The sequence below is a fragment of the Lates calcarifer genome, linkage group LG8, assembly GCF_001640805.2.
Source record: "Lates calcarifer isolate ASB-BC8 linkage group LG8, TLL_Latcal_v3, whole genome shotgun sequence".
Taxonomy (NCBI): domain Eukaryota; kingdom Metazoa; phylum Chordata; class Actinopteri; family Centropomidae; genus Lates; species Lates calcarifer.
In genome coordinates this window covers 16748632-16892810 of record NC_066840.1, presented here as the reverse complement: position 1 = coordinate 16892810, position 144179 = coordinate 16748632, and the positions used below count along the sequence as shown (strand labels likewise).

The 144179-nt window shown below is 39.8% G+C and overlaps 4 protein-coding genes and 1 non-coding gene across 13 annotated transcripts in view; 2 read left to right on the top strand and 3 right to left on the bottom strand.

Moving 5' to 3' along the window:
* The first annotated feature begins 44476 nt into the window (after window positions 1-44476).
* On the top strand, window positions 44477-92254 carry tnmd (tenomodulin). Of its 2 annotated transcripts, none has more exons than XM_018694182.2 (7): window positions 44477-44634; window positions 47738-47872; window positions 72188-72328; window positions 79214-79321; window positions 84804-84963; window positions 86627-86721; window positions 90944-92254. In XM_018694182.2, exons 1-7 carry the CDS (start codon window positions 44587-44589, stop codon window positions 91151-91153), a joined length of 897 nt encoding a protein of 298 aa, XP_018549698.1. In that variant the 5' UTR covers window positions 44477-44586; the 3' UTR covers window positions 91154-92254. The 2 variants fall into 2 exon arrangements, with proteins under 2 accessions (XP_018549698.1, XP_018549697.1); XM_018694181.2 differs by having other exon boundaries at window positions 84801-84963.
* Window positions 92255-95901: 3647 nt separating this feature from the next.
* elf1 (E74-like ETS transcription factor 1) lies at window positions 95902-135665 on the bottom strand. 4 transcript variants are annotated; one of them, XM_018694177.2, is made up of 10 exons: window positions 134903-135665; window positions 106822-107158; window positions 106255-106311; window positions 102433-102607; window positions 101843-101947; window positions 101525-101686; window positions 101300-101383; window positions 100407-100599; window positions 99836-100192; window positions 95902-99037 (listed from the first exon to the last, which is right to left on the bottom strand). In XM_018694177.2, exons 2-10 carry the CDS (start codon window positions 106891-106893, stop codon window positions 98224-98226), a joined length of 2019 nt encoding a protein of 672 aa, XP_018549693.1. In that variant the 5' UTR covers window positions 106894-107158; window positions 134903-135665; the 3' UTR covers window positions 95902-98223. The 4 variants fall into 4 exon arrangements, with proteins under 4 accessions (XP_018549693.1, XP_018549692.1, XP_018549695.1 ...); XM_018694176.2 differs by lacking the exon at window positions 134903-135665 and adding an exon at window positions 124187-124500; XM_018694179.2 differs by lacking the exon at window positions 134903-135665 and adding an exon at window positions 122215-122611.
* Window positions 135666-135912: 247 nt separating this feature from the next.
* On the bottom strand, window positions 135913-135984 carry trnae-uuc (transfer RNA glutamic acid (anticodon UUC)). The gene has a single exon. It is a non-coding gene; the product is annotated as a tRNA-Glu (tRNA).
* Window positions 135985-137344: 1360 nt separating this feature from the next.
* LOC108895391 (ubiquitin-conjugating enzyme E2 A) lies at window positions 137345-140966 on the top strand. The gene is made up of 6 exons (XM_018694185.2): window positions 137345-137554; window positions 138655-138735; window positions 138970-138995; window positions 139451-139540; window positions 139691-139779; window positions 139913-140966. The coding sequence occupies exons 1-6, from the start codon at window positions 137511-137513 to the stop codon at window positions 140039-140041; spliced, it is 459 nt and encodes a 152-aa protein (XP_018549701.1). The 5' UTR covers window positions 137345-137510; the 3' UTR covers window positions 140042-140966.
* Window positions 140322-144179, bottom strand: part of LOC108895390 (NF-kappa-B-repressing factor) — a 94965-nt gene continuing 91107 nt past the window's right edge. For all 5 annotated transcript variants that reach the window (XM_051072485.1, XM_051072484.1, XM_051072486.1 and 2 more), the window contains one exon: window positions 140322-144075. In XM_051072485.1, coding sequence (XP_050928442.1) covers window positions 141785-144075 — 2291 coding nt within the window. In that variant the 3' untranslated portion in view covers window positions 140322-141784. The remainder of the gene's footprint in view (window positions 144076-144179) is intronic.

The window sequence follows — 144179 nt, the reverse complement described above, 5'->3', positions numbered from 1 at the left end:
TATCAGCTCATATTACAACAATTAATTCATCTGTTACCACTGCTCACAGCTGAGGGCAATGATTGTTTCATTACTCTGTTTTAAAAGCAACATCATTCTCGAAACAGAAAAAAAGTTGTTGTTTTTTCATGCATATAATAAAAATTGAACAGCCATAAAAATACTCTGAGGTATGAATTCCCTGCTTTACTTCAAATTTGGTTGACACATACAAGGCTACAGCTGGTTAACTGTTAAGTACAATCTATCAAATGTCAGAAAAGAGTGAAAAATTATTATCACAATTTGCCAAATCCAAGGTTAAGTCTTCAGATGTCTTGTTTAATGCGAACAACAGACCAAACACAAAAACATTCAGTTTGCAATTATATAAAACAAAGACAAACAGCAAACTGTCCCATTAGAATTGACAAATATGTCAATTTATTCAATAAATTACTTAAAAGTCTAATATGTTATCAAAATAACTGAGTGGAGCTACTAATTAATTTACCTACTAATCAATTCAGCTATATATATATATATATATATATATATACACACACACACACACACACACAATAAATTCTAAATGCATAAACCAAAAATCATTATTTTCCTTTATAAACTATATTGTACTAACCTAATTCAAGAATTATTAAAAGATATTAATGATATTTTCTAGGAACTAATCAACTTTTTATATATATTGAAACAAGTTTATTAGAATCCTAACACATTTCCCCCTTCGTGTTTATTTGTAAATATGTTTGAGCAGTTTTAATGTGAGCTACTTACAGCCACCACAGGATTGCACAGAGAAGGCTTAGGGACAAGATGGTGACTTTGCCTCATCGTTTAAAATGTAGTTTCGAGTTGACATTAAGTGTTCTCTGTTTGCTCTTAAGGAAATCGCAGCTTATTAAACTGAGAGTAAATAAATGGTTATGGCATGCAGAAAATCATCGAGGACAGGAAAAAAATGCAGAATTCTGTGGAAAATAAAAATTCTACCAACAGCTCAGGACTCTTCTTGTCTTTCTGCTGCATTTCTTCACTGTTCTCTGCCCAAATGGGGCTCATAACTCAGAAAGACACAGTGGGAAAATAAATATACTTCGCAGGGGTGAATGGTACCCCATGTACTGTAGAAAATGGAACGTGGGATATCAGGGTGTTTGGCAGGTAATTTTGCACTTTGTATACAGTGTCAAACTTCACTGTGAGAACAGCTCAGATGTCAGTGTTCTGAGGGTTTTTCCCTTGCAGTTCATGTTTTATTAAATTCAACTCTGCAGCTTTGGGACATTTTTGTCATTTGCACCAGTTGATTTAGATCAAGCCGTCACTGATCATAGCAACTAAATTTACCCATTAGAGTCCTGATGATCAGACTGTGCTGAGAATCCTGCAGACTCAGCTCAAAGATCATTCATAATTTCAGATTCATGTTTCAGAGGACAAATGCAATTTCTCCATTTCGAAGTACATATCATCCAAATTATCCACAAAAGCTTGTATTAATCAAACGTCCACTGATGGGGAGTGAATGGGGAGTTTAATTAAGCTCTACTGTGATAAGTGGGACAACCTGCTAATTAATCAAAACTGTGTGAGGCTCTTATATGGCCCAGAAAAATAATGGGTGGTGTAAGTTTACATGTATTTTTTTATATCTTTGTTCTGTTAACTGTGATTAGATTTACCTGGTAAACACCCTGCAAGCTGCAGATAGCAATTAAAATAAGATTTAAACTAGAATTACCACCTCACAGTTGTATGTCTCTGCCAACCAGTCCTGTTGCAGTTAACCATCATGCGAAGCCTTGATTTAAACGTTTTGTGCAGTCACAGTGACCTTGATCTTTGACTTTTTCAGTTCTCTCAGTTCACCTTTATACCAAGTGAACATTTCTGCCAATTTTGAAGAAATTAATATGAAGTATGCCTGGGATATTGCATTCATGAGGCCAAAACATTTTTTGTGAGTTCGGAGTGACTTTGACCTTCGACCACCTAATTCAGTTTCCTGAATCAGTATCCTTGAGTCCAAGAGAAACTTTGTGCTAAATTTGTAGGGATTCCCTCCAGGCATTTCTGAGATATTGCATTCACAAGAACACGAGGTAAGCATGACCTTTAACTTTTAACCTTTGACCACCAAAATATAAAAAGTTCATCCTTGAGTCCTAGTGAATGTTTGCACCAAATTTGAAGAAATTTCCCTCAGGGCATTACAGAGACAGACAAATGGATGGACAAAAACCTAATGTCTCTGGCCATAGCTGTCGCCAGCACAGAGGCATATAAAAATCTTTGCAAAGTTAATTTTGTAAAACCTGCAAGACATTTTTATGCATCATGCAATTGCAGCTATAATAGTAATATGATCTATTTCATATCTTAAGTAATTATCGCAAATTAGTTGCAGACTAATCAGCATTACATTTCAGATTCAAATTTAAAATAGCAGTGGAATCACAGCTATTTTCACACACTCAAACGCAAACACATACAGACACACACACACACACACACGAAGATCATTTTCAAATCTCTGTAGTCATCAATTTGTCTATTACAGTAAGAGCAGCAGAAGAAAAATGTTTTGTGCAGCCAGACTATGAAAGGGATGGTTCCCTGTTATTTATGAATGAAATGAGGCCTACAAAAGATAAACACCAGAGCTGGAAAATCACAGATAATGCAGCACTATGGTCAAAGGGACAAAGTGTATATTCCACTGTCATACCAACAAACAAGGTGAAACCTGACAGCCTTCTTCAGTTCAACAGCAACCTAAAAATGCTTTTTGTGGTAGTTTGTAATGAATGAGTTTTTCTAATCAGGCATTGCAATTCTCCAGTGTTGATAATTTTTGATTTCTTTGTCTTCAGCCTCCTCGTGTTACGGACAGTTAAATATTCTTGCATGAGTGTATGATATTGTGGAACATGCAGCTGCCTTGACATAATGCACCCCCCTATAATAAATGTTTTCATACTTTGATTTCTTACAAACAAGTAGTTAATGTAGATAATGTTTTCTCTCCTGAGGTGAGACAAAGACATATCCAGTTCCATCATGGAGCACAATTTTTCATCATTACAGTAAAAAAAAAAATTATGAAATGTTGATTCAATGTTGACACAACAATATAATAAAACAAACACAGGAGGAAACTATATTTGTTTGTTTGAGATAAATAAAAAGGGCATATGAAAAACAGGTCTTAGTCGATTCTCATACAAGACCAACCAGCAAATGAATAACATAACTGCTGAACTGAAACTTGAGAATTTCTATGACTGTAAAGGCTGCTAAGTGACAAGGAATGAGGGAAGGATGGGTCAGGATAGAGCACAAAGGGGCTAACAGAACAGTACAAATAAATAGCATCTGGCAAGATTTCAACCAAGATGATATTTGTTACATTGCACAGACTCACTAGAACCAACACACTAATCTATAGTGTATGTTGTATTATATGTTGATTAGGTCTGACTGGCAAAATACTGCTCCAGCAAACAACTTACATTACTAATTTTAGTTAAAGTATTAGTATTACTTTAACGGTTGCATGATAAGTATTTTGTGGTTACAGTGGGTTGTATTTATTAAGACAATCATATGTATTGTGTAGTGCTGTAAAAAGTTAAATATTTTCCTCTGAAATTGAGTGGCAGTGGGGTGGAGTATAAAGTAGAAAAAAAAGGAAATACTCAAGTAAAATGCAAACATGTAAACATTATATATAGGTAAATGTAAACAAAAGTCGTCAGCTTCCATGTTTCAATGGTTCAAATGCAGGAATTACACCCTGCTCTACTCCTTATGTAAGTATACTGAATATATTTAGTATACATTCTATATAGGCCCCTTTGGCAAGTCATGAAGCAACTGCCTGTGCTGTACCTGCACAGTGTAGCTATGAAACCTACCAACAGATTCACCCAGTGAAATGTCTGATGCATAGCATGTTGTTAGTATAGAAAAGAACCAACATATTCTTCAGTATCCCACATAAAACACTGTAGCTTATGTACACTAAATCTCCAGTGAGCCATATTTTTACACATATTTGAATCAAATAACTAAAAAAAACAGTTCACTGCAATGTGATTCATTACAGTTGATAAAATATATTTAAATATATTTTTAGCATTATTTTTACACCAGTTTTACAATATTGCTATAAAATGATATTGTGCTACCATGATACCTATTCAAAAACCTGTCCCATTGCTCTGAAATTGCCATTAAATTAAGAATTAATAGTTATCTAAAAATAGGAATTTGTCATACTAAAGCATATTAATAAATAAATACAGATAGATAGATAGATAGATAGATAGATAGATAGATAGATAGATAGCATATGTGCTCAGTGGACCTTTCAGTTTGAGATTACTCAGTATGTGGTTGTACAAGACGGTGATTTTTAGAGAGTGAAGACAGGCACACTCAATGTCTCATGAATTTGTCTATCCCTCTTCTCTGCTCTTCACTCTTCCTTGATATTGTATCTGTGCAGGCAGTTGCCATAGAAACATAACTTTATTATCCAACTACCCTTTACTACCTTGTGGGAAATATCTTTGTCTACTTATACTCTAATTATGTTTGTATGAATACTAAGCTGGCTCTTAGGTGTCAGACAGCAATATCACAACTTCCAAAAAAATAAACTACAAATAAAAATAATATTGTTTGGTGTGCATGTGTGTGTGTGTGTTAAGTGTATGTGTCTTTGTCTCCTATCCCCTCAGGAATTTATCATTTTTATTTTACTCTATCATACTATATTGTCTTATTTTTGTAATTTGATTGAGTTACCGTTTCAACCACACAGGATAGGCTAGGTGGTGGTAAAGTGTTTCATCTGTTTGTTGCTACAGGTGAGAAAAGGTTGCAGTGTTCAAAAAAAAAACAAATGGGCAAGTGCAAATAAACAACAATACGATAACACCAGGAAATATACTGGTGAAATGTGTCTCTTCTTCCTCATAATCTAACTTCCTAAATCAACAGCTATTAGAGCGTACACAGAGACTTATCTGCTGCATATGGTAGCACCTGAGGTCAAAACACAAACAGTAATGAAAGCAAAAACATTAACAGGAATGCACTCCATTCCTCAGCAACAGAAATGTGCAGAAAAACCAGAAACATGGAGGAGGGGAGTGATAGACCTAATTTGACCTAGCTGCAGCAAAAAAAAAAGAAAAAAAAAAAGAAAAAGTTTTCCTATCAATGCTCATTGGCAGGCAGTGAGAGGAAACAAGACCAGGACTAAGAGAGAGCCAGAGGTACATGGATGTCCCAAGAGGGCAATGCTTGTGAAAATTTAACTTATGCTGCCATTTTCTCTCTCAGACTGTACTGCTTTGTGCCCTGCTCATCAGCTGTTTCACCATTTATTTACAACAACGATGTGAATGCAATGATAACATTTTATTCCTATGGACCACAGAAGAATATTTTTCTGAGAGAGCACCATCTCAGAATGTTATGCAAGGGAATATGAGGAGGATCTACGTGCTACATTCATGGCAGGTGTGTGCTGAAGTCCAAATACTTTCATTGGAAATTGATGGCTCAGCGAGAGACAGGCTAGCTTCTGATCAAAGCGCAGCAACTGACATCTCAACATATGCTGGCTGAATTATTAAAAATACAAGTGACCCCTTGTGAAGAAATAAATTGCTGCTCCTCCTGCATCCGCATATGCAATATGTCAGCTCTGGAGGCAAAGTGGAGGTTATTTTTTATTAGCTTAAATCAGAATGGCAGCCTGTCACTCCAAACGGATGTGCCATGGAAGGCTGCAGCTCGGCTCTACATCTGTACAGACATGCTTCTGTTCATTTACTGAGGGTAGGGAAGTATTTCAACAGAGATAGTTAGTGTTGGATAGAATGATCAAATACATTTATATTAAAGTTGGAACTCACAAAATTGAAATCATTAAGAAAGAGTTGATTGAATTACAGTTTAATCAATAAATTTGCTTGTGAATCAAATGATAAAAACAGGACTCATGAAAATATAATTGAAATTATATATCTGCTATATCTAAATTTTCACTTGTTGTAATAAAGAAACAAAATTATCTGATTTGAGCAGACATGAACTGATAAAGCAAAAACAGACCTGATATAACCTCTTTCAGATTCATCACAAGACTCTGCATTTATCACTCAGGTTATACATTATTTATCATCTTGAGCAGATAGAACTGTGTCAATCATAGGCCATAACCAGTGACACTCATTAATTTTCTGACTGCACACCTGATGTAAACTGGTAAAATGTTATTGTATTGGCTGTCAGTCACTCAGTTTCAATAACTATATTACAGCCACATTAATCAGCAATATTAACTGTTTGTTGCTTCATCATTCATTATACTATGCCTCAGGTCAGTATCGTATCAGCTTTGAAACATTTGTAGAGAACATGCAGGCAAGGGAATGATCCAATATTTTGAGAAGCAATAACTGATTCTGGGCTGTCAGATCACTGACAGGTTGTATGACATGGCCTATGTTTGACATATTGGTCAGTCTAGATGTTAAACAAATGAATGATGAATAATTGAATGACAAACACACTACAACATCGTCATAAATAATAAATACATTTATCAAATCAAGCTTGTATTTATCAAATACTTCCTGACTTTTTAAATGTACAAGCGACTGTGTATCACTTGTTATGAGAGAAAATATAGCAATTAAGTCATACCTTTATGAATACTATCATCTATTTTCTGAGAAAGAATTATGTTCAGTTCTCCAACAACTTCTTTTCTGAATCTGAATTCTGAAGCTGCTTGTTGCTTCACCACTTACACTTTACTGTCACATACACCAGCTTCAAAACATCTGCACAGCAAATGGTGGAAAATAACTGGCAGGAAGTCTAAGATTAGACATGTGCGGGATGATAAATACTGTATGGATTGGTCATAAATATCGAATTATATATTAATCAAGTCTTGCTTTTATCAAAGCAAGTTAAAATGTATGAAAACTGTTTAAAAAACATTTTAAAAAAATTATACTGTTATCAAGTGAACTATGCTTTAAAAAAAAAAAAAAGATATGGTGCTACACTAGTTCTGCTTGCCAGCTGAAGTGCCTGCACCTTGCAGGATTGTGCACAAATAAAGTGTAAATTAGCAAACATTTTCCCATCCTAATTATTTAGGAACAGTGGGTAGCCACAGCGCAACACCCGCAGACCAACAGTTTTGTTGGTTTCCTGGGACCAACAGTTCTTTTGGTCCTGTTCAGTTCCAGTTCTGTGACCAGTGTCTTCGCAGAAGTATTCCTAACATCCAATGTGCACGTCTTTTGAGGTGGGAGGACGCAATTTGAATGAAGCACACAAACTCCACACACAATGCAAAAACTCAGGATCCTCTTGCTGTGAGGCAACTGTGAGCCACTGTGCTGCCCAAACCATGTCTGTTTATTTATACCCTCGCCCTGTGAGTGTGACTTCATGTGGAGTGACACTCTGTGGTGAAGTTCGCGCAGGGGCGGACTGGTTTGGAAAAGGGCCAGAGACAGAAACAGAGAGTTGGCAATTTCAATGTGATCACTTAAATGTTCAGACAATCAGAGCCTTAATTCTGGAGATGAGGAGGAGTGTGTGCGCGCTGCTGATTGCCATTCACACCTAAGAGTATTCTTATACAGCTACATTTACAGAGAGAAGGTCCACTGGAATAGTCTGAACACCTTGCCAACAGCTGTTGTGGAAAGGTTGAGTATCACAGTTGACTTTCCCCACTCATATATTATTTTCTCAGAGTCTATGAAAATACGGATTCACAACCTTTCAGTTAAAAGTCCACTTCAGCCAAATACTCAGGTGTGACATGATCCATGCTGCAGATAGCAAATGCAGAAAAAGTGTTTTCTGCTTTTCATACAGTTGGTTTTATATGAGCATGGTGCAGGTTGAGAGTGATTACTAATGTTGATCAAGACTAAAAACAGAAATGGCACCTTTGCCATTTTGGAGTTACTCACTAAGTAAATGTCTGAAACCTGATGTTGTACATTAATGCAGTGTGACAGCACTAGTAGTAGACCTCCAGCACAGGAACAGAAGTGTACTAGACTATAATTTATGCTAAGTGAAAAAATTACCATATGTCTGCCATAAGAGCAATGGTGAATCCTGAGCTTGCTCACAGAGGGAATTGATTGGCCTTCTGTTGTTAATCAGCAGTTGTTTTAGAGGTTGTGTCAGATGGCATAGATTCTGGCTTCCTGCTGCATAAAATATGAGTGTGCATATAAAGATGGCTTCATAATCCAAACCAAGTGAACCTAGCAAGTAGATCAAAGGAAGCAGCTGGTTTAGGGGCTACAGGATCACCCACTCCCTGTCTCTCTAGCTGCTTTTGATAGGGGCGGAACTGCTAAAAGATGCCTGACAATACTTCAGAGAGAGCTGCCAGGAGTGCACCTGTCTCGGTGGAGTCAGTCTGCTCTTAGGCTCAGACAGCAGGCTCACCAAGATATGGGTGTAAGTGGGTGCAATTTGTAGCCTTGACTGCCATTAGTCTAGAATGCATCTGAAGCCTCCATCACAAATGATCCAGCTCGACTCATCAAATCAGCTTCAGAGGTTGTGAAACCAGTGTGAGAATTGTTCACTTCTGCAGCTTCTCCCGGGGCCTCCGTGGGAGGGAAGGCACTTCAACAAATAGACGTGCCATAAATTGTGAGGAGAAAAGGTCTGACAGATGAACAGATGGGTTCAGTATATTACTCTCTCTGCCCGTCCACCTTCGCCTGATGAAGTGAGGTGAGGAGCGAGAGAAGAGGTGGAGGGAAATGATCTGTGTCAATGCATTAGACCAAATTGCTCCTTCACCTGAACATACAAATGAGGCCCAATGGCGTGAGCAATGTCAGAGCAATTAGAAATCCTGTGTTTAGAGGTTAGATCTCTTCCTGCCTCTGATCTCTCCTGAGCGCACCACCCCAGCCACGGAGACACAGACATAAGGCAATCTTTAGTGTAATTGATAATAGCAGCGTTATTAAACTAAAGGGCTGAAAACAAACAAATAACTTTGCACAGTCCGGAATACAAATAATTTCCGAGACAGAAATGCGTTTTAACTCTGTTTGACGGAATGCAAATTATTTGGGGGGGAAACAGCAGCTGTTTGCAATTTAATTCTATCATGACATCACTTTCCAGCTTGTGCTATTTCCCCTTTCAACAGAATTTAAGGAACTTTAATATTAAAGCATGTAATTAATGTTATTATGTATGCAGTTTATTTACTATAGATCACTGGATCATTCCTTCCATAGACTGGCTCTTGATCAAATGATGTCCTGCAGCATTTCTTAAAACAAATGTCATCAAACCTGAATATGTACTCACAAAGAACAATAACTGACCAAGCTGTCAAACATCCATAAACATCTGCCTATTTTTAAGACTCATAGGTGAATTACTGATAACATGCCTGGTGGCAGTGGTGGAAGAAGAAATCAGACCATTTACCATGTTAAAAGATACAATACCATTATTTAAAATATACATACCAAGTAAAGTCCTGCATTCAAAATCTTTTGCAAGTAAAAGTACAGAAGTATTAACAGCAAAGTGTACTCATGAGTACTCATGATTAATCAGAATGGCCACAGTGTTATATTTCATAAAATTTAATTATTGATACATTACAACATAATCAGCATATTAATGCTGTAGCCAGTGAAGGTAGAGCTAATTTAAACTACCTTTGGTAGTCTAATAATATGTATATAACTAAATATACTATAACTGTCAAATGTACAAGTACAATATTTTATCTTGAAATATAATGAAGCGAAAGTAGAAAGTGACAAAAATAGAAATATCAAAAACAACACATATCTCAAAATTGCACTGTGCTTGAGTTAAGTTCAGCATTAGCTGATATGACCTGCCTCAGGTGATAGTTGTCATTTTAGCTGCCAAAAGCAACAGTCAGCACCTGCTACAAAAGCTGCTACCTTAATGTTGTACTGCTATTTGCTAATAAGACAGAGAGTGGGGAGATAAACGATTTGATTACAAATTCATTAGCACTGAAGCTTAGTGAATCTGTGTGTTTTGCCAGCCCTGGTGTCAGAACTCAGAGTAACTCAGAGTGACTTGCATTGTATATACACAGTGAAAAGCATGTGCAGGAGAGTACAGTAAATAAACAATCACAGTTGATTGGGTTCAGTTTAGCAATACCTATCCACAGATCAGTCCCTGACACAGATTATGTTAAATACATCTAGAGTCTTCTTCACCTGTTACTGCAGTACTCCACTTGATGGACACAGACGTCCTTTACTTTTTAAAAGGTAAAAGTCCTGCTAAAAATGCTCAACCTTTTTCAGACCCTGTCTGCTCCACAGCCACATAATGACGTACATTCACATCTGGGAGCTGCCACACACAAAGACTACCTTCTAATATCAGTCATTTCACTTGAGCACATAGTAGTTAATTGCCTTGCTCAAGGGCACCTCAACATTCGCTGGTGAGAAGTCTCTCACTACTTGTTCCTTCTCCCCTTCAAGGTGTTGGGGGGTGTCAGGGGTTTAGACCAATAACCTTCCAATCATGGACCCATTTCTATATGCTTTAGGCTACTACCGGCTCCAGAAATCTCAGTGCAATTATCAGGTCATGAAGATGTGTCTCACTGAATTTTGAACAGGAACAAAATATGCTTAATTTCTCTATTTTGTCAGATCATTCAAGGAGGCTATCAGGCGGTGAATTTAATCTGCTTGTCACAGAGAACAGTTTTGCTGATAGCTTTTGACAAGGGGAATGTCTTATCTGCAGCTGACGAAAAGGGTCATCATCTGTCTTAATGGATTGTAACAAACAGGAGGAGGTAAAAGGACGGTTTTATTTGGCAACAGGTTGAAAATGTTCTGTCTGTTTAACGTGACAAAATTGCCTCTGGAGGATATTAAGGTCAAACATAAACAGTAGGGGAAAAGGAATTTGCCTGTGGATTGAACTCTATAACAAAAACAGCAATTCAAACTTTGGCATCATGCACAAAATGAGAAAACTTGCCATCATATTAATGCTTTCTTTATGCAGTATTCACATACATATTTCTTAAAAAATTCAATTCAGTGAAGAATGCAGCAGAGTCTATAGTTGAAGGTATATTGACCAATCTTATAAAAAATCACGTAAAGAAAAGTAAAATGGAAAAAAGCTCATGAATTCGCTCACTTCAAAATGGGAGCATGTGGTCTGTTCTGAGCAAAACTCCATCTATTCTGTGATGAAAATGTGCCTCTGAGTGATGTAGGCGGTTAAGTGAAAATAAAACAGTAAGTGTAAGTGTCAAGTGTAAACAAAGGAAGGTAAATATATGAAGGTGTCCAGAACAACGCTGTCTGTCATAGCTCAGCAGTTGGTTATGACTGATTTATGGCTGGGCGATAAGGGGAATCAAGAGCGGCAGTGCAGAATCCCACATACAGCATGCTTTGTGTTTTTCCACTCTATCAGCAGACATGTCAGTTCTCCTCAGCACTTATCAGACCACCTTGACAGTGAATTAGAAGCTTGTTTGTAGAATTTACCTTTGAATAGAGAGTAGGAGGAGATTTCCATGGCATCTTCTAATTTCTACAGCAATTCATTTCCGCTAACAAGGTCAACAACTACGATAACGCTCAATATTGACTAACGCCACAATGACAAATCTGTGGCCTGGCTACACCTGATATAATAGTAGAGTGGCTCAGTGTTAGAGCTAAAGCCCTTGTACTCTGTATTGAATATTTAATTTTAATAATCTTTGCCTCTTATATAATTATACCGTAAGATCCTTCCAAACACTGGGTACACGTGATCTTCCCATTGAGCCCTTGCAAGCCCTGAATTATTTCCCCCTCATTACCATAGCAGATTGATATAATCACATGCTCTTCTTAATATTCAGTTTACTGCCGTATATATCTGCATGTCTTTGGGTAATGTAATAAGAGTCCTTGGGAATCACTTAGCTGAGACGATAACTCAATTTTGTAACTTAATATTGTCTCTGTGCTCATGCACAACAGGGTCTCATAAAAATCCCTATTTTTTCAACATTAAAAGTGCACGCTTTCCACGAGCAATATGAGCATTATGAGCACATTATTAAATTTGTTGGTTTAATGGCTGAACTAGGCAATGACATGTAGTATTTTCGAATTCACATGTGGTACGCATAATGGTAATTGCTAAATTATATCCCGTATTGCCATCATTTAACACAAGATTTCCAACATCAAAGATCATTTATTGGCATTTATTTGTGGATTTGTTAAGTTAAAATATATTAATTGTTCTAATTGCTCTGCATGTCAGTCAGCACTAATGAATAATGGTCTGCGGATGTGAAATGAAACTCTGAGACTGTTTATTTCTTTGGGTGACATTTACCTAAATGCCACATATCTGCACCACTTCTTCTATTGAGACGTGTGGTATGTAAATGTAATTTCTGGCAAATATCACTAAACAGGACACTTTCTCAATTATGAGGTTTTTCACTTGCCATTGTGAAATTGACCAGAAGTCGACACTGTGTGTAGTGCAGTCCCTTCTAATAACATTTATTGCTGTATATAAAAGTACATTAGTGGCTTTTTGCTTGTGTCCCCTTAATACAAATCCACCTCTAATTTTGATCAATCATCACAGTTTGAATGACCCCTAAGATCCATCTCATAATCCCATGTTGGTTCTGAACCCCAGGTTGAGAACAAGTGACACAAATCACCATTACTTACATCAAATATATTAAAAATAATCAAGAAAAGACACTAAAACAATACAAACTGAGACATTGCAGCTGTGTGTGGTATTGTTTTAAGAACTGATCACCTTACATAAACTCTTTGTTCAATATTTTTGATTTATGGCCAATTTTATTTTTAACAAAATAGTGATATTTGAGGCAATCACACAAACACTCCAAAGGCTCAGCTGATGTGCTGTGCTTTACCACCCGATGGCCTAATAAATTTTTATTTTGCTCCAACCCCTAGCCAACCGAATAATGCGTGGTTAAATGAAGTAATCATTTTTACTGGAGACATCACTCACGGGGAGATAGCAGGTAGGTATATCACTTCCCACCATATGGTCATGGCTGTCAAGCGCGGGCCAATCAGAAAGCAACAATTTGCTACAGTGTTCCATGTTGTGATTAAATAGTTCCAAGGACGGCTCCGGCACACAGGAAGGCTCTTTGACCAGACTGATACTCATCTCCGGCTACAGATTGGAAGTGGTGGTGGCACAGCTATGTGGCTCTCTCTGTCTGGATTTGTTATGTTATTCTTTCCCATTTTTCCCCACAGGCTCACTGTGCAATAGACTGTTATTTTGGTCTCATGAATATAGAAAATTTCAACTTGACTCTCAACTCTGTTCAAATCATAAAAAGTACAGAAAAGGAGTGAGGTATGAATGTATTTCCAAGATGGTAAATCACAGAGAAGTGGGCTGTGAATAATCAAGTCCCAGGAAATATAGGCTATTATACAAGCAATAGTTGCAGTTCTTTGATGTAATAAAATAGATCAATGGTTGGTGCTGCATGTTATCAACAATGGAGTTTGTGATATAACACAAAACCATGAACAGAATAAACTGTATCTCATTCTGTACAGGCAAGTATTTCACTGGCAAAACTTCAAATATTTTGAAAACTAGACTCACTTCTTCTTCTTTTATTTTTTGTAGTTGTTGTTGTATCAGATGAAGGGAGCTAGCCCCACCAGTGACCACACATTTCACAGCATGAATTTGAAAGCATTGCTACTGAAAGAATAGAGATTGAAGGCAGTAACACTAAAAAAGCTCTTTAGAAAAAATATTTCTTCCAACCTTTCATCCTGATGGCTTGAATAAAGATTACAGCTTTCTGTTTCATTAATTCTTTTTTAAAAAAAAAAGGTATTTATGCTGTGAATGGCTCTGTACATGGCCATATACATGTACATGTATATATTCTTAAGTTTTATGTCTTAGAGTCCTTTGTGATGTCTGAGTATGCCATTTCAGTAGGTACTTAACTGAGGCTAACTGTTTGTTTAAATAGGCAGTTAAATTAGTTTCAGCTTTTTGTTCAGCTGCTTCACTCGCACCACTCTAATCATGCTGTTTTCAGCTGCCACAGCAGGCGGCTATTTTCCATGAAAAAGCCCTAAAAGCACACTGTACGCTACCTGCTGAGCACCAACCAGCAGAAAGAGAACGTTAGCAACTAGCTGGTGAACTTAGCAGAGCATTTTGCAGCTAGGGAACCAGGAGTTGGTTGAGACCAAAAACATACTGAAAAGAGAATCACTATTGGTTGAGTATTTAACAGGTGGTTGAAACACATTTCTAAATGAATGATAATGTTGATCTGTAACTGCAGGATGTGTAAATAAACAAATATATTCTTTTAAAAAAATCACCATGTTTAATCACATGGTGATGATATGTTCACAACTTGCTTCTGCTGCCCCCAAGTGTCCCAGAAAAATAACTTAGTAACTTTAGCATTACATGTAGACAACTGATTTGTGTTGACACATAACTCGTTTCTAATGGTTATTTACACAAATATATACAGTAGGCTACTACTCCTTTTGTTCTGATACAGGTACAGACCAGTGGCTACTGAATACTGAAAAGACTGAACACTGAAAATACTGACTGACTTAAAAGTTTATGCTCTCATCAGAGAATATCAATGCATGTATCAAATACATGACTTGTTCAGCATACACAAGACAGACTTCAAGGCCTCGTTATACAACAGCTTCAAAACTAAACAAGGATTAAGAAATACTCTTAAGCAACTAGCAGACCTGCCAGACTCATTTCAGTTCAAACTCATTGGAAAATACAGCAGTTCCTGTCGATACATAGCATGACAACAAGCAGAGCACAGTAGGCTACACAACCCGTCCGTAACATTAACAACTGCGATGGCTTGAATACACCGACAACCACAGAGGGGCGGTCAATCACGAGGTAAGAAACCAGCCAGGAAAGACACAGAAAGACAGTCAGAGTGTGTTTGACTCACATTGTTTGATGCTGAAGAGCTTTCTTCTTTGTTCCATAGAGGTGAAGTGGTCAACATCGGAGTCATACTGCTGTTTATCCCACTGCACTGTTGCTTGTTGACAGTAACGCGTCTCCTCTTTAATTGGGCTACTAGCTAACAATTAACACAAAAGTAGTTCCAACGAAAACACAGTGGTTAATACTTAAAAAAAAAAAAAAAAAAAAAAAACACGCTTACTGTCTCCGTTGTAATGTTTAAATGTTGTTGTTAACTTTCTTATTGTTTGTTGAGAGTCCAGCGTACCACTGACTTCATTTGTTTGCGACTATTTTTTTAATCAGCGGCACCTGCTGGCCTCCCCTCTCTAAAGCCGTCACGATTGGCCGAGCATATTTAACTGCGTCACCAAGTTTGACCACGCATGTCTACCAGTTCATTATATAAAAACCCGTGGTGAAACTTGAAACTGGATTATTTTTACTGATTAATTTAAATTAAGTAATAGTGGATAGTGAGTAAATATTCGCATCAAAATAGATTGAAATAGCTTGAAATCTGCAAAAACACCACTAACTACAGTTGTCATACAGATGCAATGGAGTAAAACAGTACAATAAACAATATTTGCTAATTAAATGTAGTGGAGCAGAAGTAAAAAGCAGCAGACAATGTGAATACTCTTTACTAATTAAAGTAAAAGTACTTCAAACTTGTATTTAAGTACAGTTATTGAGTAAACTGTACTATGGTATCCACCACTGGATACCTTGGGCCCCCATCCCCCCTACCCAGGACTAACACATAGTTGAGATTTATTATAAACCACACACATTTTTCCTTGTTTTGAGTGCTAGATAATGATTGGTTGCTGTATGCAAATGTTTTCTGATTTGCAAGGTGCAATCCCCATTATTTTTAAATGGATGCACTTGTGATTCTGTGTTATTTAAGTGGCATCAGCATGGCACAGTTGCGACACTGATGAATGCTGGACAGCCACAAACATTTTGTCTTCTGCAAATAAAGAGCCTTCTCGTCACTGAGTGTGACCTCTCTCCTGTCTTTTTTACTACCCACAGTTAATAATCTTGTTCATGTATGCTTTCGTGTTTCGACATCTCTCAGGTCCACATGGAAATGTCAGAGTCATGAAGCACACCTCCGGTACACTTGTCACTGTGGGAGGGTGCTGCAGGCACAATATTATTACTCAGAATATCTCTCTGCCTGGGTACAGCATTAATAGTTTGGAGTAAATGTTTTCCTAGGAATTTCTGAAGAATGTGTGTATTAAAATTTTAAGAGTTTTGTGTGTTCTAAAGCTCTACTAGTGCCTTGAGAGACATCAAAAGTTTTCAAGATATCAGCTTGGATTGGTTATCTTAATGACCTAGTCACCTGAGACTATTCAACGTTTGGATTGTGATTTTATGCTCATGCTTTAACAACAAAGAAAGTCTGACTAGTGCAGTATATATAGTGGCCATGAAAGGCAGTCCAGGTACTTAATTTGAAATTATAAAAATGTAAATCATGTCCATGTTTCTAAGCAGCTGGTGCCTTTATATCAACATATAAATGATGTGAGGTCAGTCACTAGAACGATTTAGTGTGATGGTGTGCACAATAAATGATAATCGTTGAGTTAGTGGCAGCTTTACAGTATAAGAGCACATAAAATATGACAAAATGAAAAACACTGGCTGGTATTATCATTCTGTGAAATCCGGAGATGAGATAAGTGATTTACTCCAAACTGTACCCACAATGTGTGCATGCGTTTCCCCCCAAAAATCAATCTGCTGGATTTTGCAGATAAATGGGGATACCGCCTCTGACGCTAAGTGAAATGATTTAAGCTTTCACTGGGGCAGTCAGTGTGTGTGAATTTAACCTCTGAAAAGACCTTGGTTAATGTTTTAGACCAGATAAGTAGCATTAGCCTGAGACAGCTTAAGAGTTCAGACCCATGCATGTTATTGGAAATCAGTTTCAAGATGATAGGGGCTGAGAGGGAATATAGGGATACTGTACATCTTATCTGTGAACCTCGGGTGTTTAATGGGCTGCCTATAGGATTATCGCTAGCCTCAGCAGATGTTCATTTCCAAAACATATGTCAAGGCTTAAGCCTGGTGTAAACACTACCAGTGGACAGAGTTTATCAGTTTTGGAACAGGCTCCATATTTACAGCCCCTAAGCAGTTAAGCTGAATATGTCAGTTGCACAGGCCTCTCCAGCAACTGCCCCATCACCTTGGCAAGACTGAGCATGGGCTGGTGAGGGCATGCTTCATTAACACCAACTTCTGTATTTTAAGAAACAACCCTGATTCATGCTGTTGATTTCAAGCTAATTTAGCATGATCCAAGAATGTGAAAAAAAATTCTATATCATTAGGGTTTTTGCAGCTAAAATCATGTTTTGTGTGTATATGTGAGTATGTGTGTGTGTGCATGCCTGCTGGGGGTGAGCTTCCATTCAGCCTCCCATTTGGTTGCACTCCAGTGAAAGGCTAAAAATGCCTCACACAACTGCCTACTGCATTTCAGAGATTGCTAAAACTCTGTTTCACGTTTTTCACCACAATGGCCACCTCAGTCTCATTAAAAAAAAGTGGTTGTGTCTCTTCCTTGAAAACCAATTTGTGATTCCACAAATAGCCCCCATTTTATAAAGCACGGATGTGCTGCTTCTACACGGTGCAGCTAAATGTTATGGGGAACCCTTAACAATCCTTCAGATAAATGGTCTGGTCTCTTTCTCAAAACCCTGCTAGTACTCTGTAGCTCCCAGTTAAGCAAGTATGTCTCCACAGTGTTTTAAGAGTCTAACCAGATATAGAAATAATAGCTTGTAGTCACCAGATATAAAATGGATTAGCTAAACAGAGGTTGGCATCTAAACAGCAGGAGCACTTACAAGCTAATTCTGGTTTCAAAAATGCATCAAAAATCATGCACAACAAAGGATGTAGGCAAAACATGCAATGAGGTTGTTAGGGCTAAAGCGAATGAAAACTCATCCAATTTGGGTCTAATGAGTCTAATGAGACATCTCAAAGAGGAAAATTAACACAGTTTTCATATAAATATCCCTTCCTCTGTCTGCTTTTTATATAGAAATAGTTTCATCTCTCCAGTGGCACTTTGCTAACAGTGTAAGTTTAAGCAACAGTTTTGTTAGCAACAAGCAACAGTAAGATCTGCTCTGAAATGAATCTTAAAGCTGTATATTGAGGTAATATTTCTAAGCTTTGCATTATATTTACTTGAACCATAATTGAACTGTACTGTATTGTACCAATTATACTGTAATTACCTTGGAGACAACAACAGAATTTATCATTCTATACGATAGCCATGACAAATACTCAATCCAAACCAGTTCAAGGTGATTTTCCAATAACTGCACGGCTATGACATAAACACATCATCAGCATTCTCCATTAGTACAATGACCACAGCCATTTATTAAGTATATATATATATTCACTCTGGCCATTGAAAGGTCACTGTTTCTATTCACAGTATTAGTCACAAATACAGCATGTTGTCCTCTGCAGCTGCAAAGGCTACTATGACTGCAGATACTCTCATTGCAAGGCAAGAGGACTGTTTGACAAACTGAGCTGGAACTGTCTCCTGATGAGCACATCTTGTGCTGGATGGAAACTAACTTGCTTCCTCAGACAAGTGTCTTCCAGCTTCATTTTGCATCATTCTAGGGTTGTTGTTTTTTTCCTGTTTTGTGGTGAATCTTGTCTGTGACATTGACACCATCACTGCGGTACTCAAGCTCAAAGTCAAGTTAGGAGCTGGCTGGCAAAGTCAACAAGCCAGCAGTATCTGGAGGCTTTAAATTAAAGGAACATACCGAAAAGCATGTGCAAATCCCAGGTTGCAAAGTATCTATTGCATTGGTTTACATCAATGCTCTTATACAATGTCCTTCACCATCTATATTCCTTATTTTTCTTATTGTCAACAAGTGCCATGATAAATGTCCCAAACCAACAATAACTGGATCCTTTAATCAGTTATTTTTCTATGTATCCAGTGCCTGATACAGTTTATTCCTCTGTGCTAGAGACCACCATTGTTGTTCATAAACTATTAACACATCAATGAGCCACACTGTTGCACTGGGTGATGTTTTTATTCATTTCTGTGAGCATGGGCACTTTTGAGGCAAATAGTCAACAGTGTACCATAGGTGTATTAATCCATTACTCAAAAAAACACTATTTACTCCTGTTTGAGAAACATTTACTAAGTATTACTATATGTTAGTGAGTCATTTCTTAAAGATCTTTGTCTTCAGTAGGACCCACTGGACTTGGGGCTGAGAAAAACAGACAGAAGGTATTGACAGACAAACTAACGCTTTGCTGGTTTGGGTCTTTTCAGAGGATTTGTTTACAAAAACAAAAATATAAAAACATCACCACCTTATCCTTTAAGATTCAATTCAATTAATCTTTGTTCAGAAATACTAAATATAATTTTAACTCCTTTTGACTGTTTGGAGCCATTTTTTAATATCTGAATTTTAACTCAAAAACTAATTTCAAAGTATGTCACAAAATTGACAGCTTGACTGTCATGCTGATAAATAATATAGACAGAGAGAAATCTCAGGAAAGTGATTCAGAAGCCCATTTGAGAGGTATGAGTCAGGTCAGTTTCAATTCAGAGAGTCTGAGAAGGAAGTGGAAGGAACTCAAGTTGTCAAGGCCAATGTAAAGTGATCCCTGTTGGCAATGAGAAGATTAAAAACTCAATAATGCCAGTATCATCATCTTCATGTAAGAGATCTTTTGTCCAATAGAGCTGATAGAATCAGATCACGGTTTGGACATAAAGCACCCTGGGTATCTTTTTAGTCACTTGATGTTTTAATGGTGCAATTTTTCCCTGTTTCAGATCTTTCTGTTACCAAAGTGTTTATTTCTGTCAGTTTCTCACATAATAAAATTATTTCTTTACACTTTTAAAGATTCTGCTACTCAGTGGATTTTGTACCGTTGAGGCCCATGGGGCTCCAGGTTTTCATTCCAGCTACATGCAACCCCTCCTGACTTCACTAATTAGAAACTGCTCTTCTGACAGAAGGCGTGCAGGTGAGGGTTTTGTGTGAAAACCTACATACAGGTGGCAAGGGGTGTAACTTAGGGCTGCATACTGACTGATGTGATAAAGAATATATTCTCATTTTCTTATTTCATGTCTCATTCCTTTCTCTCTTTTCTGTCTTTGATGATTGCCTCAAGACAAGCTGGTATTGTCTTAGAGCAAACAGATTTTTGGGCAGCAGTTACTAATTTCAAAGGGGCACACTTCAGTGGGAGGAAGCCAACATAAGATATACAAAAGCTTAAAGCTCAAGTTAGGAGCTGGCTCGCTCATTCAGTCATCTCAAATGCCAAATAAATAAATAAGAAAAAATGAAACTTAACAGCATCAAATAGCCATATCTCCTTTATTTGGCTTTGGTTTTATGCTCGGGCATTGGGTAAGAGCTCTCTACAGCATCCCCTTCTCATCAGTAAAAACAGATATCTTGGTATCTGCACCTATAATCCTTAGCTGTGGGCTAAAGCACAATTACCTGGTCCTTTTTATTGTAGCTCTTGACATTTTATGCTATGTAATTTGTTCAGAGAAAGTGTAATATAAAAAAAAGTGATTGGTCATGGTTCATTTAAATTTTGTTAAAAATTAAAATATTTAGACAAATTTGCACCCCAAATGTGTCTAAATAGTATACATTCCTGTATGTATGCAGATGATACACCTACTTTACCATGGCAACAGGATTTAAATGTCACCCTCAACACCTCTGAGTAGAGAGATCACAATTCTGTAATAATCCCCTGTAAAGGTGGTAGATATAGGATGATACAATATAAGATTTTGTGTAATTCTTACACTACTGCTGTCAGAAATGGCTTATTTTGGCCTGTGCTAACATGGCTGTGGCAGCAGTGCTTCCTTATTACATCTATTATGAGAGAGCCCAGAGGTGGGAGCTTTTTGGTCTCAGATCATTTCAATAATGGTTGAAATTTATCATGACATATTTCCTGTTTCTCCTGCTGTGCATTTGCAAGGTAAAAAAAAATCTGAAGTAATGTGTTCATTTGCCTACTGTTAAGTGTTCTTCACCTTGGGCTGCCTCTCAGCCACAAGAGTGATACTGATGAACTGGAAGAAGCTCAGAACTAATTTGATTTGCAATAAATAGATGGCTACCTCAAATTGAAAGCTGTTGGGTTTCCTTCTACAGACGTTTGGGCAGCAAAACAAAGTATATGAAATGTAGACAGACAATTTAATTTAGGTATTTCTACTCTCAGATTTACATAAATTAAATGACTCTGTGTGAATCTGCTTGCATTCCAGATGTGTCTATAATGTATGTGTTAATGTGTGTTAATCTGATGCTGTGATTGAGGAGTAGAATGTTACTTATTAACTACAACAACTCAAAAAGCGAGTAAATTCTCAGGAACAAAAGAAGCTCCTTGGCTACAGCACATCAAAAACAGCTTTATCATAGATTGCAATTATGACAGCATCATACAGTATTAAAGATGTTTAGCAGATTCAGTGGTCTAATCATTTCCATGCTGTCTTCACCTTCATAACTGAATAATGAGCTTCAGCTTCTTTTCATTCCACAAATAAATCTACCATCGGTACATCCAAGTCATTAGAATGCAAGGGGGGAGACTGAGGAAGGCCAGCAAAATATTTGTAGCTTTTTCTTTAGGTCTTTGCTTACAGCTGTAATTAATAGTTACGATGGGAAAACCGGGAGCTTGCCATGTTTAACTTCTACTTGGAGTAATATTTATTGGGGGTGAGGGGATTGTAAGAGGATGTCTGACTAGCAAGGGAGATCCTCTGTACCACCTTAAGGAAAACCTCCTGAATGTGGCTGTCAATGGTGCATGACAACCATAACTCTAGCTTGGTTAACAGGGAAGCATTTATAGGTTCATATGCAATTTTTTTTCAACGGTCTATTCATCATTCTAGAAGAGAGGTAGAAGACAGGTAACAATAAAATCTAAATCTAAGTAAAAGACAGTTTACTTATGAGAGCTAAGAAAACATTCCAGTTTTGATTAGTTTAGCAGATCAGTGGTTGAAATTCACTGGGGTCTCACAGACTAATGCTCATTACTGATGGTCAGTTAAGTATAAGTAGCTGGCTGAACTGAGAGTTGCTCTTTTAATGGTAATGATATACTGCCTCTGTATTAGTCTGGATTGCTTTTCTTTCTTCAAATAATGGTCTTTGTTCTTAAATTTCAATGCAATTTCCAGGTCTGACTTACAAGTTGGGATAAAAAGACATTTAAAAAAATTGCATATCCTCTGCATGGCGTTGCTGTTCAATACCAGCCGCTGTTCAGAGCCAATCAGCAAGTATAGCTGGATGATTACTCAAATCCACAGAAGTGTGGAATTGGACAAATTGGAGTGTCTTTTCACCCGGTTCAGTGCTTCTTATAGTGTCAGGCTAAAATTGAACTACTCCAAGGCTAATTATGTAACAACTCAGAGTGCCTGCACCCAAGAGTTATGCAGAGAATTGAATGTTACATTGGACAAAGACACATAATGGCAATCAATTGCAGAGCAAAAAAGTAACATGGAGCTGCTTTCAAATTCAAATCAAAGTGAGCTCTTGAGAAGGCCATGGCTGAGAACATCCATATGAGCCCTTTCAACTATGTTCTATTACAAAATGCATTAGCAAATGAAAATCTTTCATTAGGATCTATTGTTTGTAAAATGTGACCTTACATTTTCAAATTAATTCCACATTGTCTCTTTATACTTTAAAAGGAGGAAGGCACGGGAGAGTATCAATTACAACCATATGCATTTCACTTGTGTTAAAGAAAGGACTTAACTTTCAGGTGTAAAAATAAAATAATTTACGACTTGGAGAATAAAGTTAAGAGAACTGATCATCTGGCTAGATTGTACAAAGCTAACTGGGAAACAAATGGAAAGGAAATTGCAACCGTAGAGGAGTATAACTGCCAAATTATTCATAGATTTGAATACAGTGAACTGAGAAATAATACACAACAAGAAATGGCAGTTTAGTCTATAAAAACAACAACAGCCATATGACAAATCTAAATATGAGTAAGTGGAAATTGTATGAGATGTTTGAGGTTAAATCAGGTATGATTTCATCTTAGTATTGTAGAGACCATTGAACAAGACTTAGCATTATTACCCTATTCTTGTCTGGAGCATCTGTTGAGCAAAGCACAAGTTACAACAGTGCATGGAAAAACTGTGCTGTCAGTCCTCTCATTCCTCTGTGCTGTCATATATTGAAACAAATCAATGCCATAACAATGGTACACCTGCACATTCACAGAGAGCTTCAAATCCAGCTAACAATGATGGCGGTCGGTTAAAAGGCACACAATTATTTGTATTACAATATTTATGAGCATTAAGGCTTGTAGATATGCTTCACTGAAATGTTCCTTTCACTTCTCAATGTATCTGTGAAAGGGTTAAATGTGTGTTTGCATAAATAATTCTGATTGTAAAAAGTAGTTTGTAAATGGTTAGGTAAGATACACCAAAAAAAAAAAGAGAACATATGCCACTGGTTGCCAAGCAATATGGATTTCAAGTGCTGCAGTTACTGATGCACACAGAGACAAAGTGCTGTGTTTCTACCTACAATAATGAGTACAGGACTTTCTTGCTATTCCCAATTCTAATTTCTAATTTTGAATCAAATTTATGGAACAGATTGGTTAAACAACATATTTGTATCATCTTAAAGCTAATGTACTACAGGTAATATGACTTTGCCTTTCACCTGTCGTTATTTTCCTTCAAAAATCCAGTGGTCAATTTTTTTTATTATTTTTTTTACCAGCATATGTGCCCTTATACGTACATCTAGCCTCTCAAAAGGAATGCAGTCATATCCAATCATTGACTGGCATTTCTATAGAGTGATATTTGCTTTCTCTGCTTGGCCAATATATTATTAAAGCACATCTCCCAGAAGACCACTCTGGCCACAACGTTTCTATGGTTACCACCATTGTACCAATACCTTTTATGAGTTCTGTGAACATCACCTCCTAATTACTTTCAGAGAACAAATCCTCATTTCAAATATATCCAGCTTTATTTCTAATCATTATAGGAGATGAAAAAAGGTGTGTACCGTCAAAGGTGGGCTGTAAGTATCACAAAACACAGTATGCCCCGTGGTTGTGCTCAAAGGTGAGATCAGGAGTGATGCAACTAGAAAGAAACTTCTCAGGATAACAAGTGTTGGGCTTTAAACTACCCTTCAGATAGTCAAAGTTACATGAAAGATCATAGCAATGATGCAGCACAGTGTGTCCTGTGCGACAACCTCATGAAGGGAGAGGCTAAAGTCTGCTCCACTTCAGTTTATAGAGCTTCTCCTTCCTATAAAACTCAGCTGCACTTGAGGGGGAAAAGATTTTCCTATCCTAGTCACACCCAGCATGACCCAGAAAACCAGATGGATGGCCGTGATTGATTTCACCTGCACCTGTTCCATATTCAAAGAGCTTTTTGCACCCAGACATAATTGCTTACATACAAACCACATTATTTTTGACACGTAATAGAAATAAAAATTGATCAGTGGGATAATGTTTTCATCTTTTACATTTGTCATGTAATAATAACATCAACTTTCACTTTTTTCTTTTTTATTTACAGTCAGTTCAGATACACGATCCTGGAGCTGTACATATTCACTAGAGCACTGAATCCAAAGCTAAAAATTGTTTCCAGTCATGTTCCTGCTCAATATTGGTGGAAAAGGGGTATGAGAACAAACTAACACATTGTATGTTTTGGTCATCATCATCTTTTACTGTGCAATAGAGGAAAATGTAGAATACTACCAATCTGATTCCTTAAGAAACTCAATGTCCTGTGCTTCCTGTCTGTCACTATCGAGTACAGGACAAAAAAGGAAATTCTAAATAGTGTGACATAGTGCTTATAGGACAAAAACATGAATATATTGTATGGGTGTGAATAATGAGAGAGCAGGTAAGTGGTAGTAGTTGTATTTTACATCACAATGACTGAAATAACAATAAAAATCTAAATCCTGACAACATTTAATTAAAATCCAACCTAAAATCAGACAACAATATCTTGCCAAGTCAGTGTTTCCAGAGCCAAAAGGCCTAAAAGAATAAAACGTAATGGACTTCAACCTCAGCTGTGTCAGGACCAAACTATATTGCGAGTTATTTCCATATAAGATATAGTATCTTATATCCATAACAGCAGAGGTCACAACTCTCCACATTTTTATGTTAGCAAGGGAAGCCTAATGGTTAACCTCCTCTGAGTTTGAGTATCAAGCTGGCTGCCAACACTGAGCTACAAAGTTCTCCTGAAATCTGCTGACTGCGCTGAACTTTGTAATGACTATTTTGCAGGGCTTCCGAGTGTGAGGGCTGTACGCCGGGCCCGTCCCACTGGAAGTCGTCTCCGACTGAGTCTCAACTGTGCACAGAAATTGCCTCATGGACCCACAGTCTGCTCCACCATAATACAGGTGTCACGACACATACACAGAGCTGCCAATCTCACCATCAGAGTGCATTTTCAATTAAGATTTTCATGACAGCGTAGCAGTTGTTCCTTGTGGTGTTAAACCATGCGTTTGTTTAGTCTTCAATTTCTCCAGAATGTGAGAAAATCAACAATCAGCATCTTTTAATTAAAAGACTCCAAATTGGTCTGAACTGTTGACATTTGCAGGTGTTAACATGCTTATTTACTGTGACACTCGTAAGTTATCAACATAAAGTTTGCTTGGGAGCTGAGATCAAGCTGAGATCCAGCCTGACGATGGAGTGATATATCCTGTCCCTCCTCCACCAGGTGTTGACGTATGCTGCAGCTGTCTCTGCAGCTGGGCCTTGGTGGTTGTAATAAAATAAGACAACACTCTCTCTGCGTCCTCTGATGTTTGTATCAAAACGAAAGTCAGTCACAAGCATAGCTACTTAGACTGCCTAAATGCACTTATAACATGTAAAATGCCTGTTATAAATGGCATAAATGTACAGTGCAACTGCAAGCATAACATGCATATTCGGGCCAAGGTGGTGTTTCATAAATGGAAGAAGTTATTATTGTTCAGAAATTCTCTGATTTATCTGCTGATGTGTTTTGCTGCTTCTCTGTCAGGATTCAAGGCTGATGCTCACAGATACCAGACGCCCTCTCAGCCTCTACAATATGCAGCTTGTGTGCACTAAAAAGCAGCTAATGCAGAGGTGTAACAACCACACTTTGGTCATTATGACCAAACTCAGTGCATATACATTACATGAAGCACTGCCTTTTCAGTGTAGTCAGTTTTAAAAACACACATATGTATATTTGCAACCACATTCCACCACGTTACCACGTTAGCACCTCCCTTTGAGAGCCTTGCCCTAACATTACAGCAATATACTGTCCATAAATACCTGTCACTACTAAGTTAATCACGTGTCATGCATCACAAATGACAATCCTTGTCACTTCAAATGAAGCACTTAGGCAGTAACGAGCTACAATCAGGATTTGATGCAATCAGTCAGCATTCTGAAGGATCATTTACTTTGATTTTTCACCCCCAAATGATTGGCTATTTTTTATGTAAGATGGTGAAGACAGTAGAAATGTTTATGTGCAGTGAATTTTGATATGTAGAGCTTTTTTTCTGAAATCCAGCAACATTCTTCTTATGTAATGTGTGTTATGTGTTTGTCCATCAGAGAACATCTAAAATAACTCTAAAGTAGGTCAAGGAGCAAACTTGCCTCTTGTGTGTCATTTTACAAACCAAATGTCTACCACTGAAATGTGTTTCTCTGTCCTTTTTGTAACAATTTGACTTAATCTTTTTATAGAGGGTTGTTGTCTTAAAAACAAATAATAGGATCATTCAGTACAGAATTAACAACACATGAAGTTAATTTCAAAAAGTTGTCATTGTTTACATTTTTCCTCTCTGTGGAGTGACTGGCGGGGGCTTGTGTGTGTGTGTGTGTGTGTGTGTGTGTGTGTGTGAAAGGAGGTGGGGAAGTAAGAACAAAAGTAATGAGAAATATTTGAAATTATTATTACGATGTGAGGGCTGCCCCCTTAGGGAATGATAAATAGCCTTTGTAGATAGGTTCGACCTGCTACCTGGGTTTTTAAGGAGCCCAGCCCATCTGCATGCGCAAGTGGACACTTATAACTGGCATATAATTATGGACCAAGGATATAGCAACCTTGCCTGGGAGTGTGAATGCTTGGATGATGCGAGACTTGTGAAAGTCAAACAGCTACTTATGAGTTGAAGGTGCATGCCAGCTGACATGAAAAATCTGGTTTGTTGGCCTAAGGGCAGCAAAGAATGTTGATGGGGGAAAGCTGGAGGCTTGTGATTACTCCCTGAAGCATGCAGCGCTCTGCATGACAGGCTACCTCCACATGACTCGGACATCCACAGTGACCTCTAGACAATGGTCATACATTAGGACAGCGTCGGTGAGGGTGAGAGACAGAAATGCGCTGAGAAAGAGGGAGGAGGAGGGAGAAGTATTATAACAAGGAGATCAGTCAGAAATGTGGACAGCTATACACTCGATCCACCTCTGTGCATCCAATCAATTACCGTAATTCATTCCAGCTGTACCCCAGAGAGTAAACATTGAGCAAGGAGTACAGCAGCTAATGATGGTACCTCTAGGAATATGAATATTTTTCTGCCGCTCAATACTTGTCTAAATTTTCATCATTATTTTTTTGGCCTGGGCATTACCACATGACCTGAGCAAAATTTACAAGTTTTTTGGGGGGAAAGAAAAAAAAGATTGTGTAAAGTTATCAGCTGCATCGTGGATTCAGTAAATCTCAAGCCTGTTAAAATGTCAAGTTGTTCATGAAGCTTATCTGCATGCACTGTATATTATTTTCCTGTCTTACCATGTATTTCCATTTCTTAAAAATGGCTCAGATTTCCTGCAAAATCTAACAGCGAACATGTCATTAAATAGTGACAGTGTTCATGCCTTTTGGCTCACAAATGCCAAGAGAAACATTTTAAAGTATCACAAAAACACCCTCAAGACTCTTTGGTTTGTGTCTGTGTGGGTGTTTCATCATTGTAAGAACTTTTGTCTTCGGTATTGTCCAGCATGATGGCTCACTTGTGCTCACAGAGGAAATAACTCAAACGAGAAGGTGCAGGGATACAGGTAGAAAATTGGGTCTCAGGAGAATGTTTTAGATGTATTGTGGAGGGACTGGGAGTCACGAGATAAGTCAATTTCAATACAAAGTTGACAAGGTAATAGATGGAAGAGAAGTGGCCAGCAGCTGGTGGGCCCATGAAGACATCACCAGCCACTTAAAAAGTAGAGCAGCCTCATAAATATGTTGTCCTTTGGAGAAAAACTCAAACCAAAGCTTTTTTCCATAGGCGTCCATACATGATTACATCTGCTTCACCAAGTATTCATCAAGTATTTTTGTTCTGTTAATGGTCTGCTATCAGCAAAACAAACAATCCAACCACCAGCTGTTGAGCATTGACAAGATAACAGAACAGAAAACCGGTTGAGCTTTAATTGGCCTCAGTTGAGATGTTTAGACTCTTTGGACATGGCACTATGTTTGCCTTACAGGGTGAAAAAACATCTGAAAAAACGGAGGAAAAAAATAAGAGCTCCAATAAATAAAGCCAATGTCGTGCTAATCATGGTCTAATTATATCACAAAGTAATTACACAGCAATTATAGCTCCTATTATTTCTGAATGAGCACATTTATAAGAGAGAATACATATGAGTTGATTAAAATTATACATTAGGTGATTCAGTGCGGAAATGTTATAAAGTAAATCGCTTTGTCCCTTTGCATGAAATATAGTTTAATCAGTTTAGTTCCATTTGATTAAATTCACTGATAAATTAGTAGCGTGTTCCTTCTCCCATGTTCCCACTCTGTCTTTGTACCTCTGTTGCACCGGTGAAATTAACTGCTTTAACAGCAGCTGTACCTCCTATCACAGCACAAGCGGCACTTCAAGATTTCTTTTTTTTTCACATACCTATACATAATCATTCTGTGCATATAAGCAAAAACACCTTAGCCTGGAATTGGCTTTTCAGTGAGTCCTGCTATGTTTATGGGTCTGTACAATCAGCTGCAGGCATGGTGAGCAGTCAGCTGGTTATCAGGGAAGTCATAGTCACAACTACAATGAGAGAGAGCAGGAAAGAAACAAATTAACACATACAGCATGAGAGACAGTGTTTGAAAACATACTGAATTTGTGTTGTCTTTTGTCTTTTTCTCTTTTTTTTTTCCCAGAGTCTGCTTCATTGGATGGAGGGTGCCGCAGCCTCAGGCCAGATCCTTCATCAAAAAGAGTGACAAGTGTCAGCTGGGAACTTGACCAATAGAGGAGGAGGAGGGCAAGACCAACAATACACTTTGGGCCTCAGGGCAAAACGCTGCATCTTGCAGCTTAGACATATTCAACATGATTTTACAGCAGAATTTTTCATTTCCTTATTACCAGAATCTATTTTGTGATTATTTATTATTCATAATCAGTAATTATGCAAATTTACAAATATACAAATAACTGATGTTTCCATATTGAATCTGCTGATTATTTTCTCATTTACTCATTTTGTCTATAAATGTCAATGAGGGCCAATTTTCTTATTTTGTTGAACCAGCAGTCCAAAAGCCAAAAATATTCAGATTACAATCTTAAAATAAATAAAAAAATCTCATATTAAAGAAGCTGGAACTAGTTAATGTTTGCCACTTTGACAACAAAATAATGACTGAAACAGTTAATCAGTAATTAAACTGGTTGTTGGTTTTTGTCAACTAATTAATTGGGAATGGACTGATTGTGAAAGCTCTACGATACTGAGTGTATTTATTAAGGTATTCCCTAATCCCCCCTGTAAAACATCTATAACTTATGCATACACATCATATATGACTGTAAGCTCAGAGGAGTTCAAGTGAGTGGACCTTGAGTTAAGAATTTCTTTTTTCATACCACTATTTTTGAGGTCAAGACTTCCCTACTTTAAAGCTACACGAGCTTTATAAGCCATTTTGTGAACTGTGAAGTATATCAACAGTGAATGAAAGGATTTGTTCTGATCATATACATATCATATATATCATATATTATTAAGTGTACGTGCCAAAATCTGGGCAAATTACATGCTTGGTTGATTTTTGAAGTGAAAGGGAAAAAATACAACAGCTGCAGCAAAGAGACATTAAAAATGAGCTTTTTAAAATGTTAATGCACTATTACTTTTTATTACACAAATTTTGAAAAAGAAAAAAAAAACTACCCTAGAACATGAAAAACACTCAGCACTTCATCAACTCATTAGGACGTGTAAAGCAGGTCAAGAATTGTCATTATGAACAGTCAGCTAATGTCATTTTGTTATTTTTAATGTCAGCTGATAAATTCCCCGATTCTTCAAATCTTGTGGTAAGAAACCATGGTCTCATCTAAGCAACTGACTAAGATCTGGAAATGAAGGTAATTGATGCCTACAACGCAGGGGAGGAAATGAAAAGATATCAAAGAAAATTTCAACTGTCTGAAATGTCACTTGAGAAATGGCAATTAAGGGGAAATGTGTAAGTCAAGACAAAATCTGGAAGACCAAGAAAACTTTCAGATAAAACTGTACGGCTGCTGGGCAGAAATACAAAGCAAAACCTCCATATGACTGCAAAGGAGCTGCAGGAAGGTGTAGCTGACACAGGAGTGGTGGCCCGCTCCTCTGTGCAGCGTTGATGCACAAACAGAGTCTACATGGAAGTGGCATCAAAAGGAAATCTTACCTGCAACCTCATCACAGAAGTCAACATCTGAAGGCAACATCTGGATAAGCCAGAGTTATTTGGAATCAAGTTCAATTGAGCTCTCCAACATCACCAAAGATGTGTTTGGAGAAAAAAGAAGTAGCATTAGATGAAAAGAAAACCTTACCAACTGTTACTCATGGGGGTGGAAATATTCTGCTTCTGTGACCCAGGAAACGCTACACAGATAGAAGCAATAGCAGATTCCACTTAATACTGGCAACAGGACAATGACACACAGCAGATCTCAAATTCTGCCATTAACTACTTCAAGAGACTCAAGCTGAGGCTTTTGGAACGCCCCTCACAGTACCCTGACCTGAACATAGTTGAAAATCCGTGGGTAGATAAGCTGAGAGCAAGACAGCCAAAAATATAGTAATTCCTGAATCAAGAACAGAAAGACTCTTAGTTCGGTACAGTGATACAAGTGTTTGCAAGCTGTGATATCTGCTACGGGGTGGGGGGGTAGGGGGTAAAACTTCTTGAAATAAAAAATGATTAACTTTTGCAGGGCAGCTCATATTTTGAATGTCTGTTTGGTGCAATGGTTGCAGTTATTTCTTTACACGTGTTACAAACCATTTAATAAGTGTCTCTATTGATGTGTAAATAGTTATCAGATGTCCAGTATTTGGTCATTTGATGCTAGAAATTGGATACACTGAGCTTAATATACTCAGTGATGCTGTATCCTACCTACCATTTCAGACGGGCTCTCAGTGGCTGTGCAGCAGACACTGATCATTTTAAAATCCACGTTCCTATGATAATGATGTTTTTATATCAGTGCACGCCGTCTTCTCCAGCTTGTGCTTTCCTCTGAGTGTTGCATCAGTTAAGATATTGGAGAAACACTGAATTTCTCAGTTGCTGTTTCATCACTAACGTCTACTATTACTACACTGCTGCCATTACAGACACTTCTGAACTTTATTACCCTCTTGTAATAGCTCTAGGAAGGTCATTTTGATCAAATATTCATAACCAGTGTGCATTAAAAGTTCAGGTAACACTTGGATAGTCTTATGCTGATATTCGGTATATCAGGTGACAAAAATCCATGGTTAGGTATTACAGACTTTGCAACTCTCTTAAGTTCACCTCTCTGTGAATCTCAAAACAAATTACTTTTTGCTACAGTTTTAGGTGAGAGTACTGCAAAAATAAAGAAACACACAGAGAATGACTATAGCAAGCATTAGGTGAGGTTTCTTCCTTTACTCTCTTTACTTGTATCAACCTTAAGTGCCCTCTCTAATCTTGGTTAGTAACTGAACATAAATACTGGAGGAGCCATTATTTCATTTTAAACTGTATGCGTAATTTAAAGTGATGAGGTGAATTATCCTTCTCCTGCAAATTAAAATATAGTTGTGTGCTGTCTGTGGCTTCGTGTGATGAAAGGAATAGAAAAATGACTGCATTAAAATAATTTAGAGCCCTTCTTTGAATTAGGGTTCTCAGAAAAGTAAAGGTCTATTTGAATAGTCCGTGGCCTCCAAAATACCTTGTCTGTAGAAGCAAATCATGATAATTAATATGTGATGAATAGGTCTATTTTGCCGGGCTGCTCATACGCACAAAGATAATGAAGGTTTGTTATCTATTTGTCTTGTGTTGCTTCCAATTTATTTCCTGAGGTTTTAAAAGAAGCATGACCCACACTGAACTATTTCACATAACAAGCTTAAAAATGTTTGTTTTTAATGTGACTCCACATTTACAGCATTACATTACAGTGGCAATAACAATAAATAGGTCTGGCCACTGTCAAGCACTTCTATTTACATTGGCTGATATTTCAAACAAAATATGACCACCGGTTTAAATTAAACCATGAATAAAAATATAGATTTACACTCTCAGACCACACCGCGCAGACTGGTGGTGTTATAGAGAGGGTGTGCCGGTGAAATACCACCTGTAGTATTGATCGAAGTGGATATCTGGGTAGTAACTGGCATCTGTGCAGCTGTGTGTCAGCAGCTTGAGGTGTATGAGCTCTTTGCTGGACAAATCAAAGTTTCTGCTGATGCCAGCGGTTGCGGGGAATCTTTCAACAGATGCTCTCATAAACCGTCACAGGAAAACCACAGTGTGCTGCCAAAAGCCACAGTCATACAGCACAAAATATACAGTACAAACTCGAGCAGTTTTCTCATTACTGAGGCCAAACCATTAAAAAAAGGCAAAGTAGTGTTAACACAACAGAAAGATATTAGAATTCATTCCACACAGGGTTTATATCAGGTTTCTTTGAGTTGCTAAGTTGATAATTTTGGCTTTCACCCAAAATTTCCCAAACTGCCACCATGATCAAACTGGGACAAACTTTCCTTCTTCTTTCCTGAAAAGAATCAGAGGCAATCAGTGTTTACATCCACGTTCATTTCATTTCATTACTCGCCAAGAGCTGCCTTTAGCAGATGAAAGCAATGGCAACATTTTGCTTCTACTTCTACCACTTCTTCTCCTCTAGTGAAGTTAGCATACTAACCAGCTAGCCCTTGTCCAACTGGTCAGTCTCATCACTTTTTGATAGCAACTCACTTTAGTGTCCAGGCTGCCCTGAAGACATAGCAATGCTCAGAGACTGTATTCTAACTTCTTGTATTATTGGCAAGCAACCATCACCATCATGCACTTCTGGCAAGACACCATGTTCAGCAGCAGAGAAAACTTACAAATAGCCCCTTTAAGTGAAGGATCTGAATACTTCTTCCAACACTGTGCATAATACTGATTTTTGAACTACTCTGTAAAATTCTTTGACACAACATTGACTATTGGATTCTTTCTCTGTGGTGATTTCTTCACCATTATTCAAAGGTAGAGGATAGATCAGATGAAAGGTCAAATAAGGTATGCGTTAAGTGTTGTTGTTTGTTCCTCCCATGTGTTTACCCTTGAATTCTGCAGTAGCAGAAGACACAGCTTCATCAACAGAGCCAACATTGTTAATCCATCTCTGCCACTGTTGTTTACTGTTCTGCCTTGTCTTGCTTACGTCAGTCCACCTCAAGAGACCTGATTCAACATTCAACCTTAACTTTACTTGTTAAAGACAGACCCATTTAAAGGGCTTGTCACTTCAACAATAACATGCATCCCATTTCTCCCTACTGATTCTCCATTTGAAAGCTGTAGTTTTACTGCAGCATTTGCTTCATTTTTCAGGCTGGCTACAGATGCAGTATTTTCAAGCGCACTTTTCAAGTACTGCCTACAGCCAATTTTAGAGGAAATTTAAACTACTGAAGAATTAAATGAATGATAGCCATGAGTCAACAACCTGCTTGATTCTAATGTGCTATAATTTAGCCAGTGTGCTTATTCATATGCACTTGCTGCATAAGACAGAAAGACTTTTTTAAGATGGTGGGGGTTAATTCTTTTAACAGTCCAGTTTTCAATACGACCTCTGCAGTTCACCACAGCAAATCAGCAATAGTTGCTTAGGAACCACTTCCCTCTTTCCATGGAGCCCCTTCACTGGGCTCTCTGAAAAGCCGCTATTTATTCTGCTTTCCTAAACCCTGGAGGGTTTAATGTTCCGTGAGCTGCTCACCTCATACTATTTTAACTTTTGTGTCTAGGAGATTATTAGCATCATTTAGCTAGCAGTTGTTTACTTTAATCACTGGGGATCCAGATGGGTCCTCTGTAGGGGAATAAGATTACAGGTAGCAGTAGCTGTGTGTTATAATCCAATTAATGCATGGGGTAAGATCATGTGTGTACACTCTCTGCATGTATTATCTGATGATGGAGCCTTTTGTTCAAAATGAATGACACAACATTCACTACGTTGTCTGTGTTATCATATTAGATCTCAGATAAATCACATTATCCAGTTATTACTACATTGCCTGAATGCAAGATGTTAGATGTGCGTTGTGTTGTCACAGTCCAACAGGTGTAATGGTGATATCACAGCAGAAGATGCTTTCACAGACCATTTAATCCTTGTTCACTTCAGTAACTCAGTCCTCACTTTCACACATTCTGCCAGCTGTGTCACATTGGTCTATGCTTCAAAAAGATCACTCTGACCAAACCACACGTGTGAGAATCTAAGTGGATAAAAACTGCTATACTTTCAATGACCACATGTGGCAAGTTATTAACGTAGGCATTTGAATTGTTTGCTTTATAACTAAGATTTCATTGATAATTTGATTCAAATTTTTGATTTTCTTAAATGAATTCAGTTTTAGCTAAATTTGTACATCCATAAACTGGCTATATAATGCTAAGAATTTGGCATCTAATTAAATTGCAGTTGTCAAACGGTAACTATTTTAAACAGATATCTGAAGACTGAATGTGTTTTTCAGTTACATGAATTAATTTCACACATTTTAAAAAGTGTCTGTTAACCTGAATTGTGTTTAGATTTTAGTCTTTTCGAGATGGTGGGGGTTAAAAGGTAAAAGTAGTTACAGTACGAGGAGTACATTTAAACTTTTGAGTGTCTATCGCTTGAAAAATGTATTTCTGGTTGTTCGGTGCTGCATTAACTGATTTTTGGCCACTTGGCAGATGAGGAAACAAACTGTAAATACAACAGACATATTATCACATTATTTACATTATAATCTATGGAGAGTCACAACACTGCTGCCAAACAGACGCAGCATTAGAAATGGACCAGATGACAGAGTTATTGTGCTGCATAAAAATAACAGATTCATGAAAAGTTCAGTTCAAATGACTTCATACTGATTGTTGCTAAAGGGATTAATTCTGTTTCTTTATTTTACCAGAATGGATGCAGTTGGATCAGCATAATTCATAATTAATCGATGCATGCAATGAATGAATCATTACAACCCTATTGATAGTAATTAATTGTATTAATATTTAATTACTGACAAGAAAATGGTCTCACATGGAAATAAGCAGGGAAAGGATTTGAAAACAAGTTTTAGTTTAAGGGGTTCAACTTGTTTACTATGTAAAACACAAGTCTATTAAACAAACCGGGCCACATTTACAACTAGTTTGATTGATTACTCCTTTCTTTCCAACAACACATCAGGTGCAAACAATTAACTATTAATTTATTAATGGCTGCATAATCAATATTTCCAAATCTAATGAGTTTAGGTTATATTATATTACATTGGGCGCAGATCATTTGTACACAATTTAATCATTTTTGAGCATTTTTTAGGTGTTAGTTTGTAATTAGCGTGCTGTCTCTCACTAGTTTATCAAGCTGGAGTAAATTAGCGTGTTTGTTTTTACAGCACTAAATTTGAAATGTCAGTTTACTAAATGAAAGTGTAGAAATGAAAGTTTATCTTTAATATTGCCTGTGAGACTCATTCAGGACTTCGCAGCTTTTACATTTAATTGTTGACATTTTGAAAACGACAGACTGCAAAATAATATCAGTTATGTTTGTCATGTCAGTGTTTGCACACAAAATATCCTCAGTCTTTTCTTTTATTTCAATTATGATCCACTGCCATTTAATTATCATTAATTGTGAATGAATTACTAGCGTCCAGCTGTGAGCTATGAAGATTACAGAAATATTACAGTGACTAATTCAATACTAATCAATTACAGGTATTCCCAATCAATAATAAATCATTGGGTAATTGATGCAACAACTGTCCACAAACTAAACCGATAGGGGTGTACCAGACTGTATGTGCACTACCAGCCAACCGTGACGTGCAAAGATTCCAGCACTGAGCAGAGCTGTGCCCATAATAACTCCACAGAATAATAAGAGCATAATAAGTGAAGCATATCTTCTGCCCTATATAGAGAATTTTCTTTCCCTCTGCACCAAACAAAGCTTCTGGGGCCTGTGGCTAATCACTGCCCTTTACCTGTTGTCATTCATCTAGAGGAGTCAATTGGTCTGCTTCTGCAGGGTGCAGAGGTAATTACGATTTGGCTATGACTTGCGTTTGGCTCTATTGTCTGACTCTTTGGCACACACGCTGGGATATTGGGGACTTGAAGCTCAAAGCTCATTCAGGAGAGTTCCACTTTGACTACACCACTCAATGTTCCTCCAGAGAGCTCTGCTACTAACTAAACAAAGCTCAGCCAAGATGAGTCAAGATCATCACAGTGAAAAATATCTGCGCCTATTTTTATCTTTCACTCAGGCTGCTTTATTTGTTGAAATACCATTTTCAATGCATCCTAAGAAGCAGAATATTTTCTCTTTCACTGCTTCTGTTCCATTCATGGGTGATTGAAAAAGTTGCAAAGCAAGAAGAACAATTTCACAATATTGCTGTCTAGATAATTTTCACAGATCTGCCTCTCTTCAAACTCAGAATTGTATTAATATTTAATCGCATTATAAATTGGATGAGGAATACAATTATGTAAGTAAATACACCTGTCCCATCAAGCAAGAAATTGAGAAAATCCCCCAGCAAGTAGCTTTACTCTCAAGGTGAGATTTGGGAAATGAATGTATAAACTTGGGGAAGATTTGCAGTTCCGTAATCCACATTCCTATTCATCTGGTTCCTCAGTATGTCAAAGGCACTCCTTAGAGATGGTGCATAGTTATCCCAACTCTTTATAGTCCTCTCAGTTATTACCAGTTATAAATTAAATAAATATATTAAATACTGTATTAAATACACAATGAAACCCCATTTTCTGATTCTTTATTTACTTCCTAGATATGAACATCTGAATTTGTTTTTTATCATTCATATAAATAGTGTGAAATGTTTCAAATTTGCACATTTTAAATTTCAAATTTTGAGAATGAACTCATGTGAGGTGCAGACCATGCAGTGTGAGCTTCAATGCAAGTCCTTAAAAATGTAAACACATTGCTCATCTCTTCCTTAAAGTAAAAATGAATTGAGGGGGTGGATTTAGAGACTTAAGTGGCAATAATCAATATCACTGCATTCACAGTGGATCACATGATGCTCTTATTGGTGAATTATCATCCAACTCTGCAGCTCCCCTCAGCTCTAGGGAGCTCTTGCAACATCTTTCAGCTGACTGTTTTGGTTTCTCAGCCTTTAAATTTGTTGCTCTGTTTTACTCTAATCACTCTCACTCTAAAAAAAAAAAAGATAGCCATGTTGCTTTTTTAAACTTAGTATCTATGGTGATTTATTCCACATGACTAATTAATGGACTGTTTACAAGGAAACAACCTAATGAAGGCTAAATAGCAAAAAGGAAAAAACATTTGGTGAAGCAAATAAAGCGTGGTGGAGGAGAAGTGTTGTGTGCGCTATTTTAATGTTGATGGACTCAAACTTAATAATCAACAATAAATATTGCAAATGAACCTGAGCTAAAGCCACATATAGACATACAAGCATTAAGAGCAGATCAGAATTTCATCTGTGAGTGTTGCCACTTCGCTAGGCCTCGCTGAGTATTTTTGCACTTAAGAATTTGCAGTAGTATATCAACAGGATGTGTCAGGCCTTCGCTACAGTCTGCTGAAGAGCCACACGACTCCTGGGAAGCAGACCTGTGTGAACTTCCTGTGCGGAGGTACACTTCCTTCCCACCGCCGCTGAAGCATGAGGAGGATCCTGAAAGATGATGGATGGAGACTCTCAGATCTCTTCGTCGAGACCGAGTCAAGATCCGTGACTGCCTCTTCACGATGAGCCCGTTCCTGCCCCATTTCTGCTTCCTCCCCCATCGTAATGAAAGACTGAGGAGGTGTAGCTGCATCGAGGCAGCAGGCGGATAATCAAATCACACAGGATTATGTGTCACATTTGACCTGTGTGCACCCAGTTTCTGCACTCCAAAGTGGGATTCAATCTGCTGAGGTGTTTTTTTGTCTGTCTGCCTGTGTGTGTGTGTGTGTGTGTGTGTGTATGTGTGTGCGTGACAGAGAGAGTGAGAGAGACAAATAAATTCTCAGTCCTGCTCAGTTTTTTTTGTTTTTTCTGCATTTCTATCTCTCTTCCACATATTCCTCCTGCATCTTTTTCCCTTTCTTTAGCTGTGACAGTCTCCCTTCATGTGGGAAGGGACTGTTAATGAATGTGGATGTGCATGTGGGAAATGAGTGGGTTTCCACCACAGTTTTCTCTCTGACTGACAGAAGCTCGACAAGGCTTTAGAGGCTGGCTTAAGAGTTTAAAAAAAAAAAAAAAAAAAAAAAAAAAAAGCAAACAAGGAACAGCTTTTTTCCAGATGGCCACTGCAAAATAGAGCAATATATACTCGGCAAGTCTGGGGAGGCAGCGCCTGCCTGAAGTACTACGAGTCATTTTGAGCAGAACTGCTGTTGTCTGATGGAAAACTGTTCTATTCATATAAAAAAAAAAAAAAAACACACAGGATCCAACTTGGTCTGCTGGATTTGTAATGGGCCTTGCTGTTGGTCACAGCGCTCAGCCTGTGTTTGCAAAAGTGACAAATACAGAGGAGAAAAATTCCTATCAAAGCTATCGGGCCTGAAGCATGAAGAGGAGAGAGTAAATGTTTATTTTGTGATTCTTCCTGGTTTGCTATGGCTGCTCCCATCAACCTCTGCTCTAATCTGAGAGTATCTGGTATGCACTCCAAACTAAATTGCTGTTTATTCTATTCTGTGGGTGTCAAAGCCCCAGTCTGGTGCTGAATGCTATCGGGGGAATGAGGGTCCCAGGATGCTCAACTCTGCTGCTGACACAACACTATTCCTGAAAGACCCTGTCGCTTGATTTACCCAAGCAAAATGTCACAGTAATTGTGAAGATTTATATCAATGGGAAAGAGCTGACGAGGTCCCACAGCTATCAGATCTGACAGACTTAATATGTGCTCAAATGTTGCCTGCAACACTAAAGGCTTGCAGGTTGACCAATTTTACCCGGAATGTTCCACCTCAGACGGTTATTGACCGAGCCGTCATTTTCCACTCCTGTTAATCGAGTGTGAAGTGGAACTTTTAGGTTGTGAAATTGTGTTTTTAATAAACTGGAATCACTTCAAAACATTTTATCACACTATTTAGCTTTTACTTTGTGTGCTCTCTAAGATGATATGGAGAAAGGATAAAAAATAAGACTGACAGGTGGTTTGTATAAATAGGCTTAACATATTGTAGGTGAGCTTTGAAACTATATCCTTTGCTCCCTGTCACAAGATATGTCAAGATAAAATTAAATGTGTGTTATGTGTTGTGTCTTAAAACAGGTGAATAGGTAGACAGTGCTGTAAAGATGCTGCCAGCTATGACACACACACACACATAAGGTACACAAAATAGTGAGTGTGGAGTTTTCTGAGTAACTCTGTGTTGTGGACTTTATAGTAGATATAGTCTGTATGGTAGATAATGATGAGAACAGACTGAGATACTGTGTTAATGAAACATTATATAATGATTAGTCACTTGATATGTGTCGTTCACCAGACTGACCACTTTCTTAATGAGTTCACTCTCAATCAGCTGATAAGCGGCACAAAATTAATAACTGCCCATTAATCTTTTATTACTTAAATATCAGGTGCTATTTTTGTGAGGGGTAAATTGGTCCTTCATTCATCCATCAATTTAACATTTATTTAAAGTGTACAGAGTGGTCCTCTGAGAACAGTTTACTCTCTTTTGCTTTGGGCGCCAATTTACAGAACATTAAAAACCAAAAGCACAAATACAACATTTAAATAAACATTAATACTGATAAAACTGCAAATAAAAGATAAGAATAACATGGTGAAATGGTGTGAAAGGGCATCAAACCAGCACTGAATCAAATTTGAACACAGGAATATGAAATATAACCTATATGACCTACTGTAGTTAACTTTAATGATCTGCAGATCAGATGTTGAAAAGAGAAAAAACAAAGATTTAAAATCTGACCTAAGGTGGTCCAACAATTCCTGCTGCACTTTATTCCACCTGAACAGAGCAACTAATTACTCAGTATTTTGTGTACCTTATTGTAAATTATTACAGTATATTTCAGAGTTTATTGAGTGTTCCCGCTCAACAGGCATAGATTTTCTTTGAACTTGGGAATGTTTGTTTTGCTGCTTTGATCCATGTGGGAGGTTGGTGCATTTGAGCTTCTGTAGCAACAAATTATATCTATACCTAATAGACAATCTAAAATTGTGTGCGGTAGTCCCAGGATTTAGACTGTAATTGGAAAATAACACAAAAATCAAAGGTTTCACAAGGCTTTGCTTGTTGATATTATGTAACCAATAGTAACTCTACGAAAAGCCCAGAAGAAAAAATTGAAAAATCAGACCAGTATCCTAAAAATTACATCAATATTGGATGATTCCGTACCTCATGATTTACATCCAGTGTCAATGGAGGAAGTAGTGCACCTTATATGCAGTGAGGTGGAATGTAAAGGTCTGTATGTGATCTAAGACCAGCTGACCAACCACAAAATCAAAAGTGTTTATAGGCTACCTGATCTGAGTGGTCACACTGGAAGGTAGAGACACAACCAGCTGTCAAAGAGAGAAGGGATATGTGATTGTTGAATTGGGATAATGGTGCACATTCACAGACAGTAATGGAAGGACAGGAAGAGACTGATATTGCTGCATTTGACTGTTCACATGAAAAGTGCCACAAATAGTTGAGCAAAACATTAAAAAAAGAGCTAGAGAGAGATGTTCAATCTTTAGCTCCTTTCTCGCCTTCGCACAGCTAAACACAATCACAATGTGAAGTGGGTATGAACATCACATCGTTTCAGAAAGTGATTGTTTCAGAAATGATCAGACTCAGAATCCAAAGTTCTCGCCAGAATCCTAAGTTTGCATCCTATCACTCCTGATCTGAAACTAACTTTTGCCATTCATTAACTGTAGCCACAGTATTTCTGTAACATTAATCAAGTGTTTTAGTTGTACTATGCCTAACCTAGACTGAACAAAGTGACAATTTTATATTTTATTATTTTTTTGGTATTGAATATAATCTGGAGTTTTGCATAATTGTGATGTTCTTCTCTCAGAGTAGGGTTGGACAAATAAACCTTGGCTGGTGCATTTTTAGCTCTTTCAGTATGTGCCTGTTGGTAGTATTAACACCTGAGAAGGTAAATTAAAGATTTAAACAGCAGGGCATCATGATGTATCATGCCAGCACTACATCTTGGATCTGAATCCTGCCCACGACCTTCATCATATGTCATCATCATTATCTCTCTCCCAGTCTTTTGGCTATCTGACTTTATTTCCAGTTAAGATGAATCACAGAACAGAGTGCAGAGAGGTCTGTAACGCTGTACTGTTTCTAGCTAAATGTACAGAGGCTGGAAACAAACCTTGACTTACAAACCTTGACAAAAAAAGTTATTTGGGATTCCATGCAACTGTTGTTTACATGGTTCGCCTAAAACTGAATTATATCCACCTAAACAAACCAAACAAAAATGCAAAAATGTTAACTTTTCAAAACAACTCTGACCAAAGGGAAAAAAGGAAGGGATCTGCAGGTGCGATCACACTTTCCCTGAATCACAGTGACATTTTTAAAAACTATTAATGAGACCGTGTACTGTATGTATGAGAGAAACAACTGGGTACCATCGGACAGCATTATTAAGCTTGCCAAGAGCTGTATAAAGTTCTAAGAGTGCCAATATTTGAGGAGCTTCAGTTGCTGCATGTGTTATTTAACTCCTCCCTTGTGGGCTCCTAAAGCTAGTTCAATACTAATTGAATTCAAAAAAACACAACTGAGAGACTTCCCACAATGAAGTCTCAGTTTGCACGACACAAAACATAAACAAGGAAAAAGATGTATCACTGAGTTTGAACATTTGAGTTTTTAATGATCGACTCGATGGTATGTTCTCACTTTCTCCTTGAAAGTAGCTTTTATTGCAGGAACAACAGCATTAGCGAACAGTTTCACCTCTGTATGATTCTTAAAGTGCCTCTCTTATCCAATGCACATTTTTACTTCACTTGGATGTTTGAGCCTTACTGTGCAGAATGATGTGTGTACACAAATTACTTGACACTAGAAGGCTAGGTCACTTGTCCGCACCCTCAGATACGACCCATAAGAGTGTTCTAGTGTTAAGGTTGTGGAGCACTCATAGTTTTGGATAGGTTATGGATAAAAGAAACAACACTAACTCACAGTTTCACACAGGAAACGAACAGTGGTCTCCTGGGCCAATGTCCTATGTTCCATCAACCTCTATCTCCTCCTACTACATCAACTGACTTTCTCCTTTGTTCCCTTCATAATCACAACAGCCACTAGAAGTCGCCTAACAATAAAATGAATCGTAATAAGCTGCTGGCACAGATGACCTATGGTCTCCTGTTTTTACATCCATCTGCTGTAGAGTCTCAGTTTAATATGTGTGAGTTCAAGAACCCCCGCGCCCCCCACCACTAGGAAAACAAACAGTTTTCAACACAGTAGTTACAGTTCTGAAACCCTTTTGACTAAAGTCCTAATTCTGCGCTCCTCCAAGAGCTAATTCTTTGGAGTCTGCAGTGCTGTAAAAGATATTTAACTGTCTTTATAGAGAAAGAAAATTGTTTTATGTTTTATTGATATTTGTTTTATCACTGTGTTTAACATGCACTCAATGAAAATGTTTTCACCGCTTGTTGGTGAAATCTCAGTACTTCATGCTTTCAAAGAGTTTGTGAAAGTTGTGTAAGAATTCAACCGATTCCAAATTACATAACTGCGTGTTAAAGGGTCTCTAGTGCACATACACTGACTGAGAATGGACTTTTAAATGAAGTAGGAGTCACCTTGTGAGCAGCAGCTGAACTTTTGCAAAGAACAATATCTGTATAGATTCTGGGGTTTTCAACAAGGGAGAGGGAGCAGATGTTATTTTGAGAATTTTTAATGAGATAATTGAACTTTCTTTCTATGGAAAAAAACATTTTTAGTCAATTATTATTTCAAGAGGAGAATTTTTATATTTCTTAAAACATGTCCACAGAGGATCTTTAAACTTAAACTGTCCTCAGATTGCACTCTTTGCCTCATTTCGCTTTTATTTCTGTAAAGTGCAGATCACTTCATTTTTTTAACGCTTTTTTTTTTTTTTTTTTTTTTTTTTTTTGGTTATGCTGCTATTCAGACATCTCAGCTCTTGTTTACTGTACTGGTTTGGTGTTAAGTGTGAAGCCTAAATGACTAGGGAACAAAAGCAGAGAGAAGGTACTTAGACTCGTTTTGATACTTCTGAAAACAGGACTGAAAAGATCAGTATCTGTGGTATAAGATTTTTTTTCACATGCAAACCTTATGTCCTCCGAACAGGAGTATTTTTAAAGTTGTGAACCACAACAATATTTTCATCCAGGCATAGTATGTAATTTATTCAACAGAGGGTTTGTCTTTCAGTCTGAATCCATTTGTGGCTTTCCACCTTTGAAATGGGAGCAGGCAGGCAGGCAGGCAGGCAGGAGAGACATCTGCCTTTGCTTTTAATGGGTATCACAAATGTTTCAGTAATTCCACTCCTTCTGAAACTTCCCTCCCCTTCAGCACACTCCCAAATTACAGCACAGGAATGAAGCTTTGCCTTGCAGAGCGTTAGTATTTTCCCCAGCTGAAAGGGACGGAAAGATTCCTCCAGTGAGCTTGCATCATGGAGGCTAGCAGTCAATCCAGCAGTCAACAGATTCTGTGGAAAGATGTGAGTCAATTTTGTGTGTGTGTGTGTGTGTGTGTGTTTGATTTGCTGCACAAACAATTTTAACTTAATTCTGTAATTTATTGTCTATATATATGTCAGTATTATGTAGTATTTTAGGTCACTGCAGTGTCAAAAAAATGGGAGCACCCTTAAAATTTTTACAGCTTAATAAATTAGGCATTGGTGGCAGCAGTAGTGGTTTAATGGTGGAAAAAAAAATCCTGTGATATCTGAGTGCGAGCTTTAAGTAAAATATGTCAGAAGTCTGCCTTTTTGAAATCAAAAAGCAGTGCTGCTTGATCTCTTGCTGAGTGATCTGAGTTTTTCTCAGAATAGTAATTTTTCCATCTAATTCCTTTTGGCTTCTCACCTCTGCTTCCTTCCTTTATTTCCACTCTTAAATTCGGTCTCACCTGCACCATTGTATTTGCTTTATATCTTTATTGCCTTGCTTCTCACACACAAGCAGCATTCAAATATACACCAAGAATTGTCTATATTTGAGCCTTTATTATTGAGGAGAGGGATGGATGAGGGATTTTTGGCTGTGAAATCCTGCTGCTGCTGCTGCTGCTGCTCCTTCTTCTTTCTCTCATATTTCACTTGTTGCAGAACTTGTGAACAACAGAGCAATGGGGATAAGTACCTTCACAGAACTGAATTATTGTTTTTATATGTATATTAAAAAGCAAGCAGTTTTACTGCCCATCAAAGTAAAGCAACTGTTCCAGCTGCACTCATTATGACTAGGCTGTGGGTCATGGACGGAGAATGATTACGATTAAGAAATCACCTGTGGCTTCTTATTTCAGAATAGTTTTCACAGGACTTCAAATGCATATAAGAGCTGGCCCCAGTGTGATCAACTACAGCCTCTGCTTGTTGGTTATCTCTGGTTATTTCTGCTTTTTTTTTCTCTATTGTTATCTCCAGAAAGTGCTCCTTCTTTGCATGAAAACAGCAGGGGGCTCCAGGCACTCTTCCTCACAAAGCTCAAGAGGAATTGCCAGGCTGATTCTGAACTCCTAAACCTTTAAACACTAGTTGGCGGGTGCTGCTGCACACTCAGACTGCTCACTCTGTCTCCATCCCTGCCTTTATTTCTGTCTGCCTGTCTGTCTCTCAATCCCACCTCCTTCCTCTGAGTATTCGATATTCAAAGCACAGCCAGAGAGAAAGGTTTGTCCTCTAGTTAAGTTTCCACTGCTTATGCAACCTGACACAGGAGAGCAGAGGATTTCAGCCACTTTTTTTCCCCCCTTTCAGTCGGAGAAAATTTACAATGTAAGGAATTTCTGGCTCTCTGATTGTAGGCCTGTTTTTCATCATACCTTAGGAATGTACAATACTTTGATGTGTCAAAGTTCCTGTGGCTACTGTTTCTAATATGTCAAATGAAGAATGGTGAGAATGTAGATTTCATTAATGGGAATGCAATGGTTAAAAGTTTTAAGGGGCTCTCTTGAATAATGTGTCCTGTGTTGGTCCCCAACATCATGCTGATAATGCACTTACCAACCAGAAATTCAATCCATATTCAAAAGGACACAGTGTACAGTAAGTATATGCCATTAAAGTTAAATCATATTTCTGCCTGTCACTCAAACCACCTACATACTGCTTTTTTAAAGTAATAAAAAGGTACATTTTTGAAGGCTATTTAGATAATCATTTTAACAGTATAAAAATCCAAAGGTCACAAAAATCATATAGCTATTAGTCAAAAATTATTCCTACATATTATACAAAGAAGTCAGCATGTTAAAGTGCTGTTCAGTCTACCGCAGCTTAAAGACTGTAACAACCTCAGCCACAATAGAGAACCACAGCTGCTTTATCATTTTAAAAGACACGAAGATAAGTAACACCAATTTTGCTAACTGAGGTTGGTTCAGGGTTTTTTTTTTTTTTTTTTTTTTACATATCTGCTTTTCTGTTGTCCTCTGAGACCTTCAGAAGTGGTCCAGTGTGAATGAGAAGCTTTCATTTTCTCCCTGCTGGAGCTCTGGTGGAACAAAAGCCTGTCTTTATTAATTTGTGGCCTTAAGCTTGGGGAATTGACTACAGCAGAGTTTTAATTTGAGGGAAAGTTTAATAAATGTAACCTTTCTGTAGCACTTGTAACAGTCTGTTCTGCCCTGCATTTGGTATGGGGATGGTTATATTTTTGTCAGTATAGCCTCATTAGTGGATACATTTCACAGAGTGACAAAATCAAATCGCATCTGTGGATAAAACGCAATACTGGTAATGTTGAAAACTGAAAAGAAGGAAATAGTAGAACAGCTTAACTTGGCTATAATCAATATTTTTATAATAATAATAATGTACAATTGTGTGCATTCCTGGCAATGAACCCACAAAGATTTATATCTGCAGCTCCCCTCTGTTTCACAGGGGCTTTATAGTGAGTTTCAAGTCAGTGTTTTGCTGTCTGGTCTCAAACTTTTATCATTTTGGTTCCCTCTTACTACTTTCATGGCTTAGTTTTTGGCTACAGCAGGCAGCTGTTTTCAGAAAAAAAAAGATCTTACAAAAACTCCACCAATATCAATATACTATCTGCTCAGCACCAAACCGACACAGTTAGAGACTAGCTTGTGAATGTAAAGAAGCGTCTAGCAAATATTTTTCGCTGTTGGTAAAGACCAAATATGGAGCTAAAACTGGGGGAAAATGGTACAAACTAAAACTAACCTCACATGATATTCTTATTCATCTCCTTGACCAAAGTTACCTGAGAAGATTGATAAGATGCACCTGCTAAATGTGAAACTATACCCAGCAGCCAGTTAGCGTAGCTTAGCATTAAAACAGAGAGACACCGCTAGTCAGGCTCTGTCTGAAAATAAGAGTATCTTCTACCAGCACCTCCAAAGCTCACTAACCAACATGTGCTGGTAGGCAGATTTTGTGACCTTGATTTCCAGTCTTTGTTTTAAGCTAAGTTAGCCAGCTGTTGTAAGTAGCTTCATATTATACATACTGGCATGTAATTGGTATAAATGGTCTCATCTAACTCTTGGCAGGATAGGCATATTTCTCAAAATGTAAAAAAGTAACATCAGTATCAGTTTTTATATTAAACCTTCATTCTTTGCAGGTTGAGGCGGTAAAGGAGAAGAAGGCAAAGTACCACACCTACCAGCGGGTGGCTCTAGCTCTGGCTCTGGTCTTTCTTGTTTTGGCTCTCTGTGTTTTCAGCCTGAGGTATCTGTGGAGCCCCAGTCTTGGGAAGGTAAGACTAAATATCACCTCATTGTTTGTGCGTCATCAGACTTATTGCCACTGTCTGTGGAAGAGTAGCCTTGATGAGAGGCAGATGAAAGACACCCTCTGCAAATCATACAGGTTACATCAAAGAAAAAAATATTTGCCTAAGGAAAATGGATGGCCACACAAAGAGCCAGAGGCAGTCTCCACAGTCTGTATTGTATTCTGCAAGATTAAAAGATGTGTGGGCCATGGAAAAGACAGCTGTGTTTTGCTCTGCTCGTGTTTTGGCTGTCAGATCTGTAATTTTGTGAATTCTTGGACGAAACCACAAACCGCTTTTTACTGCTGCAAATGTTGGCTTGTTGCATTTATCTACTTTCTGCTCACATTGTAAACATCTTCTCACAATGACGGATCCTGATAACTCAAAGCTGACCTTAATTGCTGTTGACCAGAGTGGCTGCAGCAAGACTGAAACCTCTTGGCAATGTAATTGGGATAAACTCTTGTCCTGGCAATTCATCTTGTGAAATCCAATTCAATCACATTTGATGGAGAACATTTTCACTCTGCTCCTTTCCCCTGATTTTCCCATGAGGCCAGAAAAGCTAATTTACACAAGCTAGAAGGAAAAATCCATCAATAATTTCACATTCAGAAATTGGATGCTGTATACGTTCTGGGCACAGTTACGAATGAGAGAGAATGATTACGGTTAAAGTGATGGTTAAAAACGAGCACAAAGATTTGAAACCTGAAAGCATAAGTCTGTTTTGTGTGTACTGTAAATGCCATGAGGTGAGCAGAGAGAAATGTACCGTGCAGTTATGCCAACATTTTTGTTATGCCTAATAAACATTAATTCAGAACACCCTCTGCCACCACTCTTCTATTTCTACTTCCATTAAGATACAAATTTCAATCACCAACAGTCACTTCTAAGCTCAGGGTAACCAGGGTTCATCTGCGCTTCCTGCGTAGAGCATATTGTCCACGTTCTCTCCTTTCAACATAGATATGAATCACCTTTGAGCCATCTCCTTTGTCCTTGTTAAATATTTCATGCCGGAGGTAGAGCAGTCATTATTTCCACTTTAATAAGCTGTGATCATTCTCACGTGGCACACAATGTGTTGATGGCAGAGGTTGCCCAGGCGATGAATATCAAACTTGCAGACCCTGGGTTCTGCTTTAATGGGGTCTTGAGGGGGAGGCTCTTTCTCTGGCCTCCACATCAGTGAGTGAGATGGAGTCACTTCAAAGGAGTATCAGCTGTCAGTCAGATGGGAAGGAAGCTCTCACAGACAGCACAACTCAGGTATGTATCCCCAGTAAAACTATCTGGGGACTTCTCTGAAGGTGGAAAGATGGATTGATACAGTAGCTGGATGGATGGATGGATGGATGGATGGATGGATTCTCCTGTATGAATGTGGCAGCCAGCATCTTGTTTGGTGAATGGGTGTTAGGTGCAATGCAGCAGGACACTTCTTGACTCACCAGCTAATCCTGAGCAGTGTCTGGCACCTACATGTATAGACTCTGGGCAGTGGAGCACAGCAACTGAAGCCAACAGGAGTGTACATAATTTATTTTAGGAAACAGTGTGGGGGATTGTTTTTTATTTGAGCGCAAAGATGAGCATTCTGGTGACTACTCAAATTCGACTCAAGTATAGTGCTTCTGTCAGAGTCCTTGAACATAAGGAATATGTCAGTCTTGATACATTGGAGACACACACAGTGTGTAAGCATGGTTAATATATTTCCCCAACTCCAGGCTGCCCAGAGTCCATGTATGCACAGTCCTCATAGAACCATTGTGTATCTTTCAGTGGAAGGAGGACTGAGATGTTTTACTTGGGTGAATGTAGTAATACCAAAGTGTAGAAATTCTACGTTACAAGTAAAAGTCATGCAGTCAAAATTCTATATGAGTAAAAATACAGAAGCATTAGCATCAATGTATAGTTAAAGTACCAAAGGTACACACACACTCATTATGTATAACCAGAAATTTCAGCAGCAGACAATGCTCGACTATAAAAGGGCCACACTATGAAGATACAAAACACATTAAAGTGGTTATCAGTGAAAAAGTGTGCAGGTGCAGATTCACAAGTGAAAAACAAGTTTGTAGATAAAATTTCTGATGTGGTCTCTTCTCAGTTTGAAATCAGTTATTACTGTTTCCTCCAGCTGCTTTGACAGAATCAGAGTACCTGAGAATGTGAGAGGTGCAAACTAGCTGTTAGACTCAAATCTTTTTTCACAGTTAAAGTCTTAGTCAAATGAAAAAAGGTGGTGGAGCAACACTAAGAAGTAGTCTGACATTACCTAGAAGGTGGTATTAAACAGTGTGGAGCTACACTTCCAGGTTTAATCTAATGGATACTCTGCTCTCAGTAGGACTTTTCAAGAAAAGAACACAAACCAAAACTGACAAAGCTGAGTCCACAGCTCTGAGGAGAACAAGTAAAAGAAGCCCTAATGCTGCCTTTAATCTAATGACCAAAAACATTGATTACAAAATTAGTTCTTGCATGTGCTCACAAATCAGCTATGTGCTTAAATTAAAAATAAAACACACACAGAGAGATTACACAATATATATCACATATTGAATAGCACTTTAACCTCAGCATTCTCATTAGAAGTCAACACCACAGCACAACTTCAGCCACAAACATTTCTTGTCTATTCGCACGGATCGCCAAAGCAACGTGACCTCATGCACCGGGCTTTGTATAAATAACCACAGAAAAGTAATTTGCTCTGCGCATTGTATTTCAATATGACATGATACCCGCTTGGGATCTTCTTTTAATTACCTGCAAACATATGTTGTTACAGAAGCCTGGGGAAAATACTTTGCCATCATTTTCTCTGCCTGTTTGTGTGTGTGAGGGCGTGGTTGTGCTTGCATGTTTGTGAGTGTGTACGCATCAGTGTGCATCGTGTGTTTCGGTGTGTAGATTAGGTGCCTCTGCATTCTCTTTTGGCTTACGGCAAATTTCTGTTTACTATGTGCTCATTATTGTTCTGGGCCACAAGTCTCACTAGGGGATTTTGCCTCCTTGTAAATTAATCCTCTGTTATTACCAGTTTACATCAGCAACTCCGTGAAAATGGAATCTGGCTGGTGAATCCAATGGAAAAGTGAGAATAATTTGCCTTGACGAAATTATTTTCAAAAATCATTTCAGAGAAGGAAAAAAAAAAAAGAAGTCTGCAGTCTACTGTGTGTAATGTTTGTAGTGCACCACATCCAAAATCTAAATTTTCATATCATTAAGCTTGATATATTTGGTGCTATTTTTAATTCATGAACCACTCTGAACGAGATTATCTACAGACCAGCAGCCAGGCACAGAGTAATTGTGAACCTGTAAACACTGTAAACCAGTTTTTCCCCGGGAACCTTGAATAGCTCACAGGTGCTGTTGGGCTGTATGGCAAAACTGCCTGAGAAATACATGAATGTCAGACCTGAGGAAAGTGCTCCATTATTCAAGCTGAAATTGCATTGCTCACCTTGATGCCTTTCCCTCTCCAGTCCCAAGGTAGCTGCTGAGTTGTCGCTCCTGATGGCCTCTTAAAGGCCTCACTGTCAGGACTGGCTCCTTTAATGAACACCGTGGCCCCTGCTGCTTTTCCACTGGTCACAGGTGTATGGCTTTTCAAGGCCAGGCCCCCCCTTGTTTATTTATTGCTCATAGGGCTGTGTATACTCAACAGTCTCCTCAGTGTCCAGATGTCAACATGCAGCAGGGAAGGGAGACACAAGATTTGATCATGATATGATCTTCCTGTTGTACAGATTCTTTTTTCCCTCCTTTCTTTCCTTAGTTTGTCTCCAGGTATAAAACAAGACAGTGCTAACTTCTCCTCACACTGTTTGTTTACTCGGTCTCGTGCGGAGGAATTATTATTCTGGCGAGGCAACAGGGCTTATCTTAACAGCTGATTTGGCAGGACCTTTTGGGAGGCCTGCCCCTCAGTCTGTAATCTTTTCTGATTTTACATGTCAGGCTCATTCAGTCATTAGCAGGCCAGTGTCCACCGGTGTTTCTCCCTGGCTGTTAAATTAGGCTGCTGTGGGCTCCCTCCTAAGATGATGCATTATTCCGTCTACACGGGGAACAGTCAGGAGGAGGGAGGGGATGCAGACCGGGAAAAACAAAAGAGAGTTGTTTTAGTGGAGCGCCTGAGGTAGGAAAGGCTTCATGGCGGTTGTGGCACATTGCCTTCTTCTGAGACGGTGACTGCTACAGAGAGCGTGACAGCACTGCAAAGCCCACCGGGAGTTATTTATTGTGCCATAAAGCATTTTAGTGTGTCTGTGATTTTCCTTTTTAGAAGCTAGAGTACATGGGTGTAGGAAAGATCTGCATCTTAATTGCCAGTACTTCATTTTGCCAATCCACCAGCAGCCCATGTGCAGCATGTTGTATGTACAGTGCGGTGGGTAAACAGACACAAATGCTTGCCTTTTTTTCTTTTTCTTTTTTCCTTTGCAGACTCCGTTTCTCTCTCCTCTCTGTCTCACCACTGTGACTGCCAAGTAGACTCCTCTGCTCTGTTGTACAATTTAGAATGTGATTGAGCTTTCACATCCACTTTCACTCTCCCAGTAAGTCTGCACCGCTTATAGCCTCGACGTGCATTCACAGCCACAACGCTGAAGCAGAGAAGTGAACAGCAAACTGGAAATACTCGGTTCATCTGTCCTTTCTCAACACATTCGAGACTGCAGATTAGAAATTTTGCTATTACATTGCCTATATACTCCAATGAATGATGATGAGTAAATCTCTATTCATAAAAATGCCTATGCCAGTGTGCTCTGCTATATATCTGTCAGCAATTAAAAGGTTGCATTGACTTTTTGTGAGTTTGCCCCATTAGTCACCTTGCTCAATAAGTGAGGAGAGATGCGGCATCTAAATCATCCATGCGGGTCTCTGTCTGGTGCTCAGTCTAACACTTCATGTTAAATAACCTCAGCTGATTAGCCTTTTTTTAAATGTGAGAAAATGAGAACTTGTGGCAGCTCTAAAAGTTGGAATGTTTGCTAATTTTAATGACATGCATCTAGACCTACCAGGCATGTTTAGGCTGTTTATAGGTTGGTGAAATAAACATCAGCAAAAATAACACACTTTTAAAGAAGGATCTTTTATCCAGTGAAACGTCAAGTGCTTACACAGGAAATAAGCAGCAGTAAACCATACAGCTTCATTTTTAGAGCTGTAATGAACCTCACTGATGATGAGATATTCATTCCAAATTTTATGAATCCATGTGAAGTGACAGAATCAAAAATGACATGCTGGCTTACCGCATAATGCAGCTTGCAGGTTGTCCTACTGTGATTTAATTCTGGTATCACTTCAGTTTCATGTGTGACAGTTCGAAAAAAAAAAGAAAAAGGTAAAGACGTCATTAAAGGAGGAGTACAAAAAAGTATAAACATTGCATTAAAAAAGGGGGCTTTATATTGACGGCGCCTTGTGGTTTGTTGTTTTTAACACGTGTAACACAACACCCACATCTGTGCATGCATATGTTTATTATGCATCATCTTGCCTGTACTCAGGAGTGAACTGAAACAATAACTCAGGCCAGGAATTTTAGTCCATCCCAGGCGTTCCTGTTCATGCAAAATACCTGACTACCTGCTAATTTTGTAGGCTAGCTATTTGTTGATGTAACTGGTACCAGACTAGTCATAAATTGGTCTCTATGTTCATCTGAGGGGAAAGTAATCCAAATTACAAAATACAAAAATTTGGGACTGATCAACAAGTAGTCTGTCTGAATACTGGGTTATCAAGGTGTACTAACGCTATGGGTGAACCCTCAGAGGTTCACCAAGAATACACCAATAAAAGCACATACAAATGTACAAGTATAGGCAAACAAAACAAGTAGCCTACACTGATTAAAAAGAGAATGAAATACAGAGTTAGCCCAAATGATTATCTTTATATTCTAGCATCAAGCACATCAAGCATCAAAAAAACAATTTCACACACTGTGTTTTAGCTAGCTGTTTTTGTGTGAAGTTAAACCAATAATCAATAGACTTTTGTCACAGGAGACACTTAGACCCTATTATGTGCTGTATGGACATTTTAATAAATGCTGGAACAGAGTTGTCATTAACATTAGTAACACTGTGCTTTTCCTGCTATGACAAGTCAACATGTCTTCTATGAAAAAACCCATGAATCTGATTCACTTGGCAACAACAAAGAAACGAGTACTCCAACGAATACGACGTTAGCAAGGCTATCAAGATTCAAGTTAGCATGAGTTATTCAGAAAGCAAAATGACATGGAAAGTACACGATGGACAGATTTGTGACAGGGAGGAAAAGAAAAACTGGTGGAGCTCATTAGGCAAACACACGCCAGTCAAATCCAAAGAATAAAGAAGCCTATCTTGCTCTAAAGTTCACTGTCAGTATGGATTCAGTGCAGTGTCTTTTGTGTCTTAAAACTCTGACAGTTTTGGGCAAACTTTAATTTGCATTTTTTACATTTGCATAAAAGAAAAGAAACAGTTCATGATCTTGAAAATATTATTTCAATAAATTCAACTTTACCCCTTTTGGTACAAGTTTCCCTGTTGTTACAGGCTGATGAAAATTCAGTGGATTTACACATCGGGGGGCATGAAATCTTTTCTGCCTGCAAAGGGGGGGCATCACAGAAACTCTTCAAGAACTACTGCACTACAGGGTTAACAATACTAATGTACCATGCTAATTAGCAGTACTGGTCAACCTCCTTGTACACTGTGTCTCCATGTTGTTGGTTCAACTTGCTGCTCTCTGTCTGTGTGACTGTTTGATATGCAGCATGTTGTCATGATTTGCAATGGTCCAGTTGCCCAAAGACCCTCTTAAAATGTAAAATGCATTATATTTTGAAGCATCTAAAACATTACTGATTTTCTTTCTTTCATAGTGGATGTGTAGTTATCCAGCACTCATCACCACAAGCATAATGGATGACAGCTGCTGCTTGTCTACTGTGTCTCATTTGCCCAGAAAATGCACTTCACTTTGTCAGCCGGTGGTGATAAAGCTTGTCAAGATCCCATTCCTGGTATTCATGGTGGCAGCAGGACTGACCCACTGACCTGCATGAGCAGCTACAAATGTGGACAGATGAAATGAAAGGTGTCTAATTCATGTTCAATGCAGGAAGAGGATGCTGGCTGTTTTGATTTTTTCTGTTCCGTTTTGGGAAAACACGGCTTTCATCTAACCAGTTACACCAGGGGTCTCAGACTCCTTAAAGTACAGCGTGTCCTCTGGGTTTTTGTCTCTCGCTGAGATAATGTGGGGCTCATTAGCTGTCTGGCAGGAACAAATAATAGCTTGGGTGAAATGTTGCAGGGTTTAATTAACAACAATGCTGTCATACACTACATATTAATATCAAAATTCATTCCTGCTGAGACAGATTTTCACACTGTCTATCAGTTTAGTTTGGAGGACTAGTTTGACTAAATGAACATCCTAACACATAAGACGCGCATTTACCTTCTGGTATATGTCAGTTTTTGTCATTTTAATGAACAAAAACAATCTGATTTTATTTTTTATGTTTGTGGCTGTAATACAAGTTCCAAATTTTTATATTACACAAGGTGCAGAGCTGTAGGTGGTGACTGTGATCATTAATAATGCATAGAATGTGCATACAAGGTGAATCCAAATGTCAGTGATGCTCTTATACTAGTGATTCCATGTCTTCCTCCCTAGTGTATAATCACCTGTTTTCAAGTTTTCAGGTGAGATTCCACTGATCTCACCTGAAGCTAAATTAACCATGTGATCCCCTGTGATTTTCAGGAATGTTAAGAGCAGTGACAGAAACTGTGACAGACACCTACACTCTGTTTACATTATAACAGTGGTGTTTAGCCAAGACATTCATATAAATTATAAAAGTCATTTTTAACCGTTTGTCACCATCCCTCTGCAGAAAACAGAAATCGAAATGCCTCTGAAATTTATGTGAGGACATGGTATTCCAATAATCTTTACACTTATTCAACACATTGCTTCATTTGTTCTTAATTGCTTTGGGGTGTGAATTAATTAAACATATTTTCAATGTAAACAGACAGTTTATTGTTAGGGATTTAAAATGCTTTTTTTCCTGTGATGGACAGAATTCAGGCTTTACTGCTCCTAGCTCTATTTGATATTGACATTATATGTTAAATTGGATGAAACCAACATTCAAAATCAACATTTCCAAACACAGTGTCTTTCCACTCTGCTCTTCTTCTAAGGAACATAAATAATAATAGCTGCACAAGCCACAGCAGTGGCCAGTCTGTTAAAAGGTTGAATTAAATGCTGGTTTCCCCTGAAGACGTCAGTGGGATCAGGAAAATACATTTGAAGATGTAACCTGCTGCTAGAGAACAGGGTAAAAAATGCCATTTTGACTTTTCCCCTATGGTTGGAAAAATTATGCGACAAAATCACAGAGTAATGTTTGGAGCACCGAGGTCAAAAACAGGGTATATTGCTTCCAAAGTTATCACCAACACTGTCCTCCCAAGAAGAACAGGAGCATCAGCTGATTCAGCAAGTGTCCGCAAACAACATATGTTTATCCTCAAAGTAACAAAGCCCTCTAGTGGCCATTGTAATCATGACTAGCGCAAAGGAGTCAGGAGACATAGTCATAAAGTGACTAAGTCTGCCTTAGGAGGGCACAGGGGTGGAAATGTTGGACTTTAAGAGGGAGGCCGCTGTTTGGCTGTGTCATGTCTATTGACTGTATATAAATATATGGAGCATATACTTGTAACTGATGTTAAATATTGATCTAAAAACGTCAATTTCATAATGCAAATCAGGCACGTGAGTAAAACTAATCACTCAACTTAAATCCGCAGAGGATAATCCACCTTGATGTCCCACTATCGCTTACTTGGTCTGACAATTGACAAAGCAAAGGAAGAAAAAAGCCACCTAGCTAGCCATACATCTTTCAAATTGTTTGGTATTCATTTGTGGATTTGTGAACACCATAAATTACCCAGAAATCCTCATACACATTTGTAAGTCTTGTTTTTATTTGTAGATTATGTAACATCCATTTGTCACCATTACTGAGACTAATTTCTCTCCATAAAACCATAACTACAGTGTTGTCACATAAAACAGATCTATTTGTAAGTCAGTTATTTGTAAAAAAAAAAAAAAAAAAAAAAAAAAACAATGTCATCCTGCCAATAGGAGTGTCAGATTAAAAAACAGTTTCAGACATTCAAGCGGGGTCTTCCACAATACAACCTCAGGTCAATTTGTAGGTTCTCACAAACTTCTGGAATCAACGTCAGCTGGGATTTACTATAAAAATATTATGTGAATTATCTGGATTTATCACGTTCACAGAATAAGAATTTATCCATGAATAAGAAAATGTCACTGTCATGTAGTCAAAGGTCAAAGGTCTACAACATCCACTCCATCAGACAGATATAGTGAATGTCTATGTAATTAAAAAGCTGTGAACACTAATCATTGCAAAAACTACTCAATAAATGTCTTCAGTTACCAACATTTGACCTAAACTGGACAGAAAGAGGTTGTTAATGGAAGTGTCACTGGCAACAGTCAACAAGGGGCAGGTGATGGTTATACTTAAACCAAACCCAACATGACACTGTGAGAAAACCTGTTCATTTACCTCATTTAGAGAAAAAAAAACGCCCTTCTTTTAATTCTCTAAAGTTCCAACCAGTGGCAAAAATACTAAAAAGCATAAATTTGCTCTTTCACAGTGCTTAATTTGCATGTCTTTCATCAGTGGCTGACCATGATGGACCATGTAGGTTTGATTATGAATAGTGCTGAAAAACGAATCAAATTATGATGCTCCTAAATTTTATTTTTAATTTTTTTTTTTTTTTTTTTTTTTTTTTTGTAATAGCATGAGACAGTGTTAAGCTGTAAAATCACAGACCCACACCATTGGGAGCATAATGTGTTGTGTTCCCCCAGTGGGTCTTCAAAGTATTTTCCAGTGTTATTAAAAAGAAGGGCAGACTGGCGCTGACATGCAACCCACACAGGGGCCATGGCAACAGACCAAGAGCTTCTCATCAGTACCCATAGTCCCAGTGTGATAGCCCAGTGCCTCTGCATAGGACTATCACTCCCTCTTTTATTGTGTCTTCAAGACAGAAGCATGGTGTAAACAATGTTTGAACAATTATGAGCCTGTGTATCTCCCAGCAGATCTGTTAGGAATTGTTCTAACGGCCTACCTTGTTACAGGCATCGCTGGCTTGTTCTATATGTTATAAGGCACAGACGAAGTCGTGGCGAGGGAGTGGGGGTGGGGTGGGGGTTCTTGCTGTTCTGGGAATATCAGCTGTCTAGTGATCATAAAAGAGGAGAGGTGGACGCACTCTCGTTGCAGCGATTCCAACTTTGATCATCCAGACCAAACCATGGACGTCTGCTGAAGCTGCTGTTAATTGTTATCTGTAGCATAAACTGTCTTGGCATTCTGTATGTGCACTGGCTTTTATTGCTTTGCATGCACAATTTTTTTATGCACAAGTTGGCACACAGATAAATGCACTACATGCACAACTGATAAATAGCAAGGCAACTATCTATTGTCATCTGTTGGTAAATTGCCAGTGAATTTAAATGTGTTACATCCCCGATATTGAGTGAGCCTAAGCAAATGGAAAGCATTTCTGCCCTTCTGAACCACAAGAAGTTCAGCCTTCACTGACTTTTAACAAAATGTTACGGCTTTTTTCTTTAGTGGCTTTAGTAGCTTTAAAAAAACTTTCCGGTTGTTGCTAATGTCGTTCATCTGGCCAAATTATGGCCTTGCGTCTAAATGATCCAAATTGCAGCCTTACAGCTCGCACAAGCTGTTTCTTAAATGCCACTTAGCTGCTGGATCTCAGAGTGTGCTCTTGTTGATTTATTAGGAGGTGGAATGGCTGAAAACCAGCAGAGCGACAAGGAGACGTATCCACTATAGAGGTCACTCCCTTTGTGACTGTCTGCCTCATAGTTCAGAAGCTTGCAGTCACTGCTTGCAATCTTTTGTCTGCAGAAGTCTGTTTCAGATTCTGAGATATGCATCTGAATGCATCTCAGTCTCCAGGGGATACCTTTGATGAATATTTCATAAACCACAACGGCCCTTTTATTACAGGAGATTGGTTGTATTCAAATAACGTGTTCACCTCAACAATAAGCAACAGGATTCATTCAGCGCTCCTGACAAGGAGCAGATTGTTCTTCAGCTCGGCACAGTGGTTACTTGGCAGGGAAAGGCATAAAGGGAAGATGCAGCATGGAACAATGACAGGGAGAAAAAAGAAATGGAACAACACAGTCATAGCCAGGGCTTTTTTGTTGTTTAACTTTATTTCATTTTTTACTACTTTTTACTGGTTGTTGCTGCTGTGGAAGTCATTTTGATCTCACATTGGCTTGTGGAATTTGGGGGATGTTACATCATTTCTCATGTCCCAAAAAGGTGCTTTAACACCATCTTTAAAGGCTTTTAGAAGTCCCTCTGTTCTCTCATACAGTTGACAGGTGAAGATGAAAAAGTACAATCTTGGACATTTTGGAAGTCTTTTTTCTCCCTGTGTTATTGAGGTGAAGAAAAAAGCCAATATTTCCTCTTTCTAGTTTATCTAGGGCTTGGCTAAAATATTTGAAAAATCTTGAAAGCAGTTCAAACACTGGTAAAATGTAAGTTAGCAACTTTTCATTTCCAGCCTGTGTAAGGTCAGTGGCACATTTGCTTGAACATGTAACTTTGGGTCTTGTAAAACCTCTATGGCGCAGTTACAGAGCACATGTTATGTGTGTGTTATGGATTTTGTAAAAGTCAGAACTGCAAAAAAGACAAAAAAAAAGACTGAAAATATGCACTTTTTAAGCAAAAAGTCCAGGGAAATATCATATTCCCTGAGCTGTTGTACAAAGAAAATACAACTCTTTGTTGTTTTCACTTTGATTTTTATTGACATCATAGAAACAAACAACACATCAAACAACAATATGTCCCAGTCCCTGAGTTTGTTTCACAATAGTGTGTTGACCAAAAGTACTGAATAGCTCCCAAAGTTCCCCCTGCCCTCCTCCCTCCTGAACGCAGCTCTATTATGGGCACAGTAGCACGTATCAAGGTGATTTATTGCCAGAAAGAGCTCAAGTTGTTTAAAATGACTGGTGTGATTAGTCATATATGCTTCGGAGCTGAAAAAGGGGTGCACAGTGCTCCTGTAAATTAACAGCAGCTGCAGACTGTAGTCGACCACAGCAAGGTGGTCAAATGTGGTAAGCGGCAGAGTCGCTGGGGGACAAGGAGAGAAAGTGGGTCATTACACCCCTTTCAGGTATGAGTAGGGTGACAGTAGAGAGAGGTTGGCTACGTTCAAGATTCAGAGCTCTGCAATGAATTGATTTAAGCAATAAAAATAAAACAGGAGAAGCATGATAGTCTGTGAGTTCTGCCAAAATTCCACTTGAGTTACTGCACAAATATGCTCCATATATTCCACAAGCCCTGAGATATCACCACGCTCCATTATTCCTGACAAAAAGGTGCTCCTAGAAGAACCTTTTTATTTGGTAACTGGTTTTTGTTTTCTAAAAAGTAATGTTTCCTCTTTTCTCCACTTTTTAAGCCCATAAAGACCTCAGCAGAAAACATTTTTACTGAACCTCTGGCTGGCTTCACAATGAACCGACAGAGTGCAGCCAAGGAACTATTTTTCAATGGGTATGTGGTATTCCTCTAAGGATATTTAAAGCAATAGTCTGCTATTTTGGGAAATATGCTTATTTATTCTCTTTTGACAGTTAAATGAGAAGGCTCATACCACTCTCATGTCTGTAAATTAAGTACAGCAGTGGAGCTAGGGCTAGGAGACAATAAGCTTCACTTAGCTCAGCATAAAAACTTGGAAAAACCTAACCTAACCCTCTCCAGTACTCTCTGTAACTGATGTAATGAAACCACCTGTCACTTTTCATGTGAACAACCAAGTGCAACATTATCAGTATCTTTCAGATTATTCTCATTTTTAAGCAACATCATGTCACCTTTGTCTATATGACTATCGGCTTGTCCTCCACCTTTGAGAGCTTACAACAGTTTCTCCAGCATGTCAGGACTCTGAGAAGTCACTGCTGTGGGCCGTTAGCAAAAAAATGTACAACCCCCCACAAGCACCCCTGTCTCAAGTCCATTTCTATATGACTAAACTGCAACAGCAAATATTTTTGTACAAAACGTGAATACGACCCAGTTACGTTTTCTATCAACAAGGCAAGCAGAAAATAAATTGATACCAAAAGTTTCAGTAAAATGTTCACAGGCTAAAATCACTGGAAAAATGACTCAACATAATCTGCTAACTAAAATGGCTGTTTGCGCTATCACATGTCCAATACCAATGTGATTAGAAGAAGACTCAAACCCATACAAGCACAAGAATTTTCACTATCACTATGCCCAGACAAACAACTTCTTTCAAGGAAGTTGTTGATGGACTTACAGTAATGTGGTTGTCTGATGCACATTAAAGAAAAAAAAATCCTTGGATGCTCTTAAACTGTTATATACGTTTGGTGGCTGGTTTAAGCACTTTGGGAGTGTTATTTCTGATGAAATATCATAATTCACTTTTTGGTAAATGCACTTTTCTGTAACCTGTGGTGGCATTGCATTCTGGTCTTTTGATATTTCTGTCAGTGGGGGATTTTTATACCTTTTCTACAGGGGATTTGTGCCATTATTGAGCATCAGTGCTAAATGGTAAGACTAGAAAGAAGCTTTTGCTCTTTGCTCCTGTGAGACTAACTTCAAAATCTGACCTTTACAACTGATGCTTTACTGTAGGTGGTTATACATGTTTCTGTGATGAAACTGCACTCTATCTCTGCTGGAAATATCTGAGAGTGACATCACACTGTCTATGTGTTGGCGAGTTATCTGCTCGAATAAGAAAAATACAATCAAACAACAAATTGGCTCAGAAGGGAGGTACATTGCCAGTAGCTGTTTGTTTTAACAGTGTTAATGTGGTTTAGGAAGATGGCTCCATTAAGCCTTTGCAGCTTGACACGTTGTAGCTTAGACTTTGAAAGGCTAATGACCTTAGCATTTTCTTAAACTGGCCTTTGGCATTGGCAGCTGCAAAACATTTTAACATCAAATTGATGCTTAAAGTAATTGCTTGGGTGAATTCCCAAAAGCACTTTAACCCCACGCCAACCTAGTTTTAGCTTTTCATTTAATGCTACATACACCGCATACTCAGTTTGTGATTCTTGCATGGCTTCCAATAACATTAAGCTACCACAAAAATGCAAGAGTTCAAGCTCAAGTGTGCAACAGCATCACAAATTTCAGCAAGATCAAAATAAGTTTACATTTTTTTTTATGTCTAGTGAGTGGCAAATATTCAAACTTCAGTAGATTTGAAACATCCGTTGATGTTTGTTGGTGCTATTGATAGAACTTCCTGGAGATAAAAAGAGGGCAAACTTGGGCACTGCTACTTAATTGCTCGCATCCAGCTATTTACCTCCACATATAACAAAACCACAGAAAGGACTGGTGCTAATTACAATGCAGAAATGTTTCAGTGCCTTACAAATGTTTATATTTAGAGCCTGAGTTTGCGTCCTTTCATTACACACTGACTGAGCACATGCATACAGCTTCCAGACAAAAGTTGAGACTATATGCTTTGGCTTTATTTTTGGAGGACAAAATTCCTCTGAATTTGCTTCCAAAAAAGCTCAATGGTTGTTGATCTGAACATTACACATGTTTTAGAAACTAAATATAAAAATGAGCAGAGTACATTAAATAAACACTTGTTCTAGTCTTAAAATGTGGACAACTCCAAGCATAGACTTGGTTTTCTGTTCACAAACGGTAACAATAACTGATGAGGTTTCACTTGATTATTCTCCTTATTCTGCTTTAGACATAATGTAGAGTTTTTTGGCATATTATAATGACACTAGGGCTGCACGATTAATCATTATTATAAAATATTTCAATTCATACCGCCACACAATCTAATGTCTAAACCAGAACAATTCTGCTGCATTCTCATTGCACTGCATCAAAACAAGCTACTCTCAGAAAAAAATTCTTCAAAGGTTGTTTAAGTAAGAGATGACAAGGGACTGAAGTGGGATGTGGGTGTTGTGCCTGTGATTTCTATCCTACACAAGAAAATTGTGATTCTTGTTTTATCCAGGATTGTGCAGCCTTGGTTGATATTGGCAGTTTTTCCAGCAAAAATGCTTTTGGCCAAATTCAGCCAATTTGGACTTGAAAGTTTGGTTCAGCCGAAACCCCCTGGCCCCGTCATAACTGTGATGTAAAAGGCAAGACTCCGAAGTCTGTTTCAACCGATGCTCGGCTAAGCATGAAAAGCAGAACAGTGGCCTCAACTTGTGTCTCTCGCATTGGTGACGTGAGCATTAGTGCACCAGATAAAAGCTGAAAAAACAGCATTGTACATGAATGAAATTTATTTCTCTTCAATGGCAGTAAACACAGAACACTGGCTCACTGATAACTGTGCTGTATTCAGAGCATAAAAAGACATTTAGGGTTGACGAACAGTAACGTTAACCACTATAAACAGCGGGGCTACGGCTACATACTGACACTCCCCCACAGACACACACACCAGAGAGCATCTCACGGCAGAGCTGCACAGTGTCTCTCTCAAAGGACCATAAATGTGCTTCTAGTTACTGTCAAAGCTCCACCAGACTCCCTGTCTATCCAGCAGAGAAGAGGAAAATCCGACAGTAGCTTCTCACGGCTGGTTAGCTCCGACTCTGTCCATGCTACACTGAGCAATGGTCAGTCAGTCTCCTCCGTGTCCCCTGACCCTCCAGGTCACACACTACCAGGGCCACACCTCATACAGTTGTTGTTCCCTAACTCCTCTGTTGTGTCTGTCCTAAATATACTGGGAGATGAGTTTCTAGCTGAATTTAAGTGTAGTTATTTTTAACTGACATTATTACTTTCTTGAATCTGTGACAAATCTTTTGTTCACCATGTACATTTCTTATAGCTTTTTGCAACAGCTGCTATTTTAATTTTCTTAACCAAGCCAGCCATTACACTAGCTATCTGAGGCTACTGCGCTGCTAATATAGCTTCTAGGTAACAGTTAATTTACCGTTGAGCTAACTGTTATGTATTTTGAAGGAAAATATATCATTACCATTTGAGTGAAGGAAGCAACATTTTAAGCAACACTGTCTTCTATAAAGTATGTACAACTAGTTTGCCAAAGCAAATACATTTTTAATGCCAGTCAGATTATATTTTTGATTAAGATAATGAGGAAATGTAGATTTATGTAAACTGGCTGATGTACAGCCACATACAGTATTTCTACTGTTTGCAATATGTTGCACCGTACTGTATCCTGCTTGCTGTCAGGTTGTCTTCAGTGAGATTGATGTCATGCACTGCCAGTGGGCTCATTTTACCGTGCGCCGACTAAGTTGATGACGCATTAGTGACTGACCAGTATTTTGTAAATTGAATTTTCCAAGCTGGCACCTGCCCAGAACCAGCTGCCTGTATTCAGCAGGCATCACCAAACAGCAGCCTGCATGTGTTTGGCAGCCGGAGACCATTCTTACTTCATTTATCCGAATTCTCCAGGCCTTGGAGGTTGACAGGCTTGGTAATCAGTGTCCACAAGCATAATCCCCATGGTCTCAAGACACCACACAATCAGATCCCCCTCTCCCTCTCTCTCTCTGTTTTTCTCTACTTCTACCTCTCTTTCGCTCAGATTTCATACATAAAATCACCTTGCGAGTGACAACACATCCACAAATATGCATACCAAACACTGTCTGACAGTGAGCTTAGAACACATGCATTCACATGTGTGAAGACCATCTGTAATACTGTTTCTGGGTGGGAAATCTATACCAGCTTTAATTATTTCCCTTGCGGATCCTCATTTTCGAGTAATATCTCCATAGGAACCTGCTCCTGCTCTTCTCTCAGCTTAATGTGTTCTGTTTCCTCGAACTCTCCTACCAGCTTTGTTTTCATTACCTGCAATTTTCTCATGATTCTCATGAAACGTAACTGTGTGTGTGTTTGTCTGTGTGTGTGTGTTTAATTGTCATTATTCTAGGGAAAGATTAATTATTCTGGCAGAAACTGCGTTTGCTTCTATTTGTAAAAAGGTTACACCTCTGCAGTGGCAATTTCAAGAGTGTCTAACAGAGATGTTCCATTTTTACTCTTGAGAAAATGAGAAACTCTAATAAAAGCAACATTGCCAACCAGAGTGCAACTAGAGTACTTGGGAGACATTAGTAGTTCTCATGTGACTGACCATGTGAAGAGACTTGAGCTCTGACAAATAAGTCTGGTACAGGCTGCTGGAGGACAAGGAGCCAACGGTAGAGACGAGGGACACAGAGAAAGAAAGCTTCCTCTGCAACACTGGCGAGAAAGCAGGAGCTGATCGACTGACTCTGCTTTTCTGTGCCCAGCTGTTCTGAGTTTAAGCTTTTCAATAAAAAAAAGGACTGCAAAGATTTCTTTTATACCTGGGAGACAAACCTCATTACAAAGGCGCTTTTTGTCATTGTTGGTTCTGTAATTCATTTATAAAAGATACTTGACACTTGCGCTAGAGCTAGATTTCACAGCAAAATAATAATACTTCACAGATGTAAATCCCGGACAATAAGCCACAGATAAAAGCTGGATAAATGACAACAAAACAAACCTTAAGTGTCTGGAGTCTTCACTAGTTTGACATTACACAAACAACAATGTAACTGCTCGCAAGCTACAATAGAGAGGACCAAGAGACATCAAACTCTGAGTGACTCAGCACCCAGACAACATGACTATCTGCAATTTCAATGTCAGTGCAACTCAGGAATTTCCTTAAATACAGACACTTTAAGAAATGCCAGCTTCTTCTAATCAAATATGCTAATGTCATCATTGTCTATACAGCAGCTCCATGCAGGAAACCTACTGTTAACAGTAAAGCAAAATGTGATTCAATCAATGAATGGTCAGCATAACAAACTTAAATACAGCTGTAATTCTACAATTAATATCATGATCATGGTCAAATCACTCACTAAGTATATAGTGAAATAAATACATACAGATAATATGACATATAGTAAAAGCGTGAAAAGTGTTACTAACAAACATTAACAACGCTTCAGAACTCAGGATTAGGGAAAAGATAGTTTTGTCAAGGAAGAGCTTCAAGTCACTGCTGACTAATATATTCTCCGAGCACAATGACTAAATTTACTAATTAAAATGGTTTATCACACTTTTACTGTTGTTAGAGGACACTGTATTGTAGTAGCATATATTGTAAGAGAAACAAAGGAATAAAATACTATCTCAGTGAACATTTTACAATATCAACATTTTGCGACTTGGCACATAATTATTGTTAATAATTAAACATCTGTGTCAATATATTAATATAAAACATAACCAGGGTAACATTATATTTCTTACAAAATCTACTCACTGTTGTAAATTGCTTCTATATATATTATCATTACCTATTATTAGTAATATATAGTATATATTAGTATATCAGTGTATATATATATTGGGCTCAAAGAGGAAGCTGACAACCAGTTTTATTGTTTTTTTCATTGTTTATAATATACAGTATGTTGCTGATATATTTGAAATAAGCTGTTTCATATAAACATGCCATAATATGTGGCTGGTTTTTGACAACTTTGGTCAAGCAGAATTTGATGCCATAAGTCTATATATGTTTCAAAACCAGCGAGGACTTTAAAAGGACTAAAACCAAAAGGACACAGCATTGGTCGGCGTGACTGTCTAAGCTGCTGCCCACCTCGATCTATCACAGAGCTGCCTATGGCTCCCAGGAGGCACCGGTGCACTGTGCAGCCCTCGCGCCACCTTTCCCCCCCACGCCTCCCACCCTCCCTGCCCCCTCCATCTCTACCACCATCACCACCACACCATGAGTGACAGGCATCCAGTTCCGCCTGACTGGAGCCTCTATCTCCTAACCCTCAAGGACAACTAAGAGGACATATTGTCATCAACTCATCTCTCTCATTCCCATGGCCGCCTCCTCCATAGATGCACATATGCACACGCTCTCTCTCTCTCTCTACACAGACGCAGTACAGACTGCGACCCACTCACCTGTAACAACATCTACGTGACCTTTGCTTAATGTCCTCGGGTGCCACACCAGAACCTATTCGCACAAACAACCCGCAGGTCTGGCTGTGCCTGCCGCTTCTCATTCACTCCTTTCACTGTGAGTCTGTGTTTGAAACCATCTAGGTGGAGGTTGTTAAGAACCACTTCAGACAGAAACCTTGAACAGAGGAAATAAACAAGGCATTGTCTGTGAAGGCTTCTGCACAGATCGCCTCACACTCCTGAGCTAGAATGTTTTCCTAGCTGTGAAGATCTGAATTCTTTATCTCATACTATACAACAGTCTGAGGCATCTTATGATGTGAGAGAATACCAACTGCTTCAGGGGAATATTGGACATAGTGGAAGTTTTTCAAATAAATAACAAGATCTGGTTCATATTAATGTTTCTTTTGCAATCAATGTGCATTTCACAATGCTAGGTTGTTCTCTATGTAATCTTTCAATGTTCAAAAAAACTGTTCAAAATACCAATAACATAGCATCCAAAGACGTCAAGACTGTATTGTTTTGCTTTCTTATAAACTAACTGCTCTTATTCCTGCAAGTTGTGTTTGCTCTTCTGCACAATCTTACAAGCTGGTGAGACAGGGAGGGAGTAAGTACTGAACTTCAGATTAGAGACTGTTGCTTTTAGCCGCAGTAGGAAATTTCACGTTGACAGGAAACTCTTTTTAATTTTGAAAATGTCAAATCCCAGAAATTATGAAATGCGATTTCAGAGAGCTGTGCAGTCTTTCCCAAAAAAAAAGCCAGATTCATTAACAAAGACAGTTTCCTCTGAAATAATTGTCATTTGAAGACAAGCAAAAAGAACCGAGGTTATACTTGCTAAGGATAGTTTTTTTTAATATATAATGAATGAAAACAAAATTAGTCCATATGCGTGTATCTAATTAAAGCTCTACTAAACAATATTTTTATATTAGCTATGTAATTGTGCGAAACCTGCAGAGCATTATCACCTGACTCGGCAGTTCCCCTCTATGGAGTGTTTCAGCATATTTCAGCTCATTGTTTTGGCTTTATAGTCTGCAACTTTACTGCTTTTGTTAATTCTCACTGCTCTCGTGATGCTGTTTTCAGCCACAGCAAGCAGCTGTTTTCAGTAAAAACCCACTCTGCACTACCTGTTCAGCACCAAATGGCAGACGAAGTTATAGCAACTAGTTGGTGAATACAGCGGAGAATTTAGCCACTAAAGAGGCAGATATTTCCCCGAGGAGCTGGTGGAGACTGGTAACAAAGCTTAAAGGAGAGCAAACAACATTGTGTTGTTCCTGCAGCGCTGCTCTGCCCCAAGAGGCAAAAAAATTAAATAATTTTATTTGTTGATATGCTTCTTGTAACACATTGGATAATCATGCTCTTGCTCACGTTCTTTACAGTTTACACCTATATGACAGGCTAAGTGTAAAAGTTCAGTAGTTTGACCAAAAAAAAAAAAATTAACTCAAGGTCCACTTACTGTATTTTTTGGTGCTTTCCACAGCATGATGCGGTCCTCCTCAGTGAACAGAGTTTGCTCTGATGTCATGGAAATCCAAGACCATGGGATGTAGTTGAAAGCTTAGGGGAAAATGAGGCACAGCTTTAGTTTAGTAGTGTACTAATGTCAGCTGGTTAATTCATGTGTCACAATAACTGGCTCAAACAAATCTGATGTTATAACCTGACACCTCCCAGAATGAATAAAATCATTGCCTCGTGGTTGTATCCCTCGCCAACCAAGTCAAGTCAAGCAGGAAATTGGTCACAATCACCCCTTCTTTTCCGAGTTAAGGCGAGTGTTTTTGCCGAACATTATGTTGTCACGGTGAAGCTGACCTTTGACCTTTTGGATCTAAAATGTCACCACTTCATCATTTTGTCCTTTAAGACACATTCACATGTGTGAAAGAGACATTTCTTATGACATTTGTCTTAATTAACATATGATTATTTGAGTTATGACCAATAGCACATATTGGAAGGTCACAGTGACCATGACCTTTGACCTTCAACCACCAAATTCTAATCAATTCATCCTTGAGCCCAAATGGGACAACCTGATAACATAACACCTCTGGCCATGGCTGTCACCAGCGCAGAGGAATTAAAATGCTTTTAACTCTCTCTTTATGTGCTCTACTTTTACTATTGTTGATTTAATGTCCATGTGAGTATATATTAAATAGGGATTAGTTTTCCCAGCTGAATCTTTGTTGATGCTCAGGTTCTTTGAGAGCTCCCTTAAACAGCAGAGCATTTTCCTCCAGATCTAATTGCTGAACTATTTGCTATAAATGGTCAATTCCTTGACACATGTCTCTCTGAATGAGTTAGTAAGAGGTTTTGAGTGTTTTTTGTCAAACTACATGCCTGGTGTGTTTGTCAAATGAACCTACTGCAGCTTTAATGTCATAGTGGTATCATTGTTCAAGAGTTTCAAATGTATTAAAAGTCTTTATAACAAAGTAGTCACAGTAGCCTTTCAGAGTCCTTGTAAGTGAGTAACATAAATTGGAGCTTTTTCTACATGCTGGCCTTTTATCTGCCTGTTCAGTGTCATATGGGAGGCTAATTAACTTTCACAGCTGTAACTTTTATGCAGCCAAGTGACAGTTTCTGTGAATTAATATTTAGAAATGGTACAAGATGAGTAAATTATAAAAAAAAAAAAAACAAGTCCTTTTTAAATCTCACAGTGCATATTTTTAAACATAAATGTAGGAGGAAATAATGAGAATCAGCACAAAAACAAATTATAACGATCGTCATCATTACAATGGAGCAAAATATTGTGTTCTAAAATCCTATCCCTATTGCAGCATAAATCACACTGCAAGTTTCCCAAACAAACTGAAGCATCTATAAGTATCAAAAGAGGCCACACAGAGGCTATTCATTTCTATTTTCAGAATGCCAATTATGGTGCACAGCAGCAGCTTTGGATATTGAACCAGTTGAAGTCAAACTGTTGTAATACATTATTATCTATTTCAACCTGGTGCGGTGGGGAGATTCTCACTGCTGGATTTTCATCAAAAGTGATAGCCTGCTGAAAATGTAATTCACTATTTTAGTATAAATCAATAAGCCTCCAGAATCTATTCCCTCATTCCACCTTTATGTTAATATAAAAGATATGCTCAAATAGAACTTTAATTCAGCACGCAGACTTTCAGACTGTTTAATAGCCCCAATTTTATCCATAACTGCTCAATTGACACTTAAATTTCAAGCCCATCTTAATTTGGCTTCTCCTGACGATTTTAAGTCTACTTCTCTTTGGAGCCAAGGCTACTGTGACCCATGTTAATGGAGATTTATCGGCTTGCACCATTCTAACAGTGATCTTCTATTAAGAGTTATATCCCATTTGATCATTATTGCTCTGTTCTCCCACCAAAAACAAGTCATCACCACGTGTGATTCAGAGTTGGATCCTGAGTAAAGAAAGCAGACACAAAACATGCTAAATGCTGAACATGTGTGAGAGAGTCTGAAGTGAAAGCTAATTTTGAGTTAGAGCCTTAGAGGACATTCAGATGTTTCTGATGAGGGATATAAATCCTGATGGACTCCCATCTGAGTGTATTCATTAATCATGCGTCTCATTGGCGAGGCTCTGATTTGCCACTGAGACAGATGAAGATGAACTCAGCAATATATTTCTCATCATAACACAACCCTCACATAAATATTAATAGCATATTTTCAGCTGGTGGGCATGAATCGTTTTTCAGACAGGGAATTTTAAGAGCTATCCATGCGTGTCCAAGAACAGTACATGAGCAAGCAGTTGTGATAAACAACACTGCTTTAAGGCAACAGGGAAGAGAGGGCTTTAACTGTACTAGAGGCTCAAAAGGTCTTTATTTTATTTACTTCTTCAAGCTAACTCCTATCAATACAGTGTCTTATTCAACCTTACAGCTTGTCAACAAAGGTATTTTAATTGCACAAGTGATTGTTATCAGTGTTTTTAGTTTAGTTTAAACACCTGTCACTTTAGCACTAACTGATTTACTGGCTATAAGGAATTAAAGGAAATATCCGACCTTTGATAGTTTAAAGTTGCTATACAGTCAACATTTTATCTTAATGGATCAAATGACTATGTGTAATTTAGTGATAAGCCCACAGAGAATGATCACCCGATTCCAACATTTTTCAGTTTATCATTTTGGTTTTATGGTCTGCAACTTTTCCCACTGTTTCACTTCAGTCTCGCCACTCTCATCAACCACACTTCCAGATGCAGCAAGAAGCTTTTATCAGCTAAAGAAGCTCTAAAAATCCACTGTACGCCACCTGCCCGGCATTAAACGGCAGACTAGTTGGAGCATTTAAAAGAGCCAGATATTTCCTTCAGGCAGAGCTAGAAAGACAGTGAATATCGGATTTACATTCATCTGGTGGCCAGAAGCATGACTGCAAATGCTAATGCTGCTCCACGTCTGCTGGGTGTTTTAATAAGCTACTGTTTACTAACATGTTCTCCATAAAAAAAACTTGTGATAGTATGTCAATGTATTTGCAATGTATGCTGCCAGTAAGTTGTCAAAAAATCACTTTAATTAGTTTTAACATATGACAAATTTGTACACAGCGAGCTTTTTAAACTCCTAAGTACAATTTTATCCTATGTTATGTCACCCTGTTAATCAGACTGAACTTCTATTTTATTTCACTCCATTATTCACTTTGACATCAGGTCAGCTGTTTATGTATGTATATGTTTATGTATATTTTTTTTTGGGGGGGGAGGGCTTGGTCACAGGAAGATGGCGTCTTGAGTCTTAATCCTACATACAAGGAATTGTTTTTCCAACCAGGGAAACAGTTGTTAGCGAGAAGAACGACAGACCTGTTTGATATATTGAAACAATCTGAAATGTGGGCATCAATTCAGGGGGCTAATCTTATGTTCAGCAGAGAGCTCTTAAATGTTCAAGTTTGGGTAGACTTAAAAAACTCAGAAATTGGCCTAATTTTTATGTCTTTTATATCACTGTTGCATGGCTGCATTTACACACAATGGTGTATGGTCGTTTGTGTCTTTGTAGGTGTATGACCATCAGTACAAAGCCGTGTTGGATGGTGTAGAGACAGAGAGCATGTTGGAGATTGACCCAGGTCAGCGCATTGAGATCTTCAGAATGGGAAACGGGAGCGATGAGGTGCTGGAGGTGCATGACTTCAAAAATGTAAGTAAAGGTTAAACAAGGCCATGTAAGCGATCCTTCTTTTGCTGAAAAAAACTGGTGCGGTAATTGTGTCTTCTCTTCAGCTCAGGAAGGATTATGATGTTCACATCCTGCCCTTTTCAAAGAGGCAGTTGACAACATTTATCCTTTGTTGAAATCATATTTTCTTCTTCAGCAGTATTTTCTCTTCCTTTGTCACTCTCAGTGAAAAAAGGTGTGACAAACCTTTGAAACATCTGAGAAACAAAATAATGGCAATCATTCTCAGTGAGGTGTACACAGGGATGAGAAATACAATTTGTAAAAATACTGTGTATACTCATAATATCAGTAATTGATGCTAAAGCAGCAACTGTTACCCTGGAGATTTTTTCTGTGTTTAAGTGCACACACATCACCCCAGGAGAGAGGGATTGGTAAAAGACTGCTAATTCCATACAGTAACTTCTTCACAGTACAGAGACAAACACCATTAAGAAGCCAATCTCTGTTTGTTTCTTGCGCCCTTTTTCAACTGCAATTTTGTCTCCAGCAGAACTCATTAACTTACCTTTCATTCCTAAATCCTGCTTGAGTGTGCAGGAGGTTACACATGCTGCACCTCAGAGGAGGGTGCGTTCTGCTTGACTGGGTAATGAATGCTCTTACTCTCACACCATTATTTACTGTGAAATGTTTGGTTGCAAGGCTGAATGTTACAGGATACGCCTCATCCCAAACACAAACCTGCATTGAGCTGTTATTGTTTTTGCTACAATGGTCTTTGTGAATCAAAAACGGCTATATGATGGAAACCCAGCGCAGCGCTGGAAAACCTTAACCTCAGCAATCAATCTCTCCGATTTCTTTCTGTCTCTGTCTCCCTCAACAACAACTGTGTGTATGTGTGTGTGTTCGTCCCACATACCCATGCACACACACATGCATAAACACATGTGCCTGTTGCTTGTTACACTTCCTGTTAGTAAAGCACATCCCCTGAGGAGATTTGTTTGATTCAGTGTTCCACCATGGAGGACTAAGAAACAAGTGAGTGCAGAGTAATTCAAACCTCATTGTGATGCAAAAAAAAAAGGAAGTACACCCACACAAAACTCACAATAGGTTGTACTAAGTGGTAGCTTATGTACTGATGTTAGAATTGATTTTGCTTAATACAAAAAAAAGGGACTGTTGCATGTTATTCCACAGACCAAAGCCACTTCCAAAACAATCTCCATCAAGCCTGAGGGCTGTGTGAGGAATGGAAAATGAGGGGATTATACCACCAGGACGGAGGACCACAAGCGAAATCCACTCACTATTGTTTTCAGGCCAATACAAGACTCATTTTAACAAGAGAGAAAGAAATAAAACGGCCAAAGAGAGACATCCTTGGGGAGAACCACCAGAGTCATGTTTACATTAAAGCAAATGAATATATAGGGAAATTGGCCGTAACCTTGTTCCAAATTTTTTGTTCAATAAAATGACAAACTGGGCTCATGTTATTGCGCAAATCAGTGTCCATTCTTAAGTGTACAACCAAGGAGAGCTGATCGATCACAAAATTAGATTACAGTTAGGGTTGAAGTTAAAACTAAGTTAAGTAAGTCATTTTGGATAACGGTTTTGAGATTTAATTTATCCCCACATGGTGTTGTATCTCTATTAGCTTATACATAAAGAGCATCTTCAAGTTGCACAATGCACAGTGCAAACAAAAGATTAAGCCACAACAGAGAAGAAAAGACTATTTGCTATATGTGCAATTTGTATGTCAATTTCATCTTGACAAGTCTTTTAGTTTATTTATTTATTATCTTTACTTATTATTTTGAATTCCAGTACTTTTTATTACAGCAGAATGTATTATGGATAATTCCCTTGAGCCAAGACTGCACTATTTCACACCTGCTGACCTAATGTATTGTACAGAGTGTGTTGAAGAGGTTCAACATGTCAGCATGAGAGCTGACAAGCACTGGGGTATGTGATGTCCTCAAGCCAATTTCACTGCAGGACAGTCCTGAGTCCTTGTGAGCACATCTAGATCACCCAGCTGCAAGCCTGTTATACTGAGGGATGTTTAAATTACATTTACAGATGTTTTTAACAGTCTGTGGAACCATTTCAACCACAGTTGGCGTTTCTTTTTGACCACAGTTAGTCTTTCTAAAGTGAGGCTGAAACATTCGGTTATAAAGTAAAATCATCTGAGCTTAGTGTGTGGTCATCCTCTCTTCAATATGTCATCACAGTGACCAGCATCTAGTTTTTGGTCAGCATTAAACCAAACAACTCCTGGTCATGGAAATACTCAAAGCCAGAGCTGTGAGGCTTACCACTGCACCAGTGTGCCAACATTCAGCTATGGTTAAAGCCACCCTGCAACAGCTGTCAGTCCTCTTGTTTTAGCTGCTTACCTTCACATGGCAATATATCCTGGAACTTGAGATACCCAACATCCACAAACACCACAGATGCAGGAGGAAGTAGCTGGTGAATCTGTAATAAACAAAATTTGTTTAAATGTAATGTTTTTAATAAGGCTTTCTTTCTCAATGGATTTTGTTTGATTTTTCTATCATTTCTATAATTCCTCAGTGTTTTCCAACCATAGATTCTGTAGTGTAACAGCCTCACCATAATACCCTAATTTACCTACAGTAAATTACACTGCTCATATGATTTTTTAACCATTTAATATCCCATATTTCTATCAGCATATTAGTGCATGCTGTCTAATGTAATATTAACTCCACTGGAATAGCATGTATGTCAGAAAACAGTGTATCTACTATTTTCACTACAAATTTAGCCAAATGTAATACTGATGGTAGCCTATGCAATGAGGTTGATGTGTTCGTCTACAAACATCACAATACTGAATGTTAATTTTGACAGCTGGTTTTAGTGCTAGTCCTGAGATCAAAAGCTCATGTTAGCTTTAGTCTTATTTAGTCTAAGTCACTCTCATCCATTTTATTATTAGTCAGTTAGTCTAAAACTCTGGACATTTTTGTTTCTTCTCAGTCAAAGAAAACTATAAATATTTTAGTCTAGTTTGAGTTGATGAAAACCCCTTTATATTTGAGTCTTTTATTAGTCAACAGAAGATTAGTTGACAAAAATGCTGTGGGTATATTGCCTAGTTTTAGTCAAGACCATGAATGAGCATTTCATTCATACGTCAGCAAACTGCTTCATCCATCATATTTTTTTGCTGTAAAGAAAACAGGAATGAAAATAAGCCACAAATTGACAGGTTGTACGATTAAGAATGCAGCTTTTCAGACAGGGTGTCTGGTCTGTTGTTATTAATCTAAGCAATACATCCAGACATGAAAGAGGATAAAACAATGAAGTCCAGAAGGACACAACAACATTAGCAAACCCAATGCAATCCAACTCTTGCAATATGAGTCAATCATTGCTATGATTTTAACTTTCTGTTTGACTCTGAGTAGCCAGAAAAAAGAAAGCCTTCACAGCTGAACTGAACTCTTAACAATACAATAAATCCTACCCTTATAATGTTCAGTTTTGTCAGGACTGTATGGGCTAAAATTAGAGTTTGTAAAATTATGTTCGCAAATAATTCCAAAGTTTGTTGTTGCAAATCAATCCTGTCAAATAAAATTGTACGAGAATGTCAAGGTTTGTGCATGTGCAGAGGAAGTTTTCTGCTTTTCAAAAGCACCACAAAAGCATCTTTTCTTTTTTTGTGTAGCCTCACCACTGATATCATTTGTTCACAGGTTTTACTTTATTCACAGTCTTTTCTTTTCTTACAAATACAAATCTTTTCTGCACATGCACAACCTTGAATTTCTCATTCAGATTTATTTGACAGGTTCACAAAGGTTGATTTACACCTACAAAACTTCAGAATTATTTGTGAACATCACTCTACAAGCTCAAAATCTTTTTGTCCCTATTTTGAGCCCATCGGATTGTGTTGATTTTACTCTGTAATTTCGGCAGGCTTTACGGGTCTTTGCATACAACACAAGTACCAGGCAGCTGACTACTGCTCATCTTCTACTTCTGCATGGCTATATGGCAATTAAGCTGCCTGTCATTTAGCATGGATTGTATGTTTAACGCTCCAAACCAAGCAAACAATGTAGCTGGTCCGTTGACCTTTAAGTATGCTATACCCCATCTGCAAACAATGCAGCAATGTCCCGTTGTTGAGAGAAACTAATACATTACGTTACCCCACTGCCTTTAGTCATTAGCTTTAAAAGTAGCATTAAGTTTTTTACCATTTCAACATTAGCCTCAGTTTCTGTGTGGTCCTGTGTCGTGAATGTCTCCTCAGGTGTTTCTTTTGTAGCCGCAGAACAGCGTGAATACTAACTCACTTTTCCTCATGGAAGCGTTTGAAGTGGGTCCACCTGTCAACCCGTTTCTTACGAGCAGGCCCCGCTGTTGCCGTCATTTTATTTTCCCGTCACTGCGTGTTATCCGAGCTCCAACAGACGTGGCTAGGTCCAAACTTGGCGCTGTCGGCGGTGCGTTCACGGTCCACTGCCGGTGTATAAGGTCACCGGAAAGAAGAAGAACAGTCCCTGTTATCTCCTCCCCTCTGTTTGGTCATAACTAGAGAGATTTGGTCTTAGTTTTATGTTTAAACCCCATTTAGTCTCCTCTTTTTCGGGAGGAAGAAGAGCGAATATGTTTTGTCACAAATTTCTTACAGGCAGTGAACACAACACTACACCACTGAATGTGTTACTACTGAAAAATTCTGACAAAAGTAGTCAAGTGTGCTAAGCAAAACATAACACCTGAGGAAAGAGAAGGAAAAAACATTGAAAAAGGGTAGCAAAACAGCAAGTGTAACTGTTTCTTATTGTAGCAGACAGTGAGTTAAAACAAAAAATAACAAAATTACACATTGAATAAAGGAAGAAAAAACAGTCAGCTAACTAAATTAGCAAAAGTTTTTCCAAGTAGCCAAACAACGCTAGCCAAACTGTGGTCAGTGAATCACACAAATGTGCTTCTAAAACCTTCACCAAATATTTTCTCTCATGTTGTCAGAGCTGTCTACCCTTAGATAGCCTTCAGCCACGAGGATGTGTTGGTCAAAGGGGAATTTGAAAAATATATATATATAAAACCTTTCTTCTGCTCAACACTGTACAGCATCCTGTCTTCAGGGCAAATAATATGGACGCAACAAAAATCCCCTCCGGTCTTCATCCTTCCAAAATTTCTTTGGAGCTTTTTTCAAATCCATTACTGCAGGAAAACTTCTGCCAATATTGAGGATAGTCTGAGGCAACACAACATCCTGCTCGGATTTTGGTGATTTACTGTGATCACAGCAAATGTACACAGTCTTTTAGTTTTCTGTAGGTATACCCGAGGTCACAAACAGACACAGCCACATGATGATAATAGGTAATATGTTACATTTACAGTTACATTCTGTTCAATAATGTCTTTTTGCCATTTGAAGCATAAATATTGGGATTATAGATTAGATATTTCATGAGTTAGAAGTGTCGCTTAAATACAGAAAATGAAGTTGATGGTATCACAGCTAACTAAACTAATACATGACTTTAGCTCTTTATTCACAGGAGCTGAATGATGCATGCACTGTCATGTTCTTTATTCTCTTAGAAACGCAGATGAGCATCTTGCACGTGGATACGCCAAGTGGATATTTCAACATTGTCTGTTAAAATGACATCAGCTTTTCCATTTCTCATCCCTGTGTTAATGTGTCTTTCTTCATTTTCTGGTTGACCAACCCCAGTAATCATTGTATCTCATCACAACATTGCCCTCTCCTCTTCTGCTACAGCTCACCAATACAGTAGACCCAAATTAAACAGAGACTCATCACAATAAAGCCCGGCATAAACATTATGCTTTTGTGCTTGAGACTATTATTGCCCCATCCTTTTTCCACACAGAAGAAATTACATGCGGTACATTATGACAGGCATCACTTTGTATCATGTCTTGTGCAGGCTGGTATCTGGTTTTCAGAGTGACAGCACCACAGAAAATGGAGAAATAGCACCCACATGGTCAGGTTAGCCGATTCAAAGGAGATGTCATAGCAATCACCGTGTTACTGTAATTAAATTTAGATTGAATCAAGTCTATTTTCATGGTACCACTCATACAATTTTCAGTTGATACAATTTTAAAGCGGCTGTGGCAGATGTGGATCCTGCCGTCTGTTCTAATACAGTATGCTGAATGAGCAGCTCTACTCTGCAAAAAATAAATTGGATACAATCTGATCTAGTGAAGGTCTTTCAGACTTATTCTGGCTGAATATCTTAGATTAACACAGAATGGCAGCAAGAGGGAATTAACAGATCTTTCGTGCCTTTTGAGGCTCTGTGTGTCAGACTGAATAGAGCTACAGACCACATGGTGGAGGATCATCAGTGGAGCTGAAGAGAGTGACTCCACACTTGACTGCACAGATTAAGAGAGTGACAGGGACCTATGACTGGCTAATTCAATGGGGGCACTCTCTGTAGAAAACACTTCATTCTCAACAATGTCACTTGGCTCTCTTGTGCGATATATCCTACTATGAAGTATGTATGGCTGAAGTACAGCCACAGCACAAGACCTGCACCTTTTTTCTTCCATTCAGCTTGAAAGCAAAAGCAATGTTGCAAGGGTCAAGCAGTCATCAATTTTATACCATGCTAAAAGAAAAAAAAAAAGATCAAAACACACCTCTTCTCACTCATTAGGTTTTAACTTCTCTGACTTTTTAAGAGCTTTGATTATCAGTAAAAGCTGAGCATTTTAAAACGATCGCCCCAGTGCTTATGGGATATCCACATCACAGAGAGCTAATGAATGATACATATATCTGAAGTGCTGAGTATCCCTTCATTTCTTTTTCTTTTTTCAAAGGGAATCACTGGGATCCGGTTTGCCGAACATCAGAGGTGCTACATCAGGACCCAAACTAGGAAACTACCCACGGTGGCAGAGGTGAAGGCTGAGGACACGGAGTTGCGGGTACGCCGCCCCCCACCCCCCCACCTCGGCTGTCTGTACCGCAGACTCTCTGTAGTCCTACAGAGGCTGTCATGCATATTGTAGGGAGTTAACCAGAGTAGAGCACTGTGAGCACCACACAAATCCTCAGCCTGTCCATCTTATCCTATCACCCCCCACCCGTCTCGCTGAAGAATAAACTGGGGTTTGTGGTGCCTGTGAAACCGTCAGAAAGCTGCCCACAAACCCATAGCCTCTTTGTGGCTCACATCAAATGGTGTTTGCTGTCAATCTTGAGCCAATATTAATTTTTAATCATCTCCTCCAAAGGCTCTACCCAAATAGCCTAAAGGGGGAAGGGTGCAAGAGAGGCCTGAGTGAGAGGTAAGCCATTAAAATGGTATTTTTTAAAAGATGTTTTCTTTGTAAAATTCACGAGGCTCCCTCTCCAAGTTTAGAGCGATTCATTTTACTTCTCCGGGGTCTTACAGTTGTGTATGAACTTCGGCAAAAGGAATGGAAGAAATTCAATCAATCAAAATTCCCAATTTTCAGTGCAATTCACTGAGTGAGCCGTATGTTCAAAGAGAAAACCCTTCACTCAAATGTCTCTACTGCTCGCATGCTCTCATTTACATTTCACATTGTAGCTGGAAAGAAGAGGCTGGCAAATATCTGACACTCCCCACTCACTGCTTCATTTTAAAAACAGAATAAGCCAATTGTCAGTCCAAGCAAAACCCAGTCTCAGTTTCAACTTTAAGAACACAAGCTGTTACGCCCAAAAACCAAACGCTGTTATGTTTTTTTTTTCCTCTCATCTTCATAATGTCTGATCCACGTTTACAGATACTAATTGCCCAGGCAGCACCATATGTCCATGCCATTTCTATCTTCTTTTGTGCACTGTGAAGCCTAATTGGCTTAATTCACAGCTCTAAAGTGAATCAACTAAGGCCAGGAAAGTGACTTATTCCAGGCGTTTTACCATAGGGTACACCAGTAATTACAGGGGCAACTATTATGACTGCCATTAGTAAAACAGAACATTCTGAAGCATGTTCAGTAAGATATTAAAGGTGTTTTTAAACTGCGGACACTGTTCCAACCTGTCACAGTGTCAATCACCTTGTGTTTTGAGACGATACCTCCCAAGGAACCTTAAATAAATGGTGATAAGCAGGCAGCCAATCACACAACTCTGTCATCAGTTGTAGGGAGGTGGTCAAGGTGGATGGCTAGTGTACAGAGTGCTGGGCTTTGATACCAAAGATCAGGATTCGCATTTCCAAGTCCCACGTGTGATTAGGTTAAGGCAACAAAGGCACTTTTGTAATAATGCTTTTGTTGCTGTAGTGAAATTTTTATTGCAAAAAAAACAGATATTGTAGGGAAAACAAATGAAATATGGTGTAACTGAATGTTGTGAAGATACATTTTGCTATTTGGGAGATACTTTCACTAAAAGTGTTTCCTCATATGCTGATAAAAAACATAGTTTGGATGCAATATATATCTATTTTTTGAAAATAATATTGAAAAAAAAAAATATATATATATATATATATATATATATATATATATATATAGAGAGAGAGAGAGAGAGAGAGAGAGAGAGAGTTAGATGAGAAATCTACCAGTATCTCTAAGGCTCACTGATTAATATGTTGTATTTTGTATGTTGTATTTTATTTGTTTGCTCCATACAAAACCAAATTGGAAAAACAACACATTGTGATCTTACAGGGAGGGTTATCTCCTGGACTATTTTTTGGCAGGGCACAGTAATTTGCTCACCTTGCTACCTCATGGTTGACGACCCCAAGACAGCAAGAAGCCACAATGGGAAACATATTCTTTTGTTCATAAATTTACAAAGATGAACGATTGAGCTGATAAAGGAAGGTGATGTAGATATTCCTGGAGAGCACTGGAATTTCTGCTCATATCGTTCCTGCTCCAGCTCAGCAGCCTGGAGGATGAATAAGCTCATAGCTGCACATGAGGCCATCATCTGCTGATAGATGTGACACAGTGGGATTGATCTTCTTATCTAGTTCTCTGCAAGAAACCAAATAAATGTATTTCCCAAAATGTCAAACCAATTATTCAATCCATGTATTCGAAATACCACACAAATATCATACATCTCCCTTCAGTTCCCCTCTGTAAAGACAGTAAGTTAATTTTCATCATTATTCTTTTTTTAGCAGTGTACACACTGCTGCTAATATTGCTGCTAATATTGTGTTTTCACCACAAAAACAGTAGATTGCAAAAGAGAAATACAGTAAATATCACGGGGCCCATACTTAGGTAATAAACAGTGATCTCGGCCTGACCTCACCATGGTCTGTCCTCACATTCAACAGCATCCCCCCACCCGATCTGTCCTCTGTGAAAATCCACCCACGTGTGACCCTGGAGAAGATCAGCACAAGTTCCTCCTCAGGTGGTGAAACACATGAAGCTCACAGGGGGTTAAAGCCAAGTGTTAATGGTTCCTAGCTTAACCCAGCCGTGGGCTTTTAGGAGAGAGGGCTTCAGAGCAGCTGCAGCAGGCTTTAGAGACGAGGTGAAAAACAATAGAAAAAAACTGCGTAAAAACTGCAAGCGGCTGATAAGGAAATGCAGCCCCTGTGAGGGAGAACCAGGTGACGAACATGAATTGTTTGCCAGGATTTTTTTCCTCCCTTTTCAATTTGCCTCCTGTATGAAACAGTCTGAGGGAGTAATCCCTGAGCTTCATTCCAGTTCCCCCAGTCTGACATGGAAATCGCCATCCGCCTCCCTCACACCCCCTTAACATTGCCAATGGATGCTGCCTTGCTCCATTAAACAGCCTCTTAATATGGATGACCAAAGCTCACCCAGCAACCCAAAACCTCCCACTCAGACAACAACTGCAAACAGAGAAACAGTGCGCGCCGAGGAACAACATCACAGCAGAGGAGGCGAATACACCAAAGTCCTGCAACAACAAAGTACTGTTTGTTTTGTCTCATATTTGTCTGCAGGAGGCACATTAGCCCAGTCAGTGGCAGGCTGACTATTCTACAACAAAAATCTAAAAAGTTTTTTTAAGTCAGTTTTCACATGGCTAGTTTGTAAATTCCTGCAACTGGTGAGCTAACCTCTAAAATACCACCTATGCTAACACTAATAGCTGTCTGAGATTCCTCCTACTTTGTCTGTAATGGGCAGCTTGATATATTTGTACAATGGATTCCTGCCTCATAACTTTTTGAAAACAATTCTTCTTTTGGGGAGCAGTTTAGACTCTGACAAGACAGTGGAACAGAGCTAATAAGCCACGATACGTTCCTTCACTTTATACTCTCCAGCTCTCTGTTCCCTCAGAAGTCAGCTCTACTAAAGACATTTTGCTTGTCGATGCTGCAAATTTGCATCGTCGTCAGAGTTCGCCAAAAGTGAACACACAAAATTTGCACAGATTTGTCCCCAACCAGCAAATTCACCTATGAATCCACTGAGATGAGATGACTTTTGCTGTGAAGTTTCACTGTTTTAAATGCAAGCACCAGCACTCTCACTGAAAGTTGCTTGAATGCAGGCATTAACTAAAATTCACCACCTGTTACACTGTTTAATAAAAAAAAACTCCTGCCTGTGTTACGTGCAATATGTGAGACCTCTAGGGTATCATGAGAAAATCTTTGTTGATCTCTGGCAACCATAGCACCACTTTAAACAATGTGTCATGTAGACAGTGTTTCCCTTCACCCCCACACCCCCCGGGACACGGTGGCAGGAGAGAGTAAATTCATTAACTACAGCACAACTGGTGTATAATTAAGTTGTGCACTGTAGGCGCAAAGCTTACATACACCAGGAGCAGGCCACACAAAACAAATTACCATCATTCCCAAGGTCCAATACTTGATAAAAAGTTGCTTGTGTCCTAATAATATATCATTTGTCAATAGCAAAATGGAAAAGCCTTTCAAAAGTGTGTATACGCTGGGAGACTGTAATCATGTTGTCTTTGTGCTTGTCAACTGGCATTTAGAAATCCCTGCCCCATGCTAAAATTCTGACCTTTACCACTTCCCCCCAGGCACTCTCTCCTACAAGTTATTGGAGTCGTTTCTCAACTGTGAAGTCAAAGTCATGTTGTGAGCCCCGTGTCGTGACCTCCATTTACTTTCCAGAGAAGACTCACTTGGCTTCAGTGGTTAAGAGGTCCAATTAGAGAGTGCTGTTTGTGTTCCTCAAGTTTGATTTTAATTTCTGCAACCACAGGAACAGTGAGCGCACCAGCTCAATGCCAGAGCAGTCACCCCACCCACCCACCACTTCTCCACTGTACCACCCCCTCCCCTACACCAGTCCTCCGAGTCATCACTAATCTACTGGCCAGCGTTTAAAAGTGAGGGAAAGTGTGTTAAAAGCTTGGCTAAACACCTCCCGCGCCCAAACACAATCTTTGATGTCACAGAATGTGCTTAAGTCCTTTTTTTTTTCCTTTTTTCTTTTTTTTCCTCACTGCAGGTCACAACCGTGTCGCTCGATGACAAACAAGAAGCAGCATGGAAAGCTAAATTCTAATTCAAGCAAGAGTGACAGGGTTGAACAGGAGGGAGGGGGCACGACCCAATATTAATGATTCTTGCTCCTACTATAGCCCCAGGATTCTACGTCAAGCTTAACTAATGTGCAATTAAGCTGTAGACTGGGAGAAAATCACCTTGTAAAAACATTTGTCAAGTGAACTGTTTTTCTGTTCTGGGTTGCTAATTAACAAGGGAATGGGAAGAGGGTTTTTTTTGTGTGTGTGTATTTACATATACATGAAGAAAATAAATATCTGCACTGTTAGGGGAGAGCATTACCAAATCCCCTTCATATGTCTCTATTAGACAACACTGACATGTAGTCCCTATCATTAAGCAATAATAGTTTACTTTACAGCTCATGAACTACAGTATCAACAAATTAAGCCCACTGATAGTGCTGGCTGCCAAGTGAAGCATTGTGGTGGAGGGGGAGGGAGGGAAGGAGGGATGGAGGGAGGGAGGGAGGGATGTAGTGACGGGGGGGGGGGACGCAAGGCTTTATTGTGTCTGTCACATTAAACGATATTGCAGCCACACTCAGAGTAATGAAGACCACTTCTAAAGTCATTTAAAAGTCAAATCATCACTGTCTGTGAATTTCAATGATGTATAATAGAAAGAGCATGCCGGAGGCTTGAGAAGAGGGCGAGGGAGAGGAAGAGGAGGGAGTCGGGGCAGAGGGAGTCAGGAGTCAGGAAGTCGCCGCCCTCTCAGCAGACAGTAAGGTGATAGATAAAACGAAGAGGCTAGAGCTGCTGCGTGGCTCAGGGGACGAGAGTGTAAATGCAGGACTATACTTGGTGTGGGGCCCGGGTGTTTTAGCAAGCTCTGACATGCTATATTATGTGTGTGTGTGTGTATGTGTGTGTGTGTGTGTGTGTGTGTGTGTGTGTGTGTGTGGTGTATGTGTGTGTGTTTTCTAGCAGGTGGATGAGACTGAGGCCATGGATATGAAGGTGGAGGACTCCCAAGTGTGGGTTCCTGCAGAGGAGCCCATCGTTAACCCAGCCTTCCTCCTCGACTCCAAGATCTGGGAGATTTGCCAGGAGCTGCCCATCCACTGGATCCATCCCTCCCCTCTGAGTGGTGAGTGCAGGGGGCATCTCTGCCTCTAAATGCAGACTATTAACACTCTCGCTGGAGGGCATCCCCACAGGCCATACACTGGGCTACGTAGGGACCATGTGATTTCCCAACCATATGAGCATCCAGACCGGGCTTCTGTCTGTGTGTTTGGGAAGTTGAGAGAGTGATGGGCAGTGGTGGAAGAAGCAATCAGATCCTTGACTTTAAAAGTATCACTACCACTGTGTGAAAAAGTACAGACATATTATCAACAGATATCAAACCTCTCACTATACAGGATGGCTTCTTTCAGAGTCTCACATATTGGATTATTATCAACATGTAAACAGTTCAAGGTGGAGCTGATTTTATTAATTTAATATAATGATGATGTTTTGCGCTGCAAAACAATATCCACCACAATAAGTATAAATTATAGTATATTAATTAGCTACTGAATCCTAAGTGTCTCTTTTTTGTAACTGCCACTCCAGTTAGACTGTTTCTTCAAGCAGTTGTAATTGATATTTGTCTGATCAAAACATATCAAATGACAACATGAAAACAATGAGAAAATGTGTTAGCCTATTGTAGTGATGAAGCAACATAGAAATCACCAATCACCAGAAATCTGCAGCTCTTCTCAGCTTTGTGATAAGTTTCAACTCATTATTTATAACTCTCAGGCCTGCAACTTTAGGGTTTTGGTTTATAGCATCATTTTCGCTGTTTAAAAAAAAAAAAATCTATTGTGCACTAACTGCTTAGCAACAAACATCAGATATGCACAGTTAGCCGGTGAGCACAGTGGAGCATCTATCAGCTTAAGAGCCAAATATTTCCCTCAGGAGTTGGTAGAGACCAAAAACTGAGCTAAAAAACAGTGAATGAACAGTGAATGTTGGGCTTACACTCACTAGGTGTTTAGAAACAGGACAGTGTGAATGATGATGTTTTGCTATGTGACTGCTAGATAAGGAAATAAGCATCAGTTTGCTGATAAGTTAGCAATATCAACTTAGAAAGTGATGATACGTAAGTGCTCACAGCCTGCTCACAAAAGACAAGAGAATAAGAAATTGCTGCTTTAGAACCAAGAAAAATGTCATCAACATCTATTCTACCAGTTGAATTCAGGTTGAAATAATCTCATCACAACGCCAAAGTTTTCTCATACTTTAAGAAAATAAGACTTAATAGTAGACATTTCTTGATAAAAATGAAGGTTTTTGCAGTGTAACTGGTGCCATCAGATAAATGTAGTGGAGTTAGAATTAAAATATTGTGGATATGGATGTTTATTTTAGTCTCAAGCAAAGTACCTAAAAATTGTATTTACGTATAGTACTTGAGTAAATATGATACGTTACATTCAGTCATTACTTCTCTCCCAAAAGGATGTGTAGGCTTTACTAATTAGGATCTGTGGAAAACGATTTGTGCGTTAATATCACAACAGCAACAACTCCATTGTTTGACAGAAGCGTGAAAATGCTTGGACTCGTTTACAGCATATTTCTCCTGAATGTTAGTAATTAGCATCAAGCCACTGGGAAAATAGTGTGTACAAGCCAATATTTAATCTAAGAGCTTTCTCATTTTACATCAAACAATTGAAGAAAAAAAAACTGTTGCAAGTACATAAACATCTCGTCTCTTTCCCACTCTCTCTGTGCTCTCTCAGATGCTGAGGTGGGAAATGTGGACACGCCTGACGCAGAGGTCACAGGTCACCGTTTTGCCCGTGACGTCCTGGACCATCCCGCCGTCAACGACTATGTAAGTGGGACCCCTCTTCTCCACATCACCCGGGGACCACACCACGAGATACAGTAGAGCGACTTCAATCAGCTCCAGCTCTGCCACGACTCTTTCTGCATATAAATCGCTCACTAATTGATGTTAAAACTGACTTTGTGCACCAGAGGGCATAGCAATTGCTCTATATATCTATTTAAGTAAGGCCAGTTCATTGAAGACTCCCTTAATGTCTCTCCATTAATTGAGAGGAATATCCAGCCTTTCAAAGGCAGCAACTTGTGCCTTACAGCGCCCGTTAGTGCCTTTTTTCACTTCCTTTTTTCTGAGGCGGTGGAAAGAACTGTACAAAGGAGCACTCTCAAGGTCACTCATAGCTGCGCAGATAAGTAACATTTATTTATAATGCTTTAATTATCAAAGTATATAAAATGAGTGGAAAGGCCTAATGGCATATTTTGGTGTGCTAACATGTAAACTACTCAGTACTCTGTGATTAATCATCCCTTACTCTGAGGAAAAATCACATAAAGCAGTATATTACACAGGGGTTGCAATTCATTTAGACACAAAAAACAGCAGTTGCACACTAAAGATACCAAGAACATACACAGGTGCAAAAAGACTTCCAACACACAAGCACACACACACACACACACAGCCAGCACTTACAGGTGAGTAGCCACTAAAGCTAAATTCAAGGATAATGAGTCGGGCTCGGTCTATTCCTCAGAGCTGTGACAAACAGTGAGAGACATGCCGAGAAATGAGACGTCCTATAATGTTGACATTTATCAGGTCCATCCCAGAAACACCTCCCGCTCAACTCCTCAATTTCCCCCTCAGTTCCTCCGTCTTCTCCCTCATCGGCTGTGGCAGGAGATGCAGCGCTATGCAATTAAAACATACCAGGGGATGAAAAACTCGGCTCCCCTTTTGAAACGCTCTGCCTCTATCAGCTGAGTAATGCATACCACCGCAATCCATTCCAGCAGCAGCACATCCAGGCTCTGTTTGTGGGTCCGGCGATAACAAAGGCTTTTGTGGCCAAGCAGAGGGCAGGCAGCAGCCTGTAATTGGGAGTCTGAACTCTTGCTCATGCCAGTAGGATGCCACATGTGTTAGCCAAACCTTTAGTTATTTTATTTTTATTTTTTTTGCCTCAGCCAGAACTCATGTAAATGTGCCCACAGATAGAAAGCAGAAAGCACACACAGTCTACTGCTCATACTATTTCGCTTCCTGCATGCATCCTTTCATCTATCACACGCACATGGGCACATTAAAAACACGCACACTCGCTTCATCCACGTTTCATAAGTCTGAATTTCAGTGCCACGTCTCCGTACGGCGTGCGTCTGTGAAGCAGAATAATCGTTTGAGTCCTTGTGACAGAGGCTGACAGATATATGAAGCTGACCTTTGCCACAGCTGCCATGTCAGAGAGCAGTGTGTATCAGAGGTGGCCCTGGAAATTTCAAACTGAATAACTACCATCTGACAAGGCTGAAGGGACAGCACCACTGCCCTTGACCCATATAGCAAGTGTGGACTCCTGATATGAATTGACTTCACACGTATACACATGTAAACATGTGTGTGTGTGTGTGTGTGTGTGTGTGTGTGTATGTTTTTGCCTGTATATAACCATTTGTATTGTGTGTTTAACTTTAAACCTCAGGGAGACATGATCAGGGTCAGGCTAGACGCCTGTTCATGCATAACAGAGGTGCATAAAGCTGAAGGAATTCAAAGCTGTGAATGCGGGAGCTGTCGGTGCCTCCAGAGGAATCTCTGCACTGAAGCTAAAGCTCCTTATCACTTTGGTAAACCAGCAGAGTTTACTGAAATACATGACTATCTCTTTATTCAATTACATCCAATTTCATTGTCATTCCAGCTCACCGTAGAGCACAGTGAGATGAACATCTCAGATCAGGACATGCAGCAAAGCATTTCACATGTTGCACTGTCCTGTGTGTCTGGATGGAACCCCCCCCATCCCCACCCCCACCCCCCTTTTGAATACAAAATGAAACAGAAATGTTATCACTACTGTCCTAGAATGAATGAGATGAGCTCTGCTATGAGATTTAATAACACATCCAGGCATGTGCTTCAAGCTCATGAAAAGCGGTGATCAGCGTGTGTGAAATAACACCAACAAGTGTGGAGATTAGAGGAGTCGTGCTTTGATTCGTTACATCTTATTGAATGACTGATGCAGTTTTCTACCTTGCAGACTCATTCATATCCAGTGACTCACATTATGCACGGTGGTTAGTGCGTGCACGCGTGTACTTTTGCACGCATATATACGTGAGTCTGAGCGTGTGATGAAATCAGATGCAGCAAGGGGGTAATGGCTTTTACTGTTCATTAATGCTGCTTGTTTGTGAGTGACTGCCTCAGATTTCCCAAGGTGAACCATTCTTATCACTGCAGCATCCCACTAGAGACAGCGACTCAAAGCCAGAGTGATTAATATGTAGCCTCCGTTTTAAAAGGATAGCTCTGATTAATTGTCTTTAAGGTACAATGCCGCCTATTGGCTGTTTGTTTTGATAAACGCCACGTCATTTGAATAAAATATTTTCTTCATTTTCCAGAACCGGGGCTCCAGGTTTCGTAACACACCCCAGTTTGGGCTGTGAGGAGCAGATAAGATTATCGTTGGTCCATTGACAGCTTTCGTGTTGTTTCCATAACAGATTGTTGCCTGGGAGGTGATGACCTGAAACTTGACTGAAACAATAAATCATTAAAAGCCTACCTGTGCTTGTCATAGTAATAAATCAAACCAGGCTATCCTAGATATCATCTGTCCCACCCCTTCTGTGTGTTTTAAGTGTGTCTCATGAGTGTGTCATTTTACTGAATTTATCATGGTATTTATCATCACGATGCATGGGTCACTGTTTTTATGAGTCATGCTTGTGGTGACTTTGTTGTTAAGTAATTATAGTTCACTAGCTACTACAGAAAAGAAGACAAATAAAGTGTGTGTAAAACCACTGTAACTGACTACACTGACTTATGGAGTGGATGCAAAAGCCCTAATTCCCATTAATGTAACAGGGGACTAGAGGGACTCAGCCATGTGCTCCTGTGGGTCCTGTCCTCTTAAACAATTCCCACACATTTTCTATTCCCAACAGTGGATGTGTTTTGTTCTGCACTATTGCATGTAGCTGAGTCATTGCAAAGCGCTCGCCGAGAATTATACCGGTTCGTCCTGAATGTGGAGTCAGCGCAGGCCCTGTCTTCTCCTGGATCCGAGCAGTTTAACGAGACAGCGCGGGATTGTCTCTGAGGATTCATTTGCTAAAAGAGATTGAAATGTGGTCAAATGCATACTGAGGGCAGTCGCAGCCTCAACTCGCGCGGTGAGTTAAGTGGCACTTCTCCGAACCCCATTTGGAGTTGCTCTTGATCAAAGGCATGGCACTGAGCCCCCATGAGTCTACGAGGGCATGAACCAGGCAGCACAATGGAAAAATCCAAGGGCCATTAATTCTACCCAATTTACCTTTCGTTTGGGTTTCATTTGGCCCCTCTATAAATTCAGAGGCAGCCAGCAAGAGCAAATGAAAGAATCCTTGTTAGGCGATCATTACTCTGCTAATTGCTTTAGGAATGTGCCATGCACTTAAAGTCAAGGTCAGGGGGAGGGCGCCAAGACGTGGGGAGCTTCTAATTTGAATGCTCTATTGGAGGAGGGGCAGCCATTTTGGTGCAGAGTGAGAGCTTCGGTCAAGGGAGTTAAGAGGTCAGAGATGAAAGGAATAGTGTAATTATGCTGGTAACTACCAACATTAGAGTTCCTCTGATTGAAGATAGCACTGGTAGAGAGGCTGTGAACGCTGGATTCAGGGATGGAGCATTGTGAAGCCAGCAGTTGTGCCACCTCCAGTATAACAGAAAGGTCAAGGGTATTATATCATGTTTTATGCTCCCGGAGCTTAAATCAAGCTCGCTCATTCTCACTGGCTATCTTAATCTCTTTGTCACGGTCATCAAGCAGGACGCAACTTTGCATTTTCACAGACACCAATTCTGATCTTTTCACTCTTGTTTGGGTTTTTACATATTACATTCTGCTGACCTACAGCCATAGCAGCCTCATCAATTCACGTCATCCCCTCCTCTTCCTCCTCCTCCTCTCCTGCCCTTGCCTCTGGGAGGACTGACATTTGTCATGTGTGTGATTGTAACCCTGCCCTGCCTCCTGTGTCCTCTGCAGAGGGATGTTGGAATCGAGCTGGACAACCGTCTGGATGAGCGCGGCTACTGCTGCCAGCACTGTCGCCGTGGTTACCGCTACTGCCGCCGCTACTTCGAGCCCCTGGGTGGCTTCAACCCATGGCCTTACTACTACCAAGGAGGCCGGGTCATCTGTCAGATTGTCATGCCGTGCAACTGGTGGATCGCCCGTATGCTGGGGAGGATCTGAGGATGGGGGAGGGTTGGAGCGAGCACCGTCTGGGATTTTAACTGTGTGTGTGTGTGTGTGTGCAAATTCTCCTCATGATAAATATTCCAGACCACTTGAGAGACCAAAGCAGTCCATTGCACACACAATTATTATCCAATCTGAAAGTTGGCCCATTGAGTATTCATCAGTCTAAACAGTCTAAATGGCATTTGAAGTGTTTAGATTCTTTCTAAACAGTCATTGGTGGTTTACAGCTGTCTAATTTTCTTTGCTTATCTACCTATTTGGTCTCCTTGCTATTTGATCCTGTTGAATGGGTGCAATTTAGTTTGGAAGATGTCACCAGAAACTAATCTGCCCCAAAAAGTACTTGAGCACCGTCTGCTCTTACTTTGTTGTGCTCCATTTTCTTTACTCTATAGGTTCAAAAGAGTTGTTCTACCTTTACTGTGGTGCATTCATATTAGACATTTAATTATCTTTTTGTGATCATTTTCTTTATTCTTGCTTGTATAAGTATCAGATAAAACCTCTGTCTGTACCCACTATGAGATACACACAAACAATTAAGTGGTGGTGGTCAATATGACACAATAAGACACCAGGTACAAATATACACAAATTAAGACAAAATCAGGGAAAGACCCAAACAGTTCTTTCTTGTTTTTGGCATCATGTTAAACTAAGGAAGTACAGTATAATTAAAGATGCACAGACCTCAGCCTGTCTTTTGTGATGTACTCGCTGTTGTGTTATCCTCCATTGTGTTCACTGTTGTTGCAATCCTCAGAATGCTTTAAATAGTGCTTCTGTTCAAACAGTTTCCTCTTTGCTGAGGCGATTTTAATCTGCAACGCCGCATCTCAATCTGTCGAGTCGAAACAACTCTCATCTGTAACTAACGGATAAGCAAGCGAGATAGGCATTTGTAATTGGTGTTCTGTCATCAGAATAACAAGGTGCATAAATACCCAAGAGTATTCAAGCTACGCGAGATGTTCCAAAGTTAAACAGAGAGACAAAAATGGAGTGCTCTTGTCATCTTTTGCTTTGAAGTCTCATGTATGTTTCTATCTCTTTCCTGATTTTTTTCCAATTAAAATTTTATTGTATGAATAATCTCAGTTGTCCTATCATATGAAACAATGTGATTTCCTTGAGAGCAACTTATGCAATCCATAGAATAGACAGATCACCTTGTCTCTTCTCCATTAGTCCCATCTCTCATTAGCAGAAACATTTAGTATCAGATTAAAAGAGTCTTGACAAGAAAAAGCAGACATATATGCTTTTATTGTCTCCGTTTAATAACCTGAGACTCTCTCAAGCATCTAATGCATAATAATGCTTTGTTTACAGTGATATGAAAATCTCGCCTGCTAAGTAAATCTGGATGTTGACTCATGTTGGCTCAGTGTGATAATAATGTCAGTAATATCAATAATATTTGGCAGTGAAATGGATTTTGTGAAAAAGAGGGTGAAACATATTTCTGTATGTAAATGTTTTATGGATATGCTCATAAATGGAGCTCAGACTGTTACCATATTGTTACTTTTGAATCAATAATGTCAATGGCCCTAAGCAACATGTCAAGTAAAAAATAGTGGCATGAGTTAACAAATGCAATAATTGCAAACATACTTCAAATAAAGTGACAAGTGTACGGCTAAGCCCCCAGGGCAGTTCTAAAAAGTTCATAAAATCAGTGTTTATATAATTCATTTCTCACTATTTTCCCGCTTATCACATCAAATAGTCAAGTTTTTATTAAAAAGGATGCATTCAGCGTGCTGGTGTTGCTGCTGCAGAGCTTTCGCACTCACAATGTTGGGAAATTGTGTGAAGTGTTATTTTTTCGTAAGATGCTGTTAGTTGTTAGTTGTCTATCTGGCGAGGTCTCTGTGGACCCTGAGGACTCTTTTGTGTAGTCGTGAGAGTAAATTACCATTGAAGCCCTGAGAGTCGTTCTGAAAAGGGATGGCTCACCCTGACTGGAGAGGCTGATACAGATATTACAGCTGGCTCCCTGAGAGCTCCTCGTGCCTGTTGGGACAGAAGTCCAATATCAACCATGAAAGTCAAACTTTAGTACAGACATCTCACAATTAAAAATCAGCATGGAGGAGACCCCAGAAAGGCAATGGATGCTGGCGATGCAGCTGAACATATGTAAGGGCAAAAGAAAAAAGATCACACTCCAACAACTCCAGTTGTTGCTAAAATGCTGAAAAGTGTCCACTTCTTGTTATCCAATTCACAAATCTCCAGGGGTCATTGAAAGCATCTTTAGGAAACAGGTTGAATCTAATCTAGAGCAAAAAATCTACAGCTTTTAAAGCTGTTTGCAGTCAGTGTTCGTGGTTTCCTTTTCAAATTTACAGCCTCTTATGATGTACATAATGTGATGTTTTGCAAATTAGCTTATTTAAAGAGATCTTTGGTGACTGAATTCAAAGACTGCTGCAGATACATGAAGGGTACAGGAAAACAAGACAAAGTCAGTGGAGTTTTTTTCTGGTGAAAATGCGAAACCCTGAACCACTCAAAATCAAATGATCTTTGATTAGTGACGTATGGCTTTTTAAATCCCATACATCCACACAAATGGAGATTAATTTGAATTCCTACTATGTATGAAGTGGTTCAGTACTGTCTACATTAGATATAAAGCAGATCTGTGAGTCTGTGACAGTGAACTCCTCCCTTGTTGACAGAATGAAAGAATATATCATTTCAAATGAAGCCCTTCACAATCTTTCAAATATATTTATACACTGTCTAGGAAACTCCCCCTCCAGCACTTGTTTATTACTGTTTTCATGAGGAGAGGAAACAAGATCGACTGCTCTGCAGGATAAACAGAGATACAGAGCATCTACCAGGTTAGCACAGTCCAAAGGATTTTGCCTACCTGGCCTGAGGGATGGCCACTATCATTGAAGCTCACAAGTGAATTAATTCCATTTTGTTACTTATCAAAAATACAGGGAAACTTCACTCCCAGCTGCTTATTTTCATTTCAAATAATCGCTCTTTCGTTTAGATCCATGAGTTGCTATTCTGGGGCGGCGGAGAGTGAAAACCAATGTATGAGGAGTGTCTGTATTTAGATTAGTGACCTGAAGAAATAGTTCTCTCTCCAATCTAGACGGAGGCTCAGGCTCTGTTGAGGACACATGTATTACCAGTGCCATCTTGTGTGCAGAGAAGTGTACTGCTCCAATATCAAACCAGACCATCTCTATGTTGTTGGGTTATTTTTATATATATATATTATATATATATATATATATATATATATATATCTTTTAAAACCATGCTTCTTAAATACATTTACTCTTTGAGAAAGCCCTCAAATTTTATAGTGGGCTATTTAAATGTAACCTTGGCTGCAGGTTGTCAAATTAACATACTGCATGAAGCTGCAATGGCCATGAGACTGCAGTCATCAAGTCCTTTCCTCTGTAATGTTGCAGTCAGTCTGGTGACCTGATGGTTAAATAAGCTCTCCCTGTACTGTTCCTGCTACAGGCTGGAGGCACAATAATGTCAGCCGTCATCCTTCAACTGCTCCCACTGTGAGAGGCAGCATGGCACAGCAGTAAACACTCGCGCTGTGTCAGTGGCTGCAGGCGACACAGAAATAGTCCTCCTCTCCCAGGACCTGGCTCCCGCTCCATCTTCAGGGTCTCTGACTCACTAACCAAAGGAATAGCACAGACATAACAGCTGCTAGTAGCCTTTCATTATTTTAGTAATCCATAACAACCTGCGCTTACCATATGGCAGGCGATCGATGAACCGCTGAACAGAAAAGCTAAGGGTCTGTTTAGATGTAATGGAGGGTTGTTTGTTGCTGAATGCGGGGCTTGTGCAATGATTTGAGACTCATTTCAAACTATTTTCCAATCTGCAAAAAGCTCAGGAAGATGTTCACTGGAGTGAGCAAGGTTGTAGTGGTGGCTGAGGGTGTGGCTTAACTTCTGGCCTGGTTTTTTGTGTTTGTGTTTGTGTGTTGTGGTGTGCGTGTGCGTGTGCGTGGCAAGACTGGATTGCGTGGTACACAGTTGTGCATGTGGGTGTAGACGGAGCTAGGCACAGTAGGCAAGCCCTGCTGCCAGACAGCTTCCTCAACACCACCAACTACCCCCACCCCCCACCCTCACCGACCCTGAACACACAAACACACAGAGCCAAGCCAGTGCAACCCACCTCCCCCCCGGAGCACACACACACACAGTCCTCCTCACACAAACACATCAACATAACACATGCTTGAACAGAATCAATCCAAGTCAGCCCAACCTCTTCCACTCGCCAACCACAGCCTAAACATACGTGCTCACACACTCTTGTCTCCCAGCAAGCTGTGGTGACAGACAGGGCCGTCTTCAGCTCTGGGCATGTCACATGCTAATGTATTAATCCACCCACAGCAACTGGAGAAGCGGTGCAGTCCAATCAGTCTCTGGCCTGATAATGGTTCCATTCCAGTTTCCTACTTTTTCTTTCTCTTCAAATGCCACGTGGTCGAATGTCTCCCAAAGCTGCAACAGCCCAACAATACAAAAAGCCTCTGAGTTTTCCAGGCAGAAATACTTCAGTTTCATTATCACAACAGTAGAAATTAATTTACTTAATTCCTGTCTATTTAAATTGACGGTTTAATTTTTTTTAAATATCTTGTGTGACATTTTATCTGTGCCTCACGTAATTTTCAAAACCACTTTATCTGCAACAAAACAACAAATAACAAGGAAGTATTCAGTGAAGAAGATTTTGTTTTTAATTAGTACATTGACTTTTTTTCTTAAAAATCTATTCTATATTCAGCAAAAGGGAAGCCATTGACAACCCAAGACAAAAGAAGCAACAAAACATAAGCGGTGGACATACCTCAACATCTCACAGACAACAGTGCTTTAAGGAAAAAGCAAGGCAGATATAAGAATATATACAAAGAAAAAAAAAGAGGAAAAAAGCAGCAAATCCCCACTCAAAGACTGGCAGATTTCAATGCAAATGGAGCCCAGTGTAATTATTGATTGTCAGAAAATAAGTATACATTCAGAGTGTCTTTGCAGACCCAGAGCCCTTTGGCTGATGAGGGGTTGTGAAGCAGCGTTTAACTCCTGTCCTTAGGTGCCAGTGCAGACGGAGGTCAGTATGTCTGAATGTCCTCACTCGGCAGCTACAGTCCGGGTGGAAAATACAACCAATTTAGCTGTGATACCACTCAGGATCAATATGGCTTCATCCCCGGCAGGGCCGAGGGGCCAATCGGATGGCTGGCCTGGGAGGTCCTTAACAAAGTGGGACAGCAAATAAAGAAGGCACAGACTCGACTGACCCGAGAGCAGGAGGGGAGGAGGAGGAGAGGAGACAAGGTGAGGGTAGAGAAGGAGACGAGAGGAGGAGGAGAAGTGAGAGGAGATAGGACGAGGCGAGATGAGAGAGGAGAGGAGATAAGGTGAGAGGAGGAGGGGAGCACTGATAAGTCTGATAAGTCTTTGAGCCAAATAACTAAAGAAATTTGAGATATGATTTAAAAGACATACTGATTGATAAATCTGATACTTTATGAATTACACAGAATATAATATTTGTGAAGCCTCGATTGCTTGACTGTTGAAAAAGGTAAAGAGGTATGTCCGCTGAAAAGAGGAAACCAAAAGCACATTCAGTACATGTTTAAATCAGACACACAACAGAGGCTATCTACAATAAAGAGAATATAACAGCTGAATAATGATGCTGCACTGAGCAGCAAGAAAATAGCAAAAAGTTGATTATATGGAAGGCTATACAAATGAAAAATGTTGGTCTTACAAAAAAACTACTAAATAAGCTTCCTGGTATTAACGTTCATATTCTTTGCATTTTCCCTCATGTTTACACATGTAAATAGAAGACAAATGTGCCTTTTTTATACAGAATTTAGAAATTCACAAAATAAATAAATTCGCTGTGGCCTTAAAATTGAATCTCAATTGTATATTATACGTAGATATATATATATATATAGATATATATATATATAGATTCATATATATTCCATTTCATATAAACAGGATTTAAACCTTAGAGCCTCTGAAGCAGAGGCTGATAAAATCTGTTTTATCCTGCGTATTCTTTCTCTCTTTTTGTGCCTCTCAATCTTGCCGTGCCTCCAGTCTGCAGCTCTATACAAACAGTTTTGATGTTGGACTGTCCTTGGTAGACAGAAAATGCCCATTTCCATAGTAACACAGTATTTTAAGGCCGGGAGTAATAGAGAACAAATACATACTTTTTTTGTTTATATGAAAATAAATGAGTAATAAGTTCTGAAAGTCTGGAAAAGCCATTTAGTCTGTTTTTCATCTTTTTCCTCTGACGTTTCCAAAAAAAGAGTCTTGAACTTCCTGTAAGGCACTCTTCAATTAAACTCTGAGATGTGTGGGGTTTCTTTATCACCAGATTGGACACCGTGACACAGCATCCACCCCTCATCCACAGTAACAAAAACGTGAATGTGGTTTTAAAAACGCACACATTTTCGCTCTGCTCGCTCTCAGAAGTCTGATTTCATTGCACCATTTGGCATTCAGTCCCCGCGTTTGGTTTGTTGCATTCTCTTCTTTGTACATACAAGTCCAGTGAGATGTAAAGTAAGAAAATTACTAACTGGCACATTTGGTAGACGGAATCCCTGGTTTATCCAATGGCTGTTCTCCTAGTGGGGGAAGTATTTTTTATCTGTGTGCGTGTGTGTGCGTGTGTGTGCGTGTGTGTGCATGTGTGCGTGAGTGTGTGTTGGGGTTCATGTCTACAGATTACAATCCCAAATCTGAAACGTGACTGCTTTGAAAAAACTAAACACTAAATCTTGATTTTTAAAATTAGGCACATGGTCACAAAATATGTGAGTAAACAATAAATCCTGAGGTTGAACTGACCAACCTGTGAGAGCAAAACGCTGCAGGATCCCTCCCTTCTGATCTTTGATTAGATCACTGTGGTAGGAAAAGAAAACATAGGGTCTGTGGTCAAAATGGATTTAATTGTTGTTTTTGGTTCAGCTTGTGCGCAACAGTCCTGCAGTATTAAGCCTCTGCAGGCTCTGTCTTTATCTGGATAAAGTTTGCAGGCAGTTGGACAGACAGTGGCAGCTCCTGCAGGCTTTTGATTCCCTGGTCAGGCTGCAGGGACATCTCCCCGCGCACTTCCAGCTCCTCCACAGGGGTCAGGCCTTCACTCGGGCTGCTACTCTGGGAGGAATGTCCATTAATTATAGTTTCACTTGCAGCCTCCTGGCCCTGACTTTGACTGGTATCAATGATCACAGTCCTATACTGCAGCTCCGCCTCCCCTACCTCCATCTCTTCTTTGTCAAACGTATGTGCCACCAGTGATGGATCGCCATTGACCATCGACTGGAAGTAGCTGGGGTCCAGCATTTCCTCTTTGACCTGCAGCCCTGAGAGATCGCTGGATTTGAGCACCGTGGCGATAACGGTGCCGGGCTGCTGTGCCACCATGGTCTGCCCGCAGGTGGTGTTGATGGCGACCAGGCGGGGAAGGCCATTGAGGTTAGAACCAGTGGAACTAATGACTCCTGGAGGTGAAGTGCAGGAGGAGGTGGTGGCAGAGGTGACGGCGGAGGAGCCCAGGCCGGCGACCAGGAGCTGCTGTGGGAGGCCGTCCTGCAGGCTGCTGGCTCCACCTGCTAGTGAGGCTGTTTGGATGGTGAGCACATCTTTGCCACCTGCTGTGGTGGAGGGCATGGTGTGGAGAATAACCCGAGGCGGGGAGGAGTGGCTGGAGTCCCCATTGGCCAGAACAGTGGTGAGGGGAACAGACTGAAGAGAGCCAGAAGATGTCAAGACCATGGGAACTGATGTAGGAGCAGTGATGGTCCTGAAAAGACAAAATGAACTGAATATGTGCTGGTGTTTCTTCATCTGCTTTGTCAGAGCTGTTGTAATTGAATATTCAGTTTTTATCTTTGCAAATACAGACAAGGATTATTTTTTAATGGAACCCTGTTGAGAAAGTTATACAGTGCGCAGCTATGATCCTAAACAGCAGAACTAATGCCCTTATTAATATAACAAACAGCATTGTCAGCTGTACTGCAGAAATCATTATTCTCCTTGATTCATAACTGCAGACAGTACTTAACTGCTCAGAAATAAAAGCTGAATGACTGATAATACAGTAATGATACTAGCAGTGGACACAGCAAGTAGAATTTAAAGCAAATCTGTACAACACAAACTGCAGTCTAAAAATATCACCAAAAGTTGGAGAAATAACTTTCTGACATTAACGAATAAATGAACATTTTATGACTCACAAAGCTACAGTTTATTACAGAGCTACTGGATTAGACTGGATTAGATCATACAGGGTTTTGCTGTTGCTGTGTCTACCCTGGTGCATCAGAGGTTTACCCAAACAGTGACAAGTTGCAGCAATTAATAAAGGGTTCAGTCAGTCATATTACGTGAATACATTTCTGTGCATGGGTCCCAAATAAACAAACTTTACAACTCAGAAACTCATCTGAAGGCCAATTAGGCAAAAAAAAAAAGGCTAGCTATTCCCCCCTATTTCCAGTCTTTATGCAAAGATAAGCTAACTGAAATGAAAGCCTTCTTCATTTAGCTCTCTGGTAACAGTATTTATAACATCAAGAATGTGTGTGCTTCTTACCTCATATGTGTCGGATCTTGCACTCCTGACCCTTGATTTGCGTGCAACACATGAACAGACTGAAGGAGCTGCCCGGCGTGTTCACCATTAGCTTCCTGGTACAGACTTTCATCACTAGGCTCCTTCTTCACCTGCTTCACTGAGACTTGGTGTTGACCGTGAGCCCTCCCATGCCCTTTGGACCCTCCGCGGACCATAGACCTCCCATTGGCGGACCTCTGATTACCGTAGCCAGCGTTGGCATCGGAGCCTGTATCCTCATCCTCGATCACCACCAGATCAGTTGGCATCTCTTTGAACTGGTACACCAGCCGCTGCCCCTCCACTTTAGCCAGGATGCCTCTTTGGTAATAGTACCTAGAAGAGAAAGTAGATGAAGAGCTGTTTAACATGTTATAGACATGATCATCATTCAAATCTAAGAGCCTCATAAAATTTTAAACCATCATTCCAGGGCGTTACTATGAACATGTCTGTGGAATTGTGTCTGCAGGGTTCGGTGCTAAATGGGGGCTAATGGCCATGACAATGGCGCTTTGGAAAATGGTGCTCATGTGCATGTTCCTCTTACCTCAGAGCTCTTCCCATAGTCTCATAGTTCATGTCAGGCTTGTTCTTGTGTTTGCCCCACAGTTTTGAAACGGCTTTGGAGTCCACTAGCTTAAAGATGCCTTTCTCCCGCTGTGTCCACTTGATGTATTTGGGACAGGTGTTTTTGTCCTGCAGTAAAGCCAGAAGGAATTCCCACAGGTAGATGGTGTTGCCTGAAAATTGGGGGTGGGTGGGGAATAATTTAAGTCATATTTTTAACATTCAAGCATATCACACATTCATAGTCGGGCCTTAGAGCTGTGCTATAGACATCTACAATTTATTTAGCAATTTTCCTTAGAGTTTTACTTAAAAATGTCATATGGCAGCTCTGGGGTTACAGCAGAAACTACTCTTTTCTTAGAACCATTGTTGTGTCAGTTGTGTGTGTGCATGTGTGCTTTGGAAGGGAATTAATTATACCAAGCCTGGGAGTAAATTACTCTAATTTGTGAGATACTGTGGCCAGAAGTGGTTAAAAACAGCAACGCTCCCAGTAGTCACTTGAATCCCCGACACCATGACAGGGTGATGTATATGCGTGCAGCTGAACCTGCCGTCTCCAGCCCCCTCCCTCTTTGTGTCACACTGTATGGCGCAATAAGGGTTCACATTGAGCAGCACTAGTCTGCTTCTATCGGTAGAGCATCAGCGTGCCCTCCAGCCTGCAATCACTTCTGTTTCCCTGTGAAACACAGCACTCTGAGAGCCCCTCATCCATTAACTCGGCCAGATTCAACCCAGCCGGACTGTAGGGGTTGAGGACTGCTGTTTGCACACTCCACAGGAGGAAACAGAGCGCACACAAGAGGAGGAGAGACCTTGATTTTTATTGGCTCATTACAGAAAAGCAGACTAGTTAGTGAGGCTTACCTTTGCCCTCTTTGCTTTTCTTCCTGAGTGGCAGGTTAGGGGTGGTGATAGGGGAGCAGGGACGCACCGCCCGCGGCTTCCGCACTATGATTCAAATTGAGGGGTAGTGTGTTATGAGGTGTAAGGTCACAGTGAAATCATCCAATTACCTACAACACTGAAATTTTAGTACAAGAGATCATTCCTGTGTTTTAACAAGGAGGAGGAGCAGCAGCAGAGTGTTACCTTTGTTTTTTTTCAGAGGTTTTAAGGGACACTTTTGTGTAATCTCATCCATGGATGAAGTATCCTCATCTAGGGACATGTCAAGGGCACTATTGTCCATCTGGTCAGGCCTCAGTGGGGTGTATGTCAGGTCTGACTCCAGCAGAGTGCCATAGGTGTGAACTAAACATAAATAAGAGATGCAGGAACACAGACAAACCATGAATAGAACATCCAGAACGAGTCTCATGCTGCAAATACAATTAATGTTGCATCAAAACTAAAATATTTTTGAACCGTTTTGAAACAGTAGAATATTAACAATGCAAATGAACTTACTCATACGCTTCTCATCCAAAATGTTGTTTGGAGACTCCATGTTAAGAAGAGCGGCTGCGGCTTCATTCGTCTCCATGCTGTCCTCCGCGCCTGAGACGGTTGTTTCTGTGCACCAGACAAAGATAAATTCATCAATATGAGATCCCTGCAGGTAAATACATTTTTATATTATGGTGTTTTGGTTTGTCTGTGTCTTTATCAGATATATCAGATATGTCTGAAGACATTAATTTAATTCTATAGGTAAACAGAGAACAGTCTTCAGTCATTTATTATTGGAAAGGCTGTCTTTCATGTATGCTGAATTTTATGTTTGCATGAAAGCAAATTTCACATTTTTGTATATTCAGGTGATGAGGTGATGTGCATGCTAGTGATTAACTGTAATTAATTAATTGAAAGTATACCAACTGAAGACTGTTTTTATTTCCTGACAAATAGTTATTATTATTATTATTATTATTATTATTAAATAGTATTAAATTACAAAATTCTTTCCCATACATTTCTTGGAAAATACAGACCACGGCCTCATTAAATGATAGCAATTTAAATTAAGTAATTTAGAAAGTAATTTAAAACATCCTTACCTGAGAGATCCACCCCTCCCCCCAGAATGGATGATTCCTCCACCACATGGAGGGTGGTGTCCACCATGATGCCATTGGGCACCTCATCTGACTCCAGGCCTGAGTAGACCTGCAGCAGGTCGGCTGCAGGCACCTGCTCAACAATCACTGCTGGGAATACTGACGGGTCGTCCAGCTGGAGGGAAAAAGGACACACACATATACAAAGAAATGTATGAGATGCTGTAGCACAGGAGCTACCACTGGGAGGCAGAGGACAAACGGTCTTTGCAAACACATATGTGTATACGCAATAAAAACACCATTAATTCCTTCACTACACATCATAAATGCAATATAAAAACCCCAGATGACATCAGATTAATGTTATAACCCGATCTGGTCTCTTATTTTTATTGCCTTGTAAAATATTGTGGATTTATTCTCAATTTCAGCTAATGTGGAGGCACACAGCATGAAGGAGTGCTTATATCTGTGGTGTTGCAGCAGTCCAAAGGGACCCACTGAAGAAGACAGGAACCAGATGTTTGATTTGGCCTACTTCTCCTGAGGAGTTAATCTTATGCTCAGAAATTATATAAACTCAAATGAATGTTAATGGGTCAATCATGAACTGCAGGCAAACACCCCCTTCATCGTGTCCTAAACATGCTTTGGGAATTCTAACCTTGCTGTCTCATCTCAAGCATTGCACAGCCTGATGCAGGAAGGAGCAGGGGGAGCCTGAGCCAAAACACTGAGGAACAGCTGAGAGGCACAGCGTACCTACGAGCCCCTCAAACACAGACCGTGTCAAGGGTTCTCACTGGGGCACTTGGTTCGTGTCAGTGTGAGGGACGTGGGGACTAATTCAGTCCTTTGAATAAGTGAGTCACATGGTCCTCTAAACTCTTATTTTGATGTTTTTCTGGCTCTGGTTGTGGTCTACTTGTATAATAAGCATACAGCATGAGAGGTTGAGAAAGATCTGATTTAAAAGTCATTAAATAAAATTAACATTTTTAATCCATAATCATAACTTTTGTTTTAAAATTAAAAGGTCACCTCAGGTTACATTTTGATGCAAAACCACTCAGAGTCAGCTGACTACCAGGAGATGGCAGCAAACTACACTACAAAAAAGTACTAAAACTGTTTTCTTTCGTCATGTCAGTGCGAGCAGCTAGTGAAACTGCTTTGGCTATTTAAGGAACAGCTTCTAAATTAATTGTGTGTCCAAACCACACTGAAACAAAAAAAGACATTTTGATAAATTGTTAATTTTAGCAGCACTGATTCTGCCAAACAAGTGCATTCCATCATTAAAAATCTTTTCTGAAGTTAAAAGATAAGTAAAATGTAGGTCAAATGTGTGTCACAACCAAAACTGAATAAACATGAATAATAAAAACTGAATAAACTGGAAAAACATGTTTTAATGCCATGTTGAATGTAATCACAGTGCCACTGAGCACCTCATCTGACTTCAGGCCCAAGTACACCTGCAGCAGCAGTGATTAACTGTAACTAATTAACTGAAACATTTAAATTACTATCATTACTATCATTTAACGAGGCTCTGGTCTGTATTTTCCATGAAATGTATGGGAAAGAATTTTGTAATTTAATACTATTTGTCAGGAAATAAAAACAGTCTTCAGTTGGTATACTTTCAGTTAATTAATTACAGTTAATCACTAGCGTTGTAACTTACAGTGTTACCAGACAAATACTTATCTGGAAAAAAAAAAAAAAAAAAAAAACCTAGAAAATGTGGTGTTTCGATTGAAATGTATCACACAACTCTCATGTACAAAACACTCGATTGAAGAGCAGTTAACAAGAAAGAAAATATTAACTGGCAGCCTGTCTTCTTTTTAAAAATAAGTTTGTATTATACAGTAATTTATTTAAATTTTAACCAAACAATGTGGATCAATAAAACCACATTCTTAAAGTGACTACCTGATTAAAGGGGGAAGTGGATAGGCAAAAAGGTGCAGTAAGAGAAACATGAATAAAGGCGTATCTGTCTCTTTGCACAAGTGTCCATTGTTGGTTTGGACCTCGAGGCATACCAGGTGTCTGGGCATTGAGTCGTGGGGGTGGGAAATAGGGGCAACAGAGTCAGCAACACTCCCATTTCGGCTACACTTTAACCAGGAAACTAACAGACCAGCTCATTATTTAAACATGGTGTTAAATGGTCAGGACTTCTAAGCAGAACCAGCAATAATGAGCCAAAGCTGTTAATGCATTGATCATATGCACTGTACATCCTGTGATATAGGTGTCGGAGTTTAGAGGAAGATGGCTGCACAAGATGTCTATCGTGACTTTGAAGATCAGCAACAAATAGCTTGTGTCATCTAGCAGCAAAACCACGAGGCCTCCTGGGGCTAATAAAAACTCTAGGTTTTGCTTTGACTACAGGCGCTATCAATGTCTCACTGACATACACTGAATGTTTCCCATTAATCGGAGCCTTTGGTAGACATATTATCAGATAGCTAGACAGGGAGGCTACCACATCTCCTTGTCTGGACTTAAAAGATGTTTGCTGTCCTTGAGTGAGAGTCAAGTATGTGTGTGTGTGTGTGTAGACAAAGGCATTTTGACTGTTTGTCTGTTGAGCTTCTGAAACATCAGCACCTCCCAACCCCCACCCCTCACCCCCTCCCATCCAACGCAGAGTCCCACACACTTTGCTGACGGAGCAGGAGACATCTGAAGATGCTGTCTCCAGAGTTGTTTTGATGTTAACTGGATCCTGTTTTTGCTGGGAACACCTTTAGTCTATTCTTGCTTTGTCATGTAAACCAAGTGTTGATTTGACTGCAATAGATAATAACTATGGAGGAGAAAAAACTGTGTAACACTGCAAAAAGGTGGGGCTCACAGGAGAACCGGCAGCAGACATGCAACACAGTGTGACAGTTATACTGAACATCATAAAGGTTTAAACTGCTTCTTCCTCTTTGTTGACTTGAACAGTGTTTCTAGTAGGGAAACAGAGTGATAAGAATCGGGTCCATTTGCATTTTTGAGTTCCCCATTCTGCCTTTGAAAGCAACAGCATCTGCACAGGCTGTTCCCCCTCAATGCCCCACTCTCTTCTGCTTTACCTGTCCAACCACAATTGAGTCCAACTGTCTGTGCACTTACAATATACTCAGAATCACAACAGTTGGGAAAGCATATCCACCTAAAGCATGAGAGATACTATCACGCTTAAAAACTGGTTGTTTCACCTGAAATCCAAATACATTTGTTACTATAGCTTAAAATGTAGAAACTTTACTTTTTATTTTTATTTCAAATTAAGAGATTTTATGGCTATCTATAGGTGGATCAGAGCTAGATTGTGTAGAGAATCAAAAGCTAAGTAGCACCCTGCAGTCATTAGATGATACACCTTAGTGAGCTACTTATTGACTGATATAGAAAGGCTAATCATTAAAGTATCTACTCTATGATTTCACTCAGCGCTAACAGTTTTATAGTGGCCAAAATACATCTTTACAACAGCCAGCAGAAACAAAATGGCCACTGTGGCAGTACGTTAGTGTGCTGTTCCTTTTTAGGGGCATTTCCAGATCTTGGTAAATAGGGGCAAACTGCTTGCATAACAGGCTAAGTGGGTGCAGCAAGGAACAAAACTGTAGCGCTGGAACAATGCAAGACCTTTTAGAGGTATTATCCCAGCCCTTCCAAGCAGCCTTGTAACTGGTCTGTCAGGTTAGGCCTGAACCGGTGCTATTCAGGGATCCAGTGACAACTTGTCACTCTAGATACACAAATACAGATACCAGTACACATAAACACACATACATCCACACTTACAATCAAGCCTGCTCCACAGGATTCAGACACGGGTGTGGGGATGAGATAACTGCACACCTGACCAGGCAATGAAAAGACACACAGGCACAGGGTTCACATCGTATGCACACACACAGTAACCTTTGTGTCATAAACACATTCATGGCCAAGCCCCACCCTTTTCCCTCCCACGCACCCTAACCTCGCTGCAGGTTTTTCAATCTTTCCATTTCTGTGCTCCCAAACAGCCCACACTCCTCTTCCCAGACCTCCTCTCTGCTCCATCCTCCCCTGCGCCTGCCTCGCTCCCTAACATGTTCCCAGAGTTAAAAATCACAGGGCACTGAGCCACATCTAATCCTGCCCCAGTGACCATGCTGTTTACACAAGTTTTGTTTGTCCTGTTCTGAAAAGTCTTACATTTATCAACAAGATTACATACAGTACATGTGGTTGAAAAAGTTGGATGGTCAAACACTGGTCCAAATGTCTTTTGATGAAATAAAAAAAATGTAGACTACAAGCCAAGTTATGCATAAAACCAACAAACTATTTAAAAAGTTGGGGCCTCTCCGATGTGATACGTACCTGATTGATTTCATCCATCCCATTGCTGGCGAACTCAAACACCAGCTCACTGGGCTGCACCGCAGTCGTCATAGCGGTGGGGTTCAGAGGGCAGGGAGCAGCCTAAAATATCCCAGCGATGACCACCCCGGCTCCTTCTCTGCACAGACAGTGTCACCTAACAAAATGGCTTCCTTGTCGTCGTCCGCCTCCTCCTCCTGTTGTGACCTGAGCAGTTTAGTGCTCAGAGAGAGAGACCACAAACCGAGTTTCAGAGGAGTGCTGTGGCCCAGGTGGGAGCAGCCTCGTCCCACTCTGACACGGAGGCTGGGTCCCGCTGCACCTGGAGCATTTACACCTGGTAGAGAGAGGGGGAAAGACAGAGAGAGAGAGATAGGGGCTAAGGTCAGGATACGTATTAGATCAGTTTAATTTCACTGAAAGACAAGCGAGTCAGGGAGGAGCAGAGATAGAATGGAGAAAAGTCCTTGTGCGAGGGGATGGCAAGTGTTTTCTGAGGCCCTAAAATAAAAACAGACCTACACGGTTTCAGGCAGGAAGCACATATCTGGGCCATGTCTAGTTTTGATGTCCAAAAGTGTAAAAAACCACAAGCAGCAGGGGACTCAGATCACCAGCTAATTCCTGCCTCACTGCCTGACAACCCCTCTAATAAACTCAAAGTGAGTCAAGACTAAAAAACAACAACAACAAATAAATAATAAATAATAATCACATTATTTTTCCACTGATCTGTAGTCCTAAACTGAGCACAACAACATACCAGAGTATAGTCAGGAGGATCAGAAGGAATGAACAGTTTATTCTGATTTAATCACTAACGCCTCTAATTTCATAGCTGTCTCTGTCCCTGAATGTGAGACAACACCCCCTGATCATGAGGTGCAGGGGGCAGATATGATGATGATCACATGAAGGGGTGCTGGGGCAGAGAGGGTGTGAACAAACTGTTCCTCTATACACACACACACACACACACACACACACACACACACACAGGTGAGAGGTCTCTCTGATGATGTTCTGGAAGCCCCTCTGTGCTGACCCTCAGGGAGTCACTGTGATCACAGAGTCAGCGGGGGGAGGGAAACTGGAGGTCGTATTCTTGTTAGCGTGTGTGTGTGTGTGTGTGTGTGTGTGTGTGTGTGTGTGTGTGTGTGTGTGTGTGTGTGTGTGTGTTGAGGTGTGTCCCAACAACCCAGTACCCAAAGGCAGGTTTCAGGGGGTTAAAGGACAGGAGGGGCTGATGTTGGGTTGAAGAATAAATGGCTCAAGACACCCCAAGGCCACACACCCCCTACCGTCTTCTTTCCCACAGACCAAAGAGCTGGCAGAAGTTAGAGATGGCAATGTTTAGTACACCCCCCACCCCTCCCTGACACACACACACACACACACACACACACACACACACACACATATACACACACACACACACACACACACACACACACACACACCTCACACACACTATCCCTGCTTTTCCCACTGCTGCAGGGTGGAGCTTATTTGCTTTGAAATGCCTGTGTGACTGACGAAGTTGCATACCAGTCCCAATTTTGAAACGGGGAGTGGAGGGGGGGCAGCTAACAGGAGAGGAGGTGATAGAAAAAGATTCTAACTTTTGAAGCCTGAAGGACACAGGGGCCAAACAAATGTTGCGATTTAGTTTATCTTTCTGCTAAGCGTCCAGACAGAATAGTAACATGTGGCTGGGGTCTGGAAAGCATCACTTTCAATCCCTCTTGCTGTCTCCGCTGGGCAGCATCCGTGCCCACCTCTGCCAGAGCTAGATGCTGCCGCCATCTGTCTGGAGCTCTTCAGTGCCCTGGTCGTCTTGGCATGCAGCGGGAGAGTGCGACAAGACATTACCAGACTCGAGCAGAAAAGAGGAGATATATTTCATGGGGCTTCCAAATGAATAAAGATGTATAAATCATTCAACAAACAAAAGACAAAACAAAAGAAAAAAAAAACATGTGGGTGGACATGTGTCCGCCTTCTAAATGACTATCCACAATTTCACATGGACCACACACATATGCATACACACATACACACACACACACACACACACACACACCACACACACACACACACACACACACACACACATTTCCAGCAGATGACCACATGTGCCCTCTGTGAAGTTGGACCAAGACACCCCATGTGGTATAAGGAAAATGTGCAGTGGTCTGAGTCACATGGGATCACTCTGCAGTGGCCCTGCCCAGCCTCGATGCTTCATCCCAGATCTGAAGAGATACTAGCAGCGAACCAACAGGCGTTCTCTGCAACAGAGCATCTCAGTTCCCCTTTTGAACTGTCACAGCTTGCGTTAGATTTATAGACATTCATGAGACTGTTAAGTGTGAATATTTCAGCCTATAAGCTTGCAGGATGGACTGTGAGTAAACGGCGAACAAATCATCAGCATAAATCTGTTAAAAGGTTATCAGATGACAGGAAACCAATTTAACAAATCCTAAAATCATATCAAATCAAGATAGAAGTAAATATACAGTATATCAGACTGTGTCAGTGTTTGCATGTGTGTGTAGTTTCTATATCCCTCCTGTCAGTGCCTCATTGATCTGGATGGCCCAGTTGGCATGGTGCTAACAGCAGACAGGGATACAGGAGAGCTAGCCATTAGTCAAACGCAGCCTGCACATTATCCCCAAGCACATGACAACAGCTGCCTTGTCCCAGCACAGGGGCAGGGTTGTAACTGCACTTACTACGTCATGAAGAGGAGAAGAGGAGGAGAACAGCGAAGGGAGGGATTTTACTGGGATGTTAGTCAATGCATAATAGTCCACGGAGCAAATAGACTGCCTGTGACTTGCTCTGGGTGGGGCCTTCTTTTGACAGACTTCAGTATTTCAGTGTGGTTACCAGGCGGGGCATCCTGGTGAGGTCAACAGAGCGAAATGTGTAGCTGTGGCTGCCTGTACTTAAATCCAACCAAACATGTGCTGCATGTCATATCTCTCTCTCTCTTTCTCCCCTCCCCCTTGTAATTTCCACTTGTGCTTGCTGTTAAAAACCTTAATGAAGGCAAAATGCCATTTGAAAACTTGCTGAAACAATTACATCATTAATTGACAGACATATAATTAAATGACCACTATTCTAATAACTCAATCATTTTAAGTCAGCATTACTGTTTTGTTTTTTTTTCTGGTCCAGTTGACAGCAGAGGAACAAACTGTAAACACAATACTGACATAGTTAAGTTGTTATGGTGAACAGTTGTCTTTTTACACATCGAGCAGATGCTGAGCAGTATTGCATTTATTTGTAGTTATGTTTCTGGCCACTTGATGAACATAAGTCAAATATTCATTCCTGGAAACAAAACAGTAAAGTCGGGAGTCAAACAATCAAAACAACAAGCTGAAAGATGCTAAAATTTAGACCGGGGTGATCTCTGTGCCTTCAATCCATTTCACAATACACACTGTAAATTGATCCATTGTCAATATATTCAAATATTGATAAGTGCAAACAAAAACCTATAAACATCTTGTGCAGTGGAAGAACTTAAAGTTTCTTCTCTGACTCATAAACTGAAACCATTTTTTAAAAAACCTTTAATGAAAATAAACAGTTGGTAGTCGACTGGGATCTGCAAACTCGTGACACACATTTGTTCTTAATGTCCAACATTATGTACTGCAGCAGCCAACAATTATGGCCAATATAGGCCAATTAAATGTTAGAAAATGGTGAAAATTGCCCTTAACAATTTCCTAAAGCTGCTGATGTATTCAAAACAGCTCATTTTGTCTGACCAACAGTCCACAACGACAGTATTTAGTTACTATTGTAGAACGCAAAAAAAAACATGTTGATATTTTGAAGCTAGAACCTTGGAACTAAACTAAAAGTTTTTGCTTAAAAATGACTTCAATGAGTCTTCTTTTTCTTCTGTCGTTCAATCGTAGCCCTAAAGATTAGGTCAGCTGATAGTGAGGCTCCATCCTGGCTCTCGTCATGTGACCATGGTGATGTCTTTTTTATCAGTCTCCTCTCCTCCGGCAATTACAACTGTCTGTCTGTTATATATGGCAGCCTGGTGTGCACCAGACTGAGGAGGAGTATGAAACAAACACTGGCCTACTCCACCCCTACAGCATGGTGACTGCCAGTCGCAATAACAACCAATTAGAGTCAGGATTCATGAACAAATGGAGCATTCCCAGAAGGCCCTACTTCCCCCGCTTTAGTCTCTTCAGCTGAGCTCATTGTTGACCATGAAAGGAGGTAATTTAAGCCAATTGAATGACTATGCAATGACTCACCCTGCATGTGGTGAGTGCAAACATTGTGAGATGCAAGAAAAGGACCAGGACAAACTTTACTTATCAGCCATTTTCGGCTCAGGTTACAAATATGCAGATTTCCGCAGGTGACATGAATGTTCAGCAGTGTACCGGGAGGGTTGAGAGACAATGGCACAGAAGTTAAAAGGTGGCTGATGCTGGTGTCACAGACAGAGAGACTGGTATTCTTGGTACTTTTTCCCCACACAGGTATAGACGGTGAAGTTATGAGTGGAAAAAGCTAGAATGGACATAAATCAAGAGTCTTTCTACGCATTCAAAGGTTTCAAAACTGACAGAGGCAGTGATTTTGCCCTTCATCATGCAGTTCTGAGAAACATATCTCAGTACCAACTGAAAGAAATCTTCACCTTACATGAGTCCTACAAAGGTTTAGTTTTCCCAGTGCATCTGTGCAGAGAAACACAGACACAGCAAGATGGCAGAAAATGCGTGGGCTTACCACTGCCATGTTATTGAATGGTTGTCAGCACAGACATGCTGTTTTTGCAGGATCTTCTGGGTTCCTGTAAAGGAAATGACTCAGTGATATGAGGCTTGAGCTCATTTCTGGAGCCCTGTGATAGCCCATACAAGCATCAAAGCATCCTGGTCATCATTTCTGGACATCAGTTCCCTTTGGGCACGTTTTACCCAGATGTCATTAAACTACGCAGCAGAGTGTAACAATAGTACTTTTAGCACCATGGAAAATTGCTTAAACATAACTGTTTTAGCTAGGTAAAAAATATGTCTTTCATTAGAGAAAGAAAAAGTAAAATACAGTACATAATGGCAACATACTCTGTATATTCTGCATTTTGAGGTAAGACAAAAAGACAGTGTTGACTGAGTTATAGAAGCAGAGAAGTTCATTTTGTTTGCTAATTCAACTAGGACAGCAATTAAGGGGTTGCACACAGATGGTTTTCAGCACTGCACTGCACAATATCAGCACCATAAAACACTGTTTTGTATACAGAATTTTCTGTGCATTTTACATTTTAACTCACCACCCAGGGTTGCACAATACAGCATGTCTCACCATGTTTCAAACTCCAGCTCAACTTTATTGAGCTGCATAAAGGAGTGCTTTCACTGCAATCCTGAGGCCACACCATGCGTGTGGCGATAAAATGGGAGAAACGGGCACAGAGGCAGGCACAGACACTGCTTAATAGCATGCAGCTGCAGAACACAAGGCATCAGAAATACAGAGAGAGAGGGCAATGCGTCCGAGCCAGCACTCACTGTGTCTGTCTTACACTAGGAGGCATTTGGCTCTGCCGTGCCAGGGCCAAATGAAGACTGAAAAAAAAAAAACGTCACCTCGAGCACAGGCTTTCAGAAGGAGAATGGAATTTAATCTCATCTCCTGCAAACCTTGTACTTTTCCACTCAGGCTTCAGGCTGTGGGAGAGGGACCCATGCCTTCCTGTGACAACAGCTGTTTGTGCCAACTAACACACAATTAGGTATAACATTTGGCATTTTTTGGAGGATTATTCACATTTTTTTGGGAAGATTAGACAGTAGCTTTAGTAGGATAATATGGTCTGGAGAACAGGGATGAAAATGCAGTTCAGTTCAGTTCAGAATTGTCCTCAGAGACCAGATTCCAACTTCTTGTTTAGTCAGTTTTCACTCAAGTATGTAAGAGACACATTTCTGAGATGTTACTGGCTGTTCTCTGTCCTATATATACTCCTCTAACATGCCCTTAATCGTAGCACAATGTACTAGACCTTCTTGTTTAGGGCAAGAGAAATAATGACAACTAGAAATAGCAGTGACATGTTTTAAAACTGGGTAGAAAAAAAACACCCACAAACTGACCTGTGAATCTTGCACTCACAGGAACAGCATCACTGAACAGTGGGTTCTGCTGCTTCCTGTCTGTTAAACCACACTCAGAAGAAAATTTCTTCCTCTGTGTAAGAGCGGAAAGTTCTCAACTCCCCCTCCTTCCTTCTCAAACAACATGCTGTTACTCTCATAGATGTGACACAGGTAGCATTTCCTACATGAATAATATAGTTACTAGAAATATCTCCATGAGTGACGTAAAAGACAAAAATGATTGGCTTTCAATTGGACTGTTTTGAGATAGTGACTAACACCTCAAAAGAGAACTGCATAGTGTTTTCACTTGGTACACTCACCGGAAGATGTTTTGCATACAAAACTCAAAAGTATTTTAAGCACAGAGAATTTGTTTTAGAAAGATCTACAAATATACTTTATTAGAAAAGCAGGCTGATAAGGTATTTTAGAAAAAAGTAGATCGATTAGATTAGAGACACCATTATATTCTCTTGGTTTCTGACATTTTCAAGCGTGCTGCACTCAGATTTGATTTGATGACAGTGATGGTGAATTCAGAGGGATCACAACAGGGCTCTCAAAGCCACACCTGCCATTTGCAGACATCTCTTGCCCACAAAGCTGACACAAGGCGCGCAAACACAGACAGCATTACTAACCCCCACCCCTCTGCTCACTCACACACACACACACACACACACATCCCTAACTTGGCCCCATGAGTCGGTTTTATACAAATTCTCAGAACAAACTACAAAGTTCCTGTCACACAGTGTTCACTTATAGGTCAGAACATGAGAAAATTATATCAGCGCACAAATAAACTGCCTGTGCAACTAGAGCACCCGGCAAACTTTTTTATGAGCCACTGAGAATAACTGGCCTAAAGCACGTACAAGCCATTCATTAACAATGTAGACAAATTCCATCTGTTGAACTTACTTCTGCTTCTAGTTAATATGAACAAATGATAAAGCTTGGAAATGTACACAAATCACAATAACTCCTTCAAAACTAAACAAGTGTTGAGTTTGCTACATAATTGCTGTCCTACCAGATGTTAAATGAATCGTTTTGCCACAGGGAAGCATGTTTTACCTTAACAGATGCACCAAAACTACCCCCAGCGGCCTATTTCTATTATGTAGCAACAGGCCACATGTCACACGTAGGAAGAACCACTGAAGTTGTGAAAACAGGACAGGAAATTGCAGCAAAGTTTTAGAAAAGACATTTGCAACCTCAAACATCACAGTTTGATCTGCTGTGTGCTGTTCTGATGTCTAAAAGCATCTGGACATTGTCAGTAGAAGAAGAGAAAGATATCTCAAAACAACAATTAATCTGAAATCTGATCTTCCAGTTTATATCATCTACCACCAGTAATGTCTGACATTTTCACTGGTTAGAGAGCAGATTAAAAGTAAGAATCCTGCAACCCAAATTACTAAACATTTCTTTTTGCGAATACAAATGAATAAAAATTGATTAAAGGTCTAATAAGAGATTTGTTTGTCGGAGCAAATCCAGGTATTTTAACAAATCAGAATTGGATCCAAAATGAAACTGATCGCAATTGTTTTTAGCCAGGCCAGTCTGTCCGTGGTTATAGCAATGGACTGGCTGCTAAAACTGACGTTTTCTCTTCAAAATAATTTTAAGAGGACGCAGAGCTTTTATGTCTAATGTAACAGTACTACAAATTTTGGCATCCATTGTTTCTTGTAGATCTAGCTTGTATATGTGGTCATATTATAATCTGCTTTTGAATGGACATGTCAATATGAGGTTAATCAGCAACAACTTGCACTGTTCATGTTACTGTAGGTGCTGCAGGCTCTTGTTATGGGTTCCAAGTTTTTACAGGAGAATGTATGGAGGCCATTTTGAACTACTTTACTCAAACAGTACCACCACCAGGACCATATCCACTTTACTCCTTAACTAAATAATGTGTGTTATCTAGCTCAAACAGACGGGAAAAGTTGTTAAAGACAACTCTGAGTGCCATGAACAATCTATTTGTTATGGCTTAAGTCATTTCTGACTACAGTATGTTTGATGGGCTCTACACTAAGAATCTGTCATGTAAGAGTTAATAGTATTGCTCCTTACATCCTTGCGTCTCAGCTCAATTACGTAACTTCTTCCGTTTCAAAATCACAATGATTCAAAGTAGAAAAACACAAAAGGTAACGACTAAAAACATGCAAGTCTGTGCATGTGTGTTGGTTGTCTCAAACTGCCCTGCTGACTCCTTTCTTGCAGAAATATCTGAAATGCTTCATCCAGAGTTGGCTGTTGTTTTGGCTGCTGAGTGGGAGCAATTTGATGCATGACTAGACTGGAAAAGCTAAATTCGCTCCTTTTTATATAATAACCATGTCTCCCATAGGCATTAGATGTGTACAGGAGGCGTTCAGTAAAAGAAAATACTTTTTTTTTTTTTTACACAAACTAAAAACATAGTTACAAGGCTAAGTTCAAGTCCTGAAGTGTTTCTGAAAACAGCCCTACTATGCTGTATACTGTATCTGCTTATTCACATGCCCATCTCTGATGTGTTTACATTCATACCAATATCAACATGTCACAGCACAGGTATATTACCCGCGGCAAGAGAGGACATCATACCCAGAAAAATACCAGCAGCATACTCTCAACCAAGCTTACACAAAAACAAGGAGAGGGATGACAATCTTAATTCTCTCTTAAACTATAAAACACTGTGCCAATTTTAGCACTGACAGCAGCCTTAAGATTATGTAACTTCACAATAGCTAATTTTCTCGAAGGGAGCAATTCCACTCGGGGCTTATATACTGTATGAACCGTGCCAAGATACTTTCCGTGCCAGCCTTGCAGCATACTACTAGGTACGTATTCAGATAGAGTACTGAAATCTCAGGGTTCCAAGTGTGAGTCAAAGCTGGGAACGGGGGATCCGGCTATTGCAGAAGAGGTTGCATACCAAACAGGTCTGGACACAAGCAGGCTGATGTGTCCACCCATAGTCAGGCATGCAGCAGTATGTAAAAGACAACACGCCTAGAGAGGGAACAGAATCAAAGAGAGATGAAATAATTTCATTTTTCCCTGGCTTGTCATACACCATGGGATTACGCTCTTCTTAAAGGAATAGTGCAACATTTTGGAAAACACGCTCATCTTTTTTTCTTGCCTTTTTGCAGAGTTAGATGAGAAGATGCATACCTTTCTCACATCTGTATGGTACACATGTAGCTAGAGCCAGCAAGTGTTAGCTTAGCATAATGACTGGGAACAAGGAGAAACAGGTCTGTTCAAAAGGTAACAAAAACCACCTAACCATCCTGTAAAACTGCCACCTGTTGATTTTACACTACACAGTTGTTGTACGAATTAAACAAACAAAATATAAAATAAAAATTGTGAGCTTTAGAGTACACTAATTAAGCAGATTTGTGTAGGTAGGCCTAGCTGTTTCCCCCTGTTCTCAGTCTTAATGCTATGATAACTCTCTCCTGGCTATAGCTCAGGTAGAGTGATAGACATACAAATGTCTATCCTTGTATCTGTTATGTATGTTATGTATGTATTTCCTCTGTGGGAAAGGTTAAAAGACTAAAAACATGATAATTTGCAGCTTTAGCAAAGCTGTTTTTAAGATTTCTGCAGATCAAGCTTTGGTTTAAACAGCTAATAACGACTAAATCAGCTCTTCTCATCTGATCCCTCCTAAAGCCTCACAGACAGGACCACTCACATTGAGACAGCTTAGCCCCCTTCAAGAGAGCTTATCTGATTTCACACAATTGGATACTGGGTCAGTGTGGTATTAGGTATCACTGGCCAGTGTTTCTATCTAATCTTGAAGCCAGTAAACGTTTGCCCCGTTCCTGGATCTCAGGACATGAGTGCTGAGTCACTGCATTTCATGATGTCAGGTGCATACCATATTTCAAACAGGAACCGGGGGAAAAACTTAAGCTCTGTGACTAAACTGACACACCTAAACTACAACTAATGAGGTCATGGTAAATGTTTGAATTGCATGCTTTAGGTGTTATAACATTACTTGTGCTTCAGTCACATGCTCTTGTCACCTTGAAATGTTGGCTGTAACTGTGTCTACCCTGTACTAACAATGTAAAAATTAGGATTCACTGTACTAACATTAACATATTTAATTTAGTTCATATATTCCAGCCGCTGCAAACGCCGATCAAGTGTTCATTTTGCAGGAAGTAAAAGGGCAATCTGTCCAGCCTGGTCAATATTTGAGAAGGCTAAATGAAATACACTCTTTTATGATAGTCAGGCAATGAGGAAGGTGCAGCACAGGTGCAGGAGATGAGGACAATAAACTATCGAGTTAAAGACAGATGCGCTCGATCTGGTTATATAACAAAATATTTACATGGTGTTATAGTTTAACCATATTAAAGATCTGTAATAATTATATGTAGGAAGTAGGAGAAGTTACATTTATGAGTTTAATTTTAAAAAATGCCTCCAAATCTGTTGCTCCCTCAGGGAGATACATACATTAATGAACACAGTAACCTCTGCTACAACACCAGTTTGAATAAAGAGGCCTGACAACCAGTCTCCCGAGGGGCTGGCTTTATGTTGTTCTGACGAGAATCACAATGCAAAAACACAAAGGTAAACAAGGAGTGGTTGTTGCTTAGGAACAAGCTGAGGGAGAGGGCTTGTAAAGTAGGCTCTGTGGTACAAGACAGAGAGAGCAGGTGGGCCTCATTCAGCTTAGCAAAGGCCCAGTGTGTTTGCAAGGACACGTTGAGAACCAAGCCTGACAAGCATAAACGGACAACTGAATGGATTTTTGTCTTCTGTCATAAACTGCTGTTACTGGTTGGAATCAAAGAAATGAATTGTTTTAAAAAACAGTTGAGCATTTTTGTGCAAGAAAGGATGCTGTGACTCACTGACAAACTGTAAGATGATTTTGTTTTAGCACCACTAGTGTTATTGCAAAGTTACAGATGTAGTTATGAAGTTGCCAACAGGCCCAGAAACATGAGGTCAGATTTTAACAATGAAATGATAGTAAAACAATGTTTTTTGGACAGAGGAGGGCTGGCTGTTTTCCCCTGATTCCAGTCTTAATGCTAAGCTATGCTAACTGGCTGCTGGCTGTGGATTTATATTTAACATACAGATATGAGAGTGTCATCAATCTTCTCATCTAACTCTGCAAAAAAGTCAGTATTTCCAAAAATTTAGTGCATTAAATGAGAGTGGTAAAATGTTTGTTTTGATGTGAATGGGGCAGCACTACAGAGCAGCACTCTTTTAACCACCATTAAGTTAAATTGTAAGAAGGAATTGCAACGTAGTTTCAGCATCAACTGAAATGTGCTTGATGGTCATATTATAAAAGAAAATGCCATTCTAGAGCTGCTATCCTCAAAATCATGCAGCTCTTTGAGTGCGGACATCGCAGCTATGTATGAAAGCGAGAATTTAGAGCTAAAAGCTGTAAGTATGAGAAATGAAGTTAAAACAGGATTAGAGTTAGTGTCAAACCCATGGTTCAGCCCCTTGTGTGTCCACCACACCAGCCACATTTCATGACAAATGTTCATAAACAATGTCACCATCGTGCTTGGAAATGTGTCACCCTGAAGCTTAATTTAAGCATTTCACAAGTACACACCAGAAGGTGGTGAAAAGTGACATCTGAATAATATGAAAGCAGAAAAGTAAAAAAGAATAAAAGTAAAAGGAGGCAATGTTTCAAGACACAAATACATAATTGCAGAAATAAATAAGCTCTCTGGCCCATACAACTAAGACCTTTCCACTCAGACAGGAGTTCAGCAGATTATTTGAGTGCTGGAGTCATTATGGGCATGGCCAGTTTTCCATATGACAGCGTGCTGCTGAAGCTTCCAGACACCACTGCAGCTGGGTGTCTGGGACCACAGCCTCCGAAAGCCATGTGGGAAATCAATTTCCCCCTGTGCCTGGGTCAGAATGCCTCTTTGTACCAAGTGATACTGCATTAAAGCCAACATGATGTTTAAATTAGCATGAGGGAGTGGGAGGGAGTTGGCGAGAGACACCAGCTCAAACTTATTTCACCGAGGATGTCAGTTTTATGTTCACATCCATCTCACAGTTGGGAGCTTATTTTGTGCACGATGTTACCTCATGCAGGGTGGAACCCATATAATTGGAAAGAAAAACATTTCTCTGTGAAAGTGTTTTCAGGCCACTGCGTTATATAGTGCTCGCAATTTACAGCTGTCAGCTAGCTGTTAGGAAAGTCATACATGTATCATATTCCCGTATTTACAAATTATACAGTCACAGATGACAGCGCTTCAAATGCAGGCAGAGCTCAACAGAAGCCACTAATGGAAATTTTTATGAGGTTCTGCATGCTGCTTTTATCTGGAACAAAATAAACTCGCACCTCAAACCTGCCTCCACCCACACAGGCTCAGTGAGTAACTTGCTATGACAGACTTTTATCAAGATACTTGAATTATCAACATTTCCAGAGTGAAGTAGTTCACTAGGGAAATACTTCTGTATTTTAATAAACTTTAAAGTTGGTTACTTGAGCTGCAACTAAAACAGTATTAGTTGTAATTGACTCTAATAATTAGAATGATTCCTGATTAGTATATTTATCTTTTACTGTTTCTTACTGAGTTTTACAGTATCCACTAACAAGCAGTCAACTTTTCATTAAAAGATTAATGGGAAGCACTTTGTATCAACCTTTTCTTGTAAATCCAGCCATGATCAATGGTGGAAGATCCTTTACTTGAGTAAAAGTATTATAACCACAATGTAAAAATTTAATTACAAGTAAATGTCCTGTAGTCAAAATGTTATTGAAGTACTCATTAGGCAAAAAAGTGACCATTTTCAGTGATATTGTATTATATATCATATTATCAGCTTATTATTACTGGTGCATTGTGCATGTAAGTAGCATTTTAATGTTGTAGCTGATCAACATGGAGTTAATTTTAACAATTGCACACACTGTGCAATTGTATGACAATGTATTTTCTAAAATCATTATCAGTCTTGTATGCACACCCCTAATCAGTAAAATAACTGCATAAATATCATGAATACAGATGTCAAATATGTGTAGTGGAAAAAAAGACCAAAGTTATCCTGTAATCTGGTGGGGTTAGAGGTATAAAGTAGCATAAACTGCAAGTACCTCAAAATTGTCTAAAAACAGTAGGTCAAGTCAAGTCAAATTTTATTTATATAGCGCCAATTCACAACAGAAGTTATCTCGAGGCACTGTACATATAGAGCAGTTCTAGACCGAACTCTTTATCTTATAAAATTTACAGAGAAAACCCAACAGATCCCAGGTGAGTTAGTGTACTTGGTAATTCTTCACCACTGAGCATGATGCACTGTGTGTTGAATATGTGATAAGTGAACCTATTTGCCGCCATGTTAAGAGGAGACAGAACCTGCACCCTGACCAGCATGGTACGTTGCATAACCAGGAGTGTTATCAAAAGGTGTGACCTGATATTCCACATATCATCTCTCTCACACACACACAGGTTCTCTCTCTCTCTCTCTCTCTCTCTCTCTCTCTCTCTCGTATCTAAGAACATGACGCTATTGTCTTTCACCCGTTCAGCCCCACGGGTGTTTTATCTGACTACTTCCGTGAACAAAAAGTGGGTAACAAGAACAGGCAGTTTCCGGTGGGTTTAAGGTGTAGCTTGTTAATGTGAGAAAATAAAGGGAACATCAGCGCATGAGTCTTTATCGAAGCATGTGATATCATATAGGGTGCATTCAAAGACTTCACTTCACCGGACATCATCCACTAAATAAATCACTGAAAGACCTAAACCATCAGTTAGGAAAAGTCCAGTATTACATCACATCCTTTTCAGTTCTAAGGAAACAAGTCTAAAGAAAAAGACACGAGAAGAAAAACGCGTGATCACTGTGTTTCTAATAAAAACAGAGATAAATTTTCCAGGGCTAAAGTGAAATCTGCCTGGATAGAGAAAGATCTCACAATGGGTTTTGTGGACTGTGTTTAGATGTGATGATCACAACTCTGGTTCAACGTGTACTCCAGAACAACAGGCTGCCAGTCCCAGCACGCTCTGAGTATGAGCCAGTTGCAACATTAGGAGAAAAGTTGCTCAATCGATGTAACTTTATTTATCAAGGGAGGGTTTCCTGAGTGTACCTGCTACACATTAACACAGATACTGTACACAAGTGGCTTGAATCAGCTGAGTGTAGCTTGTGTCTGGAAGCACCCAGAGAAACAGCATGTGCCTTGCTCAGTGGCACCTTGACAGCAGCTGTTAGGACAGAGGAGAGTGTTACACATTAACTTTCCCAACTCAGATTTTCCCAGCTGGTCAGAGGAGCTCAAACTTCCCATCTCTACTTCACCAACCTTTAGGGCTCCATCCACTCCAGAAAAAGAGAGTGCTGTGGAAATTAAAATGGCAAAAGAAGAAATGGAGAAACTGACATGGAAACATGATGCAAACCCATCCTTGGGTAACAAAAAAACAGCAGAGAGAACCATCAAAACAGGACAAGAGCTCTGACTCCACTTTCTAATATTAACATTTTCCAGGTTTATTAAAAGATAACGACCATGCATAAGTCAGATGTGTATCTATTAGTTTCACTATGAGTCAACTGGTTTTACACATCTCACACAATAAATGGGACAGTTAATCACAGGTAATGCAGGGATGGCAGTCACCTGATAGATAATTCAAGTAAACTTGTCAACATAAATCTACTTAGAAAGACATAAATCTCCCTTTGCAAGAATAATATGACTATTAACACGTATTTATATGGTCTCTTTTTCTGGTTTAAAATCTATTAGCAGTTATAACTTCTATAAATACAACTGTTTTCCCACTCATACAGGGTGAGTTAAAGCTTGTTTATGCCACTGACTTCCAATTAGAACAAGGCTATGTCTGCACAAATGCATTCCATTTGCATTATTGCTGCAGACAATAAAATGTATAAAAAAAAGAAAAATACTGTTGATTATTTTAGTGATAAAGAGCAGTTTGTACCTGAAGCTAGTGAAACTGAAGTTGCCTGTGCTCTTCTATTCAACAGTTTGTACCTGACCATACACATTTGATCTGTGTTTATTCTCTTAGAAACATATTCCTGTAATATGAAGCTAATTAAATCACCCATTTTTACATATCTCAGCATGCTGGGACTGTAGTAATAAACTCCACCTCACCTCCTACTCGTCCTCGTCATGCTCCCTCTCTTGCAACGCCTCCGTCATCTTGCCCAAGTCGAATGATCTAATTACAGGCTAAGACTTGTTGACTTTGTATTGAAAGAAGAACCAACCTGACACTGCTGCCCCCCTCCTCCAGCCTCTATGTCCCCTGAATGAGACACACACAAAGCTTCACTAAACAACAGCTACAATATGAGTTCACCCTCTGCGACGCGAGGGCCTCATTTACAATCCAAATTGGGGTGGGCATCGAGTATAATGAAAAAGTTGGGTCAAATGCAAACTCATACCTGCTCAACACAAAATAGCCATTCGCTCACTGGGTCACATGCTGATGCTACAGCAGCTGGGCTGTTACATATAAATACAGAAAAATAATCAATTTGCTCTTCCAATGCAAGGCCAACTGATCAACACCTGATAATAGTTCAGCAACTAAGCAAGTATACTGTAGAGATATTTATTTTGTATCTCTACAATAATCTGGTCTCAGCTGTCTTAGGCCCCAGCTGAAAATTATGCCAGACATTACATCAACAAGATCAATTCTGAATGCCAAACCAATGAAACAATCACAGGCTTAGGTATTTTGCATATAACTTCGTAAAAAATTCTGACCAAAATTGGATGAAAATGTTAGGCCTGCACTGGCTCAGGGTTTTTCTAGGACAGCTACAAAGCTCTGTGGAGTAAACTGCAGCTGCATTTGACGACAGATTCTAATACAAAGTGGGTGTAGTGAAATCTGAATGCTGCTCAAGCTATACCCCTGTTTATTCAGTGAAATAATATGTGCAACATGTCTTCTGTGGTCCACAAAGTGCAGAGTAGATTTCTGGTGAAACAGGAAGCGTGCTTTTATCTCTGCAGCACTGAGCAACTTTTAGAAACAGATACTCAACAACATGCAGAAGCAGAATAATTTAGCTGGGTGATGGGAAAAAAAAGCAGACGTTAGGGAAGGTCAGTTAACAGGGGCATAAAAGAGGAAGCAAAATACAGTGTTCAGACTTCCCTGTAAAATGAAATGAAAGCCTGCCGGGCCTCTACATTACAAGATGAGCAACATTCTGTTCTGATGAACTTAAGATGTTGATGCATGAAGTACTGCATGACTGACTTCATGCACAAGACTGCAGAGAGCAACAACAGCAAAACCGCAGCCCTTTTTTTGTCTACTAATGCAGCATGTGACATTTTAAAAAACAAGTGTATTCAGTCAGAAAAGCAATAATGGATTAAAACTGACATGATGTCAACTTGCTGATTACTACACCAAGAAAAATACATGTGGGCTTGGTCAAGAGGCTTGCAAAACACTGTTCCCGCCCTTGCTTCAACACACCATATAAGGCAACAATTCATAAAAGAAAAGCAACAAACAGACTTATCAGTAAAAAACATTCTGATTAGTTCTTAAAATATGAAACACAAGAACTCAAACCTATGATTTGATCTCACAAGGAGTCAAGTCACAAAAAGTGTCGACCAAATTTGAGGAAAATGGTTTGATTCGTGCAGCCCAACATAGAAGTGAAATGTTAAAACTCCTGTAATCACATCAAAATGAATACCTGCTGCTGTTTCACTGAGCAGTGTTTGATGCACAAGTAGGCTCGAAAGAAGTTAGATAGGGGGAAAAGAAAGTACCAAAATTATCAACTGATCTTGCATGTCATGTTAAAGCTCCTGTAAGAGAACTTCAATTTGTCAAGAGTATAAATGAAAATGCTACAATTAAGCCAAAGGTGTACATTATGGCGACCTAACTACCTAGCCGCCTGTCCACTTACAAATAAAACTCCCAAATAAACATGTAGGTTCAGGCCTCAGTGCAATAATACTGATTTAAACAATAAAGAAAATTCTCAGAAACCCATTTAAAAACCTTTGTCCCCATGAATGAGGAAAAACCATCAAAACAGGCAAAATGCGAAGAGGAGGAGGAGAACTATTCATCACTAACCTCAAAGACACAGGATTCGGGTGACAAGGTCCATAATAGCAACCGAACAAGTGTCGATCTTCGTAACCAATGAAAATGAAGGGGAAAAATAAACAACAAAAGATGAATAATCCAAGGTGCGTTCAAAGGGGGACAAGGCTGTGCAAAGGTGTGGACCACTGTCTAGCCGCACACGTCTTTCTCACAGCGACAAAACAAAACTGAAGAAGAGGGGGAGAAAAAAAAGACAATGCAATGGCTGCTGCTTGAAACAGAAAAAGGAGAAGTGTAGTGAAGCAACTTGTCCTCTCCCTATGAGTCACGCAGCACTGTCGCCATTGGTAAGGGAGCCCTGAGGCAGAGTGCTTTCACCTGGCCAATCAGCGATGAGTATCGGCCCTAAATGCAAATCCTTTCAGGTGAGTTCGGCTGTGGAAGGGATTGGACAGGGCTGCAGTCGGGGGAGGGGAGAGCAGAGAGCTCCAACCAGAGGGCCACACCTTAAAACAGCATGAAAGACGACGGACGGGTTTCTCCTGCAGGGGCGGAGGAGTGCTGGAGGTGTAAGTAAACAGTTAGACAGGTATGCACCTACTTTAGACTTTGACCATACAATATGGGCCAGGCATGGTGATTAAAATCTGTTTGGCAGCTCAGAAGTAAAGTAAAGTTCACATCTCTTTGTGCCCCATTAAAACATTTACAATGAATTGTGAGTCTCTTAGCTGTGTCAGTGAGCCAGTTAAGCTGCCGACTTGTGGGGGAGTTGTCCTGCCTGCAATAGAAAGCCCCATAAAACATCTTCTACCAGTGGGAGGTAGAGAGAAATGCAACTATGAAGTCAAATGCATTTAGGTATGAACAAGTGCTTCACCACAGAAGAACCAAAAAAATCTTTCTCCCCCTCCACCCCCTCTTCAAGATTGAGTGATCATGACCACAGGAAAGCTCCTGTTGTGAACAATCATCACATGCCAAGTTAAACTCAAGCAAGTGAGTATTCATGTCCCAAATTTCACACAAAGGTGTTATTGCAACGTGCAAAGATAAGTTGCAGTAGGTGAGACATGTCATTTTTACTGACGTATATTTTTAAGTGCAGTTTATGTCAATATAGCTGAGACTTGATAACAATCTTTATCAGAAATGACTCTCAAGCAAACAGGAAGTGGTGGTCTGTGGTGAGTGTTGAGCTCTATGTGTCTTCACACTCTCATCTGTGCACCAATATATTCTTGTTTTCCACTGAAAAGCCCCACGTAGTATATATAACAGAGGCAAAAGTCAAATGTTTAAATAAAAGTTGTTTTAAAAAGGAATTGTTAGTAAAGAACATAAATGCAAACTAATACAGGACTTGGAGATATTTTGAAAAATGAACCCATTAAACTCTATTGCAACTGCAGCAGGGCCTGTTTGTCACAGACCCCCAAATCACCCTCTCAATCTCCACTGAGGGCTCTCATCATTGCATTAATTCTTCCTGGCCTCGGTTCAGTACAGTCCGGCTCAGAGTCGAAAGCAGCTGTTTGCTTCGGCGCAAATTGATAGCCTTGCTGTGAGGGAAAGTTACACCAAACAAGCTCCATTTATCACCGCCTTTGGAAATACTGTCAACAACCCCTGAAGCCTTGGTGGAAACTGTTCACTTCTCCTGATATAAACCCTTAAGGCTAATGCACTGCAGTGCTGCTAAAATCCAGGACAACTATGTAAACAAACAAAAACACACACATATGCATGTGCACAAGCAAATTTAATTCCTATGTTACTCCACTTATGTAAACCTGACGCATAATATGAATCTTTGTGCAAACACCAGCATATCGGAGGCCTATAGGGATCTGCATACACATTCTCATCAATATTGTGGATGTGTTGAATCTGTTTAATTTATAATGCGAGAGCAATGGGCTTGTGTTGCCAAGATGTTGCCACAAACAGCAAGGTACTGGTTTTTTTTATCTTGGCCCTTTACCAGTTTATAGTTTACCCTTATTTCAGATTCCTCGAAATTCCATTCATACATTCACAGAGATTCACACTCTAAAATAATAGAAAAGCATTTAAGGAGAGGACGTATTTGTAAAACACTGAGGACATGCTAAGCTTTGACTGCAAGTTTTTAAATTCATGAAGCACACATTGAGTATTTTCTTCACAAATATGAAATGAAAACTGCAGTGAGACTGTGCTGCACTCCAGTGAACAGTTAATTGTGGGTAATCAGCTGTGTCCAAAAACTATTTCCTGAACAGAAAGTCTTTAAAAGGAGTAAATAAATAGATGAGAGGGCATGGTTGGCATCTCAACAGTTCATTACTCTCTTTCAATAAATACTGAGGAGCACATTTATTCCTCTGTGTGCCAGTATCTTCTCAGTCACAGAGAGACCATTGTCTTTTTTTGGTTAGAGGAACTACAAGGGCAAAGCTAGAGGAGCAGTAACAGGTATGAACCAAATGTTCAAGCATGTCCTCATCAGCTTCTCACTGAGCAGGAAAGAGATTCTGCCTGCACATGGATTTTAGGTTATACTAATTAGTGCCAGCTGAATACATACAATCACAAATGTAAAATGTATCCAGGTCAACACTGTGACTTTGAACAATAAGTGATATAGCTAAGATTCTAGAGTATTTTAGTGGTTCAGAATGAATTCAATGTGTCAAACAAGTCAAACAAGCTTTTGCAGCCATCTAAAAATACAGTGCCTGTCTGCAGTCTAATTTGGGGTGGATACATGTCAATGGATGGCATGCTTCAAAAGAAATTAGATGACAAGACTGTTGTGAATCATCCTTATTTATGATGTCTTCTTCTGAAACAAAGAAGACGTAGTAATACTTTGATGATTTGTCATTTAACCAATCGACAGTTTTGACAACTGGCTAAAAGTTTTCGTCATTTACCAAGGAGGTTTCAGGATTCTTTGCAAAATGACTATGTATGAAATCTTGTGACAGCCCAACTCTGATAGCTTGTGAGGACCATTTGTCAATATTTCAGACACTTTGTAAACTTTAAATTATTATTATCTGATTAAGCAAATGTCAGATGAATGAATTGTGGGAAGAATAGATTGCAATCCGTTTGTCAAGTCAAGTCAAGTCAATTTTTATTTATATAGCGCCAATTCACAACAGAAGTTATCTCGAGGCACTGTACATATAGAGCAGGTCTAGACCGTACTCTTTATCTTATAAAATTTACAGAGAGAAACCCAACAGATCCCATCATGAGCAAGCACTAGGCGACTGTGGCAAGGAAAAACTTCCTTTTAAGAGGCAGAAACCTCGAGCAGAACCGGACTCAAGGTGGGCGGCCATCTGCCTCGACCGGTTGGGTTTAGACAGAGAGAGACAGGGGTGGGGGGATGGGGTATGTATTGCTCAATGTCTGAAACACACAATATGAAACCTTTTCTGTTATTTCCTGTGAATGTTTGCGCTAAAACTAGACTAGATTGTTAGAAATCAGTGTTCAGAAGTTTAGACTCAACTGAATAGCAGCAGAAAATGTGAATTTAAATGACACAAGACACACATCTTTGGTTTACAGTGTTTAGAGAGGCACATTCACATCCTCAAATCAAGACTAAACTGTAAAGTGTTGTGAATGGCATGTGAATAATGTGTTATTATGTATTTTCACTTAAACAGAGCCACCAAAAAAAAAAACTAATTCTCTTCTAAGAATTTACAGTCATTCCAATTATCTTTTGTAATACTGAACGCAACGCAAACTCACTCAGATTTGCACAACAAGTTACATCCACACACTGGGGAAAACCAATAAAAGTGAAGATGTTTAAATTGCTGTTGCTTCAAGACATGTCAGTGGGATCAAATTAAATTCAGCCCGCGACAAGCCTGTCTCACACAGTGCATTGTGTTCTTGCTTTATTCCTACACTGGTGGTGTATTATTGAGAGCAAAAAAAAATTCCTTGATGTGTGATCAGTGCAGAGCCATGTAACCCTGCAGACCCTGTAACTGAAAGGACACACCTTTCCTTTGCAGCCTAAGAATACAAAAAAAGGGTCAGTGGTTATATTCCTGTGCTGGGTCTGCGAAACAGAAGCCAACCACAAGAGATGCAGGCCTCAAAACCCCCATTTTATGTCCTCATTAAAGGGCAGAGCACAGCAATACTCTGCACCAAGAAGCTGGTGTGGTTAAGGCCTGTGTCAGAGAATTCCCTCCAATCCAAAGGAGGGACACAGATCACTAATTGCTTGATGTTAATCTCCTTGCTTGTCTATACAAACGTTGATGTCAGCTTGAGGTGTTAGATTAACATTTTAACACTATTATAAATCAGTGAATGCACGGGTAAATTTGTTCACTTGACAGTATTTCAGTTAGTTATTCAGGTCACTGCAGACATTTAAGACAATAAACACCTGATATTTCACACTACATTAAAGCTGAATGTTATCTAAGCTTGTGTGCTTATATTATGGGTCAAAGTTTAGTAAAACGCAGCCCTCAAACAGGACTAGTGTTCATCGCTTTAAATATTTTGCTTTCATTTCGTTCCCACTTTATATGACACAGTTTATCTGGGCATGCATGATCTGCAAATCTGTACCAGGCAAACCACTCCACTAAAGAACTGCAGTCAGAGAATTCAGATCACTCACAGTAAAAGAGTTATGTTGGAGGACTGTGGACTTGTAAAGCCTCAAAAAAACATTCTGAAACAATCCTTGACAGGATGAGATAGGGGAGCCTTTGGAGGACGCGCAGAATTATTTGAGTAGCTTGGAGGTCATCTGATGGCCGCTCTAGCCACTTAAATACAGAAGAGGGAGGCTGAGGCTGAGGCTGCCAGACGCCAGTTAACAGGACAGAAGTGCACCCCACAGAAGACACCGACTCTGAGGCAAACAAGAGGGCAGGAAGGCATTTTAATTAACCCCACTGAGCTGTACAAGGAATTATAACAGAAGAAAACACTCAAAAAACATCCCACCTGGTTGAGATCTGACTTTCTATTCCAACAATCTGGTTTGCTCAATAAGCTGACAGCTCATAGTGCTATGAAAGCATTATCATCCTCAGACAGTGACCACACTGAACTGAGCTACGATCTAACATGATTCACTGTGCTGACCGTGTATGACTATAGATATAACAAAGCTGACAAAGAGCTGTGTAGGTGTACAGCTATACAGACAATGCTTTCAGGGTACAACAGCTCAGCCCACTGTATGTGAGTGATTCATTAACGCCTCTGAGCAGAGAATGATGCACAGACCACAGGCCCTTTAGCTGACTGTGTTCATGGTGGTGCTCAGTTTACCTGACTTTTCTCAGACTAACATGTGACATGAACCATGCACACACAGGCAAATGACTTCTTGGAAAAATATTATAAACAAGGGGTCTCAAACACTTAAAATGCAACAGGGAAAAATGTATATACACTCCCATATATACTCAGAGGCTGAGCAACTTGTCTTTACCTCCCCTCTCTGTCATGCACAGCATACTGCTCCGAACGTTAAGTTAGTTTATTTTGTAGTGTAATGCTGCTTGAGACTGTAGATTTGAGAACAGCAGCTTTCTCCTTGCAGGTGAGACAGGAGGCTGTGAAAAAAAAACAAATCCACATTTCTTGGAGCCATATGTGTTCCAGGTGTGCTTTTCTTTTAGGTTTACAAAGACGCATTTCGGTGTCAAGTGTCGGGTGCATCTCAATTAATCATAGTGGTGATTTTGGCAAGTTGCAAACAGCTTACAAACTGAACAAGTGTGAAGTGTGAAATAAAAAGCTCCAATAAAGTTGCCCTAAGACTGCTGCCTAGTCAAAAGTTTAAATGATTACTCATAAATAAAAGACAGAGGAAAAATCTAAAGAGAGGACAATCAGAAAGGGGGAAAAGACATTACTTTGAAAGATTTTACAATGTATTCTTTAAGAAACGTTTTGTGAAATACACTTTCTTGCTGAGAAGATCATGCTCGTATCTGTCAGATAAATATGAAGCTACAGGCAGTTCCTCTAAGACTCACTATAGAACATGTTATATCTTGATTAATCCAAAGAAGTGTAAAAATGTAAAGCTAACAGAATCCTGGGTCTAGTTCCATATTTAAAAGACAGATATTATAACAGCACTGATTTTCTCATCTAACTCTCAAACTATTCCTTTAACATATGGGGGGCCTCAGGACTCAGGTCTAGCTGGAATTACCATAGTATTCAGTTTATCTTCTCGGGGGGTTGCCCAATAAACCAAACAGGGATCATGAATCTTTTAGTTTATAATACAACATACAGTAGCTTTTGATAAGCAGGGACTAGTGGGAGCAGTGGCAATAGGTGTGCTGCTGCTGCCCATACCACATACAGACTGCAGCTCATTAAATATTAAATACACAGAGCAGGCCAGCCATCCAGATCATCCACATCACACCTCTGTGGGCTATTTCAGCTACCTGCAGAGAGGATTCATTGCAATGTCAAATCGCTGACCAGCTACCTGTTGTCTCTCGTACAGATGTCGTCTCATAAACAATCACTGAGGTCTTGTAAAGCCAAACCAGCTAATTCAGGGTCAAGAAAGAGCATGCATGATCCAGGGTGCACCAACAGCCAGCAGTTTTTAACCCAAGAGCCCTAGTTTATCGCAAGCTCATTACTAATAAAATGCCGTGAGGCCCTAAGAGCATATTGCTCTGTCACTCAGGGCTTAGATTATAATACCCATTGGCTGCGTGCAGTTAAATAATTCAACAAGCCTGAGGGCTGCCCGTCACATTGAAATTAACCCCCAAACATTTTTTTTAAAACAACAACAAAATGTGTTGATGGTAAAGAAAGACCACTGCCTATCAGCAAATGTGATGAGCTGCCAGAGCTCACTGCAAATCCTGTCAGCTCTGTCTTTCCTCATATTAGTCACATTTGTTGAAAGAGTTTGTTGAAAGTAAAATGAGGGAAGATCACTTTGCTTCTTTGGGAAAAGCTCACTGTTTGAATCCAACCAACACTGTCTGAGCTGACTCATGAAAAGCCTGGGCGAGTCACTCACTACTACCTCATTAGCCTTAAGAGACATAAAAAATTAGAGGGTGAAATGTCATTATGTGCCAAAGTTGCAGACAAAGCCAGTTTCTATTTTTGTGAGGAACTATTTTATGTGGTCAAAGTACAGTAAGAGGGACATTACTAACCAAGTCGCTCCTTAATGTAATTACAAATACATCAGTCCTACAGCTCACTACACTGTGTGCTTACATGGACCTCAGCGGGCACCATAAAAATATCCAAGTAATGTGGTTAACTAATCTTATGATGTCAACATGCTGCCAGAGTAGACACTAAATACTCTGATTCATCCTTGAGTACTTCTTCCTGCCGACAAAGTCATATACTGAGGCTGAGGTATTGTGATGCAGGCCAAATATTATATCATGATTTAGGGGCAACAGCTACCCTGGCTCTGTCCAAAGGTTGCAAAAAATAAATCAGTTTATTAGTACCTATAAAGCCCATCATATGTTATAGCTTGTTTGTTTAATCCATACAAAAACCAAAGTCTAAACACAACAATATGTGGATTTGCAGGCAGATTTAACTACCTTTGAAGAGAGCTGTTTCCCCTTTTTTCAGTCTTTATGCTAAGCTAAGCTAACCAGCTGCTGGATATAGCTTCACATTTAGCATACAGGCATGAGAGTGGTATCAATCTTTTTTTTAATCAAACTCTCCACAAGAAAGCAAATGAGTATATGTCCTGAAAAGTCGAGCTATTCATTTAAGTACTGTGACACTACAAATTTATTCATCCTTGATTATCACCACAAAATCCTTATTATTGCCTCAATTTGTAATTTTATGATGCCTGATTGTTTGTATAGCTCATAGGTTATTTCACCTCCTTAACAGACTGATTTCAAAACTAACTAAAGACAAGCTTTCATCTTGTACATGCTAAAAATAGTTTTGACTCTAACACTGGATTACATCATGACAATGTACAGATTCATGGATGAAACTAAGCCATAATGGCTCCATCCAAGTCACATGCTTGTGAGACAGCCAGCGTGAGAGAAGAATGAGGTTACAGGTGGAATTTCCCTCATCTCTCCTTTCTCCCTCTGACGTCATGTCCAGTGACAGCGGTTTACTGCTGCCGCTGCCTAGCAATCAAACATGTCTGACAAGGTGATTTTCAGGTGTCAAAAGCCCTGGGTGGTGAACCAGCAAGTGTACAATTAAGGAACTTTGCAAACAGCAGTTCCCAGGCAAGGCCCTGAACAGAAAACAGGCCAGCACGGGGCATTTTTCAACATGTAAAAAAGGGGAAGTTCATCAGTTTTATTTCTCTTTTCACAAGTCAGTTCCTGCATTTATGCAAGTCATTTCAGGTTTCAGCCATCTCATATGATTGTTTGTTTAGTCAAAGCATATGAACATTGCCATCTTGTGGTTATTTCTAAGGCACCAAATTACACTAATTTACACTTTTAGAGGATAGGGTCATTATATACAGATGGTAGCCTCAGAAAGTGTTTGTCAGTTGTCATGCTCTTTTAAAGTGGGCAGGAGTTAGTAAGCAGGTAAACCTTGTTTTCTAGATGCATGTGTGGGCACCTAGCATTAAAGCTCTGGGTAAAACAACAACATAATATAAGCTCCTGGATACTCATATCTCTGAACACTGTTACAGGAACATAAACCACTGGATTCCCTGTCTCTTGCAAGGCCACTCTGAAAGCTTTTGTGAAACTGGAGTGCTGCTTTCTAAATAGAATAAAAGCTCAGTTCTTCTTTTTGTGTAGCCAAATCAATATTCAGCAGCCCATTAAGGCCCGGCGGGTACATCTTGGACAAGACGAAGAAGAAGAAGTGTCTGATGTCTGAGGAGCTCATCGTTACTAAAGGGATCACAGCACAGCACAGAACAGCTCTCCATTGTTGTCCTTGGTCATCATCACACTCCTCAGCTGCACAGACTGCTGATGGTGACATCACTGTCACAGGATAAGAAGGCTACCGGGAACTGCTTTAGCCTTAACCACTTAACCACTGCAATGCGCACACACACATACAATTGACCATATCACTCAAAGCCTGTGCAGCATTAAAGCTATCAAAGCAGAGAAGAAAAGGGCAAAAGAGAGGCTGAATGCGTGGGCAGGAGCATGGCAGGATGTCTCTAAAACAAGGGCACATGCTTGAAACAAACAAGACGACTCCACTCTGGAGTATATTTGGAAAGTCTTGTTCTGGATAATTGCTTTCAGTGGATTGAAGTTTCCAATTATCCACAAGCCTCTGACAGGGTTCCCACCATGGGAAGACCGAAGGGGAGGCGGGGGTGTGGGGGGGTGGGTGAAGGGTTGGTGGGTCCAGCTGGTCCCGGCTCTAGTGGGACTGACAAGCTAAAAGCTCGTAACTCTCCCCTTCCCTCTGCGTCACGGCCTCCTCCCCTGAAGGGAGCAACTGCAGTCGGCCAATGAGATGGCCTTCATCTGTCCCATGATGCAAGCATCTTAGCCCAGAAATGTAAACATCTGGCAAACATTTAGACTTGCCACAGAATAGGCTTGATCAACAATTAAAAACACCATTCTGTCAAGCATTGCAGACATATACTTGTAGAAGCAGTAAACATTCATTCATACTTGTCCTAAGAGAGATCCCAATGAGAATTTGAGACTCTCTCCCAGAGCAACTCTCTCCAATTTTAGTGAGTATTTTCAGTCTGAGGCTGCTCCAGTGGAATAGTTGGACACACTGTGGAGTCAGATTATCAGTGGTTGCTATGGTATTTTATATAAAGAGACACCAAATACATCTGTAACTAAGTCTGCCATGGAAAAATAGTAAGTCAATTTACAATTTACAATAATAGAAGAGTATAGCATTTTTGCTTAAAGATTAGTTTACTCAATTATCAAAATTGTTGCAATAACTTTTCTGTCGCTGACTGATGGGTCAATCATTTTGGCTCTGACACCAATGAACCCTAATCTGGGGCAGAAGACCAAATGATACAGTATATTGTTCTCAGTGGTCAGTTATACAGCACGTAGACTTTTCCACATTTTCTAAACACAATATTAGAGCCAGTGCCAGAGCTAACATCTCTGACCTGGGGTCAAGACTGTATTTCTGATAATGGAGGACAGAATGAAAGCTGTTGTACAGATTAACTATTAGCAGCAGAGCTATAATGATCCCACCATAACACAACTAAGTGCAAAAACTGCCTTTGCTTATGGTTGTGTCTGCTATCTGATCTGTACAAATTGTCAAGGTTTTCAGCACACACACTCACACACACAGCTACACACGCTATCAGGGCGGTCACATGCTGACTGACACAAAAGGGAGTCACAGTAATCTATGGAGTAGTAGGCAAAGAAAAGCAAAGCCTGTGGGTCATGTATCCCTCTAACATCATATGAGTACAGTCATGCCTCTTTAGCTGTAGCCTGAGTACTAACTTAACTTTTGAGTGCTAAGTGTTTCGTGCTGGCAACGTGCAAAGAAAGGCCTCTGGCGGAGTATCTTACAAATATATCATGCCAACCATCAGCTAAAAGTCCTGATTATTTTAAATGACAAGCTACAAAAAGGGGGAAAATATGAACGCATGGCTCGACATAACCCCACAGGAAATGTTAGTAATGCTGACAAGATATATGCAGATACAGTTACGTTATAGTCACAAGGAAGCAAGTGAAAACATGCTTTTAAAACACTCACTGGACTTACCCTGGTAGAAGTTGTCATCAGCACCAGCATATTCCCTGGCTTTAAAACAGGCAGTAAAGTGGCTGTCCTCATGAAAACACGGCGGTGTTAGAAAAACATTATTATCCCCGGTGCCAGTTGGAGACAAAACGGTACTATAAGCTACATCATCATCATCACCGCACAGCCGCCGGTGGTCAGCTTCCCCCTCCCGCTGCTTTCGTGTGCTTCCTGACACAAGGTTGCAGTTTTCTCCGACAGGGGCTGATGCGTGGGGAATTCCTAGCAGTCACATTTTCCTGGGAAATGACTGGCCCCAGACCAAAGTTTGGCTTTTACCATAGCGAGACCAGAGGAGTCAGGACAGGCGTTAGTGTTAAGCAATACAAGCACGATGGTGGACTAAAAGACGTTAGGAAAAAAGTTGCATAGTGCCCGCGTCATGTTCCAGTGCTTAAAAAGTGCATGATGATAAATACACATTTTATTCTAAATCCATTTTGACTCGGTAGTTTAAGCTAACACCAATAGCCACATGGAGTTTACACTCTAATTTAGGAAACTGTTAAACAAGCTGGTATCTAAGCGACAGTGAATGGCGGTTAATATTTAATAAACCGTTACGCGGACACAGGTGTGGCTTTACCGGCAATTTTGTCAACAGCTCAATACGAAAGTTAAATTAAGTTGCGGACGACGAAAAAAAAGTCGGTTGTACAAGCTCCCGCTGGAGTTTGGTTTACTACGTTAGACTACGATATGTGTTGGCACAGGAAGATTTAAAGTGGATATGGGAATCTTCCGGGAAGGTCCAAGCCCTTGTGAGATGAGAGCAATTGAGGTTAACTCAGAAGCGGGCGGGGTCTGCAGCAGATTCTCTGGAAATGATGACCGCATGTTGGTGAAAGCTGTATCAAAGAACACACAGCTGAAAAACATTCGTTGATGATTACATGATAACGAATGAAATAAAATGTTGTATGATTGATTATAGACAAATTGTCTTCATTGTTTTAAACTAAAAAGGGTAGTTCCCATACCGGGAGTCGAACCCGGGCCGCCTGGGTGAAAACCAGGAATCCTAACCGCTAGACCATATGGGAAGTCGTTCACTCGGTGTGACCAAATACATTTTCTGACATATTTCATTTCTTACGGTTATCTATTTAACTGTAGCTATAATGTGGTCCGTAAGCATATCATTAATTTTCTCCCCGCAGATATTATAGCAGGGACATTATAATTATATTTTTATTGTATTAATTAATTATTCTAAGACTCTACAGAACATATGTCTGGCTAGTCGGCTGCTAAATTCCCATTGTTCACTTATTCCTAATTTAACAGCCCGGTATCTCCAAAGTAATATCTGTTCTAATGTATTTACACTATTCAAGAGTACAAATAATCATGCTACTGAGGCTGGATTACCAACGTGGGCAGCTGCCTAGATTCATCCATCTGCACTAGTGTTGGCAATCTGATTATCACTCTATTGATCTTCACTCAGTTGTGAGTTTATTAGAAACACCGAGCTAAAACTAACGCAAAACTGTCTTACAGCAAACACTACCTTCATGAAAGTCTTTGTATAATGTACAACGCAATACAGGTTAACAGCACTACAGACTGCAGTCTCCAAAATGATCACATTTGACTCAACACCTCAGATCCAACAGAAGTTTCAACATCGAAACCTTCAAGAAGTTAGGATTTATTGCAGGAATATTGTATTAGTTTTTATTTTAATATTATAAAATGACAACTGAGTGTATTGCTATTATTTGAATAAATAATTTTTGAATAATATGTTGAATGTAAATTCTCCAAAACCATCTTTCTTAGAATTTGAAATATACTGCAAGGAGTAAAGCTTGTTAGATGGCTATTGTGTTTGTTGTTGCATCGTTCAATGAAATTTAAAGGGAAAAAATCATTTACAAGACACAGTACATTTAAGGTGATCCTGTTGCAGCTCTAATTTATTATACTAGGGCGCTAGGTACCATCTAGTGGTCTTTTTATGTTACTGTAACTTGAACACAGGATGTCAGCCATAAAGACCTTGTGTTACTGACAGTTGCAGGTTATACCTGAAGTGATCAACTGACTATGGACTGGATCAATCGACAACTTGGCGAGGATACATATGAATTTTAGGAAGGAGGATAAAACCTTAAAAACATAAGAATCTTGGTCGTGTTCAGAACAAACTAAATATGGGTGCAAAACATATGACGTAATTTTGGCTGGAATAATACAAGTGTGCAGACGGGGTTCTCTCAACTATATAAAATATTCTAGCTTTTTTTTTACTACGAGACTAAACTGGTGCACAGAAAGTAAACACACATATTTGACAATGCAAACTATTAGTGACACTGTTAGTTTGTGTTTATATGGCTACACAGCTCACCGATTTAGAGCCACTCGACGTTGATGTCCTCTTTCTGGTTTAAGTGGTAGCGCCCTTGGACTAGCAGAGGCAGCCAAATATTTGACAAACTAGCAATCGTTGGCTAGCCAGCTAGGAGTTGAAATAATACACCGTCAAGAAAAAAAACACAAATTTCCTTACACTTGAGTCGCTCACGTTTATGCCAAGGATTTAGGTTCGCATGTAAACAGGATGTCAACTCCAGCAAGACGACGTTTAATGAGAGATTTTAAACGGTAAGCGAAAAGGAAACAACAGAGAAGTAGCTGCGGCCAACGTTAGCAACCCACAGCTAGCTTGTTAGCATTAGCCGAAACGGCATTCTAAACTACGGCACCATCAAATAATAATACATACAGACATGTAAACACTAGCGGGTTATAATCGTGATTTTGTCTTTGATGACGGTAGCTAATTCTAATTTTGAGTGGTATTAACAAGACTGACTGCCAAGCTATTGACAGGTTTCGATGACTGTTAACGATACTGGCAGGGCGCTGACACCATCGTTAGCAAGGAAGTCATGAATATTAACGATAATGTTTTTTTAACTCATGGCTTTTATCTGCGTATAACTATTTATTATTGAATATAACATAATCACTTCTCTTCGAGCATTCCCCGAAACTGTTAATGGTACGTATGATTTCTGTGGGGCTGTGTGTGCGTGAGTGGTAATTGAGGATGCAGCTCAAGTCATTGGCCAGATGGCCCTTCAAAGCCAGATGAAACGTTTGGGTCGATGTTCACTGTCCAAATACACAGGGATCCAGGGAGCTCCTGTACCCGGACCTTCATAGATCACTGTCTAAGCCTGGGGATAAGCAACCATCTGCCATGCACTTGACTAAAAACTTAGAGACGCTCAGCACATTCAGCTGTGGCACATGGTTTCTTATCCCTGATCCACAGTGAGTTCCAACTCAACAGCGCTGATGGTCACAGAGCCCAAGACCTAATCCTGATTGGCCCACCGTCAGACTCAGTATTTTGCCACAATGTGACTGCTGGACTAAACTTTGATAAACATCATCATCAGGACTGTGTAATGATCAAACAGATAGAGACACTGTTCATTTTGCTTCAGAATGACCTGTACCCTGCTGTTTTGTGTTGATGCACCACCAAGCTGTAAGGAGTGTTTGTTACTGAAACACATCTAATATTAAGCATGGAATATGCCTAGAGATTTCAGGGCCTTTACTGTTTGCACATAGTTACATGTTGAGCATATAACAGGCATGTAGTACCATATTTCTAATAGTAATGGGTTTGATTTCTGTATGTAATGTTCATGTAAATTTTGTGATAACACTGTTTTTATTGGATCTGTTAGACTGCAAGAGGATCCTCCAGCTGGAGTTAGTGGGGCCCCATCAGAAAACAATATCATGGTGTGGAACGCTGTCATTTTTGGGTAAGTTCAGCTGATTAAAAAAAATAAAACATGCATGACAGAGGGGGTTTAGATATTTTAATAAATAATTTGTATTTATATTATATAATTTGTGGAAGTATTCACTGCTTGATTTAGGACACAAACTAAGTGATAAAGTTCTAGTTTGTGTCAGCAGGTTCTGTGAGTATTTTAAAGGGTATGAAAAAGTTTTTTGCAACTTGATTTACAACCTGTCTTTTATCTGTCTTTTAGACCAGAGGGAACACCTTTTGAAGATGGTAAGTCCTCTCTAAAGCACTTAACATCCAAGTCATTTATCTTCCCATCCCTGCTATGACATTAATCCATCAAATATTCATGATGACTGAGAGTTGGGCTTTGGAAGGTAGATTGTATTGACTGATACTGTATTATGAGTAGATATAAGATGGTGCCTTGGAAGTGTATCAGGCTCAAGTTTGTTTTACAGCCACTGATCAGGTCTCCTACATGGCAGAGAGAGAGAGAGAGTCTGTGTTTTTGAATAAGTTTAGGCTTTTAATTTTTCAACCAGTAATTTACCTTTGACCTGGAGTTAATTGTATACCGATCAAATTGGCAGCTGAAAAAAGATTTTGTCTTGTTTGTGAGTGTCATAAAATCATACTGATACATGCATTTTCTAGCTGGTTCTATTATTGCAATGCAGTTGATGTATGTCATCTCAAACAAAGCCATTACCTCTCACTTTCAGGAACCTTCAAACTTACCATTGAATTCACAGAGGAATATCCTAATAAACCTCCAACAGTGCGATTTGTCTCCAAAATGTTTCATCCAAATGGTATGTACTTCACTACTAATCACTCTAACAATGTCAGTTACAGCAGTTTAAAGTTGTTGCATTTATTCTTTAATTATCTCACGAAAACTGACTTGTTTTCTGTATCATCCATCTAAAAAAAAGCTTTATACTCTGTATACTCTCTCTTAGTGTACGCAGATGGCAGCATATGCTTAGATATACTTCAGAATCGTTGGAGTCCAACCTATGATGTGTCTTCAATCTTAACTTCAATACAGGTAATTTAACACTCCTGTATTGAGATGTACATTAAATGTGCAACTACTAAGAGGATCCACAAACAATTAATTTATACATGTGGTGAGTGTCTTAACTAAACCCACTGATATTCTCTTTTTATATATTTTAAAGTCTTTATTGGATGAGCCAAACCCAAACAGTCCAGCTAATAGCCAAGCAGCCCAGCTGTACCAGGAAAACAAGCGGGAGTACGAGAAGAGGGTTTCTGCTATTGTTGAACAGAGTTGGCGTGACTGTTGACCCCTGTTAACGTTCCAGTATGAACAGTGTCCAGCCCAGAATCAAGAAACCACCGATCAAGAAAACAACTGATCTCACAGAAATAAAATGACACATCTTAAAAATCCTTCTCAGTATATTTGTCCCATAACTGTTGCTAAGTTTGTATGCTGTTGTGTTGTGGCATTCACTCCTGCCGAATGCTATTGTTGGGCAATAGCATATGTTTGTTAAAAGTTAATGTACCTTGTTATATCTGGGTTACTTGCTACATGCCCTGAGTCTTTTCTTTTTTTAAAAAAAAAAAAAAAAAAGGCAATGGCCAGTCTCTCAGTTATCACTTTTCTACCTGTTTTTTTTTTTTTTTTAAACTGGCTGGATGATTCGGTGACAGTTAATTAGATATGCTTGCTGTGTGGTTTGCTGTGTAGATGCCGACAGTTCATATTTCCAAAAAAACAACAAAGCTGTTCATGGGTGTTATTCCTGTTTCAGTGGGTTCACTCCTTTTGGTTTTATTTATTTCTGCCTTTTGAAAGCCTTTCAGTGGGATAGAAAATTAACCTGGCATGGACACCCATCCCTCTAACAAGTTGTCAACACAACAGATGCCTTTTCTCGCAACTATACTTGTAAAGCCATGCCTTGGATTTTAAAAATGTTCTAGATATTGGTGACCACATATGTTCCTCTACAACTGAAACAAGACATTTAGTACCCTCTCTGGGCACTTGACTTTGTTTCACGCAAATTTCATAATGCTGACATTTAAAGGCTGTGTGAGAACATTTTTACGCTATTTTACAATCTTACAAATCAGCTGTCATAATGAGCTGATGATACTGTTTAAAAACAGGATGGTGTCTGTTTTCAGATTAAAAACTTTGCACTGGTAACCCATGTAACAAACTGTACATTTTCTTGTAAATAAAATAAATATACATCAGTCGTCTTTGTTGCTTTTTTAAAAAACTCAGTACAAAAATATCCATCTGAATCGAGTTTAGCCTGTTGATAAGTTTTCATTTATTCTGATTTTACAGCTGTGAAAACAAGCAGACAAGTTAACTGTACTCACATAAACCAACACATCTGACATTTAACAAAGATCACAGCTTACAGTTTCCATGTGAAGGTTTTCACATTGTGGATGCAGGTTGTATTTGTAGAATGAGCTCCAGATGTTGAAAGAGCAAACAACATTGCAGGTATTGCTGAATAGACATGTATCACTACAGTGAGACTGGTATGAGCACCTAGCTACAGTTCAGCGATAATGCCTCTCTAATCCTCATCTCTCATGAGTCAACTGTCTAGAGTGTTGTTCACAAACGAGCAGTGAAAAGCTGCATATTCTGCCAGGTTCCTTAAATAGCCACAAAAAAAAATGGTGACAAAAACCTTGTAATGTCATTTTTTTTAAGTCATGAAATAACTGGAGCATCATCAGGACATGATACCACAAAGCACTGAACACAAGCCTGTGCAAAAGTTAAACATAAGACATGTGGAATGGCAGGAGACACAAAAGACATTAAATTATTTATCCTACAGCTCCTGCTAAAGCTAAAGTACATTTCATGGCGAAGGAATGCAGAAACCACAGGTGATACCTGAAAGATTCTCATTTGTTAATGTGTGTTGTAATTTGTCACACACACAAGTATAAACATTGCAGTTACACTTGAATGTGTTTTGCTCTGAAGTCCAAGCCTATGATGATTTTTTTTGCCTATTTTTCCCCTGGTTTGCTTTGCATGCAAATTAGTGAGAGGCCTGAGGTTTCACAAGCTCATATCGTCCCACCTGACCTTCCTGTAAAAGTTGACCGATGAGCTGGTCTTTGTGTACTTTGCGACTGACAATGAGGAACCGTTGCCGTCCCTGTCCATATGACTTGCTTCGTAGGCCGTACTTCTGAGATATCTGGTGGATCTGTTTGCGCTCGTCGTTGGTGAGGTCAGTGGAGAAGCGAAGATCATCCTGACGGTCTGAGCTGGCGTAGTTGCGAATGATGTCCTCAATGTCTCGCTTGCTGAGTTGATTTCCTGTTTTGTCTGTGTCCATGCCTAACCCCTCTCTAGAAAACTGCTCCTTCACTCTGATCGGTTCTGAGATGCCCTCGCCGTCTCGGCCCAGACCGCCACCTTTCCAGCCCATCTTGCGGAGCAGCTGGTTTCCTATGTTGTCTTCTTTTATCTCCTGTCTTGTGGCCTCCTCACCAGAGCGAGCCAGGATCTGGGATCGAGATATGGCGTCACTGTGACCCTCCTTTCTCAGGTTGGATTTGACCACAGCTTGCGTCTGTCTCAGGGTGGCCAGAGCCTCCTCCGCTGCAATGTGCTTCACTATTTTCTTGGGCCCAATCCCTGCTGCCACATACTGCCCCTCTACGTAAACTTCACACCTCCAGCGATGATCAGGCAGAACGGTAAACTTGTAATCAGCAGTCACTTTATTAAACTGTGCTGTGTCATTAATGATACAAATAGCATTGTCAGAGTTTTCCAGGATTACCAACTCACTTAGATGCTTCTTTTTGACACCCTGCTGCCCAAAGCGCCCACCAAAATCTGACTGGTTATTCCCTCTGGAGTATTGTGATTGTTGTTGCTGCTGCTGCTGTTGCTGCTGCTGTTGTTGCTGCTGCTGTTGCTGCTGCTGCTGTCGCTGCGCCTGGTTCATGCGAAGTTTACTCACCGCCTCTTGAGCGGCTGCGTGCTTTGAGCTCTTTTTGGTGCCCGTCGCCTGCGCCACCAGCTCATCCTGCAGGAAGACGCTGCACAGCCAGGCACTGTTATTGGGAAGAAGGTCAAACTTGTAGTCTATCTTCATGCGATTGAAAGCTGCAGAGTTGTTGAGGATGCAGATGGCGTCGTGAGCGTTGTCCATGACCACAAACTCTGTCCAGTGCTTCCGTTTGTCGGGCTCGTATTGGCCCTTAGAGCTGGGCGTAGGTTTGTCCTCAGGGTTGCGGAGTGCAGGTAAAAAGGCCGGGGTCGGGCTGTGCATCTGGCACACAACCATGTCATTAACTATTGAGTGTCTGTATTTGCGCTGCACAACACGAACTTCAACTGGTTTCAGGAAGAGTTTTACAGCCTGCTCAGAGGCGCGGTCCCTCGCTCCATTTTTACTGCCGGAGTATCCGGTAGCAAGATACACACCCTGACATCTCAGTTCACAGGCATAACCGTCTGCTGGTACTTTCCTGTTCTTTGGTAGGTCAGCCTGAGGAATATCCTTCAGGTTGACATAAATATACTCAGGGTTGGTCTTGCACGCCTGAATGCTGCGGCTCAACATGAAATTATAGTTAGGCGAGTCACTTCCAGTCATAAACATAGGGTCCCTAAAAGCAACAACCAACGCAGATGCTACATTAGCAATCAGCCTTTGCTTGTCATCTAATGTTGACTGAGATATGGGAAGAGGCTGTGATGAAGAGCCCAGCTGAGACGTGGTAGGACTGCTCCTGCCCGGGCTATTGTAGACTCTGCTGAATGGCCTGCTTGATGAAGGCCGGTCCTGATAACCGTACCCCAAACCCTGACGTCCTGAATCCCATCCCGCTGACCTGCTCGCTCCCCCATATCCATTGTACCTGTGGGGCTGAGAATAGGAGTCTGAATTTCGGGAGCTGTGGGCTTCATATTTGGCTGTGTAGTCCTGCTGTGTTTTAGCCATGAAGTTTGAAGTGGACCCACGTCCTCCATAACCTAAGCCACTTGTACTACCGGAAGAAATCTCTCTGTCTCTCTCTCGGTCTCTGTCTCTATGGGAACCCCAAGAGTCGGAACTGTACGATGGCACTCTGTCAAAAGCAGGCCTCAGGGAGGAGGAGCCCTGAGCTCTGCTGATGCCACTGCTATAGGAAGAGTGTTCGGTGTCCCACTGTCTCACACCATACAACTCGCTCCTCCGGCGGTCCTTATCATTCTCCTTCTCATCAGTGCCGGTTCCTCCACTGCTTCCACCACTGACAAAGTGAACAGGCTCAAATCGAGGTCTGGAACCAAATTTTGACACAGGCATTTTCCTCATGGGCTCGTCTCCTGCAATTAAATGACACCAGTGGACAGTTAGAAAACCAGAGAGGATGTTTGATTTGACGTTCAGTAGATTAATCAGTTGTCATCTCAGATGGGCACAGCAGGAA

What these genes read in the sequence shown, in the direction of transcription:
- tnmd (XM_018694181.2), top strand. Translation starts at nt 44,587, where the DNA reads ATGGAGGCTAGCAGTCAATCCAGCAGTCAACAGATTCTGTGGAAAGAT. An exon ending in GGAGCCCCAGTCTTGGGAAG is followed by an intron (nt 47,873 to 72,187) that starts GTAAGACTAAAT and finishes GTGTCTTTGTAG; the next exon opens with GTGTATGACCATCAGTACAA. An exon ending in CCATCCCTCCCCTCTGAGTG is followed by an intron (nt 84,964 to 86,626) that starts GTGAGTGCAGGG and finishes GTGCTCTCTCAG; the next exon opens with ATGCTGAGGTGGGAAATGTG.
- elf1 (XM_018694177.2), bottom strand. Translation starts at nt 106,893, where the DNA reads ATGACGACTGCGGTGCAGCCCAGTGAGCTGGTGTTTGAGTTCGCCAGC. An exon ending in ACCTCTGAAAAAAAACAAAG is followed by an intron (nt 101,384 to 101,524) that starts GTAACACTCTGC and finishes TTTGAATCATAG; the next exon opens with TGCGGAAGCCGCGGGCGGTG. An exon ending in ACTATGGGAAGAGCTCTGAG is followed by an intron (nt 100,193 to 100,406) that starts GTAAGAGGAACA and finishes TTTCTCTTCTAG; the next exon opens with GTACTATTACCAAAGAGGCA.
- LOC108895391 (XM_018694185.2), top strand. Translation starts at nt 137,511, where the DNA reads ATGTCAACTCCAGCAAGACGACGTTTAATGAGAGATTTTAAACG. An exon ending in TTAATGAGAGATTTTAAACG is followed by an intron (nt 137,555 to 138,654) that starts GTAAGCGAAAAG and finishes TGGATCTGTTAG; the next exon opens with ACTGCAAGAGGATCCTCCAG. An exon ending in CAATCTTAACTTCAATACAG is followed by an intron (nt 139,780 to 139,912) that starts GTAATTTAACAC and finishes TATATTTTAAAG; the next exon opens with TCTTTATTGGATGAGCCAAA.